A 144,179-nucleotide genomic window follows, 5' to 3' on the forward strand; every position below is an offset into this window, starting at 1 on the left:
ATATATATATATATATATATATATATATATATATATATATATATATATATATATATATATATATGATGAGAGAGAGAGAGAGAGAGAGAGAGAGAGAGAGAGAGAGAGAGAGATAGAGGGAGAGAGATTATTTTGAAGGTAAGGTATGAATATATGAATAAGGTGCAATGGTCAAATGACTCTAAATCAGTATACTGCCATCTTGTGTTCAAAGTTGTCATGTTTCTACAGTTTTAGTTAAAAGAATCTGTATTTTTGTTGTAGAAATAAACTTTTGCTATCAACTCTTTGGCAAAGTGTTTTGTGCTGCTGCCCTCACTAATAACAAGGAGTACACCCTTTGAAGTACATTCTGACAACATTTAATGATTTGAGGAAAAATAGGATTGTAATCATTGTATATCTTGGCTCTAATAAACTATTTCCAAATTGTTGTTATTATTTTTTTTATCTCAAGTGTGTTTAATGACATTTAGGCAGTTTATAGTAGTTATGAAATCAAACAGAATTTATCACTTGAACAGTTCACTTTAATGTAAACATACCTAACTGTGCAGTATGAGGGAGTGGATAGAAATGTTTTGCGTACCTCTGAATGCACATAGGGTTAAGTTCAAAAGATATATCAGTTCATGAATCCAGTCAGCAACTGTTATCATTGAAGAAAAGCATTTGTGACATGTATAAACACATCATGATTGGAAAAATCAGATTTTCATGATTGCAGAAATATTATTTAAGTAAAAATCCTCCCCACAAAAAAGAAATGGAAACCTTCTTCCAAAAATCTAGGATTTTTTAGAAAGTGATGGTAACTTTATAGTTGGATATTGGAGTTGTAGGCATATATTTGGTCAAGAAAATATAAACATTTGAAGTTTGTAAAGCAATCTGTATATCACATCAGCTTATTGCTTGTGTGAGGACTCTCACCAGTCTGACAAAGAAGATTTTGTTCTTTTGTTTGATTATCCATGAGAACATATGACATTCATTAGCCTTCATTTCAGCATTTGAAAGAAGTTCAAATATACCAACCGTTTGCTTTTCCTCTCCTATCTGTCAGAAGTTGAATTATATTATTTGGATTCTATTCAAATGAAAATGAGAAATTGGTCAGCTAAGATATTTAACCATTCTTGTTGAACATGTTGAAAGATGAGCTTAAGAGCAGTCTCATTTTACAACAAGAGTTCTTTATATGCTAGACATTCAATCTATGTTACTGTCAAAAGGTAGATTTCATAGTCAATATTCACATGAAGGATTTCAATATTTGAAGAGGTGCCCTTCTCGCTCCATGCAAGCACATGATTTGGGGTTATCAGTTACTGTTGGCTCTTAAGATTTTGCATATTATACATTTAATTGACTTTGGAATAAATCAATCATAGCCATAAGATTGCATATAACTTTTCATTTACATTGGTAAGTTTTCTGAATATTTGCACTTGAGCTTTATTTTTTCTGTATTGTACGTTGGATTGGCATCAATGACAAAACTTTTAAAAAAAAGCTAGAAGTAGGGCATCCCTCCTTTCTCAGTTTTCAAACTCTACCAGGTACCAGCACGTAGTCTGTTTGGAGCCAGAAGGGCATGTTCCCTGTGTTGAAGTAGACATTCTTCAAAAATTACAATTAGGTCATTAATTTATCACTAGAAACCAGGAAGCTTGCATATGATAATTGTATAAGTTTTAGATCAACTGCGTATTGGACAATACAAAATTGACTCTAACATGTTTTTTATAACTGTGTAACATTGTAATGTTATTGGAGTGTTGTTTTTGTTTTTCTTCTATTGCCTTTATCATTTACATTTTTTCTTCTTTTTTATGTTTTTTCTTCAGATGTTCCTTTTGTCACAAGAAAACCAGAGAAGAAAGGTAAGAAATCTCATATTATTAATGATGGCATTGTTTAAACTTACTACAAAGAGATTTCTAAATTGACAAATGAAATAGCTTTTTTATAAAATGTAACAATTAGTGCAAAAAAGAAATTGTTAGCAAGTGCAGTGACTGTATTTTAATCTCTCAAAAAACACTTTCAAATTGCACGTAAATATTTTGCAAAGTACCGGGTACATTAGCATTTAATTTTCACAATATGTGATGATGTGCTGATTTACAAAAAAGGTTATTTCATGAGAAATTTGTAATTCCCTAATGTTTTAACACAATAACAGCTTTAACGTCATCTCATATTTCGTTCCTATTTTCACGAAGTGAGGAAAATCTGCACGCAAATTGTATGCGATTTTCATTCACCACCGTCACTTCGTGAAAATAGGGACGATTTGTTGGAAGTCCTTAAAACGATTGTTCATCAAGTTATTATCATTTCATCATTTTTATTTTACAATGTACACTTTATTTTCTATGAATAACAATTCAGAAAAAAAATGCTTATTCAATGGTGTCTTGTTGCACAATTTTGCTCTATTTTCTCCATATTCTATTGCTCTTTGGGATATTTTCTCATAGTTATAAACACACCGATACAAGTTTGGTGTTATTCTATGTTATCAAGGGAAAGAATCAAATTGAGGTTAGCCTTTTATAGCGGTCCTGTGACCTATTTCGGACCTTTATCACAAAGCATTCATCAACCAAGCCAATTTTTTGACAAGATCTGATGCCCAGAGGGTCAAGTTTTCTCAATATTTTTCTCTCTTTCCTTTTAAGTTCCTCATTGTACATGCAAGCTATTCTATTTCATGTATAACTTGCATTTGAGAAGTGACAAATTACTTTTGTCAGTCATTAAATTGGCAACAAAACTCTTGTTGAAATGGGCATATTGTTATTAAATCATAAGTTAATGGTGTATACCATTATTTGAAAGATTTTGTAATTCACATAAAAAACTTTTTAATTAAAAAAAAAACAAACTTGAACTTTGAAGGGCAAAAGACTTAAAATTTCTTGACAATATACCGGTAGATAATTGTCAATGCCATTTGCTAAAATTTGAATATGGTGTGAAACGTCTGTTACAGATGATAACAGCTATCTGCTATATTCATTTAGAGTTTATGAATTAACTACTGGTATATCATCAGTCATTATCAATATTATTTTGAGGAAATGACACAAATTTAATCGAATCAAATTGAATATTCAATACTAACATTCTAGATCAATTATAAAAGTTAAGCCTTCAAATATCAATATCAAATTGTTCTACTGCAGTGTTTACAGATGTTATCTTTTTAAATTTAAAATAAAGACATACTTGGCTTGTGCCTCTGCAGCTGACAGAAGATTTGTTGCTTTACACCAGAAAAATTTGTAAAACATGATGTTTACACTAATGCAGCAATCCATCATAAAATCACAAAAGACCCGCTGAAATTAAACCATTTAACCTTGAAAAATCAGTTTGAATCATATGATGGGGAACAAATGAGCTGAATGGATTGCGAGATAGTAATGGTGAGATATGACTTCGAGCGTTTCTCTTAATCTTTCACATTTGTATTGATGTTACTTAGTCATCTTATCTGAAAGATTACAACCCCCTCTGGATCAAATTCCATATATTGTGTTGGTTGATATCGTACAAAAACAACATAGTGTTCTTTCAGCGGTGAAAGGTAGTAACAGCCATTTGAAATATCTGGGAAACAGATAATAAACAGAAATATGCTAAAATCTTTGATACTGACAATGAACATCAAACTGCATGAAATGTACGCTGTTATTGAGAAGTGAGAAACTAGAAATCAATAAATGAAACCTTCATTAGATTATAAAAGTCTTTTATAATATGTTTGGGAAGTATGTATCAGAACAACCACTCATTAATTTGTTATTTTTGCCTGTTCTTTAGAATTGTTATCCATCTACAGTGTACGTTGTTTTATTAGATTTGGTGCTGTGTAACGAGAAGTATATTGCAAAGTGTTTCAGTTTGAATATGCATTTTTCTGGCTCGAAAAGGAGCTCATTTTGCCGATAATATTGTCAAGTGGCTGATACAACCTTTCAGACTTGATCATGAAAAGAAACTGTTATAATAAAGTGGTGTTCTTATGAAAACATAGTGGTGACAGCACAGATAAAAGACACATTTATTGTTAGCAGTGATTTTTGTGTTGGTGTAGAGAACTAGGGACCATCTTGTATTCATCCTTCGCTTGAAAGGAGAGCAAAGTCCATAAATGGCAGATTTGTAAAATTATTGCTGGGAATTGCCAGGATAAGGTAGAATTCCATGATGCTCAGAGAGAACTGCAGAAGAAATATTTGTATTCTTTGCCATTTTCTTGCAATTGTTTTAGCTGAAATGTTCCTGTAATCCCTGTATCTCTCTCAATTTGGTATTTAGGGACAAACTAACAAATAAATTGGAAAGGTAAAACATGAAGTGCAGCATTCTAGAAAGTTCAATTTAATTCAATTCAATTTAAATGTTGTTAAAAATATCTCTTTAAAATATGTATCTCAACTTTTTAAAGCTTTCAATCTTAACTGTAAATGTTGGATTGAGCCTGAGGGGCACTCAGTTGGCACAATGTTCATGTGCAAATGTAAACAAGTGTGGAGACCTCCATCTTTAAAAGCACGACCATGAGTGACATGACATGACATCATTTAGAAATGAATTAAAGGGAAATCCACTCTGGCATTGTCTTGAACTGTAAAACACCAGAACAAAATGAATGAAACAGATAACAAGTGAAATTCAAGTAAGATCTGATAAAGGGTAAGCAATTATTTAAAATAAATAATAATGACAATATGTAAAAGTATCATCTCTAAGTGCTACACAATGCTTTACAGAAGTGGGGGATTTTTATTTATGAGTAAACTGGAAAGTGAATAATTTATTTATCATTTATACACTGTTAAAAAGCCTGCCGTCAGCTGAGAGTTATTTTGGAGTGTTAGAATGCTGTGGGCCAGAAAAGCATTAATTTGATTTATTTTTTAGTAAAAGAGCAAGAAATTAGAAAACTTGAATATTAGATTTGCATAATGAGCTACAATTTACATAAAATGCTGCTCAAACTAAACTTTAAATGGGTAATTGATGAAAGCAATCACGTATTCTTGTAAGCAAGGACATGATTAAATTCATTTATTCTATGCCAACAGACATAGAATACATTGACAGAGAAGGTTCATTACCATAAGTATTCAGTTTCCCATCACAAACTGTTCTTATTACCCAGGGGTGAATAGTCACATCAATGCTGTGTTCATACATCTGTTACATGAATAAGGATGTTTGTAACAGTGTTTTGAATTGTATCCCTCTCTCGTGTATGTATTTGTAATTTGAAATATGACAAGCTAGAAATAAAGTAAAAACTGCAAAGTGGTACCTTTTACAGGAAGGCTACTTGTCTACAGTGGCCATTTGTTGACCCAGTAAATGATATGAGGCAATGTCTTTTTGGCTCTCAACTATATGTAAGGCAGATACTTTCTTGAACAGGCTATGTGTTTGTAGTGGCCATTCCCCTATGGTGGTCTTTATAGATATGTTTTTTTTTTTTGTAGATTAATTCTATGGTACTGGTAATTCTGTCAAAAGTAATATAAGTAGCAGCAGTAGTATTACTCGCATCAATAGTCGAAGCAGCAGCAATGTTCAAGAGATGGTTTTGTGGAATGCTCACATATGAAAGTAACATTACGTGAGTGTGAATACCATTCAACCTACAACTATGTGAAGCATGAGTCATGGAGAGGCGATCCCGCGATCTGCGTAAAATGAAACGAAATTGATTGAATGCCGGAGCAGAGAATCCAGTCTCCGCATCGATAGACTCATCATGTGTGTCTCAAATTTTTGCTTTGGATGACTAAGGCTGATAAAGCAGTGCTGATCGATCGCCTTTGTCGCTCTTTTTTCTTGAAATTTGTCATTTAAGGGCTTTCATGAAAATGATACAGTCATTGCAGGGGTGGAATATGTTTGTGAATCAAAATAAGAATATGTTGGAGTGTATCACTGTTTTTAAATGGAGATGGAGAAGAAGAAATGTAAATAAAAGGAAATGGGATGGAGAGGGTTTGGAGGATTGGAAATTGATATGTGGTGGAGAAAACAGAGGTAATGGATTTATAGTTGTTTTTACCTGAGAGGAAAGGAGAAAATAGGGAGGATAATTGGTTACTACGGTGATAAATGCTTTCGCTGGGAGGGTATTGAATCTATTTGGTATTGGCAAAGAGGAAGAAGGAAAGGGTTGTAGAGGAAATGAAAGAGAAGAGAGAATAGACGGATACAGTTGATTGAAAGAGGAAGAAGGTATAGAGGAGAGAAGGGAAGGGAGAGGAGGACAGATTGGAGGGATGGCTTTATAGAGGAGAAAGACAAAAGTAAATGAAGAGAGAGGGAATGAATGAATAGGGAGAGAGAGAACGAATGATAAGGGGAAGGAGATCTGAGATGAAGAGACGGATGGAGAGAAACACAAAATGGAAGGAGCTAGGAAAAGGAGAAATATTAAGACTGAGTGAAGGAGAGAATAAAAGAGAGTGAGAAAGAGAGACATGTTTTAGAAAGGAGAGAGAGTTGGAAAAAGGATTTGGTGACAGGTGAAGAAGAATGAATCGAGAGGAAAGGAGAGGAAAGAAATAGAGAGTGGTTAGAGAAACAGGATAATGGAGCCAAGAAGGTGGTAACCATAGAAACAGGTTGCCCTTAGATACCACTTACCAGGCTCATGTTACACACTCTTGAACATTCTTCACCCTCTCAGACAACATCACATAGCATGATGAGAGTCAAAAGGGCTCAAGTCCATACCATATTCACAGCCATACGGTTACCTAATGTTCCCATGAGAAATTATGGTTGCATGAATATTGATCAAGACCAGCTGTAGGCTTTCATTGGAAAACAGAAACTGTCTTCTGCCCGCAAGAAGACCGTTGGAGCTATGTATTGTCAATGGCAATTACAGCCTTCTTGCGAGCAGCCGATGAAATGTACCTTTGCTTAACTCAGATGGAAACCATCTCTCTTTCAATTCAGATTCCTTCAAGTATGTTCTTCTGGCATTACTCCATTTCTTTGCAAAATAATGCTAAGCCTTGCACACGAGCTTCTACCCTAGAAAAAGAATCTTTCAATTTCCACCTGAGGTGCCTGCGGTCCATGCTTAATCTCGAGTGCTATTCAAGCCATAGTAGCTGTGCATTTACTATCAAAATATTCAACTTGAATGAAGTTTGTAGATGACACTGATTTTGGACCACTACCAATTGGTATTGTGGGAAGGGCAGAAAAGATCTTGTTATAAAATCTTTAAAAATTTGCTCTCACATGCCATCATGCGATGAGAAATTGGTATCAGGGATCATGTTCTGTTTGGAGCACTTTCTGCAAATGGTCATTGCTACATTTAGATAATCCTTTCTAGAGTAATGTTCTGAAACTCTGAAATCCTGACATTCTGAAGTTCTTATTGTTTGTAACAACAATACGATGACTAAAAGAATATTGCAATATATAACTTGCATATTAGATCACAAATAAGGTTTATATGATTATGTACTTTGTAATAATTTTAGAGATACAAACGGCTACAGGGTCACTACCCCCGAAAGCTACTAGAAAGAAGTGCCCCACTTAGGCCTCTAATTTGCTCCAGCAATTTCCTTTAGGGGTAGTTTTGTTTTGTTTCTAGTGGGAAAGAGCTCTCTGGAAAAAAAAGATATTTTGGTGGATGTTTATTTAGTATACTCAACATAGGTGCCATAGCCAGCTAATTGATAAAACTAAAATGCATTTTAAAAAAAAAATCTTAAAGATACCAATAACTTTTCTATAAGGCTTTTCAAGGGAAGAAGGGTCTTGAAATTGAATTATGTAGCATCCCTGCTAATAAAGTGCAAGGTCTTACCAGGGACCCCTATGAATAATAAGTATTCCACTGTGCTGGGCCAAAGTGGGATGTGTAGAGGTTTCCTCTGTTCTTTTCCTCCCAAATCCACCATAAAATCTACAAAGTCAGATAGTAAGGAAAACTGTAATAAGAGCAGAGAATATGCAGAAATTTTTAACAAAATTTATGGGAAAAAAATAGTGTAATTAATTATTATTGTCTGAACATCAAATTCAACTTTGCTAACAGTGGATATTCGTTGTGATTTTCAAACAAAAAGCTGGACTTTTCAGCAATACATGTATCAATAAAGCTGATGCCCTGATTGTATAGTCAATACCCTTTTACTTTGAACTTGAAGGATGTGATATCAATTAGGGCATTGACATGATAGTATCAGCTTGTATTCCTTGCTTTGCTCCTTCTAATAGTAACATAACATTTTGGGTGATATGCACCAAAGATTTAATGTTCATTTTTATCATTACTTTGAAACATTTTTCATACATCGTCTGTATTTATATGTATATATATATATATATATATATATATAGATAGATACATATATATAGGATTTGAAAAAATACTTAATCCAGAACAACATTAATCTGTTTATTTGGAATCAGAAGCAGGCTTAGAGTATAGGGAAATGCAATTTTGATTTCAGTATTCTGCAAATTCAAAATATTGTGCATTGCATTCATGTATTCCTTTACCTACTGTGAGCCAAAAGGATGCTCAGTGTATAGGGGAAAACAATTATGATCTAAACATATTGTAACTTCTGTAAAACAATCATGCAAAAGGGCTTGTTTTTCAATTTAAGAGCAAAAAATGTCATCAAACATATTAATTTAAAACCAGAAAGGTGTCAAGTTTGTAGGGAAATGCCAGTTTGATTTTGATATTTTCAATTTAAATTACAAAATCAGTTTGATAATACCTCCCTGGTAGTTAGCAGATTTTTTTTGTTAGCGGATCAGGATAAAATGAATAAACTTTAATTTACCACTTGCAATAAAAAATCAAAATACCTAATAATTTGGCTGTATTTTAGCATGGTGAAATTTGTTGGCATTTGTAATGTAATGGTAGTGATAGAGGACCCATTCTGACTGTATTAATATCTGATCTGGCCCAAATCCACATAAAGCCATGGCGCATCGTATGCACTTTCCAAATGCCACTAACTCATTACTTTCTCATTTATTCATTAAATGTGTATGGGTGGTTTAGGCTGGGAGAGTTCAGGGCGCCAGGGGCGGGGAGGGTTCAGAGATTGTAGGGTGGGGTACATGGTGTAACAGTTGGGAGGAAGGGGTAGGGAGAGGGAGGGGAGGGGCTGTAGATGACACCTGTAAGATAAAATACCAAGCCTTATGTGGTTTCTGTGAACATTTTTGTTAGGGGAGGGGTATCAGGGAGGGAGGGATGGGCAGGCACATGACACCTGTAAGATAACAAGCCAAGCCATGGTTCTTATGAGAATCTTAAAAGGGATGGGGGTAGAGGAAGGGTAGGAAGAGGAGAGGATGGAGGGTGAGGGCAACAGAACCTTCTGTAAATCAAGATCACAATACAGCTCTCTTTCCTATACAAATGGAGAGTTCTGAGATGATCCCTAAGTGTGACTGGAAGGGATAGTCTCTCACATTCATTGTGTTGTACGGAGAGCAGACGACATTGAAACTCAACAGAGCAGAGTGGAGTTTGGAATCGTCTCGTGACTCCACCACTTCTATTGGGCCTCCTAAGACCCTCCGGCCGGCCACTACAAAATTATTATTTCCATTGGAACAACACCCAGGACAAAAAGCCTGCCCCCTCTGGAGAGGAGAAGAAGAAAAGAGTTAGACAGCTAGCGCAGAAAAATAGAGCAGTGCATGGGTGCTGCGTTCTTGTAGAGACACAACCAATTTCTAGTTTGCTTCGCTGGACCGCGGAGGTGGGCCTGAAAAATTGCAAAGAAATGGTGAAAATCTATAGGAGTGCATCTTGAATGGAAGGAATGTGTTGATTTTGACACATATTTAGTGATCTATTTCTGCTTTGGAGTGAAAAGCATTTCTGTAGAAGTGAATCGGCATGCTTCCTGAGATTGATACCGTTTGTAATATTCTTTGGAGCAGTTTTCCCACAGTTCTCAAGGAATTTCGAGCAATGATGTGATTTTCATTCCATCCTTGGATCTGTGCTTTCTTCATGCATCTTGATGGGTATTCACCAAAATATTGGAGTTACAAGGAGAAAAGTGTTGTTTTGTTGAGAGGAGAAAATCAGTGGTGGAAAATTTGTTGAAATATCAAAGGATTGCATTTTTGGAATAAGGAGGACGAAGTCTTTATCTTGGAATAGATGGAAGATAATTGTCCTTGGAATTATCTTGTTCCTTTCTTTTTATTTTTCATTTGTTTTTGTAATTTAATAAATTTATACTTTCCCAAACTGCAGTTTTATTATGAAAGAGTTGTGAATATGAGGTGTTTTTTGTTCTTCCATTTATGGACGATCATTTCTAAACGAAATGATGTAATCAAGTTAAGAGATACTTATATCCAATAGTAATTAAAGGAGAGACAAACAAGTAAATTACAATTATGGTCATCATCTTCATCATTGACTTTCACACGATGATGAAACTCTCTCCCTCCACTTCAGTCATGGAGCATCCTCCTCATTTAGACCAACCTTACTGCTTTCTTTCTTCACCATAACCCTCCATTAAATCTTTGGTCTTCCTTTTCCTCTTCCCTCTTATGCCATCCACTTCGAGATCCCACGCTCTTTTCACATGTTCATCATCTTCCCGTCTCAACACATGACCCATCCATCTCAACTCAAGCCACTTCTCTTCACCACCTCAACCATAGTACCTAGCTCCAGACCCAATCTTTCAAATTGTGTAATTTTCTCAATCTCCTGTATTTGTAGAGATGTTAAGGAGAATCAAACAAGATGTTCAAAGGTTACAGGTTAACGTCATTGTACCAATATTATTGATTCATTTTATGGTATAGTCACATGTTGCTCTACATTATGAAGCATATCATTTTCCAAGCCCTAGTCAAAATATAATGGTCTAGTAGGATATTAGTGAAAAATAGCAAAAAAATATGTTTTTTTAAAACTATTTACACGCTGACATATATTGACATGTACTGTAGTCCTGAACCAATAGGATTTTTATGCTTGCCAAACGTGTGTACCCCACTTTTCCAAAGAATTGCATTCTTCTTGAGATTTGAATGAAATTGATATACTGAGTTTTTCTTTCCACTTTGGATTTAATTCCTTTCAAGTGTCAAATAGTATCATCCCAAACTAAACATCAAATGCAGTTTATTGCATTGTCACCTTAAGCAGGTATTAGTTCAAATCAAAATAATCCTTTTGAATTATATGTGAAGGCTAAAATCATTTTTACACACAATTGCAGCAATTACCAAAGTCCATGGCATACTTAGAAATCCAAATAAGCAAGCTGGAGATATTTGGAGCCATACTGCATTAGCATTCTGAAATTGCATTTTGACATCATAACTTTGTGTGATATTCTGAGAAAATTTGTTTATAGAACTGCTGCCAGCTGAAAATACAATCTGCATCATGGCAATTCTGTTAGATGGTCCTCTAGTATTTAAATTTTGACATTTTGAATTTCATTTTTACTCAATTTAGTAAAATTTGTTTGTATTACTGCTGTCGGCTGAATACTCACTTTTTAGCCAGGCAACTCTGTCGGAGTCAGTTCCATTTTGATAAAATTTAGACTCATTAATTTTGGCAAAACATCCTCATAAATTTGGATTCTCATGGAAATATTGTTTATTTCACTTTGCACAGGGTGCTGTATTTTAATACTTTACCATGTTAACTCTGTCAGAATCAAATCTGTTATGACAAACTTTAAACAGAACCTATTAGTATGGTACTCTTGAAAAAAATAAAAATACTCATTTTGCTGCAGTTTGCGTCACTATAACACTTTACTATCGTAATACTGTCAGCAAGAAATCTATTTGACAACATTTAGGGAAAAAAATGATAACATGATACTTAGAAAAAAATGTTTATGCTGCATTGAGTTTGCTGCATTTTAACACTTTACCATGGCAACACCTTCAGACTGAATATGCCTGTAGCTGTCTTGACTTAAATTGCAGGGAGACATTCTTGTCTATCTGTTATATTACCTAAGGACATTTGTTGGGAGATGATATCTGCATAGAATCAGGGTCTGTTATCATTAGCCTGAGTTAGTCAAAATAGCCCACTAATTCTGATCTGAGCAATTTTCCCTGATGACAGCTAGTGCCAGCTAATTCCCATCAAAGTCTTCAAATAGCTTGCTAATTCTGATCAAGGTAGGAATTTGCCCAGTGATAAGTAGCTCCAATTAATTTGCAGTACAGTTTCCAAAATAGCCCACTAATTTTGATCTGGGGAAATTAACCTGATCACAACTATCTTGAATTAATTCACAATGTGAAGTTTTCAGAATGGCCCTCTAATTTTGATTTAAGGAAATTGGCCTGATCACAAATAGCTCCAGCTAATTTACAGTTAATTAATTTTTTTAGATAGTTTGCTAATTTTGATCTGGAGAAATTTGCCCAATGACTACTAGCTTGAATTAATTTGTAGGAAAGAGGCAAATATTTCACCCTAATCATTTATGCTTTGGATGATCATTCAGGCCAAGATATTAGTCTGAGATATTACCCCTAGCAAACCAGGACTTGTTTGGCCAATTACCAGGCTGATTTGTCAGTGTAGAAGCACTCGGCTGTGGTACACTTTGGAGCTCAAGCTAATATCTCAAGTAAGCAGGCATTGTTTGACTCTTGCTAATGGAGATAGGGGAAAATTCAAAGTCAGATTGTTTTTCTTAATTTCTTAAGAAGTGGTCCATTATTTGTCAATAATCTCGAAGCTCGAGCTTGTTGAGACTAATGTAAATGTGCCTTCAGGGAACATTCATCCTCATGCAGTTGCCATGGCTACCGCATCATACCTTTTTTTAATCAGCATTTAATATTTTTGTAAATTGTGCTGTGGTTAAATGCTCATTTCATTTCAGCTATTGCGACCTTGGATAAGCAGTTTATGATATTGGATTTAAAGGGAAATATTATTTTAGAGAGAAAGAAAGGGGGAACATCTATAAACTAACATCTGTATGAATACTAATTTGAACTGTAGTGCTGGTTAGTTTTAATTGATTTCACCTACTTTATAATTAAATGAGATGAAAATAAACAATAATTTTCAGATGTCTTATCTGAATGAGGCTTAAAACGTTGTATGATAGCACAAGCTTAAGAATGTGTTCTATCTCTATAGCATGACCTAAAGAATATGTTTTATCTCTATTGCTTACTCATTTAAGAGAGATCTTATAGTTAGAATGTTAATTATGACATTAGATGGACCATTATTGATGTTCTCTCTGCCCCATGTAGAGGGCAATAGATGAAGAGTCACTATGGTTACATAAATCATTCAGCATCAATGCATCCATCTTCTTATTGCTGAATATGTGCTTAGTAGTCTAACAGATCAGACTTCTTAGAAGCAGGGCATGTAGAGGATGGTTTAATCTCCATTCTGACTGTTAATGACTTACTGTTCTACCATGATTAACTATTGTCTGTCGGAAGCCAGGAAGGCTTAGATATGTGATTAAAGAGTTAATGCTCTTCTTGCATTTGACAGACAAATACATATGTGTATTTCAGAAAGAAACCAAAGCTTAATGTGGGGGAAACAGAAGTGTAACAAATTAGGGCTGATTATTAAGGTTTCCTTAACGTAGAGGCTTTAATTACCTCTACCTATATTTGACACTCTCCACTTGTTTTAGTTTTGAAACCACAAATTGGTACTTCTGATATTCCTTTTATAGGATTCGATACTTTGTCAGTTATTCTAGTGGTTTACCAATATTTCTATTTATAGTTAATTTCTCAGAATTGCTACTATTAAATACTAGTTTCAGTTTGCAACCAGCTAGGATATAAATCTTTTATAGAGACAAGTAGTAATACCTTAGCACTTGTAAAGGTTTAAAAAAGAAGGTCCTGAAATCTCTCTTCAAATAGAAAATGGAGATATTGTTTTCCATAACACCCTAGAAAAAAAAAAGTGAGAACAGGAGACATGACAAAATGTTGTTTTTGTTCAAGAATGATGTTATAGTTTCCTGCTAACACCCAAAACCAAGATTATATTTTCTAATCTACTGTATAAGCAGTTATTTTTCGTGAATTTCAAGGATCATTCATTGATTGCGAATTTAACAACACACACAAATATTTCCAGCATGTAATGTCACATGGGAAAATCATTCAAGTAAGCCCTGTTGCATGTCGTACATAGCGTCTATACACAAGCACAAGCTGCCACAGGGTCGTGGGGTACATTTTGAAACCAAACTAATTGGGCACTTCAATATATTATTTTCATTTTCTTCTCCCGAAATATTTTATTTTATTATGATGATTGTGAAACTCGGTAATGAACTCATGATCCATGGAAATAGAATGATAAATATTGAAAAGTATTTAACGGGTAGTTGTTGTGGCTTTGCGCGAAGTTAACAACTTGCCAGTTTGTCCTGAAACCCTTGATCCGTGAAAATATCTTTGTGCAAAAATATTGGCTTAGACAGTATATTACTCGATCATCCCTCTGTAGTTGAGAAGACTGGGTCTGAAACGCAAACTAGCAGTCATTTACTAAGCTCAGATATATTGGTAATTCCTGAGGCCTAGCTAAACGAAGGGTTGTAGGTTCAGCTATACAGATACTGAAAGATGCTCAACATGGGATGGCAAGATGCGTTCCCACTGTAAACCATGATTTAATGAACGTTTTACGACAGAGAGAACGATAACGTAGTTAACATTTTGTGAAAGAGAGGATGTTTTAAGTATTGAAGTCTTCATGTATAGACTCAGCTGGCTTGTGGAAAAGTGCTAAGTGTATAGACTTTACTTGTGCCTGCAAGAGAGTAAACGGGCGAATGCCGATTTTCAAGATTATTTGTAAGAAAGTGCAGTAGACCTGAATGAAACATACCACATACAGTAGAGATGTATGAGATGATGCAGGGAGGTGCATGTGTTCATGTTAAGGAAAGTCATGTTTTGGAAACGTTGAAGTGAAAACTTTATGTTAGCTTGTATAGGAGGGCTGATAATAGATAGTTCAGTGCACTTTAGTTTTGAGTTGAAAAAAGGAAAGAGAAAACGGTAAAAAATATCAGTTAAAATAGGAGAAGACAGAAGTGAAAGATGAGGGAGGATGGAGGTGTAAGATACGCAGACATCAGTAGAATTGATAAAGCTTCCCCAGCTCAGCTCCACTGGGAAAAAAATTGAAAGCAATAAATCAATTTAATGTAACAAGCCTAATTGGAGAGAGAGATATTTCATACATGTATTTGCAAATGATCAGGGTAATGGAGGAAGGAGGAGAGATGGAAGGAGGGAAAGAGTGAGGGAGGTAGTGAATGAAATGGAGAGAGAAAGAGAGGGGGGGAGGATTGTGTGTAATATAGAAAAGTATGTCAAAATAAATTGAAATGGTAGAAAAAGGGATGAAATATTACAAGAGTAGATGTCATAGACAAGCGAATATGTGACACTTTTCCTGATCCAGCATTGGGAGGAGACTTGTTATCATAAATGATCATTTAATATTCTGTAGTATTGGTAACTACATCGTAATTAAAGAGTAGATGGAGGAATAGAGGGAGGAATAGAATGAAGAAGGAAGAGAAAGATAGAAAATAGAGAACAAGAGAGAGAGAGAGAGAGAGAGAGAGAAGAGAGAATGACCAAATGGGATGGTCAAGAAGATATTGAAAAAGGAGATTAAGGTATGAATATGAATGAAAACAGAGAAAAATTGAGGAAAACATTGAGAGGAGGGTTGTGTGACAAGCCAAATCATTTGAAGTAGACATTGTCCCCCTATAAGATGTCATCAAGGATTGAGAGAAGGATGGGTAGACATTGTGAATAATTCCTTCAAGTGAGAAGAGATCAGAAACCCAAGAAGTAAGAGTACATCACTTCATCCACGAGTGGTCATGACAGTGACTCACGCTACCCCTCCAGGCGATGCCCTCCTCATCACCGTTTGAATGTGATGCACAGTTCTTACCTAGCAATGGACACTTACAATCTATTCCCCACAATCCTAGCTACAAGTCTGGTTTTCCCTTTACATACATGCATTCAGTCATTTGAAGTGCAAGTTCTGAGCATTATGAAACTGATAAATTTGCCAAGCTTGGCATAGCTTTACATGATTACTATTATTACCTTCCTAATTCCTCCTCTTTCTTTTTAGAAATACTTTAGTCTATCACAAATTATCTCTTGTATTAACCCGACACCCACAAAATGTGTAATATCAATAAATTTGTATCTTTAATAATGCATAGGGTAATCTGAAATAACTGGCATGTATCGAAAATCATATTTTGTTCAGGTGAAATTATTTCAGGTCAAGGCTCTTTTTGCATAATGAAGGATTTCCTTCTCTTTTCACCAGAGGTTAGCCCCCCCCCCCCCCTTCAAATATTTCAATCTCGTTCAATCATTAGAGTAGCGGAGGTGTCAGGCGTACATGCAGTTAGCCAGCTGCACAAAGAGAGGGAAGGTGTGATTTCCGCAAGTTGGGGGTATAAAGCTACAAAGTTAACACCTTCCCATGGTGGCTTTGTGTGGTGGGGCAGGTGTTAAGATATGCTGGAATATAGCATTCTATTCAGCGTCGCCGTCGATGTTGGTTATTTCCGCTGCTGACTTCGCTGTGGCGTTTTCTGTAGAGCTATTTGCAAACTGATCTGATATTTTGGTGTTGTACATGTGTACTGGCTGGAATTTCCTTTCCTTTATTTTATACATATACTTGTTCTTACTTACTTGTCAGCCAACACATCCCCCCCCCCTGACTGTCTCTTTCCACTTCATCTATCTGTTTCTCTCCTTTTCTTCTATTTTCTCCTATGCTCTTGCTCTTTCTGATTCTCTCTCTCCCTCTCTTTCTCTCTTCTGTGTTTGTCTTCTCTCTCTCTCTATCTTTGTCTTATTTTTCTATCCCTCTCTTCCTTTGATTTTATTTCTCTTTCTCTCTCTCTCTCTCTCTCTCTCTCTCTCTCTCTATTTATCTTTATATATATATATATATATATATATCTCTCTCTCACTGTTCAATTTTCTCCCCCTTTGTGCCCTCTTCCTCTCGAACCACTCTGTTGGTCGACAGCGTACAAAATACACATTTCTCTTTATTTCTCTTTGTATGTTCTTTGTGTATGCCATGCTTTTTTTCTTTCAATTAATGACTCACTTTTAACCACATTTTATCAAATTATATTTCACTGAGGGATATAATTCCAAGAAACTTACCACATGGTGTTATAGAAACTCTTCAGGCCCACTGGCCATTGAAACCCATAACTCAGGAAACATAAAATGTTTCACTATATCAGATTTATCATTCATAATTTCCCTCGAGATAATTAAAACATAATTATTGTATCGTATACTTTGAAGCAATTTGTCTTAACTTTATTTCCCTAAGATGAGATTGAGAAAAAGACATAATTCGTCCTTGTTTTCACGAAGTGACGGTAGTAAGGAAAATCATAACGCAAAGTGAATGCAATTTTGTTTCACTACCGTCACTTCGTGAAAACAGCGTCGAATTATACAATTGCAACAGATGGCTTTCAGGCACAATGCTTGTAGTAATCAAGCTCAGACTCTGTCTTGAACTCATTTGTATTTGAATGAATGATTTAGAATATAAATGGTGTGAAAAGAGATGTCAAATTTGCCACTAAATAACCCCATCATATGTGGCACTCTGCCTTCTACTACTGGACCATAAATCTAAACTAGATGAAGTAAATCCACAACTTCTACTTGTAGGGTCTGCAGTTGTAAACTACACAGATACCACCCTCAGCTCTATGATGACATTAGGGGATTTCCCTTTGTCTTGCCAACTGCACACAGACACATGGGCAAATTGCTACTATCCCGGTATTAATTCCTCTTTCCATTTCGCAATCTTGAGTTTTTCCGACATGGTGGAGGAGTATATTTTATCTCCCACTAACCTTGGGTATTTTTCCTTCTCAACATTAAGCTATTTTCTGCATCTCTGTTTTCTATTTTGGGAATTATCAGTTAAATGTGATTCCTCTACTGAGGCAGGTATAAAAAGATTCTGTGATAGGTTCTTGAATCATAAAAAGCTCTCCTACTCATTCTTTCCCAGCTGCAGATATTTCTCTTTAGTTTAGAGACCTTAAAGTTTATATTTGAGAAAGGTTCAGGCACATATTTATTTGAGTTTGCAGATTCAGTTTTATTTTTGGAGTGCCATAATAGGATTATTATAATATAACACATTTAGATAGCCCGTCTTCCATGGTGTAGTAAAATTGGCTGTTTGAAATTAAGCTTCTGTTTGTCTTCAATTAAGGTATGCCCAAGGATATCAGAACATTTTATCAAAAACTTGTCAAGAAGCAAATATTTGAAGAGCAGGAAAGGAAACTTCTGTGACTTTGCCTGCAAGATCTTGATGTAACCAGAATTTTATTTAAACACAAGAAATCAATTTGTGGAGTTCATGTATCAGCAAGTGAAGTGATCTTTCAGCAACGTTAACTTTGTAAAGCGACTCGCATATTCATCATTATTCAACTTGACCTCGCTGACAATTTAAGTCCTGCAGATTGATACATTCCGGAAACATAATGCGCATTATTTGATGGAAGGTCTCAAACTATTTGTAAGATAGCTTTGCATCAATTTCTACAATCAGAATTCAGCCATAATATGTGATAAGAACCTACAGGCAAAGTGTGTGGATAAATTGGCATTTTAAGAGCGATGACTCAAGTTTGACTGAAAAATTGCCTTTTGTCAAGCTTCTTCATCATCATCCGAGTTATTGGCAGTAACACCATCATCATCATCTTTTGTGAAAACTTTGTAGAGACTTGTGCTGCCAAGAGTGTGGAAATACAACCTACTGATATTTGAACTTGACCCTCATCAGCATCATCAATATTTTCTAAACATAATTATCCAAGGAGATTAAAAACAATCATGTTATCTGCACCCCACTTAATCCTGTTTCTTACCCTCCTCTCCCCTTCGCTGTGCCGAATCTTCATCTCTACCTCCTCCACAGGACCATGTGACATGGTCCTCTGTATCTTCGGAGCGGTGTGCGAGGAGAACGAGCAAGGGCGGCCTCAGTGTATCTGTGATCGCCAATGCCCGGACATGATGGCACCTGTCTGCGGGTCAGACGGGACAACGTACCTCAGTGAGTGCTTTCTGGATAAAGCTTCATGTGAGCAGAAGAAGAGAGTTTACGTTGCATCACAAGGATCATGTGGTAAGTAGACAAATTTTCTTTCAGATTAATATTTTAATCAAAATGTTTCTCCAAAGATATTTTCAGTTGTTTGGATTAATCCTAAGAAGCTCTTGCCAGCTTACCCTAGGTAATTAACTTATATAAGAACATAGCTGGCATAAAATCAAATGAGATATATAGATATTTTTAAAAGGTCTCTCTTATATGAATGTGATGTACTTGACAATTATTTATGCTTTTGTTAGCTTTTTCATTGGATTCAAAATTAATTTGAATACCGGTAGTATGATTTTCCTCTCTATTAATTTAGTTTATCAAAGAGAAAGTTCAATTTAGAAGCACACACAGAGATAAGAACATGCCATTATTTCCAGTATTTACATTTTTTTTAAACCAGGAAATATTAAATGAATTGCCATTACTCCATCAGAAACAATCTGACTTTCTCTATTCAACTAGAAACGAATATGCCAATCTTCTTAATTTACATTTGCTTTTAAAGAAATTCAAACTTTGTTGCTCAAACCGTCCCGCTCCTCATTTCAAAGTTATTCCTCCCATGGCAACAAATCCAACAAAAACAGAAAATATTTTGAAACCCATTAGAAAAGAGTTGGAGGGGTCAGGTCATATGGTTGGTAGAGAAATTTGAAACTTGCTCTGTCCATTATGAAGAGTGCTTGAGGCCTGATCGTGTTGATTTTCCAATTAGCCGTTACAGTCTTGTGGTTGTAGCAAAAGTTTGGCTATACAAGAAAAGTGTGACGTTCAAGGGCCTGCCTTGCTTACATAAGTTTTCGCAGAAGAAAACTTGCAACTTTTTAATAGAAAATAATGCAAGTACTTGTTTTACAACTCTGGATCAAAGGGAGGGAGGGAGAGTCATTTAAACATTAAAATTAACACACTTCATAACTTTGTACATTCTTCAAATGACTTTCAAGTAAATGTAAAGAAAATTTAATAGATGTATATTTGTATGCTTCATTCATATTATCAAAATGGTTCTGGCACTTTTTTTTTTGCTCTGGCAAAAATTGCTTTAAGGTCAATATCTTATATTAATTTTATTCCTCCTAAATTCAACCCATCCCCAAAAGTATACATACCAACCCTAACCCTAAATCCAACCTTAAACCCAGTTGCAACCCTAACCCTTACCCTCTATTTTGAATAAAATAAAGCTTGGAGCAGTTGTGTTTGGAGCAAGTGTTTGTGGACCTTAAAACTGGTCTGAAACACCACACTACCTTACTAATTCATCCTTTGAAAATCTGAGACCCTAAATATGAAACTGGTTTCTTGCCAAAGCACCCAGTCTGACCTAGAAAGTGTTATACAGACATAACATGTCTCACCTCGTTCTTAATCATCACTTTACATACAGGTGTGTTAAATCAGTAATATTGTCCAAGCGTTGAAATAGGTCACTCGATTGGTTGTGTCTTTCCCAATCAAGTTAGACAAACTGCTGAAATTGTGAACAAACATATTACTTGCTCGTTGCTTGTGAACTGTTTTGATCTCTTACTTACACAGTGACATGGGTGTGTTTCCACTGTTTGTAGAACGTGTCTCATGGGAGGAAACGCTTTTGGGAACAGTAGTGAAAAATTTTTATGACAAAGAAGGATGTTCAACAGATCCAGCAGGTTGATACAAAACTAAATTTTGATGAATCGATATTTGAATAGCATTTGAATACTTTATCATAAAATAAATTTTCTTTTGAGATACAAATATGTTTACATAACTGATTAAACAAAACCTGTGAAGAAGTTTTCAACACAAGGGAAGTTCACACTCTTCAGTACAATCACTATAAGACTAAATTTGATTACTTTATTTTTCTTTGATTTTACCTGAGCTTTTGAACTATTTTAACATTCTTAGATAAAAAGATGTGTTCAGAAGATATGGAGTGAGTGGAATGTCTTTTTTCAGTCTTCTTTTTGCATTCTAATTGGATCAGGATCAAAATCTTCAACTGGATTATCTTGATCATTCGCTATTAGATGCAATATAAAAAGATGCGATCATTAAAAACTTGGCATCATTACTGGAAATGTTACCTCTTCCACGCTCTTGTCTTAAGTGTTAGCATATTTTAGGATTTGGATCTACGCTATCATTAATCTTTATGTTGTTTAATAAATCACAGAATCAGAATGAAAAATGCCAAATTGTATCTTCGGATCGTAATTGTAAACGTTACACTCTCCACATTTCATGTTCACTCGTGTGAATGCACCCACCCCAAAGACTTTGGCCCTCATCACACACACACACACACACACACACTTTGGTCCTTACCAAACAGCCCAAACAAACAGAGCCATGAATAGAGCATCAAGTTTGTTCTTGACATTCTCCTTTGTCTGCGACTCCTCTGTGTAAGAAATGAGAGACCCCTGTCAAAATATAATTTCTATTTGCTCAGGAAATAGTTTGGCTTAGGGGACATCTTGCAAATGTTTGCTGGAGAAACATTTAAAGGGAACGCTTCTGAAGTAAATCTGAACATGATTGAACTTGAATTCCTTCTCCTTTGAAATTGAAATTGAGGAGGCCAATTTGCAGCTTAATCTCAAATCGATAGCTATCAAATGACAGTTTTTTTTTTAATATCATTACCGGTACTTTTCAATTTCACGTGTATTTACATATTCCACATTGAATAGAATATAACCTTAAAAACATTCCCGATATGACCCTATAAATACAATATGAACGAAAATCATAAATTTTATATCATTTTAATCAAGTTTATGAGATGGATATACCTTTATGTAATTTGTATAAAGAAAACTATTTCTACCCATTTTTTTCTTCAGATGAGACCACACTCTCTTGTTTATTGTATCTTTATTTGATTAAATCACAATCCTTTGTTAACCTGGTATTGATATTGATTTTGATTTGATTTGATTTCAATCCTATCAGATGAGCAGGATCCATGTGAGGGTGTCCAATGCAGCTTTGGATCCGAGTGCATGATAGAGGGCGACAGAGCAACATGTGAATGTCCCAATGCGTGTCTGTCGATCTACAGTCCTGTATGTGGGAGTGATGGTGTTTCCTATGGCAACACGTGCGAGATGGAGGCAGCCAGTTGCAGGCAACAGAAAGAGATCACTCTTGTTAATGAGGGGATGTGTGGTATGTATAATATTGTTTAATTTATCAGCAAAAAGGAGGATTATTTTGTATATATCAAACACTGATTATATTACCGGTAAACACATTAATTAGCAATACCAAGAAAATGAGAGATCTTAATGCCCCCATCATCACTGCTTGCAGGGAGGCCCATACTATCGAGTCAAGTATGTTACAATATGCTGTACATACACTGCAGATATACAGATACGGTATACTAAACTATCGCAAGTGGCTCAGGCTTGGATATTGAGAATTTGGTGAAAAATACTGTTAAATCCTGAATAACATCATGAACTAAAACAATGATTCAAAGAAAGTTTTATGTATTAAAATCTGGATTTTATTTTTCCTACAGAAAGCTCCTTTTTGTCATCCCTTCTTCATATATATGTATTTCTTGCACAACTTTATAATTCTCCCCCTTTTCTATTCCTTCCAAAGTTGAGGTGGATCCATGTGACAACGTGACATGCAACTTCGGAGCTTCCTGCGTCGTAGAGGGCGCTGTTGCAAGTTGCCTGTGTCCTGAGATATGCCTGGAGAGTTACAACCCGGTGTGCGGTAGTGACGGTGTCGATTACAACAACGAATGTGATCTGAATGCTGCTGCTTGCTCGCAACAAAAAAGTGTAACTGTGGTGTTCCAGGGTTTGTGTGGTAAGTCTTCTTTCAAACTGGAGATTTATTATCTAATGTATATATACAGTGTGTCTCTAAAAAAAGTAAACCCAACTTCAACGGCAAATTTTCAGAAAACTATAAAATATTTACACATTATTTTTTCATGGTTAGATAGTCCAATAAGTCCTCTGTCCAATTATATCACTTAGGTTATCTGACGCTCATGCATGACTGAGCATGATTCAACTTAGTGAACTGGTGTCAAATCATCACTGTGGCAAGTTATTTCTTGCTATTGTCATGCATTCAGGGCCTATTTGAAGTTAAATTTTTGTCACATGTTAGGCCTATGATTACATAACAACTTCAGCAAAGGTTGTTCCTAACACAGACACACTTCACATGCTTTCCAAACATGGTACAGTTGACAATTGAGCAGAGAGTATTCCTGGTAACTCGATACCAGGAAACAAGAAGTTTTGTGGAAGTTCAAGATGCTTTTCGGGTGCAGTTCCCCGAGAGGCAGCCTCCAACAAAAAGAGCCATCTGGTACAATGTGAGAAAGTATGCTGATCACGGAACCAGTTTGAACAGGAATAAAGGACACTCTGGCCACAGACGAACTGGGAGGTCTGCTGAAAACATCCAAGTGGTAAGAGAGGCCATCCAAGCCAACCCACGCATAAGCACCAGGAGAAATGATACTGGAATACCACGCGCAACTTTTAACAGAATAGCAAGACTGGATTTGCATCTCCATCCATATCATGTTCATGTTCAGCACCAACTTCTACCAGCTGATTTTCCCAGACGACTTCAATTTTCACAATGGTTTGTGAACCGGTGCAACCGAGATCGACAGTTCCTCCAGTTTTTTTACCATCGGGGATGAAGCAACGTTTTCCATGGATGGAATGGTAAACACCCACAATGAGCACGAGTATGCTGAACTCCATCATCCACCGGGATATGCTTTTAATAAGAACATGAGCAGGGAGAAAGTGAGTGTCTAGATTGGTCTTTGTGGCAATGGTTCATTGGTGGGACCTTACTTTTTTGAAGGCAACATCAATGGCAGGGCGTACCTTGACATGCTGAACAATTTTATTGTGCCTGAGATGGAACAGATCTTCCCCCGACAACGACGTGGAGCATTCCGCAGGGCCTGGTGGGCTCAGGATGGGGCCCCAGCCCACAGACTTATTGCTGTGAGGAATCGTTTGACTGAACTCTTTGGCAATCGCATCATTGCTCTTCATTTCCCAGTTGAGTGGCCTGCACGTTCACCAGATCTGACACCATGCGATTTCTTTCTTTGGGGGTATCTTAAAGGAAAAGTGTTCCAAACCCCACCGGCCACAATTCAGGAGCTGAGGCAACAGATAACAGGTGAAGTGAACCGATTACGACAAGATCAGGGAATGATCAGGCGTGCATGCTGTCAGGGACATGAGGAGGCGTTGCGAGCTTTGCATGGAAAGGAATGGCGGTCATGTCGAGGGTACACATCCCTAAGCTATGCTTGTAAGAAATCAGACATTTCCTATGTCATTTGATTGATGAACTTCCAGTGCAATTCTAACTTGCCACAGTGATGATTTCACACCCATTCACTAAGTTGAATCATGCTCAGTCATGCATGAGAGTTACATAACCTACGTGGTATCATTGGACAGAGGACTTATTGGACTATCTAACCATAAAAAATAATGTGTAAATATTTTATAGTTTTCTGAAAATTTGCCGTTGAAGTTGGGTTTACTTTTTTTAGAGACACACTGTATATAACAGTGCGAGAATTCTCAACTCTGACAGAATATGTAGGCATGAAGAAAATGGTCTATGAATGTGAAACGTAGCTGTACAAATACATTGTATGAATATTTTTGTATGTATTTGCACTTCAGAACCTGAAGAAGGCCTCACAAGCCAAAAGCTTGTAATAAAATTGTAAAGTACAGCTACGTTTTACATTCTTTCAGTGGTATATATTGGAAAAACTGGTATGTCAAAACTAAACATAATATTGTTGAGAAGGAAATGCAATCTCTGACCCTTGACCCTTGACCCTAATTGGTGCATCTGTTATGATAGTTTTTGAAAATTTCTTAAAAGCAAAATGAAATTGATATAAAAGATATACATGTATAAATAAATTAAGAATTTCCCAAGTTTATGATTTCCTAAGAAGATACAAAAAATTGTTTGGACTAGAAGTTGGATTAAAATTTTAGCAGATTTCTTCAGTCATCCCTGGTATGTCATTTAAAATACCTGAAAAGACCTTTGATACTAATCTGATAAATCTCTTTAAATCATATATGTTTTGTTCTTAGACCCTTGCCAAGAGGTTGAATATGAGAATTCAGTGTGTAAGCTGGATCGTAATCGTGAGCCCCAGCCAGGCTGCGATTCCAATTGTCCTAACAGCGTGATAAACCCTGTATGTGGATCTGATGGTGTGACGTATGACAATGACTGTGAGATCAACAGAGCTGCATGTCTGAGTAACCTAGAGGATATCTTAATCACCTTCACTGAGGGCCCCTGTGAGGACGGAACACGTAAGTGGATTGAAAAGTCTTTTTCTTTCATATACAGGAGAAATATATAGCAGCTATACCAAAACAAAATGTACCAAATGCTTCTGTTGTACATTTTCTTCTTATCCTGATGGATTATTTTCAATGAAAATTGTGAACTAATATTGATCAAGTATGTTCTTGACTTTGAATAAATAGAACGGCATTAAAAGAAAGTGATCAATAACTATATAATACCATGCATACTGCAAACATTACCAAGGATGGCTAACTGAAATATCATGTGAGCTGCTTGTAGGAAAAATGGTATGATCATCCCAACTTTAGATAGATTGGGATCTCAGTTTTGATATTGAACTTCTCATATACAATTAAATGCATTACACTCTTAATCGCCAATAGGATATTACAAAAAGAAACAACAAAAAAGCAAGCAATTATAAAAACATATCACAGTGAATATTAAGCTTGCATACTAAACTTTAGGGTGTATATACATGTAAATGTAAGCTTAAATTCTAGATTTCAATTACTTTAATCAAAAGATTTCTCAACCTTATTTCTTTCACACCTGCCCTAGATCCCTGTGAAGAATTCACCTGTGACTATGGCCAGTGTTTGGTAGACGATGCTGGCATGCCTCAGTGTGTGTGTACGCCCTGTCCCGAGGTCTTTACTCCTGTCTGCGGCAGCGACGGTCTGACGCACTCCAGCATGTGCCACATGGAAGAAGCCAGCTGTATGGAACGCACTGACATTACTCTAGCAAAAGAGGGCGTTTGTGGTGAGTGAGAGAGAGAGAGATACTTGCATGTTTGTTTCTTGCAGCGCAATTAGACTGTATTTTAGTTAACCCACATACATGAAATATCAGTGTGGGGTCTTATTGGTGTTTTCTTCTTTGTAGATTAATTATACTACAATTGTGCCCAATTAGCAAGGAATATAGTTTGTTTGGAACAAGGTTGCATACATGAATTGTGAGTAATTTTTTTTTTTTTTTTACCAAAGCTGAAATGTTGAAATGAACAGACAGTGATATAGATTCACTCTTATTTGTTCAGACTGATTTTTTTTGTATAGATGTACATTTAGTCAAAGAAAAGTTGAAACTTAAATTTGCTTCTTTCTAGAGATGGAGATGGGCTGACCATGCATCCATTCGTTCCTTTATACTAGGATTACAATGAAATTTTAGATAACTTTTTCAGATATTTAGTCTGTAGTTATGAGGTTCAAAAAAATATTCAAACATATGTGATGATCTTACTATCTCCTTTTGACTTGCCCTTCTCTTGCCCTGTAGATGGAAGTAATATAATCGGTTGTCAAACCCCAGCATGTAATAAGACAGAGGGCGCTGTGAGCCCTGTGTGCGGAACAGACGGTAACAACTATCCAGGATTGTGTGCTTTGCAGGAGGCTGCTTGTGAAGCCGGGATCGATATTCAAGTTGCAATTAATGGACCTTGTGGTATGTCACCAAAACTTTGTTTAACTTCTTTTAAAGTCCGTCTTTACTAGTTTGGCCAGGAGGGATTAGACCTCCCTGCATGGTCACTGAAAGGTGGTTATCTCATCAAATCAGCTCTCAATTAAAATGAGAAAAGGGGGATCATGGGGGACCAATAGGCACCGATAAGGCATTGTCTGCTATATAGATGGCGCAAGAAGCTATAAGTAGTGCAGGGGGGCTTTAAACAAAATATTTATTTTTAAAAAATCCTGTCCAATTCACCACAAAAAGACCAGATAAAGTGAATAAAAAATGATAGAGCCATATAGTGTATAACGTGCTAGTATGTTGTTCAAATTTCTGTACATTAACTGAATTCTGGTGCTGTAACATATGTTACAATTCCAAGTTTTATTTTATCAAAGATATACTGTTATGGTGGCAAGCGGGTTTTATGTAAGGGTTGAGTCGGGAACGATAGTAGTGTTTGCTACAAGGTTGAAGTTAAGTACAGTCAAACCTGCTTTAGTGACCACCTGTCTACAAAGACCACTTTTTTGTTTCCCTTGAAAATGGTTTCTCATTGAAACATGTACTTCAGAAACCTGTACATAAAGACCACTTTTCTGGTCTCCTTTGAGTGGTCTTTATAGACAGGTTTCACTGTATTTGGTTATTACAGGCTTTCAAATGTGAAACAAGTGTTGCTTGAGCATGTGTTCTACTACCTTAGTTTCATCTGAATTAAATTAAAATTTTCAATTATTAATTATTCAGAGTCCTGTGAAACAACAAATTGCAGTCATGGGTCATTTTGTCAGATGACCCCTGACGGGCCGACCTGTACATGCAGTGACCATTGCCAGACGATCAATCTACCTGTCTGTGGGTCAGATGGAGAGACGTACGCCAGCGAGTGTAAGCTCAACGTGATGGCATGCAATGCTAGGAAGAACATTACAGTTGTCTCGTATGGAGCATGCGGTAAGTGGGAAATAATTTCAGGTATTTCTTTATTTATTGGGTAAATTTGTTGTTGTTGTGAGACACATTTTCAATAGACTCCAAAGCATAGGCTAGAAATGTATTTGACCCAGTCAAGTTTAGATCACCTAGAAAGTTGTTATCTGATATCATTAATTGAAGTTGTGGATAAGTTTATTGATTGAAAGACATATGTAGGAGATTTGGTAAAGCAAAAAGACTATGATACTGGTGTGTTAAAAAGAGAAATTTGCCTCTGTGTCAAATTCCTGTTTGGCAAATCCATACTTACAATATTGCTTGTCGTTTCATATGAATTTGATATTGCTAAAGAATATTTACTTTTGTCTTGAACATTCCTTAGCATTCTAGAATGATGTTGAATATGTTAAATAATGCAATGTAAACATAAAGAATTTTTATCCTTTTACAATATTAACACTTCTTATCACTCTTATACTTTAAGACCTTGTATGAAAGTGTTGAATGCTATTGTTACTGCTGTTGTTGCTGCTATAGTTGTTATTGGTCAAATTAATTCTGACTATTTGATATGATGATGACCATTACAGAGGACTGTGTTGGTGTAACATGCGAGACGGAGCGCTTCAACCAGGTGTGTTACCAGGGTATGTGTGTATGTCAGGAGTCCTGCCCTATGTCACGCTCCGATGAAGACATGGTTTGTGGTTCGGACCAGGTGACCTATGACACCGTGTGTCATCTCAAGATGTCAGCATGTCAAGCCGAGTCCAACCTCACTGTGGAGTACTATGGACCCTGTGATGGTGGGTTTCTTCTTAATTCAAAAGAATAAATAGATATACCAATCAGATTTAGAAGTACTAATTGATTTGATGCTTTAAAAAGTGTCATTGTATTATTGTTGAAATATGTGTAGCTGTATGATAGATAATCTTATCGTTTGAATCTGTATGTATTTAGTTGCTCTAAATTGGCAACATATGAATAATGGAAGTAAAACAGACGTACAGTAATTACCATCTAAGTGTGAATAAATGATAATTTTGAATAAAAGAGCAGTTTTCAGAATATGTGAAGATATCTTTATTAACATTCCTTCATGCCACAATAATATGATATGTAGATAGATTTATTTACAACCAAAATGAGGTATTCTCTGTTGATGTTTTATGAAAAGGAAAGAGTTTATGATAATTCAACTATTTTTACTGAAGTTCTGTGATTTTTGTACCAAATCAGGATATTAGATTTTCTTATATCTTTTATTTATCTCTCCTCCTTTTTTTACCCTCAAAACAGAGTTCTCCGGAAGTGGCACAGAGTTCCCTGATTATTCAGGCAGCGGCGCCACGCCTCCCAATGAATTTGAGTTTGACCTCTGTGACGAGACCTCATGTAGCTTTGGTGGTATATGCCGCCCTCTATCGGCCGATACTTACGAGTGCATCTGCAAGTTCAATTGCCCTGCTGTGAGGTTGCCTGTTTGCGGTTCGGACGGGGCAACGTATGGTAACGAATGTCAGCTCAAAGAAGCGGCCTGTGAACAACAGTCAAGTATCGTCTTGGAGAAGATTGGCACATGTGAAGGTAAAGAGCAAGATTATTTCTCTGTAAATGTCTTGTTCATTTTGTCAGAAGCCAAATATCACAAAGAGAATCAGTGATCCATATTTGTAGAATTTTGGAAAATTGAAAAGAAAAATTGTTTTGCTCAGCCTTGGGTGTAGAAATATATATATATATATATATATTTCAACTCGGTTGTTTACCTTTCAACAATTTGTTACATATATCAAACAGATGTGCAAAATGTTTGGAAATTCAGAGAGTTGATGATATTGTTTGTATTACTGATGTATATTTTTTAGTAAAATAGTCATTGACTTTATATTCGATCACTCCATATTTCTTTCAATTCAATGCAAAATAAATTCACCATTGGAAATTAAGAACATTCCGAAGAAATACACGGTATCATCGTGTAATACTTATAATTAATTTATACAGAACGTAAAAATCATTCTTTTTGTTTACCTGCTTGTAGTGATGAATGGATGTGCTTTGTTAATGATCATCATTAAAACCTTTTCTGTGAAATTTCAACACAAGAATGAAAAAAATAAAAGCAAAACAAATTTAAATTTCCTCATTTTCCATTTGCCCTCTTGTAGATGTTGAGATGGAGCCATGTGATGGTGAGAGCCCTCTAGTAAATGAGGCAACCATGGAGGCATACACCTGCCAAGAAGACAATGGGGGCGAGGATTGCCCCTCCGGTAGCTACTGTCATATACACCCCCTTGGAAGGTTCTCTGCTTGCTGCGCTGGTGAGCTAATAGTTCTTGAGGCATAACCAGGGGTAATAGGGGAGGGGATGGGAAGGGGGAGGATTGCCCCTCCGGTAGCTACTGTCATATACACCCCCTTGGAAGGTTCTCTGCATGCTGCGCTGGTGAGCTAATAGTTCTTGAGGCATAACCAGGGGTTATAGGGGATGGGAAGGGGGAGGATTGCCCCTCCGGTAGCTACTGTCATATACACCCCCTCGGAAGGTTCTCTGCTTGCTGCGCTGGTGAGCTAATAGTTCTTGAGGCATAACCAGGGGTTATAGGGGAATGGGAAGGGGGAGGATTGCCCCTCCGGTAGCTACTATCATATACACCCCCTTGGAAGGTTCTCTGCGTGCTGCGCTGGTGAGCTAATAGTTCTTGAGGCATAACCAGGGGTAATAGGGAATGGGAAGGGGGAGGATTGCCCCTCCGGTAGCTACTGTCATATACACCCCCTCGGAAGGTTCTCTGCTTGCTGCTCTGGTGAGCTAATAGTTCTTGAGGCATAACCAGGGGTAATAGGAGATGGGAAGGGGGAGGATTGCCCCTCCGGTAGCTACTGTCATATACACCCCCTCGGAAGGTTCTCTGCTTGCTGCGCTGGTGAGCTAATAGTTCTTGAGGCATAACCAGGGGTAATAGGAGATGGGAAGGGGGAGGATTGCCCCTCCGGTAGCTACTGTCATATACACCCCCTCGGAAGGTTCTCTGCTTGCTGCGCTGGTGAGCTAATAGTTCTTGAGGCATAACCAGGGGTTATAGGGGATGCTAGGAGGCAGAGGAAAGAGGGAAGCCAAGGGGAGGGAGGAACAAAGGATGTAAAAGAATGAGGTAGGGTTTTGTCACATCCATCTTCTAGAGAAGTTTTCTGCACCGGTATGAAAGTGGTTCTTGAGTATAGCCCAGGGTTAAATGCATATAGAAAGAGGGAGGGGGAAGAGGGAAAGATGAGGATAAGTATTGCCCCTTTGATAGCTACTGTCATATACACCCCCTCTGGAGGTTCTTTTTTTGCTGTGCCAGTGAGCAAGTGGTTCTTGAGGCATAACCAGTAGGTAAAGGATAAGGAAGGAGGGAGTGGGAAATTGAAGAGATTGAAAGTGGTGTTTGAATTAAAGTTTAGATTAATAAAAAGCTATAAAGTCAAAAAGGCTCATATCTGTAAGGAAAATGGGGTTTGATTTGTATTTGGATATTTACTTCTTTTTTTTAAAGAGATTTATTATTTATTTTGCATGATGACAAAAATCTGAGAATTATACAAATCAATCAGTCAAGGTGCTCATTCAAACATTCTGTAGAAAATTCAATGCATTTATGGTCTTGTCAAGGTTTTACTTCAATCTGATCTTTAATATCTTCATCTTATTATTCAATATAATTATAATTATCATGTAACTATTTATTTAATCAGTATTTCATATTTCATAATTACATGAATACATATAATTCATTCTTTTACACTGTTATTTAACATTAGAATTGTAATAATTTCCTTAGTCATGCAGTAATAATATTTTCAGAGATGAAAGTGAACATCTTTAAACAATTATAGAAAAGCATGTTTCATTCATCATATAGAATGATCTAGTCAGACCCATTTTTGAAGTATAAACCTATTTTGTACTTCAAACGAAACTAATTTCTAAGTCATTTACAATTTTTTTAAATATATATTTGGAAAACAGTGACATTTTTGGGGCTCTTATTAAATTACAGTCCTCTCAGTACTATTTTTATTTTCAAGAAAGAGAAATATATCATTGTGCAATACGACTTTTTTTCTTTGTCATGAGCTCAAATTAACTACTATTTTGAAGTTCTATTCCATAAACAATTTATATATTCATTCTAAATTGATCAGTATTTATAAATAAGGATGTAAATATAGCATTTAAAAATCAACATCATTGTCATTAAACAGTGATGAGGTACTTGAATCGTTACTAGGTTTATATATTTACATGTATATTGTGATATTCAGTAATATATTAAATATCTGTAATGATATGGGCCTTGATTATTTTACAAAGATTAGTGCTTATAACGTATGATAGATACATGTAGTTCATGCAACCAACTAATTGTAGTATTATTATGTTTTCTCCCTACCTTATTATATCTCCTTATCCCTTTCTTTCTTAATTCCTATCCACCCATCATATCTGAAATCTACATGTAAAAATCATTCTCTGTTAATTTCATATGTAATCCTTTCATTCTATGTTCTGTATGCTCCCATGCTGTTGTAATTCTTTGCTATTTGTATTCTACTTTTTGTATTATGTCATTTTTGCGTATTATTTCAATCTGTGTCTTTTTACTTGCTTCTTTCCTATCTCATAATGTAACTCTCTCTCTCACCATCTTGTAATGTACTTCACAATGTGCTTTGCTACTAAATTATTATAACCGTTAATGTCTTTACTACCATATGCAATGCCCTTTTATGTTACTTGTAAATACATTGTATTTGTTTTTCCTGTGTTGACTTTGTGTGTTTTCTATCGTCTATTTTCTTGTGCTCTTGCATAATAAAATGCATCTTTCTTGCCTTGTGATGGGTTTCATAAACATGTGTCTTACTTTCTACTTCTTTGTCATGTCACTTTTCTGCTTTGATGTTGTAATTATTTCTCTGTTTGACTCTTTATATCTGTCATGTTTTATCTATTCATTTATTTTCTATTCTTATTTTCATCTCTTATCCACTTTTGCCCTCTTATTTGCTTTCACTTTGTCAATGTCTCTCTGACACTTTGTTTTTCTCCTTCTTTCTCCTCCCATCTGTCTGTCTGTATCTGACTGTATCTGATTACCTCTATCTCTCTCCCCCTCTCTCTCTCTCTCCTTCCCTATCTCTCTCTCTCTCTCTCTCTCTCTCTCTCTCCTTCCCTATCTCTCTCTCTCTCTCTCTCTCTCTCTCCATCCTCTCTCTCCTTCCCTATCTCTCTCTCTCTCTCTCTCTCTCTCTCCTTCCCTTTCTCTCTCCTGTCCCTTGTTATATTACTCTGGCTCAATTAAACTTCTCTCTTTTTTCTCTGCCCATCTTTGTGACTGTCTATTGATAAACCCTCTCCCACTATTTAATCCTTGTCCACCCTCCTTGCATTATTCATCTATCCTTCTACCTTCCCTCTTTCATGTCTGGATCTGTTCTTCACTCCATCCAACTCGGTTCGGGAATGGCTCCCTTAGTCACAGGAGGTTGGTCTTTGATTACTGTTCCTACTATTTAACTAAGTTGATAAATGGTATATTTTGATCATCAAAATCAATGGAATTATGATAAAAATTGTTGAAACTCTTGAAATCATAAAAGGGATGCTATGAGAAGTGCATTTTAAAGTTTAACGCTTCCTTGTAAAATGGAGAAAAAAATAGAGAAATCAATAAAGAAAATGTGTTATCATTGATCAGATATTCACTTGAAATATAGAATGAACTAATTCTGATATAGATTATATAAGGATAATAAAAGAGTGATAATTCATAGCCATAAATATTTGAGGAAAATCCCTCATGCTTTGCTTTAGAATTCACCCTCCTAGTTGAGCATATTTTCCTTAATTTTCAAAACAGAGATGCTTCCAAAAACGCTGTAAAAGTTAGGCTTGTACTAACTTTGGCTTGACCAATTTATAGCTCAAAAGATATAGATATTGTTAAGATACATCATAATGTAGTTGAGAGTGTTCATGTAGATAAACATGAAAATCATGAACTTTAACATTCATATAGATTTCCTAAATTCCTAAATTTTGTAACCAAATTTACATAACCCCCTCTTTAACAAGTACAATATTTCCCTAGTAATTAGGTTCATGTGTTCCTTATCTAACATGAATTCTGTAACAATTATATTCTTATTTATGTATACTATTTACACACAAAAATGTATACAATGTTATGTTTCTTCTATAGCCATTTCCCCATGAATACGCACTACATGTTTGTAAAATTGGAATCCTCCCAGAAAAGGAGGTATAAATTAGAAAATACTACAATATTTTCAAATTGAAAATGAAATTGAAAAACATAAATGAGATCTTGGGATTCAGCTTTACGGACTTACTTTTCACAATTTTCATTTAAACTCCTGGTGATGTTTCAAAATTAAAATTATTTGCACCTAATGCCCATTTGGCACTCATAAGGTATCCAACAAAGGTAGCCAAAAGGGCGTAACTCCATTTCAATGTAATGAATGAACGCCCTTTGGTCTTCAGAAGACCATACAATTTTCTTTGTCTAGAAAATGTGGAATAATTGAACATTGTAATGAGCATGAGTAATTGATTTGGTGGTAGCTAATTGACTTGTGACTGCCTGTATACAGAGCAAACCTCCCAACCAAGCTGCGTGGAATCAGTGTTTGGATGTTGCCCTGACAACCAGACCGAGGCTCTGGGTAGCAACGGAGAAGGATGTCCAAGTGAGTCACACTTTAATCGTCTTATTGCTTTCTTCAAATATTTGAAATAATGAGTATTACATCTATTAGTCAGGGGTATTAAACAATGATTAAATTTGATAAATTCATCCCTGAAATACTGCACAGAGAGAGAAATGGATGGTATTTCTCCATATCTTTGAATATTGCCCCAGTGATTTCATAACACTTGCTACATGTACATGTATTACTCAAAATTGTTTCTAAATTGTTCTCTTGAAGTTTGTGTGGAAAATTTAGTGTATATCAGTATTGCAAAACCACCAGTCCAAGTAAATCAATGCTGAATGCTCATTAGCATACAATCAATGAGGTAGGATCTAAACAAATTATAGTCAATATATTTTGCACATATAACTTTCCCTTCTCTATATGTGCATGTAACATGGTAATATAATTTACAGCATATTACGTTTCCTGAAAGAAATACAGAGATAAATGAATTACATTCAAGGAAGATGATCAACACTGGACCAATGCCTTTGAGAAATTGTATTCAAATTCTAGTTACAGATACCTACTAACTACTATTGACCTATGTTTGATATGATTTATCTCTGTACAGGTGTGTGTAACTGCAACCCTCTAGGTTCCTACTCTGTTTACTGTGAGCCTAGTAACCTACAGTGTCCATGTAAGCCTGGCGTAGGAGGCAAGCAGTGTGATAGATGTGAACCAGGCTACTATGACTTCCTCTCCCTGGAACGAAACGGGATTGGATGCAAAAGTAAGTTTTTTTTCTCATTAAAATCAGTTGTAATGTAATCATTTACATCACAAAGCTGTATGAATAAAAAGTCAAGCATATTCACACTGACTTGACATATATTTCCACTCAGTTCTATTTTCCATAATGTGTGGGAGCTTTAGCTGTGATGAATGCCAGGTGGTTATAACATTTGCAAGACCGTAGACTTTCAGAGAATCATTAATCTTAATCGTAATCTCAAGTGCAGATTTTAAGTACAAATGGCCATCTTGAGTTTTATCTGCTTTTTTCCGCAAGTCCAAGTCAATATGATATCTGGAAGATTGTGATACCTTCTCATTTATGTTTGAAAGAGCAAACCAGATTTAGTATACAGTAGGCGTACAGTTGCACCATGTGAGAGAGGGGGAGGATTAGGGAGTCCTGAAAAGGACTGTCAGTAATCTTTCTTTCTTGAGTGTGTGTGTGTGTGTAGTCCTGAAAAGGACTTATAAGCAGCATCTAAAATTTATTAGCTTATAGAAGACAAAAAGATATGAATATGAATACAATTTTCAGCATCTAAGATTTAGTATATACAGTCAAACCTGCTTTAGTGACCACCTGTCTACAAAGACCACCTGTCTACAAAGGCCACATTTGTTGTTTCCCTTGAAAATGGTTTCTCATTGAATCATGTACTGAAGAAACCTGTCTACAAAGACCACCTGTCTACAAAGGCCTCTTTTTGTGTTTCCCTTGGGTGGTCGCTGTAGACAGGTCTGACTGTAGCATACTCTTCTTTGGTATGTCAGTATGTTGGTACTTATTCAGAGTAGAAAAGGAAACTTACTCATTTATCATTGATTTGTGTTTGGATGTTTGCAGCTTGTGGGTGCTCTTCCTATGGCTCTCGTCGTGATGACTGTGACCAGACATCTGGTGCTTGCCGATGCAGAAGGAAGGCCATCGGTCTCAAGTGTAACATGTGCCCTGAAGGTCTAACGATGACACCTATGGGATGTATGACAGGTAAGAAATGACATTTCCACTGTAAAATGTGGAAGGAAAGTACATCGTTGTGGATTAAAATTTCACTATAAATAAAAACTAGTCACAACACCAACTGATGAATTTATAGAGGCATTAGCTAAAAAGGTGATTTTAATGATAACTTAATTTCACTCACTTTAAAGATTTACTTAAATTTGATTTTGATGAATTTATTTCCACCTAAACTGACATTGAAGATAAACAAGAAAGCTATTTATTTCTAGGTATAATATATAGAAGGACAGGTAGTAGATCAGTAGTTCGGATTGTTGACACTTTTAATTAACTTAAATGCTGATGCAAATTTGATATTACCATGTATACACATTATGTTGGCAAAGAAGTTCTCACCTTATGTGAATTAGGCACTTTGGAGAGGGTCTTTTTCTTACTATTTAGAATAATCATGAATATTTTTGTTCATCAGAATTATAGAAAACAAAAAGATATGAATATCAATACAATTGTCATGATTTTGTTTTCCCATGGATTTAAACAACAGAGGAGGAACAGATGATGACTAGCGCCATCACATGCTCAAACCTGACCTGCCCCTTCTCCGCCCAATGTCAGGAGTCAACTGTAGAGGGCCAGAATGCTACCTGCGTCTGTCCTACCTCGTCATCATGTAACACAGACGTGATTCAGGTGGTCTGTGGAGACAACGGTGAGACGTATCCTAGTCGATGTCAGCTACAGGTCTTTGCTTGCAAGGAACAGAGAAATATTATGGTCCAGAATGAAGGAGCTTGTGAGAGTAAGTTCATCAAGGCAATTTGGTCCAAAGATGTTTTTGAAGTGCTAGCAGTGTTGGAGATTTACTGCATCATCATTAGTGTAACGAACAAAAACATTATCTTCTTTGTATATCTCCACAGAAAGTGACCTCCCAAGTCAAAGTTGTTCAAAGAAAATGCTCTTCCTCTACTATCAATTTGAGAGATTGACTGCATGGTTTATATTTGAATAACTTCTTCTTTAGACCCCCCCCCCCCCCCACGTCTGTAGCTCCCTTACACTTAAAATTTGTATTCTTGCTTGAAAAATTTCAGATAATGAATGAACTTGTTGAAAGTCATAGAAGCAAGTATATCTTATCAACCAAGATACAATGTGTACATAGCTAAACTGAAGCTTAGTATGATAACGTAACTTTTTTGGAACAATTTTTAGATTCATAAACATTTAACATTTCCTGTTTTGTCTCTTCTTTTCCTTTGCCCCTCTTTCCCTTCCTTTCTTTCACTTTCTCACCCCCCCCCCACATGTATTTCTATCTTCTGCCCTATTTTCTGTCTGTCTCTATCTTTATCTCTCTCCTTGTACCCATATATCTTTCTCTGTCATATGTATTTATCTGCCCCTCTCTCTTTATGTTTCTTCTTTCTCTTTATATTTCTGTCTCATCTGTCTTCCTTTTATTTCTCTCTCTCTCTCTCTCTCTCTCTCTCTCTCTCTCTCTTTCTCTCTCACCTTGTGGATCTTTTTGTTTCTCTATCAATCTCTCTTGTTACAGCTGTCATTGTCACACCCAATGAGATCCGTCCAGGCTGCGAGGAATCTCAATTCAGATGTTGCCCTGACCAGGTCACATATGCCACCGGGCCCAACAATGAAGGTTGCAGCGATGCCTCAGGTACACCTCCCCTAGCAGCAGATCAGAACGCTGGTCAGGCCTCTGCGTCTTCTCCTGCTCCACCTTCTGCCACTACTGTGGCTCTAACCACTGACGCGGTGGTGCCTTCTACTAAAGTCTCTTCCACCACACTTTCTGTTGCACCCTTTGTTTCAACCGCTCTTCCCACAGGTGTGCATGCTGTGACATATATGGTTTTTAATTTGCCATCTCATATTCATATCTTATATTGGTCATCATATATCGTCGCCTGGCTGGCAGAAGGGCGTTAGCTTGAATTTCAGGTCAATAATGAAACTTTAAGCAGAAGGGCGTTAGCACTAAACCGCCTCAAACTTTTATAAAACTGACTTATTTCCGAGAAAAACATTGTGGTCGTGTTCTTCTACAACATTTTTATTAGTCTTTTATGTTTTAAACCAATTTTCGAGGCGAAAGCAGTTTAAATATAAAACAAATCTTTAAATGCGAATAATTCTAAAAGTAGTTTTTGAGTCGCTCGTGCGCTAACGCCCTTCTGCCACCCGGCCGACAATTTGATCTCACTTGATGATGTTGTTTCCTGAAATACTGTGAATCCTTTATGATTTGAATCAGTGTTATGGTAATCATTTTATCATATCGGTCACCATTGAATAGAAACGAAACTTTATTTCCCTTTCTATTATTTGAAAATCCAAAATGTTGAAGCTCTTTGGCCCTGAATCCTCTCCAATTCTGTCTCAATCCTATGCACTGGGATGCAATAGAGATGATATTCAATCCCTATAGAACTTCATTGCATATGCCTTTGTAGATTAAAGATCTGGAAAAGGTTTTTATATTGTAAGACATTTTGTGAAATGTTGGAAGGAGCACAAATATTGCAAGGGTGCAGGTAATTTAGTTGCACACACAAAAAGTGTGAATGTCAAAAGAGGAATTGTGGAATTTCATCAAGATTTCTCTATGTATTGTCCGGCCATTAATGTACAAATCTTTTTAAAAAACAGCAAATACAGTACTTTCTGAAACAACATCATCCATACATTTTGTTCCAAATTAAAATTTAAAATAAATTTATCTGGTTTTGGAACCAGATTATCTCCGGAATAATTGAATGGTTGAAGCATAAACATAATGTCCAGTTAATGTATCATACACTATATGAAAATAATGATACATTTATTGGACATTGTTTGTGTTTAAAAGATCAACAATTCCTTCAACAGCTTGAATTTTCTTGGAAAAGTATCAAAATTATATTTTCATACACCTGGCATTTAAGGTCTTATTCAGAAATCAGAAAAAAGATTCATTTATAATCAGTGGAAGAAAACAAATGTCTGGACGATGTTTGTGTTTCCATTTATATTCTGTTGGAACAGGCTGTAATCTAAAACTTTTCATTTTCATACAAAAATTGAATTGTGCCTATATGTATTCTGTTTATTCAAAGTTTGAAGTGAAATTGAATATTTTCCAGTATCTAGTGCCATAAATAGGCAATGCTCATCTTCTGTTTATATGTTTGTATCGTTTGATTAATTAAGCTACATGTTGATTATTGTTTCATGCTTGAGTGGTTTATAGTGCATTGCAGAAAGTGACATATATTGATTTATGCAAATATCTGATACAAATTTCAATGGTATACCGGTAACTCTATAAATGATGAAAATAATCTTCTCATCAATATTCATACTGATATTAGATAATTGCTAATATTTAGAATTGATAACAACATTAAAAGCAATAGTGTAACATTAATCGATTTAATCATGCCTATCATAATGTAACAAACAATATGGAAAACTTGTGCTTGAAATTTGCAAAATAGCACTTCTACTTTATAAAAAGAAGTATTGACAATTGACCCCCCCTCCCTTTTAAATGAAATAAACAAGTGATAGGAATGATAATAATAATAAATGTAATTTAATTTGAATAGTTGTAATTGTACCATCCACATAAAGTATAATGTTCCCTCCCTGTAATGAAAGGACATTGTAATTTGGTAAGTCTTCTTCAAAGTAACAATGTAAACAGCATTTTCCTTCTCATAATGAAAAAAGGCAATTTTGTTTAAACATTTTCTTTGCTGTGTTATTATTTTTATGCCTCCGCCACCGAAGGTGGTGCCGGAGGCATCATGTTTTCGGGTTGTCCGTCCGTACGTCCGTCCGTCCGTACGTCCGTCCGTCCGTACGTCCGTCCGTCCGTCCGTCCGTCCGTCCGTACGTCCGTCCCGTTTGACCGTTATCACAATATCTCAAGAACCATTTAAGATTTAAACTTAAGACTCAGGAATAGTATTTATCACCATAGGAAGACGATCTGATTAGATTTTGGAGTACGTAGGTCAAAGGTCAAGGGTCACAGAGGTCAACTTATGAAATTCCATACATTGAGATTGTTATCATGATATCTCAAGAACCATTTGAGATTTAAACTTCAAACTTAAGGATAGTATGTATCACCATAGGAAGACGATCTGATTAGATTTTGGAGCACGTAGGTCAAAGGTCAAGGGTCACAGAGGTCAACTTATGAAATTCCATACATTGAGATTGTTATCATAATATCTCAAGAACCACTGGAGATTTAAACTTCAAACTTAAGGATAGTATATATATCACCATAGGAAAACGATCAGATTAGATTTTGGAGTACATGTATGTCAAAGGTCATAGAGGTCAACTTGAAAATTTCAGACTACATGTATAGGACTTGTCATGATATGTCAAGAACCACTTGAAATATGTTCCGTTACTTAACCCGTACTTAACTGGGCTATTTTGAGCACCTCCCTGACTGGGGGGGGGGGGGGGGGGGGGGGGGGGGGAGGGGCCGATTGCCTCGAAATTTGGCACGCGTCTTGAGAAATTGCGCAAAGCAAGAGACCTCACTATTATTTAAATTGCTCTATGGCGGAGGCATCATTTTCGACTGCGCGCAGTCAAAATTCCATCTAGTTCTACCTGTCTTCAAGTCATGAAATTTCATGTTTGATTTTCCTGCGCCATTTTTTAATCATTTCATAAATGGAATCAAATTCCTAATTCTTTTAACCATTTTGGTAACATTCAATTATCAACTTATTTATCCTCCACCATTTAAAACTTTTTTCATGATTGTCTGCAGCTTTTTTAGACTATCGTTTATTTACTGGCTACATCAAATTCATGTTATTTTCAATTATTTTGCAACATTTAGAACCATTTAAAAAATACAATTAAACATTCCTAATGATCTTTTTTCTAATGTGAATTATCAAAATTATTTTGTTTTTCTCCTTTAGTGTTCATCATTCTCAAAGCTATGAGTTCTGCCTTATTATTTAAAGAAAAGTGTTTGGCTGTGCATGTTATTCAAACGCGCTCTTTATCATCAAATTTATAATATCAAATATTTAACCTCTGTCAAAGTGGTGGAAGGGACAATTTCTATTTGTTATTCTAATTCTAAATCTATTATCCCCTGTCCTTATCTAAACAATACACATTTTTAAAAAGTTGTTCATGAATTTTGGATTCCTGAAGGAAAACAAAAGCTGTGCCTATGATCTATACCAATTGAGACCAATGGCTGTTTTTTAAATCTCTTTCTAGTAAATTATGAGGTGATTAAATTTGCAATTTATTTCCAAAGAACTTGTTTGATATCACCCCTATTATAAAAATCAACAATTCGTTGATATATTGTCACAATTTTTGTTGCAGCTAATTTATTCAGAAAGATATTTAAAAGATGAGTTAAGAAAATCTTGTTATTTTAGTTCAAATATACCGTTAATCATTTTCAAGAATTTTCCAATAAATAATCAAATTGTCTCTTGTCAACATTGCATCTAATGAGCAATGCCAATGCAGAGTTATTGAAATGACATCATCTGTCATTAATGTTCACGAATATCATTGCATCAAAGTACTAATGCAGTGACAGGTTCATGCTTTCCACCCATAGCAGAGACAGGAGGTGACTTTTTATTCAGATTTTGCTTTCTCATAAGCTTGTGATGACAGTATTTTTATAAGAATTTTTTTTTTTAATTTTTACATACAACCACCTTTTGAACGTCTAGATTCGGTCCTGCCTACAACAACCATTGTGACCATCGTCCTGGGATGTGATAGTAGTCCATGCCAACATGGAGGCACCTGTCAGAATGATGAGATAGCTCCAGGATTCAGGTGTATCTGCCCTCTAGGAAAGGGAGGACCGGTGTGTAATGAAGGTAGGTTTACAGGGTGATGAGGATGTCAATAATGATGAAATAGAGGAGGTGGAGGAGGAGGAGAAACATTGATGATGATGAAGATGATGAATGTGATGATAATGTTTGTGATGATGATGAAGATGATGAATGTGATGATAATGTTTGTGATGATGATGAAGATGATGAATATGATGATAATGTTTGTGATGATGATGATGATTTTGATGATGAACATAAAGATTTTTATAGTGATGATGATGATTTTAATTATGAACATAAAGATGATGATAGTGAGGATGATGATTTTGATGTTGATATGTGTCATGGGATGTGATAGTAGTCCATGCCAGCATGGTAGAACCTGTCAGAATAACGAGATTGCTACTGGAGTAGGGTGTTTCTGTCCTTGCCTAGACAAAGAAGGACCAGTGTGTAAGGAAGGTAGGTGTTAATGGTGATAGAGAGGATGGAGATGATGAGGATGAAAAGACGGGGAAGGTGGAGGAGGAAGCTGCGTAAAATTGGTCTAATTTTTCACTTACTGCCTCTGTCAAATTAGGTTTGTTACATGTATAGATGTTGAGGAGGGTGAAACTTTTTGCAATGTAACCCCTGTTCAAATGGAGTGACCCACCTGGAGATCATCTTGACAAAGATGGACTAGTGTGCATTTGAAGATGATGGTGATGGTAATTATGACGATTAGGATGGTAATAGTAATGGTGCTGATGATGATGTTCATGATATTTCATGACACAGATTTCAATTGAAAAGATTGCTGTTTTCATTCCAGGCTTTAAAGAAGGTCCGTTTTTTATCAGTGAAGATAGTTTCTTTGTGTCAACATATGTATCAAAAAGTGTCAAGTATATGGGCTTACAATCCTTGACCTAATGGAGTGACCTACCAGGAAGATCACCCCATACTTTATTTTCTAATACTCTGTATCTCTCCTCCTCTCCTTTCCTCCTCTTCCCCTCTCTCCATCGACCTATTTACTTTATGTATGAATGTACATGTATATAAATTATATAACCATGTCATCACATCAATAGCATTGATGTAATTTAATTGTAATAGGCGCATGAAGGCCATGTCTTTAAACTAATGGATGAAATATTTCTTCTTTACAAAATGGCCTCCCTACAACTCATTATAATTTTAACAGGGCACAGATATAAATTCTTTTTTCTTTGCTGTTGTTGATTAGGCTGATTGTTTCCATTTGTATCATAGTAAAACACATATTAATAACCGGTTCTTTCACCTTTGACCTTTAACCCTCTTGTAGTCGTGACCTTCACTACGCCTTCCTTTGCCGGGGACTCGTACCTTGCCTACCCTGAGATGGATGCGTTCATGGAGGTTGAGATCGTTATTGAATTCCAACCCGGTGCTACAGAGGGTGTGCTCCTCTATGAGGCCCAGACAGCGGAGGGAAACGGAGACTTTATCTCATTGGCGATTGTCAATAACCAGGTTGAGTTTAGGTGAGTGTTTCAAGAGCTAAACATAATGTCTTATGTCATTTATGTTGAATTTTTAATTCATTCTGTTTTTTCTGTGATGCTATCTATGAAGGCATATTTTTCATAACTCTTTGATGGCTTATAAACATAATGCACCTGATAAATCGACCTTGTTGTAATGAAATTTTCATAATTTGGAAATGAAAACATTTTAATACCAAGTCTTTGTCTTTAGCAATTTGCTTTCTTTCCTGTCAATAGAATTTGAATGTAGTGTTTTATATTTGTGATGCACAAATATAAAAAATATTCATGTCTTAATTTGCTCTTCCGATTTCAAGTTATACTATATATTTTCAAAGTGAAGTAGATAAATTTCAATTCCTGCAGATATTAAGTGCATAAAAAAATTGGATTCATTAGCATGACATTTCAGCATATGTACATGTACCTCCATGTATGTAAGCCATCAGAGATAAGAAACATTCTGATATCACAATTCAGTGTTCTCAACATGTTTGTCCTTCATGTAGTGTCTGTCATACAAGGTGTTTATGACATTTCTATCTTCTGGTATAGCATCAAATTCTGTTTTCTTCCACAAATGGGTAAATAACAGAGAAAAACATTCCATCTATTTGTATGTGAATGTAGATTTCTCACCCATTAAATGTTCAATATGTTCAATGAAATTAGAAATATGATTCACAGTCGCAATTGACAAAATCATTATGACAGTTTTCAAGTTTGAAGTGTAATTAATTTTTCTTCAACATTTTGATTCTCTTGGTGCATGAGGGGACTGTTCAGATTGGTTTTTGATCTAGGAATGTTTTTGGTTTGGTGCATGTCCTTTGATTTTAAGGTGCTGATATGCAAGCTCTCTCAGGATATTTAAAATTCTAGTTAGTTTCTTGACTATTTTTAGCATGAATAGATAATGCAAAAAAAGGCTTTTATTTATTTTTAATAGCTTTATCATGTTAAGCTTTAATCTTGCAATGAAAGATGATTTTATTTATGATTTATTTTGAGAGAGGCTTTTAGATCTGCATTTTAGTTTTAACAGTATAATTAGTTCTTAACTTGGAATTGAAATTCCTCTTATTTCTTTCTATTAATCTCAAGTTTAGAATGATTTTATAGTAACAGATATGTATCAATAATTTGATTTTATCACAATTTGTTTGTTGTAATTTCATTGTTTTTGTAATGTTGAATACATTGTGTTTTCCTCTTTCAGATGTCTATACTGTAAACTTGATCTCAATTTTTTTCTTTTAAAATTTGTTCTAAACACGAGATTTCACTTCTTCCTTTCTGGCACTGCTGCAACAAGACACTACACGCTTGATTTAGGCTTCAATACTGCTTCAAATAATTTGACCCTTAGGTCACCCCTCCAAAAATGTTCATAGGCCCCCGATTCTAAAAACAAAAAAAGTAACTTCCCTTTAACCTCCAGAGTCAGATTTATTCATTTAATTCCAGGCTTAGATAATTTTAGCCAGTTCAGCTTGTAGAGAAACCAACCCCAGTTGAAACTATTTTGTTTGAAAAAAAGAAAAATTGTTGAAAAGTAGAACCATTGATTAATAATATTTTGCAAAAAGTCTCTTCCCTATGTGAATATTCAACAGAGGCATTGGTAATTTCAAATTTTTTAATCAATTTTACAATCGCAAGCCACAGTGGAAAAACTGGAAAAGTATGGGTCATTTTATAGATATTTCAATGATTTCACCATGTTTAATGCTGGAATCTGTGGAGAAGAAAGATAAAAATATGACCACGCTATGGTTCATTATTCTGTATCTTCTCCTAATTTAGGTTCCTTGCTACTGACCAATCAAATGGGTGAGTGAAATCATGTGACCCAGTCTTCTTTGGCAAACTCAATTGAGTGAGAAGGGAAATACTCAAACTTTCTGTTGCCTTCACAGGCATCAAGGAAGTTTATTTTTCCCAGCTTACAGGGAAATATAAAAAACCCAAAGACTTCAACTAATTTGTTTCATCTCGCTATACGCACATCATTATTAACCATCGCAATGCACCATTACATGTGTATATATGCCGTTCGCTTACATTGTATACACACTCTCTTTACGTCTTTCCTTTTGTTATTCTGTATACTGCATGGTTTTGTTTCAGTTCATTTCTTTTTTTGGTTTTGTTTTGTTTTTGCGTGTGCAAACCAGCAAAAAATGTTGCACTTGTTTTCATAGTATGTTGTTGTTGTTTTTTATCTCCAGCAATGCACAAGCTTCGTTATGGTGATGCTTTTTTGCATGTTTTATGAGCATGGCAGTGATTTAATGAGGTCATAGATGAACCTATTCAGTTTTAGCTTTAATTACTGATAATAGGGTTTTGTCAATGGCAATGAAAGATGAATATACAGTGCAACATAACATTTTTCATTGAATTTAATTTTTTATTTAAATGCATAATATGAATTGAAATAAAAAGTAGGTTTTTCTCACATTCCAGTGGAAATTTAAGTTTAAAAACTGGTTTCTTATTCATTAAACCTGACTAACCTTGTTGTCAACCAATTCCATACCTCCCAACCACCCCGATTTAGGCGGAGTTCCTCCGCATTTTTCATACCAACTCCGAATTCCGAATGCATGCCTCAAAACTCAGATTTTTTAAAATTTAATTTAATTTTTATTTATTTATTTATTTATTTATTTATTATTTTTTTTTTTTTTTTTTTTTTTTTTAGAGTGTAATGCACTTGGAGAGTATATAACTATTATGTTTGTATTTCGAAATGTAAAGCGCCTTGAGCATGTTCATGTAAAGGCGCTTAATAAATACCAATATGTATGTATGTATAAGACTAAAGCATAACACAGCACTGATAACCAGATCACGCCGACATCCGCGCTCGCGCTCATAGAAGATATACACAGCGCAGCCCGAACGTGATCGTTAGTTCCCCCCCCCCAATCTACGGGCTACTACCCCAATCCTTCGGTGGTTCGCGACCTCGTAGTCCATCCGGAAAAATTTACTCCTAATTTCTCTTGTCTCAGGTTGGCAGGTATGCAATTCAATAGGTTATAGTGCATAGTTGACAGCTAGGCTTCGTAAAGTTTTGTGAATATGAGCCCAGGGCCCTGTCTTACAAAGAGTTGCGATTGATCCAAATCAGTCTCCTCCTATCTCTTATGTACATAGTTGCGATTGATATCAACTCTTAGTAAGACAAAGCCCAGAAGTTTAGCTTCTGTAACTGTCAAACAAAGTGGACTCCCTTGTTGCAAAAACCGTCCTCCATGTATAATTCAATGTTTGATTTATCCCACTGATATGTTGTTGTGGTCTCTGTTTTAGCAAAATAAGAACATATTAGCATGATATCATAGGACCGTCTAGATTGTGTTTTAAAGTGTGGGTTCATGTAGCAAACTTTCTCTTCATCTGTGATAGAAAGAACCATATGTAGGATAAGTAGATTCCTCATGCATGTATTATTCTTCTAGGATAGAAATTTGAACATTTTTTGCATTTAAATGAAATAGAATAATCTCACATTTTCCACAACATCTGTGACATATGCATTTTATAAAGCCCTCTTTCTTCCATTTGTTTCTACTAATGAAGACATTTCCTTGTTGATTAGAAATACATTCTGCATGATTTCCAAGTTGTGATATGTTAAAGAATGAGAAAATTATGGTTATGAAAAACTGAATTTATTGGATAGAATATTTACAATATTTGACTAACAGTGTGTTAGAAGAAGTAGTTCTCAATGTTTGCACTAGGCTTACTTTCTATTTTTACTTTCTGTTTACTCTATATTTTTTACTCTCTTTAACAGATAAACAATAATTGACAAATGATCATTATGTTTGAGTCTGATGTATCACCAGACATAACTTTAGAGCTCTTTTGCCATCATCAAATGATCTTCACATCCAATAGTTTAATTTTGATCAACATATATATATATATATATATATATATATATATATATATATATATATATTATTGTTTCCTTTTAATTCATTTGTATTGAACAAATCTTCAAGCCTGCATGAAATTCTTTGACATATTCTTGTGTGAAAACTTGTCACTATCATATATTACCTATCAAAAAAGCATAAGATATTTAGTTTATATACATGTAGTAGCTGTATATATTTGTAAATTCATGTGTCTGAGTACAAAAGCACAATCACTGAAATATCATTGAAAATACCCCACATCTGGTAACCGAGGGTAATTGATGCAAGATTTTTATCTTTGTATCATTGTAATTGATGATACTAGCTTTGATTTGAGCATTTATATCAACTTTCACAGTTTGTAATGTGTTTGGCTCATATTGATTACATTGATTTGATGTCTTATTGTTGGTTGAACTAATAGGGAAATGACTGGGTTTATTGAACAAAAATCTCTTCTTTTTTATTTATAGTATCTATCATTTTTCTCCATATATGTAATATTTTGTAAATATGATATTTCTGTTTAATATAAGGTGAGAAGGATTCATATGAAAGAGATTACAAGAGCTTCTCTCAAATAATTGTAACTTACTAACAACCTTTATAATTGGCAACTCCTAACAATATGATATTCTTTGTCATGGGTTTATTTGCTGATGGTGAGCACAGTCTGTCACAGTTCTGGGATAACTTTATTATGCACTTATTCGCAGTTATTCATTATGAGGAGACTAAACAAGCACTAATTTATATTATATATTGGATATATATATTATATTATTGTGAAAGACCTTTGTAAGGATAATCTGTGGTGGATTATTCTGTACACAAAAAGAAATTGGTTTGATTGTGTAAATATAATTGCCTAAATCATTCTTAAAAGCTGCATTTTAAATAAATAAATGGTATCTGGGATTTGCATTAGCATCTATGGACAATGTATGTCAGTGTTCTTTTGTTACAAAAAAAGTAAAATAATGTGAAATATGTTTGATGTAGTTATCAAAGCAAAGCATGAAATATATGTATTCTGTGGTCTTAACTGCAGCTAACACCTATGAACCAAATACATGTATGTAGTCAACAGGTATTGTGGTATATTTAGATTCTTATAGTTAACATTCATGATAGTCATGCATAATAATATATGTATTATCATATTTAAACATATAATGATATCTACCGGTAACCTATTCTTGCTGGAATTCTGGCTGGCAATTTTGGCAATCAAGGATGGGTTGATTAGAAGCAAAAAGTTATTTTTTAATGAAATTATCAAATAACCCCTGTATAGATATAATTCTTTATACCATGAATACCAATGGGTGAGAGATACTCAGAGAAGATATCTACTTTATATGGAATGTCAAAGAGTACAACAAATAGATCCAGTCAATCAACTTTCTTGTCTAGAGTGATGCAAAATGCCATTATGTTCCTTGAAATATGAACAGGTGCACTCATAATACTGCCTACTGTACTCCCTATGTAATCTGAATATTCAAAGCACATTGATCATTTCAAGTTTTCTATTCACCTTTACTATAAATAAGAAAATTTGCAATATATAAACAACATAGCTATCCCTGGGTGTCAAAATAGCTTTATATTTCTGAAGGCTTACGTATAATAATTTCATAAAAGTGTGAGCTGCTGATCCTTATAGATCTGACCTTTAACCTTGACCTTTCTCTTCCCAAGATTTGACCTTGGCTCAGCCGAACCTGTTGTCATAACAAGCACTGTCGACCTTCAACTCATGACCTGGCACCGTCTAAGGGCGTACCGTAGCCGGCGGGAAGGTAGCCTGAGTGTTGACGGTGAACCAGAAGTCACAGGGACCAGCGAGGGCGTGTCTGGCGCCCTCAACCTTGGCGAGGATCTCTTTATTGGATACGCAGTACCTCCAGAAGTGTGAGTTCATGTTATGTAATATATCAGAGAATATATTTCAATTTAGCATGCAATGTTTATGTTATGTATCAGAAAGGGTGATCAATCATTTTCTATAGAGACATTTGGTCCATGCTCAGCTATTACATGTAAGGTACGAGATAGGATTGCAATCTAGTTTTACATGTAGGTTAGGTTTAGGTATGGTTTTGATCCAGAGTTGAAGTAAGGACTTTGAATAGTGTAAGAAATTGCTGAATGAAGATATATTGTGAATTGCCCAATTATGATATCTTTGAAAGGGTACATTAATATTGCTAGAGGCATCCTCACAAACATGTACACAAAGACTGGCTGTAGTCATCTGCAATATAAAACATCCATTCAAGGATCCTTTACCTGCTTGATAAGTTGTCATTGCCACTAGACATTAAGTATGCTAAAGAAAGCCTTTCTTTTTAGCTTTTATCATTTCTTCAAAACATATTTCCACGCACAGAGGACTGCACACATTTATGAAGGAAAGTCTGCCCCTATGCTATTTCAATTTCTTTTGTTTGAATAATTCTTCAAAATGTTCTATTCCCACGCACAGAGGCCTGCGGCTAGCAAACACAAACCAAGGATTCGTCGGCTGTATTCGCTACGTGGAGATCAACAGCCAAGAACTGGATATTTCTTCATCTGGCTCATCTGTGGAATATGGTGCTAATGTTGGAGAGTGTGGTAACGATCCCTGCCAGAGCAAAGAGATGCCCTGTTTTAACAATGGACTATGTGAGGCTCTCAATGCAGAGTCATACAGGTGTATATGTCAAGGAGACTTCTTTGGTGAGTCCATATTAGAAATAGGGGTAGTTTATAGCAGACGTGTAGGGAGGTTGATGATTTATATTCATTTTCAGTGATGTAATAGTGCAAAATTTACCCAAAAGCAAAATTTACCTAACAAAATATAATTTAAAAGACATAAAATATAGTGGATTTCAATATTGATATTTAAAAGGTTCAGATTGGACGTTTATAGTTGGGAGAAGGGTCTTTACTTTTAGGTCTTTTGAATTCTATGAAATTTTAGAAAACTAAAAAGCTGTGGATGTATGACATTGCTGTTAGATTCTACCTTTGACACCATGTACAATGTATTATACATCCATCCAGGTGTACACATCACAAGTTCCTTGCTTAATGAAATTCTACTTCTTCCTCACTACGTTACATGTACATCACCATGCTTTTGAATTTCATGTATATTGCTACTCTTTACAAATCATTTGAACCCTTTGTAAAAAATTAATTATATTAAAACTTTGTACATATCATTTTAATACTTTGTGAAAATTGGTATATATTGAGACTATGTACATGTTATATATCTAGATTGAACACTTCATAATAATACAAAACATCTCTATTGCACCTTTTCATGAAGCAGATTAAAACATGAGCAAGTTACGTGGAAGTTGAAATGTTTGTTCTCTTCTTTGTTTTAGGCACACTTTGTGGAGATGTTCTAGTAGACCAGTGCGAGGGTCACATGTGTCATGAGGAGTCTACCTGCGTAGCTCTACCAGAGGGGGGATACAGGTGTGATTGTCCAGATGGAAGGATGGGAGACATGTGTACTGAAGGTGAGAGAGAGGGAGGGGTCTTAATCTTTCTTGTACAATGGTTGCTGGGTGTGGCTTAGGGATGGGAGTTACTTGAGATTACTCTCATTTGGGTGGGTACCAGACGGAAGGATGGGACACATGTGTACTGAAGGTGAGAGAGAGGGAGGGGTCTTAATCTTTCTTGTACAATGGTTGCTGGGTGTGGCTTAGGGATGGGAGTTACTTGAGATTACTCCCATTTGGGGGGTACCAGACGGAAGGATGGGAGACATGTGTACTGAAGGTGAGAGGGAGGGTGGGGTCTTAATCTTTCTTGTACAATGGTTGCTGGGTGTGGCTTAGGGATGGGAGTTACTTGAGATTACTCCCATTTGGGTGGGTACCAGACGGAAGGATGGGAGACATGTGTACTGAAGGTGAGAGGGAGGGTGGGGTCTTAATCTTTCTTGTACAATGGTTGCTGGGTGTGGCTTAGGGATGGGAGTTACTTGAGATTACTCCCATTTGGGGGGTACCAGACGGAAGGATGGGAGACATGTGTACTGAAGGTGAGAGGGAGGGTGGGGTCTTAATCTTTCTTGTACAATGGTTGCTGGGTGTGGCTTAGGGATGGGAGTTACTTGAGATTACTCCCATTTGGGTGGGTACCAGACGGAAGGATGGGAGACATGTGTACTGAAGGTGAGAGGGAGGGAGGGGTCTTAATCTTTCATCTACAATGGTTGCTGGGTGTGGCTTAGGGATAGGAGTTACTTGAGATTGCTCCCATTGGGTGGGTACCAGAGGGAAGGATGGGAGACATGTGACACGGTGGTATTTTATTTTACCAACTTCTTTTAAATGTTTGTCAACTACGTTCTCATTTTGAATATATTAATTGAGATGAAATAAAACCTACATTGCAATATCTCAAATGCTTTCTTTGTTGTCACTTGCAGAAATCAACAAGGTTGTGGTTCCGGGCTTTGCCGGCAATTCCTACATGCAGCTTCCCTCCCTGATGATGCCTGATGATTCCGTCATCGATGTAGAGTTCTTAACCTCCTCACCCGATGGAGTAATATTCTACAACGGACAGACCGCTGATGGTAGGGGGGATTTCATCTCTCTCAACATGAGGGATGGCTATCTGGAGTTCAGATATGATCTGGGTTCTAGCATTGCTGAGATCAAGTAAGGATACTATCGAGACTCAGTTTACATACCTGTAAAGGGCAGTAAAAGATATTATAAGATGATGACGTGGATCCTGATCAAATGATTGGTTGAAAGCGTACACGTGACCAGGCATTTATTTTGCCTAACACGTAATTTGGATAATGACCCATCATTATCCAATTCTAATGACCGGTCATTATCCAAATCAAGTTATAAAACATCATTTTATAAATCAAATCAAATATAATCTTATAAAACAAATAATACACATCATTTTGTTTGGGAATTAGTAAAAATGACCCACACTCGGTACCTTCAAACAGTCCCAACACCCTCGGCTACTGCCTCGGACGTGTTAGACTGTTCCAGAGGTACCTTATATGGGTGATTTTTTACCAATGCCCTCACTGCTGTGTATTATTTGTATAATAGTTAATCCCCCTCTTCCTCTACACAAAAAAAGAGAGTTAAATTGAATATTCATGAAAACAGAAAATGTAAGTGTCATATTGATTTCTAAATATGTTTTTCCCCTAAAAGATTATGGTTAGTCAAAAGTATCAAAATGGAAATTAAGTTTTTATATGTTTGTTCAAAATTCTCCATAAAAAAGGTACATGCGTGAGGTTTTACAGTAGTCGAGAAAATGTCTCCAGATTTGGTTGAATGTTTTTACAAGTCTGAATCATAAGAAAATAAAATAGAAAGTAATCAAATTGTATTGTTTTGTTTTATATTCTTAACTTTGTTTTATCTTGTCATTTTCCATCTCTTCCTCTCTCTCTCATTTTCTTCTCATCATCTCTTCCTACCCCCTCTGTATTTGTTTTTCTGTCTCTGTTTGTCCTTTATTTTCCCCTTTCCATCTCTTTCTATCTGTATCTGGCCCTACTTCCCTTTCTCCCTCTCTCTTACTCTCCCATCTTCTCCCTCTCCACCCCCTTTCTCTCTCTCTCCATCCCCTTTCTCTTTCCCTCTCTCTCCTTCTCTTTCTCTCTCTCTCCCTTTCTTCTCTCTCCCTCTCTCTCTCTTTCTCATGTTCTCTCTATCAGGAGTGTTGACAGGCTAGCTCTGAATGAATGGCATGCAGTGAGAGTGATCAGGATGGGTAAGAGTGGAGAGATGATCCTCAACGACCTACCACCAGTCAAAGGAACATCACCGGTAAGTCAATCTCACCTCTTACGAGAGGTTGGTAGATTTGCATGGTGGAGCAGCTAGAAATATATACAAGCACCATGTAGTAAGAAGGACTCTTGTGTATCCTCCAGCAAGTGTACTGAACAGAACTGTTCTAGGAAATCTTGCTGAAAGACGCTCAACCATCCACATACCTACCTGTTATTGTAAACTTTTATGTAGCTCTAATTTCATCTCACTTAATGGATCTCTCTGACATTGAAAGATACTCACATTTCCTCTCAGAATTCAAGAAAGAATAATAATACTAATAATACTACAGCATTTGTATTGTGCCATTGATCTAGTAAACTATTCTGAGGCACAGAGGGAGATTATTACCCTGGCTTTAGCACAACTAAACATCTTAGTTCATTGAATGACGTCGTCCTCTCTTCCCAATTGTTTTTCTTTCTTACTTGCCTCTTTTCAATTGCAAGAATATTAAAAATGATAACTTTCCATAAAGTATAAGCAGTCGTACTTGCAGGCTCTATCCTTTGGTATCACTTTAAAAGAAGAAATCATTTGAACCCGTATACAACTGTACTGTTGTGAGATTCTATCTATGTGATTAAGCAATGAAATGATGAAACACTAATTTTACATTTAATAATCATAAACAAAGCACACAATATTATAGATTTACCTCTTTTCTACATTGCACAGTACATAAATAAATATGTTGTCCTATGTAAAGTTTAATATTGTCTGTGAATGAAATGAATAGATGACACCAATGTGATTTTTTTTTTCTAAGCTGTAACCTCCACTTAATTCTTTGATATTATTTTCACCAAGGCATTATGTGTGTTCATGAAGTTTGAAGAATCCACGTCTCATTTTATGTGAATGTTTAAAATAATAATTGTGCTTATTTTGTTGTTTAGCCTGGGGCTTCACAGTTGAACCTTCGTCAGCCGTTGTTCATTGGTGGTGTGAGGAGCTATGGAGAGGTCTCTCGGAGAGCAGCTATCACTGATGGGCTCAATGGAGCAGTTAGGAGGGTCAGTTGCAAAGATATATATAACTTCATTTACAAGAAAAACAAGTTGTAGAAGCCATAAAGGATTACATGTCATGGAAAATATAAAACTTGTGAAAAAAATACATATAATCAAGAAGAGATACATGTATATATCTCATGAAGAAATATATTTTTCATGAAGAAATATATATATATCTTATGATGAAACATATAGCTTATTGAAAAATGCAAATCTTATGAAATGCTACATATATACTTAATGAAGGAATGTATAGAAACATATACCTCATGATGAAATAGTTTGTAAAATATATATATTTTGAATTTATTTTGATTTACTCCAATGACAATTGCTCTGGTCTTTATTTTGTAAAAGATTAATGGTTAGGGCAGAGTTGAAGTATGGGTTTTTGGTAGGTTAACTAGGATTAGGGTTAGATATATTGGCCCGAATTCACGAAGCAAGGTTTGAGCTCAAACCTCCTTTTGTTTCGCCAAACCTCCTTTTGTTCTTTACAAACCAGGTTTGTAAAAAACGCGTAAAACGCGTCATATGACGTACGAAAACCAAGGTTTGTCGACAAACCTCCTTTGTGAATTCGGGCCATAGTGTTTGGTGCAGGGTTGAAGTTAAGATTTTAGTCAGTGCAGCATATGGAGCAATTCTCATGTAACCTATCACACAACCTACAGTGTATTAACCTATCCTTCATACAACGTCATGTTTAGCCTGGAAGGTACACTATGTCTTTCTCACACACAAAAAAGGTGTTGCTGAACAATAGTCATGTGAATTTGAACAGTTTGATATAATGTTGCTTTGCTTTGTTTCTCACTGAACAGTTTGTAGTGAATGAGGTTGATTACTCTACTCTGAAGGACTTTGCTGAAGCCAAGGTCAACGTCGAAGAATTCAGAGAAGATACTATGAACATGATACCAACTGCTCCTAGAAAACTGCCAGGTAAAATTTGCTTCATGTCCTGTGATAGTCATTCGTATCCACCCAATCGTGTACATGCATAGAGAGTGGCATATTGGTTATCCTCTTTTTCAGATATAAGCTTATGATATAATTGTACATATAGTAAGAGGTTCACAATTAAAAGAGGAAGGAGATAATATGAATAACATATCAAGGGCTCCAAGAGAAATGCCAGGTAAAATGAGCTCACAAGAATTTGTCATTATGGTAATATGAATTCCAATCAAATCATAATATGATCACAGACTTTTGAGAAAAAAACCAAACGGCTTTTTGTGTCATCTTTGAAACATGCAAATATTATAATGGCATTTACAGAATCAGAACACGATTTCCATGGAATTTAAATTAGGATATGTATTAAGATTACCCTTGAGATGATTTCTTGTAGTCTTTGCAATTATGTTCAATTCATATATGCTATTTTTCATTTCATAAGAACCAGCAAAGCATAACAATTACTCTAGAACGTTTATAAAGAACCTGAATGTCTGCAAAATACAGCCATCTAAATGATGATTGCACAATTGGTTTAATTACATTGGATTCATCCACTCTCTAGATTATCAGTCAGCAGGTGTGTTGATGTGTTGTCAAAGAAGAATAGACATACTTTTAGTCATATCTTTTTTTCTGACTTTGCCTTACTTGAAGATTTCAAAGCATACAAGTCCTGTGCCTACTTGCTCAGAAGGTAGTCTGATAATATCTGTTTATTTTTCCTGCAGAAATGCCTGTAACAACCCCCAGACCACCTGTGGTTGCCACGAGAGCAAGACCTGCCATGACGACTGCATCTGTAGTGGTTATTAATACTGATGATCCCTTGAGGTTTGATGGACAGACAAGTATTCAGTACTACAATGGAGTTTCCAAAAAGTGAGTCTCTTTTTGTTGTTGATGTTTTGATGTCATGTTATCAAACTCATGTACAATTTGATCTTTTCTGATTTAGGAATTATATTTTTCAAAGGTCAGAATGACAAAATAATTCAATCAATTTTTGTTGAACCTTCTGTCCACGTCTTGCTTTCTCTAAAGATTTAATTTATACTGGAATTAAATTTGTCCTTTGGAGGTGTGTTCAAATTGCTTTTGTCACCCCGGACCAGCAGACTGTATCCTTCTCTCTCTCCTCTCTACTTTCCTATAACTGTCTGCATGTATTATGAAATTTCTATGTATTATCTGATTGTTATACTCATTGTATGTTTTTTGATTGGTCAAATAAATATTAATAATAAAAATAATATTAATCTTGACACCAAACTTCTTGGTGCAAGCAATTGTTTTTATTGTTCTTTTAAAAAAAAGCAATTGTAAGAAGTCTAGTTAGAACTGCAGTTAATCTAAAGGTAATTTTCTTTTTCCTTTGGAAAGTCTGGATAGTATTGATCTAACTGACATTCTAAGACATATGTTGTGTGATCAGTCCCATTTATAAGAAATGGAGCATGCTTTTACTGTAGTTTTAAAAGATTTGACCTACCCTAAACCATATCTTACACCACACAATCATTTCTACTTTGCAGACAAAGAGCTCTACGGACCCACCAAGTCCAGCTCTCTTTCAAAACAGCCGAACCAAATGGCGCCCTCTTTTGGAACGGAGTAGGCAATGCTGACTTCCAGGCTGTAGGAGTCTCAGATGGCTATGTAGAATATGCATACAATCTAGGAAGGGGTATTACAAGGATAAGAACTACGCAGAAGGTTGATAATAACAAATGGCATACTGTTATTATAACAAGGTAAGATTTCTCTTCTATATTCAGTGATGACGATAGAGATTATGGGTGGTATTCTCTTAAGTTAAGCCGGGACTAAGTCCAGACTAAACAAGAATTTTAGTTCGCACTTCTATGGAATGCTATGTTTCATCTTCCTCCTTCAATATTCATGACAAAGATAATCTACCAAGGACTGTGTTGAAATTTAGTTTATACTCATATTATCTTTTTCTTCCTATTTCAGTGCAAAATTAATTTTTTGGACACTTTTAATTGAAGGATTAAAATAATCTGTTCAGGGTAAATTAGTTCACAACAGGCACTCCATAAAAGTGTGAACTAACTAAGCACGCGCTAACTTAGTACGCGCTACCAGAATACCACCCTATAGCTTTTACCTTGTGCCTTTCTAGTACTGGGTTAGTGCCCTTTCCGATGTAATATTAGAATTCTGCACTTAAAAGAGCACTCTCCAATCGACACTTCTTGCGCTCAGGAGGCTTTTAGCTTTACAATGTGTATGGTGCACTCATACTTGTCCAACCACAATGATGTTCACATCCTACCAAACATCCACTCAGAAAACCTGGGTAGAGAGAAGCAATTGAGATAAAATGACCCGCATGAGGACAGTCTTGTTTGCAGAATTCATTTGAAAGTATTCAGGATGTAGATCACAGATTTTCTCTTACTTCACAGGCTTGATGTGAAAATTAATTTTAGAAAATAGTAATCTAGCTTTGCTATCAGTATCATCATCACCATCATGATCATCTTACCTATTTATTCCTCATCCTTTTTTTTTATTAAACAGAAATTTAATAGATGCCTCACTTCAAGTAGATAATGAAGAACCAGTCATGGGACAATCAAGAGCTGGAGCTTCACAACTAGACACAGATGGATTTTTATATCTAGGTAAGTCTATTTCTAGCATAGCATTCATTTTCTCTCTCTCTCTCTCTCTTTCTCTCTTCCTCCCACTGCCTCTTTCTCCCTCTACTTATTTCCCTTTTAGTCATTCTCTTTTTAGGCCTTCCATTTAAGTTATTCTTTCATTTTTTATCAGCCTTTTTCCTGTCTCCTTATCTCTCATTGTCTATTTGGTTCCTCTCTACTCCACCCCTGTTCATTCTACATGTATATTCTCTCCATTTACCCTGTAATTCCCACTTTCTTCTCCATTCTTCAGCATCTCTGTCTCTCTCTCTCTCTCTCTCTCTATATATGTACAGTTACCAACTAAATTATTCGTTCCCCTTGTAAATTTGATGATTTTTGTGTTTTTCGCAACTCAGTGATTAAAGGTGGTCTTGTCGAAATAAGGCCTTTGTTGTCTACTTTTAGATGCAAGCTTTAATATGTCAGATTCTCAGCAAACTTTAATCGGGACAAATCAATTTTTGCATATTAAAACATTTATGAAACTTGGGAAGGGTATGAATATTTTAGTTGTTAATATATCTGTATGTACGTCTCTCTCTGTACATTTTTTTTCTTTCTCTCATTTTCCTAACTGCCTCTTCCTTCTGACCGAATCTTCCTCATTCCCAATGCTCCCATACTCAACCTTGTGATCCTCTGTTCTCATTCTCTTCAGGACAAGGAGTAAACGTACCAGGAAGCATGGAGTCAAGTTATACATATTATACCGGCTGCATCCAAGATGTATTATTAGATGAAGTCCCATTGCATCTCTATGAAAATGCACAAGGAGAAAAACCATCACTGTTCTGCTCGGAACCATGAGGGCAGTATGATGCCTCACATCTGAGATACACACAGGAACACTCGCCAGATGTTGCATAAAGGACTCAAAAATAGAGACGGACAGAAAAAGAAAATAAAAGAGAAAAAAAAAGACTTAAACTATTTATATGTATAAATGAGCATTATATTATTGAGACATTACATGAAAGTATGATAATTTAGCTGTCTGGAAGGTGTAGTGAACAAACAGACATAGATGTAGAGAGTAAACAAGTTTTTAGATGTAGTGTTGTGGATTGTGACCAAACTTTTACTCTATTATAAGAAAGAGTAAGAACTACTCTCCAATAAGCATGGCAGTACTACACATGGCATTTACTTATACAGCTAGCTGCTTCATATCACCTCGCTCGCTATTCCTTTCTTATTTAAGACAATCTTTTATGAAACAAAGAAATTACAAGGAAACTTTTTTATCAGAAGTCATAGCAGTTTCCTTGTGTGATTTTTGTCCCCTTCAAATCATTATAGATCCCCTGTTCACAGAGGTATACTCCAGAAAGATATCAATGATTTTTTTTTTTTCAAAGGATTTTGGGAAGATTTTGCTTTGCGCCTATATGAATGATCTTAGTCATGTCCAGTTGTCTAATACAGTGAACAAACTTGAGTCTTGTTTTATTATAAGAGGTCAAAGTTCAAAGGTCATGAGATACTCTTGTAGCATAGCATTAAAGTGTTCATGCATGTATCTTGAGAACTGAAGAAAAAAACTTATTTGATCATTTTGAAGAAATTTAGTCCCTTGTATTCTCATATGTATTGCCCCAGTTAAAAATGTCAAAAAGTGCAAACTCTATTGGAATGAAAATAAACGACAAACAAAATGGAGATTTTTTGATAGTATATATAAAGACATGCTGCAGACAGGTTGTATACATGTTATTGTGTGATAAGGAGATGTATATAATATTTGTTCAGGACAGTACACATTTGAAGTAGGAGTGATACATTTTTATGAACATTAAAACTTAACACAGCTCCACTATGTTACATGGCCAATACTTTGGTACGTAATTGATTGTATATAAAATGCATGTGTACTACACTGTTACAATTTGCTGGGACGAACACATTCGCTAAACAATGAAGTTTTCAGTTTCGTTTGAAACATGATTTTGTTTGACCATTGTAAAGACAGGAGTCGAATCGTCACAAAGCTTATGATTAAATGTAGTCATTAAAGTAATATTGTGTGTGCTTTTATTTTCCATGTTCTTTTAAAATGGAAGCCCATTTACATGGTAGATTGTACTGCTCGAAACCATTGATTTTCCAGGTTCAAAAAATTAAATATAGACTTTAGCACAAAGTGTTTTTTTAAACTATTGATACATATCTGTGTCTTGTTAATATTTTATACATTTATTTCAATTATGAATGTGAATAATAAGTGATTTACTTTTTATTTAATATTTCTCTAGATTGGAGTGGAGGTATGCAAGATTTTTTTTTGGATAAAATAAGAGAACTGACATAATTTTCAATATTTACAATTAATATTGGTCTAACTCTCTGTATTGACATAAACAAATATGCAACTAAAGTTTTTTGTTTTTGTTAAAGGTCCATCCAACCAGTTATGAACAGCATTATAAGCTTTAGAAATCCATGTACAGTATAGTCATGCATGATGTATATATGTCTTTAGTTAGCAACTGAGCAATACAGATACTTTTACTGTGAAGGAAACGATCTAACAAAAACAATCACATGTAGAACAAGTAGTTTTCAATTTCAAAAATATGTGTAGTTTACCACGCAGTTGAAATTGATAACCATTTAGTGACTTATTGGTTCAATTTTTTAAAATAAAATTAACAAAGAACAGTCATGTGCTGTTGTTTTAGCGTTGGAAAAATAGAACTTAGTTTAGAACTGTCATGAATATAAATCTTTGAATCAATCTTGAACATGAAAATAAAGATTAATTTGATCATATTGAGTACATGTATTTCTAAACAACACAATGTATTGGGGGATCTACATGTATCTATATGTACAATTGTTATTATTAACGTGTTATTATCATGAAAAGTGTCATATGTTGTTACTATGCAAATAATTGTTATTTTGTGATAAACATTTGTAATTTGTGACCACTTCATCGTGATCTTTCCTTTCATAGTTTCCCCAGGTCCTAATTTGAACTGATGTAAAATGATGTTACTTGGTGATCTTAAGCTCAACCATGGGCTGTGATATCAATGATGGGGTAGGGAGACATACATTGTATTAGTTTGGACCAAAGGCCTGGAGGTTTGAAAATACATGTACAAAATAGTCACGAGACCAGAGGCATATAAGACAGATATTCATTATTTCAGTGACCTAGACCTACTAGGTGTATTAAAGGAAGTCCTTACACTGAGAAGACTGAATATTTGGGTCTTACTGACTTCTGAAGACTACTATGTCCATGGGAATAAAATCGTCCTTGGCTTGGCCTTGGGTCGAATTGCCTACAGACCGTTGGAGTATTAAGCCCTGTTGTTAATATCTATGTTCTATGGAGTATACAAAAATGTATGATTTAATGTCAATTTTTACCTAATGATGAGCTTATTTCCTGATCATTAATAATGATATTGATAATGTAAAGCCATCACTCCATACTGCAATAAGCTACACCTTTTGTAATAGACGTAGATTGATGCCCAGCACACACTATACGATCCGATCCGATCCAAAATGGCAATTATATTAGATACGGAAATCTAAACAAACATCATCTTCCCTATGTACATGTAGGTGTGGAATGATGATAAGAATACTAACAACCAGAATTTTAGTGTAATTTTCACCTTCTACCGGTAGTCAGAATGAAATCCGAACCGGCTTCAAATTATAGACAATCCCACCACTGGTCCGACGTCACTTCCAATTCTGCTTTAGCTATTCCTTCTCCAAAGAAACTTGAAATCCCTTCAAAATCAGATTTTATGAAGCATATGACCATTCAGATCCTTGATTATTAAGATATTAAAAGTGTGAATGTTCATATCAAATGTTATTGCAAATTCTCCCAAATTGGATCATTGTTAGGTCGTATAGTGTGTGGTGGGCTTATTAAGACCTTTTGATGTGGATGAATAATGAAGTTTGTCATTTTTGAAATTCAAAACATATTTGAGATTTGTGTGATAATGTTGACTACGATTATTTTATGCTATTGTACTTTCATACAAATTATGAGAACTATTCCAACAATTGTGAATATGCTATCATAGTTTTGTTATTATAATTATTATGCAAATAACTTGTACATTTTGGTCACTTGCTTTTCCAAGTATACTTGTATTTATTAACAATTTCAGTTGACACAACTGAGAGATTAAATAATGAGATCAAAAGTATAGCAGAAAAGCTGCTTTAGTTAATTTGTTAGTTTTCTTTCATTAGACATATTTATCATTTACATTATGTGAATATTTTAGTGTGATATATTATATATTCTTAATCTCTTTTTTAGCTCTCATATTTTTAAAAGATTTTAGATTTTTGTAATATCTCGGATTCAATGTCAAGTTTGTTTTATAGATTTTTTCATGCTCACTTTTAACAAAAAAATTAATGGATAATGTATTAATTTTAACAAGGAAAATAGACATTATTATTGATGGATTTCATTCAATTTCCGGTATATTATGGCTTTAATAGAATGAAATGATTTCAATATTGTTAAAACAATAAAGCCAAGGGAATGGGGAGAAAAAAATAAAGAACTAAAAGTTTCAAGTGTTTTTGTACTTAATGTGTGCCTATGAAAGCTTCAATGTGTGTCAAATTTGTATGTTATCCCATGTTTTATGTCATTTGTAATATTTGATTATACATTGTATTAGTTTCATTGGTATGTCAAGTTATCCCTGTACAATATTATATATAGTCCTAAAAATATCATGGAAGACAAAAAAATATGGTAAAACATAGATTTGGAAGAGAGTGCTTGTAAGATATAGTGAAACGCATTTTCCAAGTTTTACTAACAGAAAGACGCAGATTGTAATATTAGTTGATGTATTATTTCATTAAAAAAAGGGTGCTCCATAATACTGATGTCAATAAAAACTGAATGTCAAAACCATATTTGGACTCTGATGTGTATCGTTTGTCAACATTCTTGTAAGTAACTTCCTTGATCCCTAAGGCTTGTATCTGATTAAAACTTACCAATCACCTACACATAATTTTTGTACTCTACAGCTAACATATATATCAATTCAACCTTAACCCAAAACTTAACCTGGCATTATATGGATTAATGTTTAAAGCCCTACCACACTAGTTTGGCCAGGAGGGATTATACCTCCCTGCAAGGTAGTGACCTTGCAGGGAGGTATAATCCCTCCTGGTTATCTCATTAATTAACATAAGAAAAAGAGGACCATGGGGGACCAACAGTCACCGATTAGGCATTGTTTGCTATATAGAGGGCGCAAGTAGCTATAAGTAGTGCAGTGGGGCTTTAAGAAGTGTTATTAAATAAAGGATAACATAAACAGGGCACGCACAGTACCCAGTTAAGTACTGCAAGCATGTAGTAGTAGTAGTAGCTGTCTGTCTTGAAGCAACAATGACCACCTTCATTTTCACTTTACAGCTGTTCTCCATACAGCTCCCTGGCCTGCAGCAGCATGTACAGGTCAAATAACAAGTCCCTCTTTTGCTCATCGAGAGTGTATTCAATTGAGAGTGTAGACACACAAAGAATCAAAAGTGTTTTGAATTGATGCAAAACTCATATCATTGCGAAGGGGAAGCCTTACTGATCAAATACAACAACTCTCCTCTTCAAAATATGTTTCAGGCCCGCAGTAATCAACTCTAAAAAATGTTAGTTTTGAGATCCAGATTTTCTGGCTTCAGCGGTCCTTTGAAGTGCGTCAATATTTGTGACGTCACACACGGGACATGGCTGGCTAGCTGCAGACTAATACACGCGCGACTCCGGTATGCAACCGGTACCGAGCTGTTTGTCCAGGGTGTGACGTCACTATTCAGAGCTCCCTACGCTCGTGTGTTTGGCTTACGTTCGGGGGCACTTGGGGGTCTAAGAAGGGTCTTGAAAAATTGCATTTTATGCCTTTCCATAATATCTATATGATTTCTCAGCAAATTATTCGTGTTTTTCAAGAGAAAATCTTTCCATCCATATGTAATTTGTTCTAATTATCAGTTGTTAGTAAATTTTCTTTGTGTAGCTCCTTTAAAGCTCATAGTTTGATTATACACACTGTAGATCAATGGAACCCATATCATACAGAGCAAAATATCTTGTGGGTGATTGGTACAATTTAAATTTCACACCAAATGCCTTGTCTGAAATGACCAAAGGAAGTTGGTCCGAGGTCTAACTTTTCCCTTTGTTAAGCATTACTCAGACCTAGCAATGGGTTTAAATGACTTAGAAAAATACAGACTTAGTAGAATACAGATCAATGCTAAACACAACTTCAGGTAAACAAATTCAGACAGATGAAATCATTTGTAAATCATGTAACCAAAGTCATTTTAATAAACAAATACATTACAAGAATTTTTAAATACATCTGTGACTTCACAAATGATTGCATCATGAAATCAATGTAAAAAAACAAATTAATTAGAGATGATTGCTTGAGCTGGATGGGGTTCTGTTTCCTTAAACTATGTCGCTTACCAAAACACTAGAAAGTAGAGGTATCTTGGTCTAGTGGATATGTCCCTCACAGCACTAATGTTCTTTGGCAAGACATTAAGCTACATTTGCCACTCTTCACCCAGTTGCAGTAAATGGGTACCAGGGAGGAAGGAATCCCTTGAATGCTTGAGCGCCTTTTTATGGTGGCTCAGCTACAGCCGGTGTAATGATATACTCTGTATCAGGCGCAGTAGAGTATATTCATATAGAAGCTGCACTATATAAATGACCTATTAATATTATTTTGTATTATTAAAGAATAAAGTTACTGACATGTAGTGTGGTAGATTTATCACCTTCACATAATATAATAGAATCTAAAAAATGAGTAGATTAAAATGTTAAAACCAGTATTAACTTAATATACTATGTTTGTTTGTTTTTATTTCTGCGTTTTCAAAATAGAACATAATCATATACTGAAAGTAACGATTATTATTATTTTACATAATTATCGGTATACATTTTTAAGTATATTAAATAAGATGCATACAAACACAAATATTTTTCAATGAAAAAAAGATCAATTACAGAAAACGCAGGAGACCGCGATCATGAGCGGTAAGATTGAAATCGATGGCGGCCTCAAGAGAATAATTGCTGTCATTCTCTAACAAAACAAATTAAGGTCATACTATAAATTTGAGACATTTGACACAATGTTTTGCTGACTCAATATTATTTCAGTTACAAAAAATGAGACAATGTTAATTAGCTAAAGAGGTTGACATTCTGTGCTTAGGGTAGTATATCAGTTGACTGACTCCATCAACTTACCGTTAGACAGAATTTCAAACCTGAACTTAAATTGGTACACTGTCACAAATAACAGCTATGGATAATTAGATTTAATCCTGAAGCACGTATTTACAATGGGGGTTCACATCATTCATAGAGGATGCAAGTATTATGAAATTAAGCATAATATAATGCACTGCAAAAAAAATTCTTTGCCTATATCAAATGGTAATATGAGCTTCTGTTCATAATACCATATGATATTCATGTAGGCAAAGAATTTTTTTTTTTAATAGCATATACAGTAGAATTTTTGTTTTTAATGTCGTTTGTACATAATTACAGCAATTTTTGTCTACATCTTTGCCTTTGTCTATAATGAAATGTAGAAAACAAAATGGTATGTGCTACCTTGCACGCACTGGGCAAATGGTGTTATACAGGGCGTCCCAGAAAAAAATGAAACCGAGAATTATCGATGTTTTTAATAACTTAATCACAATTATAATTAATAAATGACACATATGTGTAAAGCTTAGATCCTCCTCTTTCATTTGATGCAACTCATATGATGCATTTTTAGCATGAGTAATTAAAATCAATTTGAAGAGAGGGAACCAAAATGTCATTTGGTGGACGGTATCTGAATTTCAAAGAGATAATCACATTTGATTTCTAGAAAGTTCAGTTTTTGCCCTTTCAAATGACACCTCAATCAGGAAAAATGAGCTAGGAATAACGAAGTTCTGTTTGTTTAAAGTAATGCTTGCATTTCCATAATTTTATTAAACAAATTTGTTTTCACTGGCTGCCTGCCATAGCAACAGGTCAAATTGACAAAAGACTTAACTCTGTTTCGTTGACAATCAGCCATGCATCAGGTCTTTTGTCTATGGCTGATCGTCCGGAGGAGGAGCAAGAGCAAGAGCAAGAGAAGAAGTGTGGCGACAAAGATACAGAGCTGCCTGATTTGGGTTATTTCCAGGTTTGTCCTTGCTTCTTCAAACTTTTTGAAAAGTGGTTATGAGATTAGCTAACCAAAAATTGAAAGAAAATATGGTGCCTTTTGATAATACATGTATGTATAAAAAAATTATAATGATTGTTATCAGAATTTATTTGAAGAGCTTGATAAAAGGGACTATTTCAGTATAAACTGCCTGGTGTGATCGTGATAAATAACTATTGATATAAACATTTCGGGTAGGCCTACCTAATAAATTAAATGGTTGATACGTATTTCTATTGATTATATCTATATTTCACTAACACTACAGAATCAAGTTAAGACTAACATGAAAGAGCTGAGAATGGCCCGGGACACGCTTCACCGATGTATCATTAACAGGGAAGCGATGAGAGCAGTGAAGGCACTGAAGAGCCAATCTTCCTTTAATAAGGAGGAGATATCTAGTTAAGACTCAGATGAAAGAGCTGAGAATGGCCTGGGACATGCTTCACCGATGTGTCATCAACAGGGAAGCGATGAGAGCAGTGAAGGCACTGAAGAGCCAATCTTCCTTTAATAAGGAGGAGATATCTAGTTAAGACTCAGATGAAAGAGCTGAGAATGGCCTGGGACATGCTTCACCGATGTGTCATTAACAGGGAAGCGATGAGAGCAGTGGAGGCACTGAATAGCCAATCTGAAGGATTGGCTCTTACTAGCTATTTGAGGTAATTGATGAAATGTTTAAGGCGTATGTCACGCCTGATGTGATAAAGATTGGAGAAGCAAAGAAGTCCCCAAACAAGTCATAAGGCGTATGTCACGCCTGATGTGATAAAGATTGGAGAAGCAAAGAAGTCCCCAAACAAGTCATTCGGCGGACGGTATCTGAATTTCAAAGAGAAAATCACATTTCTAGAAAGTTCAGTCTTTGCCCTTTCAAATGACACCTCAATCAGGAAAACTCAGGAACAATCAGGAACAACTCCGTTTTGTTGACAATCAGCCATGCATGAAGTCTTTCATCTACCGTATGGCTAATCGTCAACAAAACAGAGTTATGGAAATGGAATCATTACTTTAAACAAACAGAACTTTGTTATTCTTAGCTTTTCCTGATTGAGGTTTAAACCCCTCTCTGATTCGCCAACAATGGTTTCTATAGTCCATGGTTTGGTTTCTTTCTACTCAGCATGCTCAGTAGATCAGATGCTGTCTGCTACATCTGTCAGTGCAGAGAGGGAGAGAACCAAAGGGAACTGGCAAGCAAGTGGGTGAAAGAAACTTTCTCCTAGAGATGATCAGCGAGAGGAAGGACATATTACTCTCCAGAAAGACAGATTACTTAACCAACTCAAACAAAGCAGGTGCATGGGAGGCCTTGGTGCAAGCTTTCCATGCCAAATTTGGAATGAGATGGAGTATAACCCAAATAAAAGACCAGTGGAAGAGGATACGGATGAATGCAAAAAATGACTACTCAAACTTTGCCAAGGAGACCAGAAGTTCAGGTGGAGGTGGCCCTCCACCTGAACCAAGCCATTTTACCATTATCGTTAAAAGGAACTTTGCCCGTACGACTTCATGCAACTAAGGAATCTGTTTGATGATAATAGCCTAGACAACATCGCAATAAGTTCACTCAATTCCTTAGCAACTGGCCGTAATGAGTAAGTAATCTAACATAGTCTATGGGTTTCGTAAGAATACAAATTTAAAAGGGGAAAGTGGAGTGACAAAGAGAGAAAAGAGCAAGTCATGTATGGCTGAGAGAGAGGGAGTAAGAGAAACGCTCCAAAACGAATATAGATGGCCAGTGACTATCATTTGTTAATACGAAGGGGGGAGCCGTGGAAGGGGGTGCGGGTTAGTAGCTCTTTCATCTGAGTCTTAACTTGGGCGGACAGTAATGTTCATACCTTTGTGGTTTGAGAGATGTTTAAGTAATACCAAAAGGTATGAGATGAACCCCCCCCCCCCCCCCAAAAAAAAAAAAAAAAAAAAAAAATTATATAATAACTCTCCAATGAATTAATGTATTTCTCCTTCCAGAAAAATCCAAAGAAACATAATTCCAAATATCACAACTATGAACAAATAAACCTAGAAGAAGCTGCAAGATTGGTGTTGGCAAAGAAAAGAAGTACTCTATTAGAGGCAAACGGCAGCCCTACAGTTTGAAGCTTCGCCAAAGAAGAGGCGCTTAGCAACCACCTGATATATATGGCCGAGGTGGTTATGGATTAATCGTTCCCAGGTAAAAATCTCAAAATTTATTCAGATTCTTATTCATCAAACAGTTTCATTTCAAGTTTAATATACTCATTATAAATGTCAAAATCAAGTGCAGGTATACCACTATCAACAAGGTGGTTTCATGGGTTTTTAAGGAGATGACCAATTTTCCGAGTTATTAGACCGAGATCCCTGGCAATCAATAGAGCAATAGCGACCACAACGGAAAGGATCACAAACTACTACCAGGAACTGAACAGGATTTTAACCAAGTACACCCCAAAGACAAAGCCGAGTTCATCTACAACGTGGATGAGACAAGTATTTTTTTCCCTGTGACACTACTGACTGAGATCATTTTGCAGGGTGACTTCGCCATAAATTTCTTTAACGTTGTCCAGGACGAGATTCAGTCTTTTCATTGGGAAAACAATCAGGCTACTCTACACCCTTTTGTGGTGTACTGTAGGATGACTGATGCAACGCTTGAACACTGGAACATATGCGTAGTGAGTGACATGTAGTAGAGAGCGTTCAACAGTTACTGCATGTGCACACATTCTTGAGGGTTGTCATTCCGTACCTCCAAACTCAATTCTCTGACATGAAGGAAATCCATTATTTTACTGATGGCTGTGCTGGACAACAGAGGAAAAAACTAATTTTCTCATTCTGTGTCATCATCAAGAGGACTTTAATTTAAGTGGAGAATGGAACTTTGTGCAACAAGCCACAGGAAAAGTGCATGTTATGGAATAGGAGGGACAGTGAAAGGGTTGCTAACGAAAGGCTAGTCTGATCTGGGTTTAAAGAGATCAAGATATCTTGGATAAGACAGAGCCTATCCCATTCCCTCCACCATACATGCCCCTAGTCTTCCCATTGAGATGAAGTCCATACCAGAGTTATCGGTGCAGGAGACACCAACTCATCCTGATGACTACATGGACTTTAGCAATGATAGTAATCACAAGGTACAGCCAAGTGAACGAGCAAATAAAGTTGGCTACTGCGAAAGTACCGTACATGGTGGCCATTCCTTTATAATCTACAAACTCCACCCAAACCATTGTACTTCCCGAGAAAGCATGCGACAACAAAACTCTGAGAATCACTGCTGGCAAGTCGATACAACTACTGGTTCTACCTGCAACACACGTACCAACCCGGTTAGACGATCGAGTGATCCAAATTATTTTATAACCTACAAACTCCACCCAAACCATTGTACTTCCCGAGAAAGCATGCGACAACAAAACTCTGAAAATCACTGACAAGTCGATACAACTACTGGTTCTACCTGCAACACACGTACCAACCCGGTTAGACGATCGAGTGATTAAAGTTCTTTACACCGTAGTTACCGGGGTCCTGCTAATTGCAGATAGACCTTCAAACTCAACCAAATATCATGCTCATCTAAAAACAATGATGGCAGACATTCTGCTACTCCTGCAGGAAGAGGCTGGTAGGCGACTATGGAGGGAAAGAATCTTGTGAGACAGGCTAGACCCATTGGATAGGCCGGACGATGAAATCTGGAGAAAATACAGATTCACAAGGGCTGGTCTACTCAAATAGTGGTTGAAAAATGGAGATGATTTAATTCTCTTTTATCTGACATCAAACTCATGGTTGTTCAAGGTTTCCCTAATACAATATTACAAAATACTATTTTTAATTTTTAAAAGGCAGCTTTTTTGGACGCCCCCTCCGATTTAGGCCGGTAGGCGACTATGGAGGGAAAGAATCTTCCGAGACAGGCTAGACCCATATTCCCTCGCTAGATGAGCTTTTTGACTATGTGGAGAGGACTTGGCTTCAAAATCAGATGTGGCCGATAGCAGCGTGGTGTACATGTATGCACGGGAAGTCAATCAGGACCAACAATAATGCGGAAGGGTATAACAACCATCTCAACAGAAAGGCTGGAGGAAAGACCAACTGGCAGCACTGCTCCATCGGGAAGCACTCCTGACAGACCTCATCATGAGGATGGTTGATCGTCACCTCATCACCAGGACTATACAAGCCAGGGTCTTCAGGGCTTGGGAGGCCCATAGGGACGACGAGAAAACAACACAGGAACTCCTTCAGGCACGATTACTTGGATGCAACTTCCATTGGCAGCAAGCCTGGCAGTAGATTGCAGTACAATGGAATTCCTGCAGGTACTGCAACGTTTTTTCACCATCAGAGGACAGCCAGCTATGATATTGAGCGACAATGGCACTCAGTTCGCTGGTACACAACGCGAGCTGAGAAAGAAGGACTCTCAGACAAAGAGCTGAAGGACTTTTGTGCGGAGAAAGGCACCACATGGAAGTTTGTAACTCCAGGGGCAACCCATCAAAACGGATGTGCAGAGTCCTTAGTTAAAAGCTGTAAGCATGCATTGCAGAAGGCGATTAGTGAACAAGTGTTGTTGCCTTTTGAACTTTGAACTAGCGGAGGTAGCGAATCCTGTTAACCAAAGAAAAATCGGCTGACTTTCAACTGATCCAGATGGTAGTTATATTTCACCAAACGACATGCTTCTGGGAGCATGCCCTCGCATGGAAACCCAACAAATGGTTTATAAAAAAAATCATGTGAAGTTTATCTATGGATAATGTGTATTACTTTTTTATTTTTTGTTTTATTTTGAAATTGTTCTTTTTAGGTGCGACTGTGGTCATTGCAGAGTTCTCCCTTCTTTGGATGTAGGAGACTGCATCTGCTGCAGGGAGATACCAGAGGTTGCTCCTGAAGCAGACAGGCTGGACATGGGTATGAGATGTATCACAGAGGCACCATCCTTCAACCCTGCAGTGCTTGATCCTATCACACTCTTTGTTGCATGGCACAATTTCACCGAGAAGTGGCGCAGACAAGCCAGGTCATTTGGAGCAAGAAATAACGAGTACCGGTAGATGTCATTGATTTTAAAGCTGGCAAATGCGTTGTTTTTATCATAACTTGATACCTATTTTGTATTGATGAACACTGATTTGTACATTGTATTAAATATCTAAGGAGTTGCTGCCAAGGTGGATGGATGGAGAGGTCTCATTTTATCCCCCACCCTCCTTAAAAGAAAAGAATTCAGTGAATAGGCCTCAGGAATAGCTATATTTGCATGCATTTAGTAGGTAATGCCATTATTTGTGCGTGTTTTTTAAAAAAGGAATTCAATCTTTATTTACTGATACAACACATTAAAATGCTTTCCTACAGCCATCCTCCACTGAATTAAAGAAAATAAAGACACATTCGACCATCAAAATAGAAGCATCTCTCAACCGTTGGCTGGCCGATTATTTAGTGTTTTCTTCTTTTATAATAATTGTTTTTCTTTCTTTTTGGTGGATGAGCTGTAGACCAAGGGATGTGAGTGTGAACGAATGATTTTGTACTGCCAATCCAGGAAACTGGTAGCAGAGCTAGCTGTATACTCTTTCTTATGGTCACTGCTCTTTCTGCAAAGCTTCTGCTGAACTTTGGAACAAACTACCTTTAAATGTCAAAAACTGTCAGACTGTTAACTAATTCAAAACTTGTCTTAAGACACATTTATTCAAAATTGCTTTTGATGATTAACTTACTCTGTTCGCATTGAAACTTGAAAATCTCCATACCCAAATCCACAAAGCTGAGGAGGCAGAAAATAAGCTTGAAAGATTTTCAAGGAGAAATAACCTAACGATCGTCGGCCTGGCGGAGGATAATGGAGAAAAGCCTGATGAGAAAGTTGCCACTTTGCTGGTTCAGTACTTCGGGATGCAAATCCACAAATTGAGCGTGCACAACGAGATGGGAAACCAATTGAAGGAAGGCCGAGACACATGCTATTCAAGTTGCTGTCTTATCAGGACAAACGGCAGATCATGTCTCTATAAATTAGTGGTAGATCTGATATTTATTTATAGTCAGTATAGGTAACTAGATTAGTATTGTTAGTCCCCCTCCCCCTCTATTGTAATCTACTTCTTTAACAAAAAATGTTGTTGTTCCAGTAAAGGTGATCTGTGTTTTAACAAGCTGTGCTTTTTTACAGACCACCTCTTTTCCACATTTATTAAAGTCTTTATAACTGTTTCATTGTTAATGAATTTATGCTAGTTGACGGTGAACTTGTTGCTACTGTTCCTGAATTAAATGTTTTTTATGCAAGTGGAAAGAAATAAATAAATCTTGAATGTATATCTCATATGTATTGTAATTTGTAGGTTTATTTGCATTTTTTTTTTTTTAAATATGTAATTGTTTATCATTGTATTTTCAAAGAGCCCCTATAAATCTTGACCCTCCCATTTCATTATGGAACGCAGGGGGGAGACCCTTCCCGGTAGCACTACCCATGCAGTGCGAGGGAAGGACCAACTTGTGAGGATCAAGGTAAACGTCCTGGTCTACCTTCAAGCTGGTAGGGGTTGTGAGCCATCTGACTTGTTCAGTTGGTGGCGGACAGACCAGGGTGGCTAGGAGAGGAGTGTCTCATCCGCCTGCATAAACAACTTACGTTTTGCAGACGACATCGTCTTGATAGCCGAGACTCCAGAGGAACTGCAGACACTGGTTGATAAAGTCTACAAGGCAAGCTGTGACCTTGGTCTCAAGGTGAACATAGCAAAGACAGAAGTGCAAGCTATTAGCAAAAGGAAGTGCAACCTCAATATCGACATAGCCAACGACAGACTAAAACAGGTGGAAGATTTTGTGTACCTGGGAGGGAAAATAGCAGAAAACGGCTCTAGTACAAGTGACATTAAGAATCGTATCAGAAAAGCAGGGGCAGCTTTCCAAAGGCTAAATAACATATGGACATCAAAAAGCATTAGTAGTCACACGAAGATGCAACTGTACCAATCACTCATCCTCTCTATACTGCTTTATGGGGCAGAATCCTGGACAGTTAAAAAAGAAGATAGCAACAGACTTCAAGTGTTTGAAATGGCATGCCTTCGTCACATAATGGGGGTGACAAGACTAGATAAGATCCGTAACACACACATCAAAGAATCCCTCAACCTTGATCAAGATGTTATGGACAAAGTCTCTACTAAAAGACTCAAATCTTTTGGCCACGTCCTAAGAATGAAACCTACAAGATACCCCAAAATTGCAGTGGAAGGAAAGGTCACAGGAAATCGACCCAGAGGCCGTCCACCCAAAAGATGGCTTGACTGCATCTCAGAGGACTGCAAAGCAAGATCTATACCAAGGCTGACAGATGCATCAAGACTGGCTGCGGATAGAAAAACTTGGCATACTATCGCCATACAGAAGCCATGACGAGGCCCCTGGCCTGCATGGTCGCCATGAGTCAAGTAAGTCAAAAGTATTTTGTTTGTTAAAGCGCTTAGAGACTTCGGTGGTAAGCGCTTTATAAGCACTGTTTTTATTACTAGTATTGTAGCGAATTGCCTAAGTCAGTTTCCGCATACGTGCAAATGTACCACACTAACACTGAAGAGGATATCCAGGAGAAGATCATCGCTCACATGGGAGACCCAGGTGGAGAGATTAGAGTCCTGATAGCCACCATCGCATTTGGGATGGGGGTCGATGTGAAAAGTATGCACACCGCCATCATGATTGGAAGGCCATCAGAGCTCCATGACTATCTACAAATGGCAGGAAGAATTGGACGGGATGGAACACAGAGCATGTGCTTGACTGTGAAATATCCAGGGGATATTGTTGGAGGGGGTGTTTCTAAATCAATGAAAAGATTTTTGAGTGCAGGAGAAGTGTCATCAACGAAAACTACATGTCCAGTGGTACTGTCATGAAGAAGCATGAATGTTGTTATGTCTGTGCAGTACAATGCATGTGTTCTGGGAATAGGTGTGATGCTGAGCCATCACGGTTGGAAAGTCTGGCACGCAATCATCTTGACATGCAAGGAGAAGCTCCGGAGTTCCTGATTTCCATACCCACACCTGCCCAGCAGGACAAGCTCAAAAGAAGTTTGGATGAATATCAAAATGAACTGGTAATAGAATGTCCAGATCATCTGTACAGTGGGGAAGGACATTGCCAGTGGACTTCCAGAGTGTACAATATCAAAAATAATGTGAGAAATCAACGTGCATCTGACTAGAGACGAGTATGTGAAGATATACCACTTTGGTAGCTCCGATGTTGCCCAGAGAACCTGGGTTATGTATCTTAAGATTCTTGAAAGGACTGATAGTAATTTGCCTGACAATTCCTGCACCCCAGTTCAACAGGACCACTCTGATGGATCCGATGTGTGTGGTCCGGGAATGTATTTGCTGATGCAGTTGAGGAGGCTGTATCTGGCATCGCTGCACGGTTAGTGGAGCATTGAAGGCCGGTAATGGATCTGGAGGGGAAGGTAAGAGCACAGGAAGAGGAAATCGAGCACCTTAAGAAGGCAGGAGAAAGCTCTACAGAATTTTGTTCGGCTTTGGAAATGAAGCTGGATGTGTTAGAGCAACAGGGAAGATGCAACAACATCCGATTTCTTGGAGTAAAGGAATCTAAAGAGGAGGTTCCGGAGGCGGTCATGATGGAGGTTAGGGAGAAGTTTGGCGTCAAATTAACCCCAGCTGACTTCGACCGTTGTCATCGACTAGGCTCGTCTTCACCTGATGCAAATCAGCGGAAAATACATCGCCCTCTTCTAGTAAAGTTCTCAAGCCATCGCAGCAGGGGTCTGGTAATGGGAGCCAGATCAAAGCTGAAAGGCACTGATATCTTCCTCAATGATGATGATGATGAAGCTCCTGTATAATGTATAATGTCCGCCACTGACAGAAAGTAGAGCGATCCTTTAGCCAAAAAAGGAGGATCTTTGCGGGCATAAAGAACATAAATGGCGGCTATACCAAGAAACTAATAACTTGTGATGTAGACATTGCTAACAGCAGACTAGCATCTCATCACCTAACTAATCATGCTGAGCTGAACAAGGGATCAGAATTAATGGATGATCTTCGTGTAGTTGAGGCACCTGCCGACGACGAATATGAAGACATCCTAGTGAGAGTCAAGAATTCAGGAATCCGCAGACTTGCTATTAGGACAATGACAATTGTGACTGAACGTTGTTATCAGGGAAAGACGGGGCAAAATCCAAACTAGAACATACTATTTTGAGAATGAAGAATAGTAACCGTAAATCTCTGTGTATAAGGCGCACTTTTTTTGCGCTTTATAAGCACCGTTTTTATTATTTTATTATGTTTTGTAGAGAATTGCCTAAGTCAGTTTCCGCATACGTGCAAATGTATCACACTAACACTGAAGAGGATATCAAGGAGAAGATCATCACTCACATGGGAGACCCAGATGGAGAGATTAGGGTCCTCATAGCCACCATAGCATTTGGGATGGGGGTCAATGTGAAAGGAATGCACCCCACAATCATGATTGGAAGGCCATCAGAGCTCCATGACTATCTACAAATGGCAGGAAGAATCAGAAGGGCCGATTATTGCAGCCTTTAATCGGTACACGTCCAAAAGTATGATCCTGGTAAATGCACGTCGCTTCTTGAAGGAGAAACCCTTTGAGCACAATGGAAAGCATCTTATTTACGTGGATGAAATGTTGCCCAAGGAAATTCGTGAACAACGGAAGAAGCTGATTCACATCAAGAAGAAGCTGAAAGAGGAAAATACAAGGAGAGCAGTGTACTTCAAGTATCCTGCTCGCATCTTCTACAAAGAAGGAAAAGACGGGAAGGAGATAGAATACAAGATGAAATAACTCAAAACGTCAAAGGAAAGAAAATATCATTCCACATCGAAATGCCGGAAACATTAAAAAAACAAAAACATGAATAATGTTATAGAGCTGGACTTACCTTGCCTACTTAAAAACAAGAAGAAAAGTGAAAAAGGAATACTTAGATTAGGTTAATGACAAGAACTTAAACTTTTATTTGTTTAATTATTTTTCATGAACTAATTCTGAGAGTGAACTTTTATAGGTGAATATGTGGAAAAAGCACTCAAAGGAAAAAAGGAAAGACCACGATGTGGTCTAAGGCATACGGAAGAACTAGCCTTTGTTATGATTTGTTTTTTGTGTTGTTTGTTTGTTGAACCTGAATGTTTAATATATGTTAAACCTGATCTTATAATGGTGGTATTTTTAAGAAATTCATATCTTAACTATGGATTTGAAGCTGATGACACATAATGTTAACGGATTGGGGGACTTTAAAGCAAGGAAACGTTATTTTAATTATATGCTTAAACAGAACAAAGATATTATCCTTTTACAGGAAACTCATTCTGTAGAAAAGGAAGAATCATTATGGAGAAATCAAGTTAGATCTGATATTATTTTCAGTCATGGAACTTCTAAGAGCAGAGGAGTATGCATTATATTAAGAAAGACACCCGATTTTAAATTGTTAGACTCCATTAAAGATATAATGGGACGATTTTTATTGGTAAAAGTTGAAATTCAGAAGAAAGTTTATGTGATATGCAACATATATGCACCAAATAATGAGAAGGATCAGGTTGAGTTTTTTAAGAAGGTAGAATTGACCATACAAGATAACGTTGAAAATGGGGAAATTCTAATAATTGGTGGGGACTTTAATTTAATTCAAAACCTTGATCTGGACAGGGCAGGTGGCTCAATGAAAAGCATTTGGAAGCACTCTGTGAATCTTATAGAAAATCTGAAAATATATTTTGGTTTGGTTGATGTTTGGAGAATCAGAAACCCCTGCAAAAAAGGATTTACATGGAGAAGGTATAACCCACTGGTGCAATCTAGATTAGATTTTTGGTTAATCCATGAATCCTTACAGAATACAATTAGTGAAAATGATATCATACCGTGTGTTTTGTCTGATCATGATCATGTTAGTTTGCACATGAAAATTAAGACAAAAAATTCTAGTCCGTCCTACTGGAAATTTAACAATAGTCTATTGAATGATGTGGAGTATGTTAATGCTTTAGCTAATAAATACTCAGAATGGATTGGTGAGTTTACAGATAGTAATGATAAAGGAGGGCTATGGGATTGGTTAAAGTTTAAAATTAGAGAATTTACTGTACCATTTTCTAAGAAGAAGAAATGTGAAAGGGAAGAGAAAAGAAAGGCTCTTGAAAAAGAATTGAAAAAATTAGATGACAGGATGGCAGCAGAAGATATAGATGAAGAATTAATGAAAAAGAAAAGGGAAATAGAACAGGAGTTGTTTAAAATATATGACTATTTTGCAGATGGGGCAATCTTGAGGTCAAGGTGTACATGGTATGAGAAAGGGGAAAAGAGTACTAAATATTTTTTGTCATTGGAAAAAGGTCAAGCAGCAAATTCCAATATTGATGTTTTGATTTCAGATGTAGGACGTATTGATAAACAGTCTGAAATACAGGATTTCATTAAGAAATCATATAAAACTTTGTTTGAGAACAAAGATACGGTGGAAGATGAGGTGAGCAAAGATTACATAAGTCAGAGTAACATTAAGCATCTCACAGACGAAGAAAGAAATTCATGTGAAGGAAATATCACTTGCTCTGAAGCTAGGGCAGAATTGTTAAAAATGGCTAGAAATAAAACACCTGGGAATGATGGGTTAACTGTGGAGTTTTATGAGATGTTTTGGCCTTTGATATCAAAAGAAGTTATTGATTCTTTCAATTTTGCATATGAAAATAGTGTAATGTCTGTGTCACAAAGACAAGGTACAATTAAACTCATCCCTAAGCCTGATAGAGATAAACACACACTGAGCAATTGGCGTCCCATAACTCTTTTAAATGTAGATGTTAAAATACTTTCTAAATGCTTGGCGAAGAGAGTTGCTAAGGTGATAGGAAAGTTAGTAGATAGTCAACAAACTGCCTTTATTAATGGCAGATACATAGGGGAAGGAATAAGATTGATATCAGACCTCTTACAATATACTAAGGAGGAGAATTTGAGAGGTATTATGCTAGCCCTTGATCTAACAAAAGCATTTGATTCAATAAGCCACAGGTACATGCTAAATTGTTTAGAAGCGTTCAATTTTGGACCATCTTTCATACAATGGGTTAGAACATTGCACACTAATATAAGTAGTTGTGTATTGGTGAATGGATTTACCACTGGATATTTTCCAGTGTCTAGAGGAGTCAGACAAGGTGATCCTCTGGCTCCTTTACTGTTTATACTGAGCTTGGAAGTTGTTCTTACAAGACTTAATAATAATGATAATATTCAGGCTTTTGAATTTAGTGGAAAACAAATAAAGTATACAGCATATGCTGATGACATAACTTGCTTTTGTAGGAATATACAATCAATGAAGATGGTTTTCAAAGTTTTTGAAGAATTCTCAATCATATCAGGTCTTTATTTGAATAAAAAACAAAAACGGAAGGTATATGGGTTGGGAAAGATAGGCACAATGGAAAAAAAACAAATGATATACATTGGGCAGACAAAAGCATAAGAATATTAGGCATTCATTTCTCATATGATCAGGAAGTAGTCAGGAAACTGAACTTTGATAAGAGACTGGATGAAATAAAATGTACTTTCTTAAGATGGAAGAATCGGGGGGTTAACTTTAATAGGGAAAATTTAACTGTTGAAAACATTTGTTATGTCTAAGATTATGTATATAGTTTCCAATATTGAAATACCCAATGATTTTGTTGAGGTTGAAAAGTTGATGTTTCAGTTTATATGGAAAGGTCCAGATAAGATATCACGGGCAACAATGATTGCAGATTATACTGAAGGTGGTCTTAAATTCCCGAAACTAAAATGCATGATAGAGACACAGCTGGTTAAGTGGATTCAGAGATATTATACAGAATCAGATCATCATTGGAAGTTGTTCTTTGACCACTATAGTAAACTATTTGGTGGAAAATTGATTTTTATGAGTAATTATTCTATGAGCCAGTTGAATTCTCTTGGAATTCTCATATTTTATCATAACTTGTTGTTAGCATGGTCCAAGACAAAGGAGTATAATCAATTTGTTGATGATCAAGGAGCCCAAGCAAGTGTACTTAGTCAAATTGTTTGGAACAATCAATATATTCTTATTGATAATAAATCAGTTTACTGTAAGGCCTTTCATGAGGCAGGTCTATGTTATGTATATCAACTTTTTGATCTACATGGAAACATTGTGCAATTTAATCTTTGGAAAGCAAGAGGAGTACCAGGTAAATACTACATGATATATTTGGCAATAGTATCGCTAGTCAGGAAGAAATGGGGAAGTTCATTTAATCAATTATTGATACAAATGTTCTTGGAGAAAATAGATTATGAACATGATCAGTCTGACCTTTTGACAGTAGAAATTCAAAAACTAAAAACTAGAAATATTTATGTTGATTTAGTTAGTAAATTGACATGTAGACCTGTCTGTGAACCCCTATTTTCCACTAAATATGGGATAGAAGAGGAGGAATGGCCACAAATGTATCTACTCCCATTTAAATGCACAATAGAAGTTAAGATGAGAGTCTTCCAGTTTAAAATTTTGCATAATATTCTATACACCAATGAGAGACTATTTAAAATGAAGCAAGTTCAGACAGAACTTTGCACATTGTGCGAGACCTCTGTTGAAACTCCTTTACACCTTTTTTATGAGTGTAAGGTTGCTGAAGATTTAAGACGAGCTTTTGTTGATAAAATTGGTCTAAAGCTATCTGTCAGATATGAGGATCTATCTAGGAAAAGAATGATGTTTGGATTCATAAAGGATTGGAAGGGACCACATAAAATATTATTAAATCACTTAATTATCTTATTGAAGAGATACATTTATATTCAGAAATGCAGGAATTTAGTAGTAAGTTTCATAGGTTTTGAAACGTTCATTTGCAAAATCAGACATATAGAATTGGTAATTGCTAAACAAAAGCACAAAGAAAACATGCACTATAGAAAATGGTCCCCTATTGAGAATTTATTTTAATTATCCATAATTATATTTTGATAATGATACAGTTCAAACCACCCGAGACTGATTTTTTAGTTTTTACATCAGGTCTGTTTGTTTGTTTGTTTGATTGTTGTTGTTTTTTGGGGTAATTGTTACAGTGATTCGTATTTGATTATTGTTCTTTAAATGTTATACAATTATTTAATTCTTGTATGATTGTTGTTTTTGTAATGTTACAAAAAATTTCGAAAATCAACAAAAATTTGGAAAAAAGAAAGAAAAAAAAACTGCTGGCGAACAGAGCAACAAGACCAAGCTCTGTAATTGATAGGTTGATCCAATTGTTAGGTTTGTCAAATAATGCCGAGTTTGTGCGACTGAACTTAGTGGAACAAGTCGATTATATTAATTTTATGTCATACGTTTTTTGTTTAAATAATTTTTTCGGGAATAAAGCGTGACATTAGGAAATGCAAGAGACTATATACTACGTAATAGCATCAGAAGATTGATAGACAAAGCCCAAACCAAGTACATCAGAGGTATCCTGACCACTGAAACCCTACGCTCGGAACCGAAACGCTTTTGGTCTTATGTTGCCCACAAGAAAAAAGACCATAGCGGAATCCCTCCATTACAAACCACCACTGGAGTCTCTTTCGACGGAAAGAGGGTCTGTACCACCACCGTAAATTGCAGTGGGCCTATCATCCTCCGTGAGAACTGCACCCTCCACCTCAGATGCACATCACCCGGCTGGGGAACATCATCAACAGGAAGAGGGTCTGTACCACCACCGTTAATTGCAGTGGGCCTATCATCCTCTGTGAGAACCGCACCCTCCACCTCAGATGCACATCACCCGGCTGGGGGAACATCATCAACAGGAAGAGGGTCTGTACCACCACCGTTAATTGCAGTGGGCCTATCATCCTCTGTGAGAACTGCACCCTCCACCTCAGATGCACATCACCCGGCTGGGGGAACATCATCAACGAGAAGAGGGTCTGTACCACCACCGTTAATTGCAGTGGGCCTATCATCCTCCGTGAGAACTGCACCCTCCACCTCAGATGCACATCACCCGGCTGGGGGAACATCATCAACGAGAAGAGGGTCTGTACCACCACCGTTAATTGCAGTGGGCCTATCATCCTCCGTGAGAACTGCACCCTCCACCTCAGATGCACATCACCTGGCTGGGGGAACATCATCAACGAGAAGAGGGTTTGTACCACCACAGACGATTGCAAGAGGACATAATTTTGATTCGCCCGCTTTCACCAAATACATCAGGTTTCCAACAGTAGATGTTAAGCTCGGGCAACGGCGGTCCCAGCTCCCGGAGGCAATCTCTGGGGAAGCTTTTCATGAATATTTGGAAGACATCAAACGAGAAAGAAAACAAGAACAACAAGGAAAGATAGCTCGGCAAGAAGAAAGGATGAGGAAGAAACAAAAAAGACAAGAACAATTAAGGGTCAGAAAAGAAAACAGAGAAAGGGAAGATGAAGAAAGAAGAAATAGAAGAGCAGAAGAACAGCATCAGAAAAATGATAAGAAGCTGATGTAGAAGAAATAAGACAGTAGAAAGCAGAAATCAGAAGAAAAGACCAAAGATCAAGAAAGTGAGACAAGAAAGAAGACGGTAGATGAATCAATGAATAAAGAGCATCAGACGAGGGAAGAAAGTGAGAGAAGGAAGGCAAATTCAGAACAGCAGAGCAGGAAAAAGAAACGAAAGGCAGACGGAATTAATGAGCTGGGCAAAAAGAAGAAAGAGTCTTGTACAATAGCAGCAGCAAAGCAGAAGAACTAAACTCTCACTACAAATCCATCTTCACCGTGGATGACCCAACTGTTAAGCCATCCTTCTTCTCGGCCCCATATCCATTGACCCAAGAGAAGTCATGCAGTTGATGCAAGGTTGTTAGTATTTGTGGTATTTTTATTGCAGTGTCCTTAAGAATCATGGCGTTTCAGTTTCAAATTTTTGCTGGATTATTTCTTCTGTAAATATAAAAAAAAGAGATAGTGACATGGAGGTCTCCAATTTTTTTATTCCGGTGTTTTCGAGGATTATTGTTTTTCAGTTTCAAGTGTTTGCAGAATTAATTCTTGCGTGACACAGGTCCTTGTGAATATAAAAGAAGAGATAGTGACAACGAAGCCACTCGCCTCCATAAATTTGCTTTGCTACTCCACGGCTGGCCTGAACGTTGTTATCTCTTCCTTGATATTTAAAAGGACCTGAATTTTAAAAAAATGAAATTATGCTCATACTTATTTGAGAGCTATCAAATACTACTAATAACAAGATGGATATCTTTATGGCGCACATATTCACCACACAAGATACTCAAGGTTCTCCAATATCATTTAAAGGTAATACAAAGTTTTGGTGTGGGGTCGTGACTTTGGTTCAAATTCACATATTGGAAGCATATGCGATCCTACAATATTCACTGATCGTTGTCGCGGTCAGTATTGACTCTAAAGTTATGAAATTGTAAATAATGAACACTTTATGTTGTATAGCTTCCTCTCAAGGTCAAGATATTAATTAAGCTATAAAACAATGTTTCTGGACTAAAATCGACCGATTAGCTATTCCCGTTCGAAAATTATATACCACAACTACATAATCTGAGATTTTCATGGTCGCAGCTACCATTGTACGGCCGTAGGAGCTATTTAAAATTTATCAAAATTTACCGGGAGCACCGGTAAATCTTTATATTCAATTTTTCTCGAAAGCAGAAGTGTTTTAGGGGCTAAAGATTCTAGTGTTTTTAATACATCCACAGGGGCATCCAAATATATCAAACTTTTAAAGAATCACTATCCACCCATTTTTCAAAATTTCCCAAAACTTTGTAATACCTTTAAGCTGTAGCTAGGCTACCAATTGGGGTGTGCACAGTATTCAAGGAATTCCTTCCTTCCTTCCAGTACCCATTCAATTAACACCTTGGTGGAGTATGGCATATGTAGATTATGTTTTGCCAAATGACTCCAGCTGGGGCTCAAACCCACGACCTTCACATTTCTAGTCAAGTGTATAAACCGCTTGACTATGATATCTCTACGACACACAGCTGAAAGAGCTCTCATAATAGATGCTATCTTTTCTTGGACCTGTGAATAGTGATCGTCCTCTTTGCTGTCTCGTTGCGTTCCTGCTTGCGTTCCTGCTTGCGTTGAGCTCTGAAAACCTGGCAGACCCATTTGCCTGATCTCTCCTTGTAGTTATGAATCAGAGTATCCAGGTCCATTGAAAAGTGATGTTCTCCATTCTGGGGTATAGCAAATTGAGAAGCATAACACAACTCTGAATATGTGGAACCATTACAGATTTTATATCCAGAACATGAAAAATGCTAGAATGAGACAGAATAAATTTAATTTCTACATTTGACATTTTTACAAATTTGTTAAAGGTAAAGGCCAGTTATGGAAACGCCCCCTTCTCAAAAAATGAAATGGAAGCTCTTATTACCAATCATGTGAAAGAATATGTTTTGAATAATACGTGATGATACAAATTTTGCAGAGAAGCCGCCTACTTATTGATATATTTGGTAAATTAGTATTTGGACCTGATAGATATAACGTACGTGAACCAATCTTGGTCATTTTTCTCTGTATTTTTATGGAATTTCGTAGAAAACTAGATTATTTTCCTAGACTTCTAGTGAAATCTGCTTTAAAGGTACTACATGTATGTCCCATTTGCAGTCCCAAAAAAATGAAAAGGTTAAATTCCAACGGCATTTGAAAGATAATACTAATTTAGAACTTCCCTAAAAAAAAAGGGGGCTTGAAAATGTCTTTAAGTGGGAAAATAACGACTAATAGTTGTCGAATCGACTTAAGAGCTATAGAGCCAGTAAGTAAGTCTGATTTTCTGACTATTGTACCGAATGGTCGTACGTTTTATGCTGCGCAAAGATTCAATCAGTTTAATTTTGGCCATTAAAAGAAGTGGGTTATTGATGTAAACAAATGCTCATGTACCCTTTACAGCTCATTTTATGTATGTTATTACCAAAGAAGAAAAAAGCCAGTCAGTCACTCAATAGCGTCTGACAGTGAAGTCTAGCAAGTAAACAGGTTTCCTTGCATAATTTGAATACTAGGACACTGCTAACATTTAAAATTTCACAGATAGGACATACATGACATATTCATAATTCCTGCAAAGTTCTACAGAATTTGATGTTGGCTGCAAAAGGGACATAGTATCTTTAATGACCGCCTGTACAGAAAGAAACCTGTCTATGAAGGCTGCTTTTTCTGCTTTCCTTGATAGAATTTCTTGTTGAAATGCACACATAAAAACCCTGTACCTAAAGACCACGGGCGGTATTCTGAACCCTATGTTATCTCTAATATTGTTGTATCTTTGAAGATAAGATAAAGTTGGTATTCTGAACATTGTTGTAACTTTTGTGTTATCTTTTGTTGTATCTTTTCTCTCATCTTATTGGCCGCGCCTGCGCTCATACTTTGGTGCGCTTGTAATTGTGCGTATTATTAATAAAGTGGCATTTAATCCTCATTTGCATATGCGCACGGGAGATAATATGTCGAGATAATTGGTTTTCTGAAAGTTGTTGTATCTTTTATCTTATCTTATCTTGCATGGTATTTACAACAATATTTACAACAGGTAGGGGGTTGTTGTATCTTTCGTGGTGATATAATGGCGGCAATATTTTCTGCCCAGAACCAACTTCGTGCCAATAGACGAGTTAGAAGAAGATTGGGTGTTGACCGGACACATCACAGATGAGAACTTTCTAAGATATTACATGCTGGGATATGACGATTTTAATGCTTTCATCTTAACCAATATAGTGAAAGCGTGATTTGTCTTCATGATCCACATTCAACAGCGCATAATGATGACGCGCGTAATAAGTGCTCAAATAACTAATTACGCCCAAGATTAGTATGCGCTAGGCGCATCTTCAGATATGGCATAAAGTATTCCTATTGGTTGACCTACTTATCATGCTTATATAAAATAAATTTTGATTGGTAGGGTCCATAAAAATGGGCGTGTCATCAATGGTCAAAGATAAGATAGAGGCGGTCCTTCAAGAGATAACACAGGGATAAAACAATGTTCAGAATACCAACTTACAACAATATCAGCGCTGTGTTATCTCTGGAAGATACAACAAAAGATAACACAAAACTTACAACAATGTTCAGAATACCGCCCCACATGCCTATAAATCCCTAGTTGTCTGCCTTAAGCAGTCTTTCACTGCAGCAACTTACCTCATACCAGTCACCAGGCATCCTGAACGTCTTCAGGAGGCGTCCAGTCGGGTTGTCATGGAAAGTCACATGACCTACATTAGAACATAAATCATCAGCTTGAGTTGCCATGGAAACAAACAAGATATCCAGGTCCGCTTCAGAGCCCATGTTATTGATCATCTACAAAAGGGAGAGAGTTGAATTGAGTCATCAATCAGGGTTGGGGTTCCATAAGCTATAAAAATTAACACATTTTATTGACAAAGAGTTGATATCAATCGCAACTATGTACATAAGAGATAGGAGATTGTAAACTTGCGATTGAATGGACTTGCAATTGATTTGGATCAATCAAAACTCTTTGTAAGATGGGGCCCAGATTGGTTTTTATAACTTATAGCAAAAAACTCATGAAAATTTAAAGAACAACCCCATTATGGGGAAGGGGGTCTATTAGATAGATTTTTAAATGCATTTGGTGGTGCAGATTCTTTTTCAAATAGCCATCCTACAAGATTATGTAACAGGTTTCAGGAGCAGAGAGCACACATCTTTGTCATTTTATTTCCGAAACTCCTTGCCATTCAGTTACATGCAAAGTTTTGCCACTACAGATTAGAGAAAGAGATAGATAGAGAGTTTACCAAGTCTTTTCTGAAAGCGACTTGAGCAACATGTAATCAGTTACCTCTTCACTGAATGCCACATACATGGAGGCCTCCTCATCATCGTCCCCAAACCAACTCTTTCTATGTCTGATGAGTCTACCACTGCTTGACAAGGTGGTACCCATTTCCTTCATTTCTCTCTCCAGCTCACGATCATCGCGGTAAGGCCAGGGCGATATCACATGGTCCTGGACTAACTCGCTCTGACCGTCTTCATGCTGCTTCAATTTCAATACACTGCAGGCGAATAAAAATATCAATTCTATATATCCTGTTTTGTCAACGTTTGGCACTGTTTGTATACATGTCAGATAAAACATAATTCACTGACATATAATCCAACAACATTTGCTTTAGGCCTTATTTCATCAAAGATAAAGGAAGGGCTCAAAACTAGCTCAAAATCAGAGTCCAGACCCCACATATTTCAAAATATTTACATTGGGCTCATACATATAGACTTTAAAAGTCTAATCCGGACCCCATTTTCAAGCCCAAGTACAAACTACCTAATTTGAGCTCCTAAAAAGGAATTATCACTTTACTATAAAACTCATATGATAATAATAATACTAATAATATTCCACTTTTATATAGCGCTTTTAATACATCTATGATATCTCTAAGCGCCTTAAACCACTCGGCCACAACAATCTTACACATTATAGCCTGGCTTTTCATATCCCAAAATAGTGACTTCAAGTTTGAGAAGAAGTAGTAAAGGTAAACATCTAAGAAGACTCGATATCTAAAACTTTTTATTCCCCCCCCCCCCAAAAAAAAAAAAAATCTAGCAATTCATGATCTCAGATTATAGTGTGTGTTTGTGATTGTGTAAATTAATGGAAACTGAAAAACAAGACAAAGCAAAACAAAAAACAAAATATAATACATGTAAGCTTTGGCCCAGTTGCTTTACAAATAATCTATTTCAAATGAAATGTACCTCATTGAACGCATCTTAGTGTTGATGATCCGATCTGAGCCGTCAGTATGGAAGAAAGATGTTGGCATACCATGATCAGCAGCCACGATATTCCGTTCTAATGTTCCATTTATAGCCTGAAAGCAACGCAAGACGGGAACAAACAGAGATAATTTCTGATCCAAATTGGTCTACTACATGTATATCTGTAAAATGCTTGGAGACAGAATTAAGTAACTAAATCAAGATTACCCCTACAATTATTATTTTTATCTATCATCATCATCATAATCATCACCACCATTATGATGATTGCAATCAGAAGGAACTGAACAGTCCATTAAGAACTATGGACATTGATAATGATAATTTGCATAATGTCATGAATATTCACTAGGAAAAAATGAGTCGAATCAAAGTGTTAGGTAGGTCAGAAAGAAGTGGGACAGTAAATGCAAACTCCCAAGAAAAGATACAAACAATGTGCTTAGATTATAAAACATGTCATGCCTGCCAAGGAACTAAACACACCTTAGATGCAATAAGTAGATATTGTGATGAATCTACCATCTTGAAATTACTTCTTGCTAAAGACTAATAATAAACTAAAAATCCTTTGATTCTTGTGCTGCCATTTTGAAGGTTTCAATGTATATGGAATACTTACCTCTTTCTTGTTTGCTAGGCTGTAGACCTTGATCACTCTAGGATCCTTCCTATTACTCGCTGGAGGTGACATCATGAAATGCCAGGGGAATCCCCCAAACTTCACATCATGGTCATAACATCGGACCTCAAACAACACTGCTGGTTTCTCTGGAGTCAAAGGGTTAAATGGATAAATATAAATGATGCTTAGGTTACATGTTTTTCCTGGTAGGAATGTACATATGAATTTGAATACAAGTTTCTCCTAACACAGCCCCTCTTCAGTTACTTTTTAAAATGACATTAAATTGTAGGTTTTCCTGATGTACATATCGATAATGGATTTTGCTCTTCAATGCTCTATTATCAAAATTAGAAAAAGAGGTATCATAAAATTTTAAAAAGTTACAGGAAAGGACAGCATACAATATTTCTGAATCAGGTTGTACGACAGATGCTCCGGCAACAATCCCTCTGCATCAAATTCCTACATTAACAGAGTTCCTAACTTCAACCCTGGACGAAACACTATAGCTAATCCTAACCCTGCATCTAACCTAAAACAATTGCAATGTAAATCCTTACCCTACACCTTTGACAAAATGAAGCCTGGAGCAATTGTCACAAAACCCTGAATCATAAATGTGCACTTCAAAATGTGAAAGAAAAATGGATCACAGAATAAGAAACAAAACAATTTGGGAAAATGGAAGATAACTGTTCTCTTACCTGTTAATTTGAGAGTGATAGGGATACCAAGGGGGGCCTCTCCTATCTTGCATCCGCCTGCTTCACCGTTTGGAAAGTCATCACCTAGTCTGAGCTTACTGGGATGCTGCATGTACAAAGGATGCAACGATTGACAACTATAAAACCTCAGGGAAGTCGTTGTTCCTAGAAAATTATTACTATTTCACCTTGCAATCCATTGATGCATTGAGAAGTAGAACCAACATTTCTGAATGACCAAAGATATTCCATTTACTGTGGATACAGATCTGTGCAAGTATGCTAAGAAATGGACAATCTGAAAGATATGTAACAATTTCAAAATAGATTATTCGAAACTGAATGTTCTCATTAACCTACTGAGTACTGAGCTTAGTAAGTTTAAATAGCAGGGTAATGTGGTAGGTGCCCCCCATACACAATACATGTGAAAATTTATTCGTGCATCTTTACAAGTATAAGACAAAAATGTTTCTAACTCATATGCTATATAAGTCATTGGTTATTCATAGCATGATGATTGATAGCACATTATACAGTGGACATCTCTTTACAGACACGGTATGTATCTGACTGGTCCATAAATCTTACCTCCTCTAGTATTCTCTCAAAGCTGTATAATCGGACGATCCCTCGTTTGTGAGATGTGTAGAGCATGTTACCTCCGTATATATGAGCACCAGTAGTGTCACTACCAAACACCTGGTTAGAAATAAGCATGAGGATGAATTCAATTTTGATTTTATCTATATACACATGAGGTTTACCTGAACATACCTTTTTACAAGCGCTCAAGTCAGATCACTTTTAACACATGAACATGGGATAAGCATGATTTCAATCTATAAACATGCATGCATACATAGGGTCAACCTGAAGGTAACATCACACAAGCACAACTTGTATCAATCATAAGTACTAAAGAGCTATTAGAGACATATATAATTCAATCGCAACACCAATACAGCACCTTCCTGTGGAATACATACATACATGAATATCTGCAGAACACAACTTGCAATGAAATTATCAAAGGCAGAGAATTCAGGATGAAAGAAACATATGTCACAACTATATTTTTGACTATCAAATGTTTCATCCCTCCCCTGGATAATGGGTACATGTACTGTACATGTATGGGACAGCAATAAGGATGACGAGCACTCACCCTCAAATCAATTTCCATGCATGCTTTCAGCTCTAATGGATAGATAGTGAATACTGCCATTGTGAGAAGAATATTGGATTGGACATCTGCCTGAAAAAGAATACCAAAATAACAATATTCTTTTAATTTCCCTTATTCTTAAACACAATTCAAATGACAGACACTTCTAATTTCTGCATCTAGAATGCCCTACATTTCTACTTCTTCACTGAACAATGAAAAAGTATTCACATTCATATAATGTTGATTTTTTATATTTTTTAATCAATTTTTTGTTCCATGTTATGTTCATAAATTATATCCTATTTCATTTTAAAGTGTATTCCTATCCTCTGCTTTATTTTATATGGCTTTTTGTCAGGTTTTCTATACACATCTTTTTAAATATTCATATAATGTTGATTTTTTTTTTTTTTTAATTAATTTTTTGTTCCATATGTTCATGAATTATATCACATTGCATTTTAAAGTGTATTCTTATCCTCTGGTTTCTTCTAAATGGTTCTAAATAGTTCTAAATGGTTTTCTCCACACATCTTTTCAAATAGGGTTTTTAGTATATTCTTTGAGGTGGTAAGCTATTTACATTTGGAGGACTCAAAAATAATAATGGTTACTTACTGCTCTCATTAATGAGGTAGTTTGTGATTTTGTGGTTTCGACAACAAATGAAAACCCCTCCTCATTCCAATCGAGATAGCTGCAAATGAAATGACAGATTAAACGACTATTAGAGAAATGGGGATAGCCTGAATAATGGCGACAACAGCATGGATGATGAGAAATACAATAATGACTACTGTTAATTTCAGTAAAGGTAATTGCAAAGGAAATAGATATAATTAGTCAGAACAGAGGTACAGTCTATCAGGGAAAAAAAGAATAATAACAGCAGGTGACTGCTATGAGGTAGAAATGACAGATGAAAAGACAGAAGAAACAAAACAGTAATTAAAGAATAAAGGGAATTGAAGAGAGTTGAAAAGAGTAGAAGAGAGTAATATTTTTTTTTTCTACCACCTTATCCCACTAAACAAGTCTGTTTAAAGAATAGACCAACTAGCAACCTACCCCCTTATCCCACTAAACAAGTCTCTTTAAAGAATAGAACAACTAGCAACCTACCCCCTTATCCCACTAAACAAGTCTGTTTAAAGAATAGACCAACTAGCAACCTACCCCCTTATCCCACTAAACAAGTCTCTTTAAAGAATAGACCAACTAGCAACCTACCCCCTTATCCCACTAAACAAGTCTCTTTAACGAATAGACCAACTAGCAACCTACTCCGTTATCCCACTTAACAAGACTCTTTAAAGAATAGACCAACTAGCAACCTATCCCCTTATCCCACTAAACAAGTCTGTTTAAAGAATAGGCCAACTAGCAACCTCCCCCCTTATCCAACTAAACAAGTCTGTTCAAAGAATAGTCCAACTAGCAACCTACCCCTTTATCCCACTAAACAAGTCTGTTTAAAGAATAGGCCAACTAGCAGCCTACCCCCTTATCCCACTAAACAAGTCTCTTTAAAGTATAGGCCAACTAGCAACCTACCCCCTTATCCCACTAAACAAGTCTCTTTAAAGAATAGACCAACTAGCAACCTACCCCCTTATCCCACTAAACAAGTCTCTTTAACGAATAGACCAACTAGCAACCTACCCCCTTATCCCACTAAACAAGTCAGTTTAAAAAATAGACCAACTAGCAACCTACCCCCTTATCCAACTAAAGAAGTCTCTTTAAAGAATAGGCCAACTAGCAACCTACCCCCTTATCCCACTAAACAAGTCTGTTTAAAGAATAGACCAACAAGCAACCTACCCCCTTTTCTCACTAAACAAGTCTGTTTAAAGAATAGACCAACTAGCAACCTACCCCCTTATCCAACTTAACAAGTCTGTTTAAAGAATAGACCAACTAGCAACCTACCCCCTTATCCCACTAAACAAGTCTGTTTAAAGAATAGACCAACTAGCAACTTACCCACTTATCCCACTAAACAAGTCTGTTTAAAGAATAGACCAACTAGCAACTTACCCCCTTATCCCACTAAACAAGTCTCTTTAAAGAATAGACCAACTAGCAACCTCCCCCTTATCTAACTAAACAAGTCTGTTTAAAGAATAGTCCAACTAGCAACCTACCCCCTTATCCCACTAAACATGTCTGTTTAAAGAATAGTCCAACTAGCAACCTACCCCTGCCCCCCTCCCCCCCCCCCCCCCCCCTCTTAACAAGTCTGTTGAAGAACAGACCAATTAGAAACCTATTACCATCCCTGAAATTACTCACTTGTAGTTGAGCTGAGGGTGGAGGTAGACGGCCTGGAGCACACGTCCTGTGTTGAGATCGCATCTTTTTATCCACTTGTCTTTTGTGAGAGTAATGAGATGTGGTCTAGTGTCTTCAGATACATCCTCCTGTACAGGACAGCACATGGTCAGGAAGGACAAACACAGAAACATTGTCAAAAAAGGTGCATTTCAATATGCAATTTAGATACCGTAAATCTCTGTGTATAAGGCGCACTTTTTTGCCGCTGAAAAAAATTGAAAGCCGGGGATGCGTCTTATACCTGGCAATGTCTCCCATCTCAGTAATCATTGTATTGACTCACCACTCAGAAACTACAACAACACTCAAATTTGTCTATCATCCTGGTTTAAAAGTAATCTTTCTAATAGATCTCAATATGTAGTTTATAATAATAATTCCTCAAATTTTTTTTCTATAACAAATGGTGTACCACAAAGTTCTATCCTAGGTACTCTATTGTTTTTAATTTACATTAATGATCTTACACATTCTTCTAAAAACGACATTGTTACTATTATTTGTGACAAGTTCACAAGCACAAATCAGCACCTTCAACTGCACCTCGATGTTAAATGAAGGTCCTTCCCCGCGTGGGTTTTCGGCAACAAAACAACAACACAACAACAACAACAACAACAAATTTTTTTATTTTTTTTTTCCCTCCAAAATAGAGGTGCGCCTTATACACAGAGATTTACGGTAATAGCAAAACACAAAGAGAATGGATTCACTGGTGTGCATTGAAGTTTAACCAGCTTGAGGCAATGGAGGTTTCCATTTTTAATGAATACTTCCCCTGTACAAAGCAGGTCATAGAAGTTAACACAGAGAAAAAAAGTGTTGAAAATAACAAGTATAGCTTACAAAGAACAAAATTATTCCTCCAATGCAGTTCTATCTCACATTAGCACTTGTAGTTCTGTAGATAAAAAATGTAGCTGTAACAAACCTGATATCCAGTGAAAGTGTTTCTTGGAATTACACAGATAAAATAGGTAATTCAAAACTAGCCAGTATTAAAGTGAATATTATGCTATGTATGATAAACACCACCCCTCCCCGTACATACCGGATGGACATCACAAACAAGGGCACCTTCAATCTTGACATTGGCTGGACATTGAGGCAGCTTGTAGAGTGGTGAGGGCTTTCCATTGTAACCACACCTACATGTACATGCAGAGATGATGGAAATGAATGATAGAGGATGGTAGAAATAATAGTTCTTCAACAAAACACATTTGGCATGTTTTTTTAATTAGAAACTCACAAGTAAAAAGGGGTTATTCAGTAAAATCTGTCCTATAGCCAGGAAAGCTCAACTTCAAAACATTTTTTAACACAGTACACAGACTCTTAGGAGTTCAATCTGGATCCATATCTAAAAAAGTGGAGCCCATGAAGTTTGCTTGACCAGATCATACATGTACAGTACAGAGGGCTTGACGCTAACAGGCGCCCGGTATGTACATTGGTGCCTCAAATCGATGTCCGCCTGTCCGAACCCCAAAATGTTTTAATTTTGAAATAAGCATCCTAAAAAGATCTATCTGGACCCCCTACCAAGAAAGTTAGTGTGGAGCCCTGTATTTCATATTTCTTTTCTAAGTAAAGTAAGTAACCCATCCAGGAAAATATGAGCCTTGTTATGAGTCTTGAGTACAATGCTTGCACAAGTCTTGGCACAATGTGGGGAATCAGAATGAACAATTCTTACCAAGTATAACAATTCCTATAGCCGTCAGCATAGAGTCGGTTGCTGGAGCATGATATGAAGAGAGAGAGAAAAAAAAGTTGATGAGTCAGATCATTTGTATATATTTATATAAAATGGAATTATAACATTTTGTTACAATAATTTTTTTGTGCAGATTAGATGTTATTTCTGGGCTGTTTTACTTTTGATCGTCTACATGTACATGTACCTTACAAAGTTACATGTACATATCTCTGCCTCCTACAAAGTTCAAATTGATTAGAATCAGAATCGATCACAACTGTTTAAAATGTGGGGTCCAGCTGGTAATGTAAAATGTAAAATGTAACAAAACAAATGCTGATTAATTTAATCAGCAAAGAGCAATTTTTTCCACATTCTGTCCAGAATGCCATATTGTGGAGTGATACATACAGATCTATTAAACAAAGATCTTTTAACTAAGTCAAAGAATCTCATTTGAACATCCCCCTTCTTCTATCTGTGTTTCTTCCTCTGATAATTCTGAAGGACAGACAGTAATAATAATACCATGAAAAGCTGAAGTCGTACATGATTTGAGTAGCAGTTGAAGGTGAATTTTAACCCTAATAAGGCCGGGGGGGGGGGGGGCCATTATGGCCCCCCCCCCCCTCCACGATTTTTCTGATTGCTCGGGAACGCATATGGATGGCGCCCCGCCGCTCGTTGACTTTTTTCTTTCGAGTCTTGCGCAACTTTTAAAAGAATTTTTTTAAAATCAGACCTACGGTTACAAGGTCACATGACCTTTTGTCTTTGCATGTCAGCCTGAAAATCGCTCATTTTTGTGATTTGTGTACAAAACATATGGAAAAGTCATTTTTCCTAAAAACAGATCAAACATGGGTTATTGGGTCTTGTTTAAAGTTTAGGTGGTTGTTTTGGGAGTCAAAATAGTTGAATTGTAGTAAGAAATGAAATAAAACAACAAAAACAATGAAATACATAAGTTAAAAAAAACAATGAAATACATAAGAAATTATCAAAACAAGGGATAACATAAGGAATAAGCTGGCTCTTCCAAATTTTTTTGTTGTATTATTATTCAGAATGGTCTAATGAATATATGTAGTGAAAAAGAACGGTTTTTATGACTTTATTTGCATAAATTACAATAAATATGCAAATGAGTGAATTTTTCAAAAAATTGAAATTATCATATTATTCTATACACTTCACTTGAGATGCGTGCAAATTTCCGCGGCAATCGGCTGCTTCACGGCCGAGATCTTAAGGGGGGGCCATAATGGCCTCCCCCCCCCCCCCCCCCCCCCCCCGTCCGTACTAAGACTACAAATAGACCAGCCTTTTGAGGGTTAATTAAGTTTGCTGATATTGTGTCATAACTGTATTTCACATGAAGTTGTAATTTATATTTGTTTGTGTTTCAATTCTTACCTTTCATAAAATGTTGAGGTTGATGATTGCAATTCCCATATTTGCTTGAATTTAACATCATCCTGAGGAAAAACAAGAGTTTAAGTCTATAGTAATCCCAGGTCCACCAGGGATTTGTACACTTTAGCATTTTTATTTTGACTACTGTAATTAAAACACCAGTCTAGATATCAATAAAAATTGCTGTGTATCAAAATCTATCAATACTTCTCCAGGGGGAACAACATTATTTAGGCATTTTGTGACCAACATTCATACAGTGTGATTAGGACTGAATAAATACTGGGTACCCGGATCCGGGGAGGGGGGGGGGGATCAGAGAAACCCGTTTCCCAAAATCGGATGGCAATGAAGAGAAGGCCCCTTAAAAATATATGCAAATGTAGAAAGAGAACATACATGTACATGTAGGAGTCACCGCTTTGATTCAAGCAGGAAGAAAGAATCAGGCAGAAAATGGCATTCTAAAAAAATTTCTTCTTCACAACCTACTGATTCATAAATATTCATATTTGCTGCGCCAAATACTGCGCATATGTACTTCTTCTTCTTCTTCTTATCGAGTCACTACACAAGTCCCGTCCAGTGGTCCACACAGGCTTTGGCACGGCAATTAACGGCTTCCAGGTCATCTTGGGTGCATGGCTCTGGCAGGAGTGGGCAGACTAGCAGGTGTTCCATTGTCTGTTCCTGGCCGCATTCACATGCCGTTTGTTCGTCTCCTAGACCCCACCTCTGCATTAGGACTCTGCATCGACCGTAGCCAGTTCTTAGGCGGTTGAGGCTAAGCCAGATAGGCCAAGTCTCACTGGAGCCGGTTGCGAGGGATTCCTTCGGGCTGAGGGAGAGTTTATGTGGAGTTGTCTGAAGGTGGTTAGACCACAAAGTCATCCTTTGGTTGTGAGGGCTAGTATTAAGAGGCTCTACCGAGTGCAGAAAGCTGTGTCTGGATTTGAGCCGCTTGCCCACTGGCTGTTGTTCGAGGAGTGGGTGGAGTGGATTGTTTTCTTGTTTGTCCTTTTCTTTCTGGGACAAGACCAACCTTCTGACGTGTGGAGGGGCAATACCGCAGAGCAGGTAGATGTCTTCTACTTTAGTTGGCCATAGGCATCCAGTGATCGCTCTGCAAGATGAATTTAGAGCTGGGTCAATCTTGGGTGCATGGGCCGACCTACTCCATACTGGTGATGCATACTCCGCAGCAGAGAAGCAAAGCGCGAGGGCTGTCGTCCGGATTGTTCTGGCATCAGTCCCCCAGTTGGTGTTGGCTAGCTTCTTGAGGACGCTGTTGCGGGTTCCAACTTTTGCCTTTGTGTTGGCAATGTGGTTCTTGTAGGTAAGGGAGCGATCGAGTGTGACGCCTAAGTAGACTGGGTTGGGAGTGTGCTTCAGCCTTTTCCCATACCAGCTGATCCTTAGTTGATGGTTGGCATCCCTGTTCTTGAGGTGGAATGCGCTTATCTGAGTTTTATCAGGGTTAGCTCTCAGGTGGTTGGTCGCATAGTATGGGATGAGACCGGCCAGGGCATCACTGAGGGACTCCTCCAACTTCACAAACGACTGGTTCTGGGTGGCGATGCAGAGATCATCGGCGTAGAGGAAGCTCCTGGTGTTTGGGTGGATCGGTTGGTCATTCGTGTACACGTTAAAGAGTAACGGTGCGAGCACACTTCCTTGTGGTAGGCCATTTTTCTGTCTGCGCCATCTGCTGCGATTCCCATTGAGAACCACAAAATATCGCCGATTGGACAGCAACGTCTGGATGAGTCCAGTTAGTCTCACGTCCTTTGTCAGCTCAAAGATCTTCCTGGTAAGGATTCTGTGGTTCACGGTGTCGTAGGCAGCAGAGAGATCAACGAAAGCAGCTCCGGTGATTAGCTTACTCTCATACCTGTCCTCAATGAACTGAGTGAGGTTTAGGAGTTGGCCAGTGCATGATTTTCCTGGCCTAAACCCTGCTTGTTCTGGAATGAGATGTTCATCCACGAATGGGACGATGCGGTTGAGGATAAGCCGCTCAAACAGCTTATATGTATGGCACAGTAGGGAGATAGGCCTGTAGCTCTTTGGACTGGCTGGCTGCAATAACTTTGGATTTCCTCCAGAGCTTTGGGATGTTGTTGGTGCCCAAACATTCGTTGAACATTTTGTGAAGCCAGTTGAGGGCGCCTGGTCTAAGCTGTTTGATCTGCTCGCAGAGGATGTCATCAAGTCCAGCAGCTTTGTTGTTTTTCATTGCTTTGATGGCAGCAAGCAGGTCGTTCATGGTGAACGGTCTAGTGAAGCCTGGGTCATCTTGAGAGCTTAGAGCGTCTGGGACCTTAGGGAGTCTGGCCCTTCTGGGGTGATGGTCAGGGTTTCCCCGACCATTCAATAGGAGTTGATGGGCAACTTGGTCAGCAGTGACTTCAGATCTTGGTTGGGCCTTTGTATAGTCATTGCCCAGTATCCGGATCGTTTTCCATGCCTTCCTGCTGCTATGTGTCATGTCAGTGGATTGAATGAATACCTGCCACTTCCTCCTTCTAGATTCACCAATTTCCTTGGTCAGATTTTCTCCAGATTCCAGTGTCTCCTCACTAAAGGGGTCCATCTGGAAGTGTTCGATGTAGTCTTCATACATCACTTTGGAGTGGTCCGTCAAGCCTTGAATGTAGCTTGTGCGACATCCTCGGGGGATGTTACGCCTTGACGATTTCTTCATCAACTCTACAAAGGTGTCGTAGTTTTGGGGGGTGGCAGGTAGGTCCTGGATGTAGGAGTCAAAGTCCTTAGCAAACTTTTCCCAGTTTGCCTTCCTCAGGTTGAAACGACGTCGGAAGGGTACTGCTCGTGGAGTAATGACTGCATTAACCTTAAGCCCTATCGGTCAGTGCTGGGAGTGAGGGATTGGGTCGAGAATGACTTTCTCGCACTGGTTAGCAATCCTGGTAGATGTAAATATCAGGTCAGGGTTGTAGCCACGTCTCCACCTTGCACTGTTGAAAGAGGCAGGAAGCTTAGCGTCATGAATGAGGGACAGCTGGTTAGCATCTGCCCATGTCTCAACGAGTTCACCATCTTCGTTCATTTCTCTATATCCCCAGGAAATGCTATGGCTGTTGAAATCACCAATGACCACATTCATCCTGCCGTCAGTAGCTCTGCCAGGCAGGTCGAAAGGCTCTTGAGGTGGCTTGTACACGGAGCTTTCGGTGATTCCCATTAGGTCAATAGAAAGGACTTCAATGTTATTGATGTCTGATAGGTAAGATTTGTCCACAGCAAGACCATTACGGGCAAAGATTGCACTTCCGTATTGGTCATGTGGTCTCTCTGCGATGAGGGTCATTCCGGAGATACGAGGGCGAATTCGTGTAGGCCCGCGATGGGTCTCCTGGAGGCAGAGAATGTCACAGTTGGTTGTTATGCATAGGTCAGCCAAGAGTTCTTGTTTGGCGCCTGAACGACCTTCAATGTTGGATGAGATGATACTCAGGGCCGGTCCTGACAAGGACCCATGAGTTCGACCCTGGGCCTCAGCAACAAATTGGTCATCATTGTCATTGGTAGCCATGGTGTTGGTTGTGGTAGTTACTAAAAGAAACTTGAGTAGTGTGGTTGAAGGATTCACAGATTTTCATCTGACGGACCGCGACGTGAACGCTCCTTCAATGGCCCCACTGTTTTTACTGTTCTCCTACACTTAACTATAGTCTAGATACAGTACAGGTGATTGATCTGCAGTAACCTCTAAGTAAGCTATATGGTAATGCAGCAGAATTAATGATAGTCTATCGTATATATTTTGAGGAGGTATCAGCAAGGTAGACTAAACTATAAAAGTATTTTTTTTTAAAAGATAAAGACGTATGACATAAAAAGAATATAATCGAAATGTCCGACTAGGTTCCGTGGCACAAACTCGGCATTATTGGACAAACCTACCATTGGAGAAACCTAACAATTACAGAGCTTGGTCTTGTTGCTCTGTTCGCCAGCAGTTTAAGGATATGAAACCCCGCGGCACACTACTCACAAGAGCTCTAACAAGCCAAGCTTATACAGAGCCTAAAAGTAAAATAAAATAATACCGCGTATGTACCACTCGCCCAATCGATTCAAGAACAAATTATGATTAAGTTAATCACGTTAAACAGGAAAATATAAAAACAATAATTGAATAAATACCAAATTGTGAACTATAATAATATTATCAGCACTCAAACACACCCAACGCACATATCAGTACAAAGCGTAATATATATATCTTTACAAATCCAGTAATATAATTATTTATTATTATTATTATTCATTAATTATTTATTTATTATTCATATTATTTCATATTAATAGTAACATAAAATGTACATATTGTAATAAAGGATAATTCCTCTGCGCGTACTTCAAATAAAAGGCGCTGGCGCAGGTGTATATGCGCAATTAAAAACAAAGAAGTAATAAAACAAATAACAGAGTGCGCAGTATGTTGTCACTGACAACAGGTGTTTAGCTTTTTTTTATTATAATTTTTAAAGGGATAGTTGAGTTCTGTTTTCAGACCGCAAATGCCTTTAAAGTGCATGGTTATTGCTCTTATTTTTATCTATGACATTTCTAGTGCTCTTTTAGAACCTAAAAATTGCTATGAAATTTAGCCAACACGGAGATACTGTACCAATTCAGCTCCGCTTTCAAAAAAACACGGTGACCGTTAATTAATTAAAATGCCAACAAAAAAACCAACTTCGGCATTGGCTGAAATAAGACGTAAAAGGCGTTATTTCGTTTTTTTCCAACGTTTTTTCAAATTTTTCAAAATATCTAATATATGTGGTGGTACACAAGTATTAGAAATCGTTATATTTCAGCCGTCTCTGAACCGATTTTGATCAAACAAAGATGATTCTGTAATTTAAATATTATGTTCTTCCAAATTTGACAGTTTTTCATTATCTCACAAAAAAAATATTTTGTGTAGCGCTCTCTGTAACAGAACTCAACTATCCCTTTTAGAGGAGTCGAAAAGGAAGTAAAAATTGTAATTACTAACCGTTTACATTGCCCCAAAAATGTGACCCAACCCGCTGTTTGAATCGTTTTCAGAAACAGGCTCTGAAGCTCATCGGCATCAGCGTCCGAGCTCCCTGGAGTTAATCTCAGCCTAGACCGAAAGCTTCAGTCTCTGATGATATCAACTGTTGTTCCACCAGTAGGGGCGCTGGTTCGAGAATAAGGATCGTCTGGAAAAAACGAGGATCGTCTTCGTAAGCGCGGACCGATGCGTTCTCAAAAATAAGGATCGTCCACATTTTCGCAAACGTTTAATATTTTTGATCTGCGTGTTGGCGATGCGAAAACGGATTCTCCAATGATTTTCTTGAAGCATATTACATTGACTTTGTACAGAGACCTTCATATTATGAGTGATAAATCCTCAGGAAGACGGAAAACCTATTAAAGTAGACGGTGAACTAGATCTATGGTTATTCTTACCAGGAATCCATTTTTCGCATCACCAGCAGGCAGTTCAGTAAACCTTATTTGTGAGGACACATTTTGTCTGCGTTTATTAGGATATCCTCAGGCTCTAATTTAAGACGTAGTCCTATAATGCTCACCTTCCTTCATTCCTTCGCATTGGTCCGCGTTAAAAAAGACTATCCTCGTTTAAGAAGACGATCCTAATTCTCGGAGCAGCGCCGCCCCTACTGTGACACTGTCTATTTTGACAAATGTCAGTTTTATTAAAGAGTGACCCATACCTTCTGTCTAATCTCAGCCTACTACTACTACTACATGTAGATCTAGTACTAGTACAGGAACTGCAAGGAAAAGGCGCTATATTGAACAGGCGCGTAGCCAGGGGGGGGGGAAGGTGGGGGCAGTCGCCCCCCAAAAAAAAACGCCGGCCAAAAAAAAAGAGAGAAAAAAAAGAGAAGAAAGGAAGAGGACGTAGGAAGAAAAAGAATTTAAGAGTCGAGAACGGTACAACGAATTGTCTTCTTTCTCTAATAATTTAATGAAACGTCAAAGCTTCCACGCTTCGCGCGGGAGGTGGGGGGGGACCGAATTCAGATAAGGATTAAGAGTCGAGAACGGTACAACGAATCGTCTTCTTTCTCTAATAATTTATAAAACGTCAAAGCCTCCGCGCGGGAGTGGGGGAAACTGAATTCAGACAAGGATTAAGAATAAGAGTCGTTTGAGAATGGTACAACGAATCGTCTTGTTTCATTAATAATCTAATGAAGTGTCAGAGCTTCTGCGCTACGCGCGGAGGAAGGGGAACTTGTTTCAAACAAGGATTAAGAGTCGAGGACGGTACAACGAATCATCTTCTTTCTCTAATGAAACGTCAAAAGAAACTGAATGTAGATATAAGGATTAAGAGTCGAGAACGGTCCAACGAATCGTCTTCTTTCTCTAATAATGCAATGAAACGTCAAAGCTTTCGCGCTTCGCGAGGGAGGGGGGAAACTCCCCCCTCCCTGCACCCACCCCCCTAGGGAGCGCTTTGCGCGCTCTGTAAGTGATTCGCACGCTTCGCGTGCTCACTACCACCCCCCCCCCCTAAAATGAAATCCTGGCTACACGCTTGATATTGAATATCTTTTGGATTGAAAGGCAGGCGCCACAACACATCACACGCAGCACTCCATTGGCGTTGCAATCGAGTTTACAAGCCCATGGCATGCTGCCTGGCACTAGCACTATGCTCACGTCACCCGCAATCACCCGGCCATGCTCACCCAAGCCAAGGTCCCGATGACTTTCATCGGGGTTTTGGATGCACAAAATCATTCACCATTCCCAACTCCAATAAGAGAAAATATCGAGTAATATTGACCTACCTGACATATAAAGTTCCTAATGATTCGATGATTTGTCCTCGTTAGGTTTTGAAGCCGTCTTTCCTTTGATCTGACCTGCAAAACTGCATTACGTTGAGGTCTCATTTTTTCAGGAAGCCACGGGATAAATATGCAGTTTGTACATATACATCGCGAAATCTAGCTTGCGAATTGCCAGAAAAATTAGAAGAAAGAAAAATGTTCAAAATTCGCGCGCAATATAATATAGAGTCGAGGCCAAGTTTATAGAGGCGATGCGCGTAATACGCTCTCGATGTATGATTATTTACCCTTAATTATTATTATTACTAGTTACCTAGCTATAAGCATGGATTATTGATGCATTATTACTATTATTATTATCATCATTAACTATTATCAATTTTTTTGAACCACCATCATCATCATCATTTTTATTATTATTATCACTATCTACCTGGACGTTGTGTCAGGACAATAATTATATAATATTGACTGGCCTTGAGGGGTATATCAGATATATTGACCAAGCTCAGATCATATTGCCCCGAGTCGAAAGACGAGGGCAATATGGTCTTAGCGCGGTCAATATTTCTGATATCCCCCGAAAGTAAAGCCAGTCAATATTTTTATTGTTATCCAAATCAGACATCTAGAGCAAATACAGAAATCCACCATGACAATCTCAAGAACTGAACAAACTTTGTCAAACCAGCACTGTGCATCCAGTGCTTGACAAAATTTTCGATACACTGCAAACAGTGTGCATTTGGTGTGATTATATACGTCACAATAGAGTGCGCGCAAAGTGCGTATGTTCTCGTACGCATAATAGATGCGCAATGAAAATGAAACAATACGGCGCGCGCGGTCAATAAGAGATGTCCAGATGCGAGACCGTGGAAAATACCAAGGTATATTTTCACTCGTCTCTACACGCAAAGTCAATACGCGCAGGGAGACCAAGGAAAATACAAAGAATATACCCCTCCGTTCCCACTGCTAGTGAAAAATAGGGCAATACGGTTTTGTAAATGACCAGCTCAGATGTCTGATACGGGTAATAATACAAAATAATCAAAGATTTATGTTGGGCAATATTATAAGGGACAAATTTTCATGATTTGATGAATATTTTCTGTTTAAATCCAAACTCAAGCAAGAAGTCTTTATGTGTGTTAAAAGTGTCCGGACACCCACACCCCTATCTTCCAATCCATGGTTTTCTGGAAATGGGAATTGACAGTAAATCAAAAGTATATAATTATAAACCACAAATGGAGGGGTTGGGAGACATATGCTCATCCCTTGCGCCAAACGCAATCTGGCATCTACATTGCGATTGAAAACATGCTACATGTCCCCCACAGCCCAAAATGGGCCTCAAAATTATGCAATCAAATTAAAGGCCCTTAAAAAATGTGTTGCCCTCACTCCTCTCTAACACCCTCTCTTTCTCCCTCTCTTTCTCCCTCTCTTTCTCCCTCTCTTTCTCCCTCTCTTTCTCCCTCTCTTTCCTCTCTCCTTCTGTCTCTGTCTGCTACTTCAATCAAAGGTTAATGAAGGTTAAGTTTGCTTGTTAATAATGTGTTTTAAGTTCAACTTCATGACTCACTAAATGCAACAAAATAATGATACCACCACAGATTTATGAACACATTGGCATTTACTACATATCCCTGGAGCATTATTTTCAGCTTTGTGATTTATACAGAACCATTATGTACATATTGATGGATACATGCGACATAACATGTAAACTGTGATAACTGTCAATCCGAAATTTTCACAAAAAGAATTGTTTAAATTAGATACATACTCCATGGAACGATTCTACATTTACACCACAATTCCTTCAGCTCTATAATAAAAAAATCAACATTAATATAAATTGTAATTTAAAAATCTACAAGCAAACTAATTGTACTAAACCTAAAGCAGACCTGCCAACCTCTGGAGTTCAAAAACTGTATTCTTTAATCCCAAAAGTTGTATTTTACTGACAAAAATTGTACGATAGAAAACAAACACTGATCAATGCCTCAATTACAGTTACTACATACATGAAGAATTTTTGTTTAATGGATCATTGGTTGAATATGCATGATTTCGTCATGACTGGTGTGTCCGATGAACCAATAAAGATCCCCAAATTGCCGATGTGAGGTGCTTGTAGGATACTTTAAAGGACAGAATGGGCATTTTGCCATTGAAAATGGCACATACACACACAATTTATTTATTTTATTTTTTTTTTGGGGGGGGGGTCATATTTTACTGAGGAAAATTGTACTGTCATATTTACTTCTAAATATTGTACAAAATATGATTAAATCGTACTGGTTGGCAGTTCTGCTAAAGGGAATGAAGAATGAAAAAACAAACAGACAAATTAATTCATGACAATAAAGTGCGTTATGATGGAAAGCAGTTTTGACACATGTGAATGATATCAATGGGATATTTTTTATCTTAACATCATTGCATCCAATGATATATTAGTTTGAATAAAGTTTAAGCCCTCTCAGTGTTTTGGGAAGTATGCCAAAGAATACAGATATAAAAACAGACTCCTCTGCTGGCTATCAAAAAGTGACATACCGGTAGAGACACATGATTCTGATAGTCTCTGGTGTGTTGTTATACACGTGCATTTACTAGAACATACCTGTATGCTATTACACACTTTCCGATTAGCTTTTGATCGCAAACCTCACTCTTGCAAAACAACATAAAAGTAGTTGTCTCTTGTGTAGTGCTCGTGTCGGACACATTGTCACTCATAGCACTCCATTATTATTTATTACCCAGCTTTAGCACGGCTGCCACTACAGCGCTCAAGCATTTTAGCCTCTTAATTCCTGCTGGGTATACCATTTACCTCACCTGGGTGGAGTGTGGCAAATGTAGATTAATGTCTTTCCAAGGGACATTAGTGCTGCGAAAGGGATTTGAACCCCGAACCGTAAAGTTCAGTCCTGAGATTTATCCACTGGACCACAACAAGACTTCATACTATCATGGATATATTATGCTGCGTTTAGCTACTAGGAATTCAATGCTCCTAACAGATCTCATGTAGATGCATTGTTATCAAAATCATTCAAAGCTTTTCTGAATCTTAAAAACTCTGGATATCTACTCTCCATGTGCTTTCAAATTTAACCCTTTTAACTCGCTATCTATGTTGACAAAATTAATTCTAGCATAAATGTATCATGACTTTTTGCAATTTCCATACAGTGCAAATGTTTTGCCATATCAAAGGTAATGCAAACTTTGGGAAATTTTGAAAATTGGATGGATAGTAATTCTTTAACATTTTTATATTTTTGGATACCCCTGTGGATGTATTATAAGCACTAGAACATTTAGCCCCTAAAACACTTCTAATTTCGAGAAATTGAATAATCAAAAATTTACCGGTGCTCAAATAGTGCCTAAGGACATTCCATGGTAGCTGCGACCATGAAAATCTCAGAATATGCAATTCTGACATATAATTTCCAAACGAGAATAGCAAATCGGTCAATTGTAGTCAAGAAACATTGTTTTAAAGCTGAAGTAATATCCATCTTGAGAGGGCGCTAGACAACATAAAGAGTTTATTATGTACAATTTCATCACTTTAGACTTTATTTCAACCGCGACAACGATCATTGAATATTATGAAATCTCATGTGCTTCCAATATGTTCATTTGAAGTACTCCTGACCCCATACCAAAACTTTGTATTACCTTTAACAGTTTTGATGGAATTTTCATTTTTGTAAATGAAATTCAACTATTAATAATTAATCAATTAATCATGTATCTGACATGAAGTTATTCAAGTAAAACTTAAAATAATACTAGCCTATCATAAATTATTTTACATGCACCAATAAACTGAGTGACAGAGGAAGAAAGAAAGACAACTCTGCAGAACATACAGTATGCAACATCATACAAACAAACAAATGATATAGAGAGTCAGGTAAAAACAATAATCATGAACTACATAACAAACTAAGCATGCAATCTTGGATGAATATTTACTTTTAAACAATAGTGTAAGATTTCTACTGAAATAAAGAAAATAGTGGATGAAAATTGAGCAGAAGAATGTGTTATACCTATAACTCAGAGGAGAATAACACTTCCCATTTCCTTTAAAAGATTAAAAGATCATGTGAAAAATACTAATGTTCACATACAAAATTCTGTCTAATGCCTGAGTAATGAGGTACTGGTACATGTACAGTACATGAACACTGATCATTTATAGTTGGTTTTGTTTGCAACAGCTAATATTTCAGGATATATAAGTTTTTATCAAAATAAATCTCAAAATTTATATTTATTTAAACCTCCTTGCTTGATAATAGATTTTAAAATGTTGCTATCATTAAGAGAATATTTCATTGATCATCAAGACATCGACAAAGAGCTTTGCTTCTCAAGTCAATGTCAGTGACGATTCAAAATTTCTTGGATTGTGACCATCAGAGATCATGGAGCATTCAAAAATAAATTTACTAGGATTGATAAAAATGTGGTTAATTCACTCGAACTTCTGAAAGTTTAACAATATTTTACATATAAATACAAGATTGGACAACTGACACTACCATGTGGGCATTTTTCTTCTAAGATAACCATGTACTTGTACATATATGCCTACAAGTCCTGCGTCCAGACTGGTTGGTTATCTGGACAGTTGAATTCAAACAGTAATTGGAAGAAATTTTCAAGCAATATTTCATCTATCAAAGCTTATGTTGGATACTATCATAAAGGACAAACCGTTATGATGACTAGTGCTATTTGATGCATATCATGATCATATATGCTCTGGCCATTATAATACATCACAATAAAGCCATGTTTATGACAATTGCACAGAGTGACACAACATTTTGGAAAATTTATCCTTAGTTACATTAACAGGACTCTGGAAAATAAAAAGTAATGTTTATTATTCCCAAATAGCATGATGTGTCATTAAGCAAATAACTACCGTTGGTGAAGGTTATGGGACAAACTATCAATTCCAAGGCGATCTGGATGTAGCTATCTTTCCGAAGCGAAGCTGAAGACAGATAGTGTATTCAGATCGCCGAGGAAGTGATAGTTTGCCATCGCCTGAAACCAAAAGGCGATTATTTGCTTTATATTCCACATCAAAAACATTTCACTTCAGATCTTCCGACATTTTAGAGCAACAAGTCATCAACTAACAGCTAGCAAACGGTGTACGATACGTACAGTGCAGTTTGAGGTGCTAGAGCAATACGCAGCGTATACAATCAAAGTGCTTTGCACTGTGTAGATAGTAGCCTATCTACACAGTGTAACAAACTTTTTGCTTCTCCCAGCAATGATGAGCGAACTATCTTTCATTACGTGATTTACTTTTGACCAATCGTAGAGCAAGATTCTTAGTATGTGGAATATAATTACCGGTAGATATATCTTGCAAAATATCAATATGTATTAGCTAGGCAATTTTTATTTTTACAGTCATCAAAACATACAATGCCAGTAAACAGATGTATACTTGAGGTTTATGAGGAAATAACAGATATGAAAATATCTAAATATACACTGTAGCTGGGAAACTGGAATTTCAAATTCTTGATTGTTGAAACTCTTTGAAAGCCTATGACTAATGGACATGTGAGTCTTTTACATTTCCACTTACATGTACATGTAACTTGATGTCAGTTATACACAATAAAATGAGTAGGATTGGTACTTACCAATGGGCAATTCCACGGTAACGGAAGGACACTCAGACAAGATTTTTGAACTTCAGGTTCATACTAAAAGAAATGTTTTATAGTATGTATTAAACTATGGGGAACAAAATGTGTTTCAGTCAATTGGGAAGCTTCATCACCTTCACAAAGTTTGGATAAACACTAATTAACTGGAAAAACCATGTCCATTTTTATGTCCTTCCGTTACCGAGATAATTAATATGCACATTCTTAAACTACTTAACTATAATGACAATTTTTTGTGTGAAAATTAAAGGCACTTATATAGGTATTATATCCGTACTGTTTCACATCTTATACTAATAAAACAGTTCTTTTAGTATGAACCTGAAGTTCAAAAATCTTGTCTGAGTGTCCTTCCGTTACCGTGGAATTGCCCCAATCCTACCCAAATGCAGTTTAATGAGTTATTTAGTGCACAAATATGGTGTACACAAATACAATGTATAATTCTGATATTTTCACTGAGCCACATAATTATTTCTAAGCATAGTGATAGATTATAATAGCACAAGACTACAGCCATTTTCACCATGAGGTTGATGAAAATGTGCAATTGGCTGTCCATGTTTTAGTACAGGCTTTGGAACATAACTTTGGCATCTGTATAGAATATAAGTTTCATGAAAACACCAGTTTGAGGAAGCCTGGTACTTGTCTCTCTCCATAAAAGCATGACGTTTGATGTGTGTATAGATAGAACCCATAGAAGAAAGGCTGTAGGCTCCTTTACTGTGCAGAAAGTGTAAAGGTCGTGCAAACATCTTCAATAAATACAGCATAGTTTTTGTTTCTGTCAGCTGTAGAAACACAGTCAGGGCGCTATTCCTTGAAATTACACATCACTCTGTGTCGTCCGTATAGTCAAACATTTTAGCTGAGCCGCTGTGCGTTCTGAGATGGCGCACAGCTAGGTCCTTACGACTGAAAGCCTTGTCGCACACTGGACAGTTAAACGGTCTCTCACCCGTGTGAGTTCTGAGGTGATCCCGCAAATGGAAACGTTGACTGTAGCAGTTGCCACAAAACTCACACTTGAACTGTTTCTCCCCCGTGTGAGTACGCATATGCCTCATGGCCGAGTACTTGCGACTGAAAGTCTTTCCGCACGCATCGCAGCCATAGGGTTTCTCGCCGGAGTGCGTTCGCAGGTGGTTCCTCAGATGAGAGCGCTGGGAGAATGCAGCGGTGCACTGATCACAACGGAAGGGCTTGTCAAAGCCTTGAACTCTCTCTAGCTTTGGGAGGAGGTTTGCAATGGAGTTGGAACTGGAGGTTGAAGGGGGTGGTATGAAGGACTGATGAATCAGACTGAGCTTGTCATCGGCATGGGTCTTCATGTGCCTGTCTGCAGAGTACTTCCTCCCGAAGGTCTTGCCACATATGTCGCAGATGAAAGGCTTCTCTCCAGTGTGGATGCGTTGGTGAACTTTCAGATGACACTGTTGCCTGAAGGAAATACCACAATCAAAACATTTGTGTCTCTTATCCTTGGACCCTCTGCCCTTGGCTAGATGTTTAGCGTGACCTTGAGACCCTTCTCTTCGCCGGGAAGGTGAACGGACGGAAGGACTCACTAATGGGGTGAGTCGCTGCACAGTCTGCTGAGCGCTCTCGTGCTGCTTCACCTGCTTATCCTCCCCGTCTGCTGCATGGATCTTCATGTGACGTACGGCCGAGTCTAGACGAGCGAACGTCTTGCCACACACCTCGCAGCCAAATGGTTTCTCACCTGTATGTGTGCGGATGTGGGCTTTCAGGTGGCTGCGCTGCTTGAAGGCTGACCCACACTGCATGCATTTATGGGGTTTGTCATTTGCAGTGGTAGACAGACTGGCCATGGTTACAGTGATCTTGCCTGGGCTGTTGCTAGTCTGGAAGGCACCGTTCATATCATGAGCATCAGGGTAAAACATGATGGCATCACCGCAGTAAAATCCTAAAAAATAGATGAAATAAATGTCTATATTAATTAGTTTTTTGTCCAAGTTAAGAAACCAGGAAAAAAATTAAGAAAAAGGAAAATTGACAATTAAATTGATAGTTGTAAAATCCTTATGAAATTTAGAGGCAGAATTTCTTGTCTAAGCTACAAATAGACACTCAATGAATCACTATACATTATCAACCATAGATATGTCATTATAATTTGTGTCTCAAGGTTCAAAATTAAGGCTTATCCAACTGGGCAGCAAGTCCTCCCTGGAAAATGTTATGTAGCTGTGCAAAGTTACAGTACATTATCAAATTTTTGTCTTTACATAACTTTTGTAATCAAAGATATTCAGTTTCAAACCTTACCATCTCTCTCAAGTCCTGATTTCAAAGTTTGTTGTTGTGCCACTCCAGCATCAGCGATAGATTTCTTGTTTTCTGTAAGCACAATCAAGGAAAATTGGATCAACCACATGTACATAGTGTACATAAAATTTGTTTTGAAGTTATAAAGTGTACAAAAAGTGTATGAAATAATATCATCTTTAATTCAATAATAAGGACAACATATTATACATTTCTTACGATTTTCAGTCAAATGTATGTATATTGTTGTTCTTTACAATGCAACCTCCCAGTGCTCAGCCTCCCACCAAACAAAAATAATGGCGACTGGCTTTCAAAAAATACTTGTTGAATGTTTAATTCCATATATATATTTTGAGTTTCAACAAATAATTGTACGTAATTCAAAATTAGTTTGACTGTTATATTTGTTAATTTGATAATCTCCCTCTGCAGCAATACAATTTGTACATCCATGCAAGTATAATCAATCGCGAAGGTATGACCAGCTGATCTGACACTCTGACAGTACATTTGGATTATTCATTTTGTTTGATTTGATCATTGAAAAGTAGGAGAAAAGAGGATGTGGGAGACCCATATGCTCAGTTCTTCCTGAGAATGCCAAGAAAGGAAGGAAAAAAAACACAAGACAGAGAAAGATCCCAAAGGACCAAGAAAGTCCTTGGGGGGGGGGGCATTTCACAAAACTTGTCATCAGTGACAAATGACAGTTTTTGTTATTAAGCTACTGAAATCCTTGCTTCTGATTGGTTATTAGCAGATTTGTCACTGATTTTTGTCATTTGTCATTGAAACAAGGCTTTGTGGAATTCCCTCCTGATGGACATGGAAACCTATGAAAGGTGGCATGCTCTAGCCCAAAAGCAAGGGGCAACTCCCCGACAGTTATAGTAGTAGTGCTGCTTGGTGCAGTTGACGAAAGGAAACTCGTCAACTCAAGGTGAGTAAAGATCTAGTTGTACAAATAATGTGATTAAACTGCTCTAGCCTGTAGATGGCGGCACTTTTTTTAAACCGATCCTGCAAATTATGGGCGTTGACGGTAGGTATTCAGGTACCAGTAGTACAGTTGCAAATCCATTTGCATGAAAACAGCGCTAGATTTTCATTTCTAACAAAGAGGTTTCAGAACCTATAACTGTAAAATTTTACAAGCGATATCTAAAGGATTTATTTTAAACAATCGCTTAGTTTCATGGAGTTTGCAAAAAGGAGAAACCACCTTTAAAAATATATTCCTAGCCATAAATACTACCATTCTTGTTTTACTTCGGTAGTCCTTATCAGGTTTGACCCTTCTCCACTTGGATTATCATTCTTACCTTTCATCATATCAGCTTGAGGTGCAGAGGATTCAGAGTTTGATATTTTTTTTCTAGCATTGGACCTCACCTGACGAGGAGATATATACTGCACCTTCCCATCCATCTAAGACTTCTTTGTTTCACCTAGATCATTAGGGAGGGACAGAGAGACAGACAGAGAAAGAGAGACAGATAAAGAGAGGGAATAGGAGAAAGAAATAGAGATATAAAAAAGAGATAATAGAAAGAAAACAGGAGAGATAAAAATGAGAGAGGGGGGAGGAAAAATATAGTTACAAAATGTACCAGATTTTGACTTTCGAAAGCTTTTAATGTACAGAACTGTAATTTTGCTAAAAAGAATTTTGGGGATGAAATGTCTTTTCTCAAACATTTTGATTCCATATTTTACTGAAAAAAGCACTTTACATCAATCTAAATTGTACATTTGTATTTTGTTTTGCATGCTGGCAATGCCAAACGGATTCCGCATAATAAAATACCCCCAGTTCACAGTCTACTTTTATGGGTCGTCCGTCTTCCTGAGGATTTATCGCTCATAATGTGAGTCTCTGTATGGCTGTGTGACCAACGTTCGCGCATGACCTAAGTTCGCTATCTCAAAATATTGGTAAGATTTCAAAAATCTGATATCACCAACGGAAATAGGAACATAAACAAAGTTATCTCTGGAATCGGGTGTGAAATTATGAAAATATTGACAAAAGATCAGCAAATTCTGTGGTTATTAGCATCCGTTCCGAAAGAGTACTAACTTACCGATAAGGGTCTGGAAATCTTCATTTTGAGAGTAGATATATATCTTCAAAATTGTAAGTAATAAGTGATACCGACTGATTGTAAGATATCTTGCCTTGCAAATTATGAAATTACATTATTCTTTAGGGATTGTATTTTTGTATAAAGCAGATGTAAACCCCCACACGTGAAGTTAGGTCTCGTTGTTTGTTTTAATGACTTTTTTAGATGCAGCGCGCACGCACGATCGGACATCAAATTTTTAGATCGCGAAATCCTTTGACGATAAATTTTCTAGCTGAACCAATTTGTAGTAAAGTACTTTGCCATCCATTTGGTATTAATTAAAATAAATAAATTTGTGCAGAATATGAGAAATCATGGATCGAATATAACATTTTCTAATCTGTTCTAAAATCTCTGCGAACTTTGGTCACCCCTTCATACTAAGTCAATGTGAAATGCATCCAGAAAATCATTGCGAAATCTGTTTTCGCTTCGACAACGAGACAACAATCGTCCGCGAAAATGTGGATGATCCTTATTTTTGCTGACGCGGCTGTCCGCGTTTATGAAGACAATCCTTATTCTCGGACCAGCGCCCCCAACTGTTCATTGCAGATCGGAAAGAATTTGGAGAGAAATAAATCACAAAAACGGAAAATGGGAAAAAAAGTAAATATAGAATGAGCAATCATAACAAGTTAATTAGCTTGAGAAAACGTTAACATTATTCTGTCAAACATCCGAACGAGGCCTTTGCGTTCAGTTCGGTTCGGCTTGGAAGTTCCATGTTTATGTTCGGCGAACTTCCATTTGGTTCGGCGGTTGAGCTACAGCACTAAGTCTAAATTAACAATTTCTTCTTCTTCTTCTTCCTTTTGAGTACAGACCTCTTTACAGAGTATTATCGTACTATACTGGGGGTGTGTGAAGGTAGACCACTACACCTGGGTTTCCCCCTACTCTTATACGAATAGTGCAGTGGGTTCTTAACGTGCAAAGGTAGTGACTCTTCTCTACACGGGGCCTCCATTTAACGTCCTATCCGAGGGACGTAGTGTTTTCCCCTTGACATAACCTGCGTCTATGAACAAGGAAAGGGGCATGTTAACACACAACGCAGGCTTCAGTCTTCCGCCTGGGTGGGAGTCGAACCCGGGATCTTTGGTTCTACAGACGGACGCTTTACCGACTGAGCCAACTCGCCTCCCTATTTTGCTGTCCATTTAATAGTAGTTTATCGATATAATTTAATGTAGAATATCAGAAATCATAGTTTGAATATCACATCACATTCCTATTATCTTTAATATTCTTTCTTTTGAAATGTGCGCGAACCCATGAACCCATCCATCGCATCGTACACACCAAAACGCCCACGTAAATCCAACACATTTTCTAATGCTCGGGACTGAAACCAAAATAGTAGAAAGCGATACTGTACAAAAGACAGGGTTAATCATTAAAGAACGACAAAATACTACCGATGATTTACAATTCTAAATCTCACCTTAATTCTAGCGTAGAATCCGAAGGTAACAGATTATAATTAGACGAACATCGGGTATAAAATCTCTGTTTTTCCGAGAACAAAAGGTCGTGATGCTGGAAAACGATGGAATACTAACGAGCCAACAGAGGGCGCAATAGCTAAAGCGCCTCAGACTAGACGCGCTCGAGCTCGGGGTCGGGAGTTATAGAAAGCAACATCGGATCGGATGATATAAAAATGGGATGATTTTTTTTTTCTTATAATTTATTTCTACTTCACGCAGGTATCAGATTTGTACATGTATCCATCCCGATAATGTGCTGGGATAGTGACACAGTACACATTTTTTTTAAAGTAAAAAAATATTGGTCTTGTCCATGGGTGTCGATCCCGGGGGGGATGGGGGGGGGGGGGATATATCCCCCCAATATTTCAGGTGGGGGGGGGGGGGGGGGGATGGCCTGTACAATCATCCCCCCCCCCCGATAATTCACCATCAAAACAAAACAAAAAATGAAGAGAAAAATTAAGGATGAGAGCCCGATGAGAGTAGTTAATGGTTATTACTCGCAAGATGACCATCAATATACACATTTTGCTATCTCATTTTCATACGAAGTAAATAAGACAACCGTATATGAGACAAGAATAAATTGAATTCTCGCTCATACGGCTTCATCAGGAATTGATGAATTTATTCAATTTGTTCAATCAACAGCATCATAGAAATGCAGTGCGCCAAATGCAAAGACGCAGCGTCAAAAAGCAACGAGCTAAATGTTAAGCGCGAAGCGCAAAAATAGCAATCTGCAATGCACATCAGACAATCCTGGACAGTGTAAACATAGATGAACTCTGTGACGATTTCGTGATGAGATCGGAGACAAGGAGAAAGATTTTCGGACATTAGTATGACTCATAAAATAGTTCTCTAGTTGTTATGTTGTTTCCGTTCACCCTTTTTAAAATTCACGTCATTGTATCTTTATTTTTGTTTTTTCACTCATTTTATTTCCTGATATTTCCTAAAAGATTTTTCATTTTTGGATAAAGATTATTATGTCACAACTTATTTGTAACACAAATTATTTTCAGTGGGGAAACTGAATTCAGACAAGGATTAATATAGAGAACAGTACAACGAATCGTCTTCTTTCTCTAATAATTCAGTGAAAAGGGTAAAGCTGTTAGGGGGTAACTGAATTCAGACGTGGATTAAGCGTAATAATCAAATGAAACGTCAAAGTACACGATACAACGAAGCGTCTTCTTTTACGAATAATTTAATGAAACGTGAAAGCTTCCGCGCTAAGCGCGGAATGGGCGAAAATGAATACAGACAAGGATTAAGAGTAATAATTTATTGAAACGTAAAAGCTTCCGCGCTTCGCGCGGTAGGGGGGAAACTGAGTTTACGAAGGACACGATACAACAAATCGTCTTTTTTCACTAATGTGAAAGCTTCCGCGCTTCGCGCAGGAATGGGCGAAAATGAATTCAGACAAGGATTAAGAGTCGAGAATAGTACATAGGATCGTCTTCTTTCTTTAATCATCTAATGAAACATCAGAGCTTCCGCGCTACGCACGGGGAAGGGGGAATTTTTTTCAAACATTAAGGATTAAGAGTCGAGAATGGTACATCGAATCGTCTTCTTTCTTTAATAATCTGATGAAACGTCAGAGCTTCCGCGCTACGCGCGGAGGAAGGGGAACTTGAGTTAAACAAGGATTAAGAGTCGAGAACGGTCCAACGAATCGTCTTCTTTCTCTTATAATTTAGTGAAACGTCAAAGCTTCCGCGCTTCGCGCGGTAGGGGAGAAACTGAATTCATGAAGGACACAATACAACAAATCGTCTTCTTTCTCTAATGTGAAAGCTTCGCGCAGGAATGGGCGAAAATGAATTCAGACAAGGATTAAGAGACGAGAATGGTACATAGGATCGTCTTCTTTCTTTAATAATCTAATGAAACGTCAGAAGGGGAAGGGGAACTTGATTCAAACATTAAGGATTAAGAGTCGAGAATGGTACATCGAATCGTCTTCTGTCTTTAATAATCTAATGAAACGTCAGAGCTTCCGCGCTACGCGCGGAGGAAGGGGAACTTGATTCAAACAAGGATTAAGAGTCGAGAACGGTCCAACGAATCGTCTTCTTTCTCTAATAATTTAGTAAAACGTCAAAGCTTCCGCGCTTCGCTGGGGGGGGGGGGAACTCCCCTTCCCTGCACACAACCCCATAGGGACCGCGCTTCGCGTGCTCTCTACCGCCCCCTTAAATGAAATCCTGGCTACGCGCTTGGGAGGGGTGCAACTTGCCACACGCTTCTACCTCTTGATTGCTTTGATCCATTGCCGAAAATATTTTGGCACCTATCATCCCCCTCCCCCCCCCCCCCCCCAACCACGGATACAAATCGACACCCTTGAACACAAATGTCTATGTTTAAACAGAATGCCTACTTTTCTTTCGGATGCATTTGTTTAGTGTGTGAATACGTTTTTTTCATTGAAAGGTGACAGTCAATTTCGATTCCTACAAAATGATGCAACGGTTACCTCTCTAATATCTGATCTCGGATATTCCCACAGATCCTTTTTAGGCTATTCATCTACCTTTGGATTTCATAATCATAATATAAGCCTAGCTTGTTTTCTGTAGGTTAATTATTACTTCATTTGTATTACACCATTTCTGCACCGTGATTAATTTTCACTTCCAATCGCAACGACTCAGCTAGCCGCTGAAAAAGCGGGGGGGGGGGGGGGGGATCAATGTCGCTATTCATAAGGACCGCTATTTATAAGGTTCGCTATTCGTAAGGTCCACTATTCATAAGGACCGCTATTCATAAGGTCAGCTTTTCATAATTGGAGAAAAGGGTCATTATTCATAAGGGTCATTATTCATCAGGACCGCTATTCATAATCAAAGAAGAGGGTCGGTATTCATAATATTAGAAGAGGGTCGCTATTCATAATACGAAATCGGGGTCGTTATTCATAAGGGTCCCTATTCACAATATTACACAAGGGTCGGCAGGCGCGGATCCAGGATTTCTTAGGGGGGGGGCCCAAATTTGAAATTATGCGAGCCAAATATTGGTACGTAATGATGACCAACAGTGACGTAATGCGGAGGGGGGGGGTCGGTGCAGAGAGGGGCGAGTTTTCCCCCACCCTCCTCCACGAAACGCGGAAGCTTTGACGTTTCATTAAATCATTAGAGAAAGAAGACGATTCGTTGTACCGTTCTCGACTCAAAATCTTCGTCTGAATTTAGTTTTTCCCCGCCCGTGCGAAGCGCGAAAAATTTTACGATTTATTAAATTATAAGAGAAAGAAGACGATTCGTTGTAGAGTTCTCGACTCTTAATCCTTGTCGTAATTCAGCCCCCCCCCCCCGTCCTGCGCGAAGCGCGGAAGCTTTTACGTTTTATTAAATTATTAGCGAAAGAAGACGATTCATTGTAGAGTTCTCGACTCTTAATCCTTGTCTAAATTCAGCCTCTCTCCCCCTCCTGCGCGAAGCGCGGAAGCTTTGACGCTTCATTAAACTATTAAAGAAAGAAGACGATTCGTTGTACCGTTCTCGACTCTTAATCCGCGTCTGAATTTAGTTTTTTCCCCCTCCCGCGCGAAGCGCGGAAAATTTTACGTTTTATTAAATTATTAAAGAAAGAAGACGATTCGTTGTAGAGTTCTCGACTCTTAATCCTCGTCTGAATTCAGGTTCCCCCCTCACGAGCGAAGCGCGGAAGCTTTTACGTTTCATTAAATCATTAAAGAAAGAAGACGACTCGTTGTACCGTTCTCGACTCTTAATCCTCGTCTAAATTCAGTCCCCCCCCCTCCCCCTCCTGCGCGAAGCGCGAAAGCTTTGAAGTTTCATTAAAACTATTAAAGAAATAATACGATTCGTTGTAGAGTTCTCGACTCTTAATCCTCATCTGAATTCAGGTCCCCCCCCAAGCTTTTAAGTTTTATAAGATTATGAGAGAAAGAAGACGATTCGTTGTAGAGTTCTCGACTCTTAATCCTCGTCTGAATTCAGGTTCCCCCCCCCCCCTCCCGCGCGAAGCGCGGAAGCTTTTACGTTTCATTAAATCATTAGAGAAAGAAGACGATTCGTTGTACCGTTCTTGACTCTTAATCCTCGTCTAAATTCAGTTCCCCCCTCCCCTCCTGCGCGAAGCGCGGAAGCTTTTACGTTTCATTAAATCATTAGAGAAAGAAGACGATTCGATGTACCGTTCTCGACTGTTAATCCTCGTCTGAATTCAGGTCCCCCCCCCCTCCTCCCGCGCGAAGCGCGGAAGCTTTTAAGTTTCATAAGATTATGAGAGAAAGTAGACGATTCGTTGTACTGTTCTCGACTCAAAATCTTCATCTGAATTTAGTTTCTCCCTCCCGCGCGAAGCGCGGAAGCTTTGACGTTTCATTAAATTATTAGCGAAAGAAGACGATTCATTGTAGAGTTCTCGACTCTTAATCCTTGTCTAAATTCAGCCTCTCTCCCCCTCCTGCGCGAAGCGCGGAAGCTTTGACGCTTCATTAAACTATTAAAGAAAGAAGACGATTCGTTGTACCGTTCTCGACTCTTAATCCGCGTCTGAATTTAGTTTTTTCCCCCTCCCGCGCGAAGCGCGGAAAATTTTACGTTTTATTAAATTATTAAAGAAAGAAGACGATTCGTTGTAGAGTTCTCGACTCTTAATCCTCGTCTGAATTCAGGTTCCCCCTCACGAGCGAAGCGCGGAAGCTTTTACGTTTCATTAAATCATTAAAGAAAGAAGACGACTCGTTGTACCGTTCTCGACTCTTAATCCTCGTCTAAATTCAGTCCCCCCCCCCTCCCCCTCCTGCGCGAAGCGCGAAAGCTTTGAAGTTTCATTAAAACTATTAAAGAAATAATACGATTCGTTGTAGAGTTCTCGACTCTTAATCCTCATCTGAATTCAGGTCCCCCCCCAAGCTTTTAAGTTTTATAAGATTATGAGAGAAAGAAGACGATTCGTTGTAGAGTTCTCGACTCTTAATCCTCGTCTGAATTCAGGTTCCCCCCCCCTCCCGCGCGAAGCGCGGAAGCTTTTACGTTTCATTAAATCATTAGAGAAAGAAGACGATTCGTTGTACCGTTCTTGACTCTTAATCCTCGTCTAAATTCAGTTCCCCCCTCCCCCTCCTGCGCGAAGCGCGGAAGCTTTTACGTTTCATTAAATCATTAGAGAAAGAAGACGATTCGATGTACCGTTCTCGACTGTTAATCCTCGTCTGAATTCAGGTCCCCCCCCCCCTCCTCCCGCGCGAAGCGCGGAAGCTTTTAAGTTTCATAAGATTATGAGAGAAAGTAGACGATTCGTTGTACTGTTCTCGACTCAAAATCTTCATCTGAATTTAGTTTCTCCCTCCCGCGCGAAGCGCGGAAGCTTTGACGTTTCATTAAACTATTAAAGAAAGAATATGATTCGTTGTACCGTTCTCGACTCTTAATCCTCGTCTGAATTCAGGTTCCCCCCTCACGAGCGAAGCGCGGAAGCTTTTACGTTTCATTAAATCATTAGAGAAAGAAGACGACTCGTTGTACCGTTCTCGACTCTTAATCCTCGTCTAAATTCAGTCCCCCCCCCCTCCCCCTCATGCGCGAAGCGCGGAAGCTTTGACGTTTCATTAAACTATTAAAGAAAGAATATGATTCGTTGTAGAGTTCTCGACTCTTAATCCTCGTCTGAATTCAGGTTCCCCCCTCACGAGCGAAGCGCGGAAGCTTTGACGTTTCATAAGATTATGAGAGAAAGAAGACGATTCACTGTACCGTTCTCGATTCTTAATCCTTGTCTGAATTCATTCCCCCCCCCCTCCCCTCCTGCGCGAAGCTTTGACGTTTCATTAAATTATTAGAGAAAGAAGACGATGCGTTGTACCGTTCTCTATACTCTTAATCCTTGTCTGAATTTCAAAGATGTTCTTTGTCTGCTCCTTTTACTTTCTACGTCCTCTTCCGATTTGGGGGGACCGCCCCCCCCCCCCCCCCCCCCTGGCTGGCTACGCGCCTGCGGTCAGATAAAGACATTTTGATAACTTGTCCGGCTCCGGAAGCTCAGGGGTTTTAGGCGTTTAATTAAGGTCAGATGATCATTTTTTTTTAATACCTATTATTTTGTGACACTGGCAGGTCACTATTTGGCGTGGGGTCCAGGGGGCGGATCCCCCCAAAAGCGGGGTTTTAGGCATTAAATTACCGTCAGATGAGCATCTAAGAGCCCGCCGTAGCGCCCTAGGTGGAATCCAGGGGGCAGAGCCCCGGAAGCTTAAGGGTTTTAGGCATTTAATCACGGTCAGATGAGCATATTTTGATGACTCATTTTTTAACACTGGCAGTTAACTATTCGTTCTTTTTTGCGCTCATTCTATTTTTTTTCTCTTTAATATATTTTTTCAAATAAAGTGGGGGGGGGGGGAGGGAGCTCGAGGCTCCCGATCCCTGCCGTACCTCGGGCCCTGACATGTAGGAATCTCAAGAATCATATTTCGTGCCTGGCTGTAAATTTAGGAATTTGTCATTTTCCAACAAACACATATAAAAACGTATAATTTACTAAAAAGTGAGGACAAATCTCGGAAATTATGTAATTTCAGCATTATTTGTAATCCACCGTTGTGGAATTAGAAATAAACCACGTTTGAATTTGATTTCCCCAAAGCCCCCCCCCCCCTATTAGTACGCCAGTATCTCCTCTTTTCCTTTCCCTTTCCTTCCTTCTCTCTTATTTTTTTGATTGGAGGGGGGGGGGGGGGGGTCAACAGCCTGGGAGGAAAGGCCCTTTCGGTCCCCCGATCTCCTTCTTCCCCCTTTTCTTTTCTTCTTCTTCTTCTTCTTCTTTCTTTCCTTTCTCTCCTCTTTCCCTTTCCCTTCTTTTCCTTTCTTCTCTCTCTTTTTTTTTTTTTTTTTTTTTTTGCGGGGGGGGGGGGGGGGGCCAAGGCCCGCTCGGCCCCCCCCTGGATCCGCGCCTGAGGGTCGGTATTCATAACACAGAAAGAGGGTCGCTATTCATAATACGGCGAGAGGGTCGCTATTCATAATAGGATTAGAGGGTCACTTTTCATAATAGAAGAAGTGTCATTATTCATAAGGGTCATTATTCATAATCGATGAAGAGGGTCGCTTTTCATAACAGGAGAAAAGGGTCGCTATTCATAATAGGAGTACGGGGTCGCTATTCATTATAGTAGAAGAGGGTCGCTATTCATAATAGGAGTAGAGAGTCGCTATACATAATACGAAATGAGGATCGCTATTCATAAAAAGAAATGAGGGTCGCTATTTATAATAGGACTAGAGGGTTGCTATTCATAATACGAAATGAGGGTCGCTATTCATAATACGACGAGAGGCTCGCTATTCATAATAGGACTAGAGGGTTGCTATTCATAATACGAAATGAGGGTCGCTATTCATAGTAAGAAATGAGGGTCGCTATTCATAATACGAAACGAAGGTCGCTATTTATAATACGAAACGAGGGTCGCTATTCATAATACGAAACGAGGGTCCCTATTCATAATACGAAACAAGGGTCGCTATTCATAATACGAAACAGGGGTCGCTATTCATAATACGAAATGAGGGTCGCTATTCATAATACAAAATGAGGTTCGCTATTCATAATACGAAATGAGGGTCGCTATTCATGGTACCACGAGAGAGTCGCTATTCATAATACGAAATGAGGGTCGCTATTCATAATAGGAGTAGAGGTTCGCTATACATAATAAGAAATGAGGGTCGCTATTCATAATATAGAGTTAGGGTCGCTATTCATAATACGGGATGAGGGTCGTTATTCATAAAATGAAACAGGCCTAAGCAATATCCAAAATGCTCATAACAAAGGGAAATGTTGGACGGAGGACACCCCCAAGGTGACACACACAGTAAAAACGCTGCTTAAAAAAGTGATGTTCACTTATAGTTGTACACTATCTTAAACAACAGTTGAACAAATTGTAAACAATGTTGCTCGAAACGAAAGTAATTTTGTTAAACATTCGCTGTTTAAAATTTAATGACTGCTTTATTTACTATACGAGAGCTTTTAGACAGTGTTGTTTACATATGACGTCATGTGTCACGTGCCAGTAAAGTGCGCGTTGGCTAAAAGATTTGTTTCAAATCATGGCCAACCAAGCTGTAGACGTGTCGTGGATGAGTGGAAACGTCGCCGGACTGTCGATCACAAGGTCCACGGTTCGAGTCCCGCCGCGGAACTAATGTCCTATGGCAGCCTAGCATAGCCGGGTAATGTTGGAGCGCCTTGAGGACCTTGCAAGGTCGATACGTGCGCTATATAAGAATCAAATATTATTATTATTATTAACAACAGCTCCTTTTTAAACAACTTTCTTTAAACAACCCAGTTGGTGTAAACAACCCCCACTGAACAACAGCTCCTTTTTAAACAACTTTCTTTAAACAACCCAGTTGGTGTAAACAACCCCCACTGAACAACAGCTCCGTTTTAAACAACCGTCTTTAAACAACACCAGTTGTTTAAATTGTGATTTTAAACAAGTTGTTCAAAATGTTGATCAACTAAGTGTTTAAACTTTAAACAACTCGAGTTGCTTAACATTTTAAACAACTCTTAGATCAGGTCACCCGTTAATCAACAGTTGTTTAAACTTTTAAACAACATGTTCACTAAATTTTTAACTGTGCATGGCCCTGAATATTTGTCTTGTTTTTAAATAGGTATATTTCACCTTTTATCTTTGATAATTGTGTAGAGACATCTCCCGCCCTTATGGTGACGCAAAAAAAGGAAAACATGAACATATATAATCGTATCGTAATTTGACTTTCTTGTGGGAAATGTTGCCCCACCACCCTGCCTCCGACTGATCTTATCCAGGCTATGATAATGCGACTTTAAGTAGACCAAGCAGGCCCATTTTCATAGTTATTCAAGGACTGATTTTGCTATTTCAGAAATTGTCATTGTTTATACGACAATTATGTTTTTGTAGAAAATAGCTTTTAGTAGAAATTATGGACCTACAAATTATATAGCGGGGTTGGGCCGGACCACGAGCCTACTTGGTGTACGGAGAGGTGTGAGAGGTGGGGGGGGGGGGCACTTTAGAATTGTAATTTGTTTGAGACTTTGGGGGATAGGGGGGCTTGAACAATTTCGGACCTTCACGGTTTTCGCGTCATGTATCGTACAAAGAGGTAATGCAATCCGAATATAAATCAAACATTTATTGTCTTTTTTGTTGGGGTGATGGTGATGGGAAAGGAGGTCTGATTAGGTCTTTTTAGTGCAACACAATTAAAGTAAAAGATGCCGTGAGAAATTTGTCTTCGTTTTTATTTTGGGGTGGGATGTCTAGCCCTCGTAGCAACAATGGGGCCTGATATAATGATAAATACAGAACAAACACAGGAAAAATACGGAATGTAAACATAAATATGAATGCAGGTTCAATACAAAATAAACATTAATTAATTAATTCGAGACATGATAAATTCAAAGCAAACACCGTAAATACATGTAATAGTTATTCGAGTCGATATATACATGCTTAAAGGTTCACACACGAAATATAGATAATCAATTACTTTAAATAACCAAACCATAATAAAAAAAGAAAATACAATAAAGGGAACAAATAGAACGAAAATTAAGGCTGATGTAAGTTGCCATGAAACAAGATAGATAATTACAGAACAAACACATCATAATATACATACCACCTGTCAATTCATCATACACATTGAGAACAGGAAAATATTGTTGTGTTTTTTGTTTTGTTTTTGTTAACCATATTAATCTTTATGGAATTTATTATTGTGAAAAAGCATTATATTGTCACTGTCTCCCACGAGTTTGAAATAGTGTCTTATTGTCGGGGTCATCTCGTAGGAGAAGTTGGTAATCATAAAGCATATACTTATGTCACGTTCTAAATCTTTCTTCTTTTTTTTCTTTTTTCCTGGCCGAGGTGGTTTCCTTGTAAAGTATATCGTCTTGTCACCAAAGTTTGTCTATCAGTTGGGGGGGGGGGGGGGGAGATTTCGCATAAGGGGGACAAATTATGATAGGATTAAGTGTGTGTTATGTTTCCCTTTTTTGTCACCACTGGAGCGGGGGGGGGGATATATTAGCTAGATTATGGGGATGTATTTATATAATTATCAAAGCTAAAAAGAAAATATAGGCCTACTTTTAAAAAGACATTATACAGAGGACGCCACCGTTTGCATAATGCCTTACGATCACAAATCGTATCTTATTTGACTTAAAATCTTGAAAATATTACTTCCTTACATATGAGGAAGAAAAAAAATCGTGCAATATTGTATATTTACGAAAAGCTTGAATATTGTATATAATCTAACTTCCTGCAACCAGGTAAAATTGCGCTGCTGTCGGGAAAAATGAGAAAAGGGGGAGGAGAAAAAGGAGAGGAAATGGGAAAGAAAAGAAAAAGGAAAAAAAGGAAAGAGAAGAGGAGAAAGAAAGAGAAAAAGAGGAAGAGAGGAAAGAAAGAAAAAGAAAGAAAAGGAGCAAAAGAAGAAAAAAAAGAGAAAAAGAAAACAAAAGAAACGGGGATGAAAGATAGAGAGAGAAAGGGGAAGGGGGGGGGGGGGGTAAGAGCCCGAGAGAAGAGGGGTGAGTAAGAGAGAGGGGGTATGTTTGGTCGAGGGAGCAAGAAAGATACGCATAGATAATTTTGTTGCTGTGTCGGGTCCGCTGTGTCGGTGTTCTTGCTCGATCCTCGTATACCATATTTATGCAGAAGTTTGAAGTCGGTGTCAGTATTATGTCGGTCAGCCAGCAACTTTTTTCCCTACGAAGTGTGCAACTTTTTTATCGGATAAAGAAACATTCTTGAAAATTCAGACAATGGTTAAGAGTCGGTCCAACGTCTCGTCTTCTTTGTCTAATAAATTAATAAAACGTCAAAGCTTACGCGCTTCGCGCGGGGGAGAGGGGGGGGGGGAGGAACTGGAAAATAATTTAGCCCCTGGTCCCGGATTTATAGGGTTAAATTTGTAGATATTGGGACATTGGCATTAATATATTTGTTGGTAATTGGTGGCTATTTTTGTCGGTATTCGGTGGCCTCCCCCACCCCCACTGACAAAGGTATAGCGACGCCCCCGCCTACAAACCCCTTTTTGTCGCTCCCCTCCTTTGCTGAAGGTAAGGGGCATGATTTATCAACTCCTTGAAGGCAACACTGATATAACCCCATCGCCATCTATGAACAAATTGGACGAGAATTGTCGCCAATATGTACATGTACCAAGGGAATACTGCCGGTAGGGTGGGCCGAATGGCGCAGCGTGGTCGGGCTTACTGGGGGGGGGGGCTGGTGACCGGAATAATGGGACACTAAACTCATTGTTGGGGCACTCCTTTTTTTCTTCAGAAATGTGAGTTTTCAATAAATATTTTCTTCAATTGTTTGGGACCATGTGGCCTACCCCACCCCCAGGCCTACGCCCCAGCCACGGCCTACGCTGTAGCCATGGGGTGTCCTCTATCCAGTATGTCGCTTTCTTATTAACATTTAGTTTATTGCTTATGTCATTTTGACTTTTTCGGTATTATGAATAGCGACCCTCTTGTCGCATTATGAATAGCGAACCTCATTTCGTATCATGAATAGCGACCCCCTACTCCTATTATGAAAAGTGACCCTCATTTTGTATTATGAATAGCGACCCCTACTCCTATTATAAATAGAGACCCTCGTTTCGTATTATGAATAGCGACCCCCAACTCCTATTATGAATAGCGAACCTCATTTCGTATTATGAATAGCGACCCCCTACTCCTTTTATGAATAGCGAACATCATTTTGTATTATGAATAGCGACCCTCATTTCGTATTATGAATAGCGACCCTCCCCTCCTATTATGAATAGCGACCCTCATTTCGTATTATGAATAGCGACCCTCTCGTCGTATTATGAATAGCGACCCTCATTTTGTATTATGAATAGCGACCCTCTCGTCGTATTATAAATAGCTACCCTCTCGTTGTATTATGAATAGCGACCCTCATTTCGTATTATGAATAGCGACCCTTTTCTCCTATTATGAATAGCGACCCTCATTTCGTATTATGAATAACGACCCTCTACTCCTATTACGAATATCGACCCTCTTATCCTATTATGAAAAGCGACCCTCATTTCGTATTATGAATAGCGACCCTCTACTCCTATTATGAATAGCGACCCTCTTCTACTATTATGAATAGCGACCCCTTACTCCTATTATGAATAGCGACCCTCTTCTCCTATTATGAATAGCGACCCACTTCTCCTATTATGAATAGCGACCCTCTCATGGTATTATGAATAGCAACCCTCTACTCCTATTATGAATAGCGACCCTCTTCTCCTATTATGAATAGCGACCCTCTTCTCCTATTATGAATAGCGACCCTCTTCTTCGATTATGGATAGCGACCCTCTTCTACTATTATGAATAGCGACCCCCTACTCCTATTATGAATAGCGACCCTTTTCTCCTATTATGAATAGCGACCCTCTTCTCCTATTATGAATAGCGACCCTCTTCTCCTACTATGAATAGCGAACCTCATTTCGTATTGTGAATAGAGACCCTCTTCTCGTGTTATGAACAGCGACCCTGATTTCGTATTATGAATAGCGACCCTCATCTCACGTTATGAATAGCGGTCCCTATATTAACAAACCTTATTTCTTTATAAATAGTGACCCTCTTTTACCATTATGAATAGCGGACCTGCAGGTATGGGAAGTTCCACTTTATAAATAGCGGTCCTTATGAATACACCTCCTTATGAACAACGGTCCTTACGAATAGCGAATGGACCCTGGTAGGCGTATAATGGTAGTAGAGGTAGGATTGAAGAATGGGTAGGATGGGGTAGACGTAGGGTGGGGGTAGGGTGGGGTAGGCGTAAGATTGGGGTAGAACCATTTGGCATAGAATGGAAGAACGGGTAGGGTGAGGCGGACGTTGGATGGTATGTAGAGGTAGGATTGAAGAATGGGTAGGGTGGGGTATACGCAGGTTTGGGGTAGACGTAGGATGGAACAAAGAGTAGGGTGGTAGTACACGAAGGATGGTAGTAGAGGTAGGATAGAAGAAAGGGTAGGGTGGGGCGGACGTTGGATGGTATGTAGCAGTAAGATTGAAGAATGGGTAGGGTGGGGTAGACGTAGGATGGAAGAAAGGGTAGGGTGGTAGTAGACGAAAGATGGTTGTAGAGGTAGGATAGAAGAAAGGGTGGGGTGGTGGTAGGTGTAGGATGGAAGAAGGGGGAGGGTTGTAGTAGACGAAGGATGGTTGTAGAGGTAGAATAGAAGAAAGGGTAGGGTGGTGGTAGGTGTAGGATGGAAGAAGGGGTAGGGTGGTGGTAGGTTGGGGGTAGGATTGGGTAGACGTAGGGTGGGGTAGGGTAGACGTAGGATGGAAGAATGGGTAGGGTGGTGGTAGGCGAAGGATGGTAGTAGAGTAGGATTGAAGAATGGGTAGGATGGGGGTAGACGTAGGATGGAAGAAAGGGTAGGATGGTATTAGACGAAGGATGGTAGTAGAGGTAGGATAGAAGAAAGGGTAGGGTGGTGGTAGGGTAGGATGGATGAAGGGGTAGGGTGGTGGAAGGTTGGTTGGGGTAGGATTGGGTAGACGTTAGGGTGGGGTAGGGTAGACGTAGGATGGAAGAATGGGTAGGGTGGTGGTAGGCGAAGGATGGTAGTAGAGGTAGGATTGAAGAATGGTAGGATGGGGGTAGACGTAGGATGGAAGAAAGGGTAGGGTGGTATTAGACGAAGGATGGTAGTAGAGGTAGGATAGAAGAAAAGGTAGGGTGGTGGTAGGCGTAGGATGGTAGTAGAGGTAGGATTGAAGAATGAGTAAGGTAGACTTAGGGTGGGTGTAGGCTTGGATAGACGTAGGGTGGGGGTAGGGTGGGGTAGACGTAGGATGGAAGAATGGTTAGGGTTGTAGTTGATGAAGGATGGTAGTAGAGGTAAGATAGAAGAATGGGTAGGTAGGATGGGGTAGACGTAGGATGGAAGAAAGGGTAGGGTGGTAGTAGCCGTAGGATTGGGGTAGACGTAGGATGGAAGAAAGGGTAGGGTGGAAGTAGACGAAGGATGGTAGTAGAGGTAGGATAGAAGAAAGGGTAGGGGGTGGTAGGCGTAGGATGGTAGTAGAGGTGGGATTGAAGAATGGGTAGGGTATATTTAGGGTTGGTGTAGGCTGGGGTAGACGTAGGGTGGGGGTAGGGTGGGTAGACGTACGATGGAAGAATGGGTAGGGTTGTAGTTGATGAAGGATGGTAGTAGAGGTAGGATAGAAGAATGGGTAGGATGGGGGTAGACGTAGGATGGATGAAAGGGTAGGGTGGTAGTAGACGAAGGATGGTAGTAGAGGTAGGATAGATGAAAGGGTAGGTTGGTGGTAGATGTAGGATGGTAGTAGACGTAGGATTGAAGAATGGGTAGGATGGGGGTAGACGTAGGATAGAAGAAAGGGTAGGGTGCTGGTAGACGAAGGATGGTAGTAGAGGTAGGATAGAAGAAAGGGTAGGGTGGGGCGGACGTTGGATGATATGTAGCAGTAAGATTGAAGAAAGGGTAGGGTGGGGTAGACGAAAGATAGTTGTAGAGGTAGGATATAAGAAAGGGTAGGGTGGTGGAAGGTTGGGGGAAGGATTGGGTAGACGTAGGGTGGGGTATGGTAGACGTAGGATGGAAGAATGGGTAGGGTGGTGGTAGGCGAAGGATGGTAGTAGAGGTAGGATTGAAGAATGGGTAGGATGGGGGTAGACGTAGGATGGAAGAAAGGGTAGGGTGGTGGTAGGCGTAGGATGGTAGTAGAGGTAGGATTGGAGAATGGGTAGGGTATATAGACTTAGGGTGGGTGTAGGCTGGGATAGACGTAGGGTGGGGGTAGGGTGGGGTAGACGTAGGATGGAAGAAAGGGTAGGGTGGTAGTAGACGAAGGATGGTAGTAGAGGTAGGATAGTAGAAAGGGTAGGGTGGGGCGGACGTTGGATGGTATGTAGCAGTAAGATGGAAGAAAGGGTAGGGTGGGGTAGACGAAAGATAGTTGTAGAGGTAGGATATAAGAAAGGGTAGGGTGGTGGAAGGTTGGGGGAAGGAATGGGTAGACGTAGGGTGGGGTAGGGTAGACGTAGGATGGAAGAATGGGTAGGGTGGTGGTAGGCGAAGGATGGTAGTAGAGGTAGGATTGAAGAATGGGTAGGATGGGGGTAGACGTAGGATGGAAGAAAGGGTAGGGTGGTATTGGACGAAGGATGGTAGTAGAGGTAGGATAGAAGAAAGGGTAGGGTGGTGGTAGGTGTAGGATGGAAGAAAGGGTAGGGTGGTGGTAGGCGTAGGATGGTAGTAGAGGTAGGATTGGAGAATGGGTAGGGTATATAGACTTAGGGTGGGTGTAGGCTGGGATAGACGTAGGGTGGGGGTAGGGTGGGGTAGACGTAGGATGGAAGAAAGGGTAGGGTGGTAGTAGACGAAGGATGGTAGTAGAGGTAGGATAGAAGAAAGGGTAGGGTGGGGCGGACGTTGGATGGTATGTAGCAGTAAGATGGAAGAAAGGGTAGGGTGGGGTAGACGAAAGATAGTTGTAGAGGTAGGATATAAGAAAGGGTAGGGTGGTGGAAGGTTGGGGGAAGGATTGGGTAGACGTAGGGTGGGGTAGGGTAGACGTAGGATGGAAGAATGGGTAGGATGGTGGTAGGCGAAGGATGGTAGTACAGGTAGGATTGAAGAATGGGTAGGATTGGGAGTAGACGTAGGATGGAAGAAAGGGTAGGGTGGAAGTAGACGAAGGATGGTAGTAGATGTAGGATAGAAGAAAGGGTAGGGTGGTGGTAGGCGTAGGATGGTAGTAGAGGTGGGATTGAAGAATGGGTAAGGTATACTTAGGGTTGGTGTAGGCTGGGGTAGACGTAGGGTGGGGGTAGGGTGGGGTAGACGTAGGATGGAAGAATGGGTAGGGTTGTAGTTGATGAAGGATGGTAGTAGAGGTAGGATAGAAGAATGGGTAGGATGGGGGTAGACGTAGGATGGATGAAAGGGTAGGGTGGTAGTAGACGAAAGATAGTTGTAGAGGTAGGATATAAGAAAGGGTAGGGTGGTGGAAGGTTGGGGGTAGGATTGGGTAGACGTAGGGTGGGGTAGGCGAAGGATGGTAGTAGAGGTAGGATTGAAGAATGGGTAGGATGGGGGTAGACGTAGGATGGAAGAAAGGGTAGGGTGGAAGTAGACGAAGGATGGTAGTAGAGGTAGGATAGAAGAAAGGGTAGGGTGGTGGTAGGCGTAGGATGGTAGTAGAGGTGGGATTGAAGAATGGGTAGGGTATACTTAGGGTTGGTGTAGGCTGGGGTAGACGTAGGGTGGGGGTAGGGTGGGGTAGACGTACGATGGAAGAATGGGTAGGGTTGTAGTTGATGAAGGATGGTAGTAGAGGTAGGATAGAAGAATGGGTAGGATGGGGGTAGACGTAGGGTGGATGAAAGGGTAGGGTGGTAGTAGACGAAAGATAGTTGTAGAGGTAGGATATAAGAAAGGGTAGGGTGGTGGAAGGTTGGGGGTAGGATTGGGTAGACGTAGGGTGGGGTAGGCGAAGGATGGTAGTAGAGGTAGGATTGAAGAATGGGTAGGATGGGGGTAGACGTAGGATGGAGAAAGGGTAGGGTGGTATTAGACGAAGGATGGTAGTAGAGGTAAGATAGAAGAATGGGTAGGATAGGGGTAGACGTAGGATGGAAAGGGTAGGGTGGTAGTAGCCGTAGGATTGGGGTAGACGTAGGATGGAAGAAAGGGTAGGGTGGAAGTAGACGAAGGATGGTAGTAGAGGTAGGATAGAAGAAAGGGGTAGGGTGGTGGTAGGCGTAGGATGGTAGTAGAGGTGGGATTGAAGAATGGGTAGGGTATATTAGGGTTGGTGTAGGCTGGGGTAGACCTAGGGTGTGGGTAGGGTGGGGTAGACGTACGATGGAAGAATGGGTAGGGTTGTAGTTGATGAAGGATGGTAGTAGAGGTAGGATAGAAGAATGGGTAGGATGGGGGTAGACGTAGGATGGATGAAAGGGTAGGGTGGTAGTAGACGAAGGATGGTAGTAGAGGTAGGATAGAAGAAAGGGTAGGTTGGTGGTAGATGTAGGATGGTAGTAGACGTAGGATTGAAGAATGGGTAGGATGGGGGTAGACGTAGGATAGAAGAAAGGGTAGGGTGCTGGTAGACGAAGGATGGTAGTAGAGGTAGGATAGAAGAAAGGGTAGGGTGGGGCGGACGTTGGATGATATGTAGCAGTAAGATTGAAGAAAGGGTAGGGTGGGGTAGACGAAAGATAGTTGTAGAGGTAGGATATAAGAAAGGGTAGGGTGTGGAAGGTTGGGGGAAGGATTGGGTAGACGTAGGGTGGGGTAGGGTAGACGTAGGATGGAAGAATGGGTAGGGTGGTGGTAGGCGAAGGATGGTAGTAGAGGTAGGATTGAAGAATGGGTAGGATGGGGGTAGACGTAGGATGGAAGAAAGGGTAGGGTGGTGGTATAGGCGTAGGATGGTAGTAGAGGTAGGATTGGAGAATGGGTAGGGTATATAGACTAAGGGTGGGTGTAGGCTGGGATAGACGTAGGGTGGGGGTAGGGTGGGGTAGACGTAGGATGGAAGAAAGGGTAGGGTGGTAGTAGACGAAGGATGGTAGTAGAGGTAGGATAGAAGAAAGGGTAGGGTGGGGCGGACGTTGGATGGTATGTAGCAGTAAGATGGAAGAAAGGGTAGGGTGGGGTAGACGAAAGATAGTTGTAGATGTAGGATAGAAGAAAGGGTAGGGTGGTGGTAGGCGTAGGATGGTAGTAGAGGTGGGATTGAAGAATGGGTAGGGTATACTTAGGGTTGGTGTAGGCTGGGTAGACGTAGGGTGGGGGTAGGGTGGGGTAGACGTACGATGGAAGAATGGGTAGGGTTGTAGTTGATGAAGGATGGTAGTAGAGGTAGGATAGAAGAATGGGTAGGATGGGGGTAGACGTAGGATGGATGAAAGGGTAGGGTGGTAGTAGACGAAAGATAGTTGTAGAGGTAGGATATAAGAAAGGGTAGGGTGGTGGAAGGTTGGGGTAGGATTGGGTAGACGTAGGGTGGGGTAGGGTGGGGTAGACGTAGGATGGAAGAATGGGTAGGGTTGTAGTTGATGAAGGATGGTAGTAGAGGTAGGATAGAAGAATGTGTAGGATGGGGGTAGAAGTAGGATGGAAGAAAGGGTAGGGTGGGGTAGACGTAGGATGGAAGAATGGGTAGGGTCGTAGTTGATGAAGGATGGTAGTAGAGGTAAGATAGAAGAATGGGTAGGATGGGGGTAGACGTAGGATGGAAGAACGGGTAGGGTGGTAGTAGACGAAGGATGGTTGTAGGGGTAGGATAGAAGAAAGGGTAGGGCGGTGGAAGGTTGGGGGTAGGATTGGGTAGACGTAGGGTGGGGTAGGGTAGACGTAGGATGTAAGAATGGGTAGTTTGGTGGTAGGCGAAGGATGGTAGTACAGGTAGGATTGAAGAATGGGTAGGGTGGGGTAGACGTAGGATGGAGGTAGACGTAAGATGGAAGAAAGGGTAGGGTTGTAGTAGACGAAGGATGGTAGTAGAGGTAGGATAGAAGAAAGGGTAGGGTGGTGGTAGATGTAGGATGGTAGTAGACGTAGGATTGAAGAATGGGTAGGATGGGGGTAGACGTAGGATGAAAGAAAGGGTAGGGTGGTAGTAGACGAAGGATAGTAGTGGAGGTAGGATAGAAGAAATGGTAGGGGGTGTGTGGTAGGCGTAGGATGGTAGTAGAGGTAGGATTGAAGAATGGGTAGGGTAGACGTAGGGTGGGGGTAGGGTGGGGTAGACGTAGGATGGAAGAATGGGTAGGGTTGTAGTTGATGAAGGATGGTAGTAGAGGTAGGATAGAAGAATGGGTAGGATGTGGGTAGAAGTAGGATGGAAGAAAGGGTAGGGTGGGGCGGACGTTGGATGATAGGTAGCAGTAAGATTGAAGAATGGGTAGGGTGGGGTAGACGTAGGATGGAAGGAAGGGTAGGGTGGTGGTAGGCGTAGGATGGTAGTAGAGGTAGGATTGAAGAATGGGTAGGGTAGACTTAGGGTGGGTATAGGCTTGGATAGACGTAGGGTGGGGGTAGGGTGGGGTAGACGTAGGATGGAAGAAAGGGTAGGGTGGTAGTAGACGAAGGATGGTTGTAGAGGTAGGATAGAAGAAAGGGTAGGGTGGTGGAAGGTTGGGGTAGGATTGGGTAGACGTAGGGTGGGGTAGGGTAGACGTAGGATGTAAGAATGGGTAGTTTGTGTGTGTGTGTGTGTGTGTGTGTGTGTATTGGGTTTTTACAGACGTGTATCAATCAGATATGATTATTTACGTCTGGGACCGACCTTTAAACGTCACCATCCGAAAGACGTGACTCAGTTTCGAACCTGCGTCTCGGCTGAATCAGTTTGTAACTTCCACTTTTTAGCTGGATTACAGGCGCACGCCACAACGCCTAGTTTGGTGGTAGGCGAAGGATGGTAGTAGAGGTAGGATTGAAGAATGGGTAGGGTGGGGTAGACGTAGGATGAAAGAAAGGTGTCGGGTGGTAGTAGACGAAAGATGGTTATAGAGGTAGGATAGAAGAAAGGGTAGGGTGGTGGTAGATGTAGGATGGTAGTAGACGTAGGATTGAAGAATGGGTAGGATGGGGGTAGACGTAGGATGGAAGAAAGGGTAGGGTGGTGGTAGGCGTAGGATGGTAGTAGAGGTAGGATTGGAGAATGGGTAGGGTATATAGACTTAGGGTGGGTGTAGGCTGGGATAGACGTAGGGTGGGGGTAGGGTGGGGTAGACGTAGGATGGAAGAAAGGGTAGGGTGGTAGTAGACGAAGGATGGTAGTAGAGGTAGGATAGAAGAAAGGGTAAGGTGGGGCGGACGTTGGATGGTATGTAGCAGTAAGATGGAAGAAAGGGTAGGGTGGGGTAGACGAAAGATAGTTGTAGAGGTAGGATATAAGAAAGGGTAGGGTGGTGGAAGGTTGGGGGAAGGATTGGGTAGACGTAGGGTGGGGTATGGTAGACGTAGGATGGAAGAATGGGTAGGGTGGTGGTAGGCGAAGGATGGTAGTAGAGGTAGGATTGAAGAATGGGTAGGATGGGGGTAGACGTAGGATGGAAGAAAGGGTAGGGTGGTATTAGACGAAGGATGGTAGTAGAGGTAGGATAGAAGAAAGGGTAGGGTGGTGGTAGGTGTAGGATGGAAGAAGGGGTAGGGTGGTGGTAGGTTGGGGGTAGGATTGGGTAGACGTAGGGTGGGGTAGGGTAGACGTAGGATGGAAGAATGGGTAGGATGGTGGTAGGCGAAGGATGGTAGTACAGGTAGGATTGAAGAATGGGTAGGATTGGGGTAGACGTAGGATGGAAGAAAGGGTAGGGTGGAAGTAGACGAAGGATGGTAGTAGATGTAGGATAGAAGAAAGGGTAGGGTGGTGGTAGGCGTAGGATGGTAGTAGAGGTGGGATTGAAGAATGGGTAGGGTATACTTAGGGTTGGTGTAGGCTGGGGTAGACGTAGGGTGGGGGTAGGGTGGGGTAGACGTACGATGGAAGAATGGGTAGGGTTGTAGTTGATGAAGGATGGTAGTAGAGGTAGGATAGAAGAATGGGTAGGATGGGGGTAGACGTAGGGTGGATGAAAGGGTAGGGTGGTAGTAGACGAAAGATAGTTGTAGAGGTAGGATATAAGAAAGGGTAGGGTGGTGGAAGGTTGGGGGTAGGATTGGGTAGACGTAGGGTGGGGTAGGCGAAGGATGGTAGTAGAGGTAGGATTGAAGAATGGGTAGGATGGGGGTAGACGTAGGATGGAAGAAAGGGTAGGGTGGTATTAGACGAAGGATGGTAGTAGAGGTAAGATAGAAGAATGGGTAGGATGGGGGTAGACGTAGGATGGAAGAAAGGGTAGGGTGGTAGTAGCCGTAGGATTGGGGTAGACGTAGGATGGAAGAAAGGGTAGGGTGGTGGTATAGGCGTAGGATGGTAGTAGAGGTAGGATTGGAGAATGGGTAGGGTATATAGACTAAGGGTGGGTGTAGGCTGGGATAGACGTAGGGTGGGGGTAGGGTAGACGTAGGATGTAAGAATGGGTAGTTTGGTGGTAGGCGAAGGATGGTAGTAGAGGTAGGATTGAAGAATGGGTAGGGTGGGGTAGACGTAGGATGAAAGAAAGGTGTAGGGTGGTAGTAGACGAAAGATGGTTATAGAGGTAGGATAGAAGAAAGGGTAGGGTGGTGGTAGATGTAGGATGGTAGTAGACGTAGGATTGAAGAATGGGTAGGATGGGGGTAGACGTAGGATGGAAGAAAGGGTAGGGTGGTGGTAGGCGTAGGATGGTAGTAGAGGTAGGATTGGAGAATGGGTAGGGTATATAGACTTAGGGTGGGTGTAGGCTGGGATAGACGTAGGGTGGGGGTAGGGTGGGGTAGACGTAGGATGGAAGAAAGGGTAGGGTGGTAGTAGACGAAGGATGGTAGTAGAGGTAGGATAGAAGAATGGGTAGGATGGGGGTAGACGTAGGTTTGATGAAAGGGTAGGGTGGTAGTAGACGAAAGATAGTTGTAGAGGTAGGATATAAGAAAGGGTAGGGTGGTGGAAGGTTGGGGGTAGGATTGGGTAGACGTAGGGTGGGGTAGGCGAAGGATGGTAGTAGAGGTAGGATTGAAGAATGGGTAGGATGGGGGTAGACGTAGGATGGAAGAAAGGGTAGGGTGGTATTAGACGAAGGATGGTAGTAGAGGTAGGATAAAAGAAAAGGTAGGGTGGTGGTAGGCGTAGGATGGTAGTAGAGGTAGGATTGAAGAATGAGTAGGGTAGACTTAGGGTTGGTGTAGGCTTGGATAGACGTAGGGTGGGGGTAGGGTGGGGTAGACGTAGGATGGAAGAATGGGTAGGGTTGTAGTTGATGAAGGATGGTAGTAGAGGTAAGATAGAAGAATGGGTAGGATGGGGGTAGACGTAGGATGGAAGAAAGGGTAGGGTGGTAGTAGCCGTAGGATTGGGGTAGACGTAGGATGGAAGAAAGGGTAGGGTGGAAGTAGACGAAGGATGGTAGTAGAGGTAGGATAGAAGAAAGGGTAGGGTGGTGGTAGGCGTAGGATGGTAGTAGAGGTGGGATTGAAAAATGGGTAGGGTATATTTAGGGTTGGTGTAGGCTGGGGTAGACGTAGGGTGGGGGTAGGGTGGGGTAGACGTACGATGGAAGAATGGGTAGGGTTGTAGTTGATGAAGGATGGTAGTAGAGGTAGGATAGAAGAATGGGTAGGATGAGGGTAGACGTAGGATGGATGAAAGGGTAGGGTGGTAGTAGACGAAGGATGGTAGTAGAGGTAGGATAGAAGAAAGGGTAGGTTGGTGGTAGATGTAGGATGGTAGTAGACGTAGGATTGAAGAATGGGTAGGATGGGGGTAGACGTAGGATAGAAGAAAGGGTAGGGTGCTGGTAGACGAAGGATGGTAGTAGAGGTAGGATAGAAGAAAGGGTAGGGTGGGGCGGACGTTGGATGATATGTAGCAGTAAGATTGAAGAAAGGGTAGGGTGGGGTAGACGAAAGATAGTTGTAGAGGTAGGATATAAGAAAGGGTAGGGTGGTGGAAGGTTGGGTGAAGGATTGGGTAGACGTAGGGTGGGGTAGGGTAGACGTAGGATGGAAGAATGGGTAGGGTGGTGGTAGGCGAAGGATGGTAGTAGAGGTAGGATTGAAGAATGGGTAGGATGGGGGTAGACGGAGGATGGAAGAAAGGGTAGGGTGGTGGTAGGCGTAGGATGGTAGTAGAGGTAGGATTGGAGAATGGGTAGGGTATATAGACTTAGGGTTGGTGTAGGCTGGGATAGACGTAGGGTGGGGGTAGGTGGGGTAGACGTAGGATGGAAGAAAGGGTAGGGTGGTAGTAGACGAAGGATGGTAGTAGAGGTAGGATAGAAGAAAGGGTAGGGTGGGGCGGACGTTGGATGGTATGTAGCAGTAAGATGGAAGAAAGGGTAGGGTGGGGTAGACGAAAGATAGTTGTAGAGGTAGGATATAAGAAAGGGTAGGGTGGTGGAAGGTTGGGGGAAGGATTGGGTAGACGTAGGGTGGGGTATGGTAGACGTAGGATGGAAGAATGGGTAGGGTGGTGGTAGGCGAAGGATGGTAGTAGAGGTAGGATTGAAGAATGGGTAGGATGGGGGTGGACGTAGGATGGAAGAAAGGGTAGGGTGGTATTAGACGAAGGATGGTAGTAGAGGTAGGATAGAAGAAAGGGTAGGGTGGGGCGGACGTTGGATGGTATGTAGCAGTAAGATGGAAGAAAGGGTAGGGTGGGGTAGACGAAAAATAGTTGTAGATGTAGGATAGAAGAAAGGGTAGGGTGGTGGTAGGCGTAGGATGGTAGTAGAGGTGGGATTGAAGAATGGGTAGGGTATACTTAGGGTTGGTGTAGGCTGGGGTAGACGTAGGGTGGGGGTAGGGTGGGGTAGACGTACGATGGAAGAATGGGTAGGGTTGTAGTTGATGAAGGATGGTAGTAGAGGTAGGATAGAAGAATGGGTAGGATGGGGGTAGACGTAGGATGGATGAAAGGGTAGGGTGGTAGTAGACGAAAGATAGTTGTAGAGGTAGGATATAAGAAAGGGTAGGGTGGTGGAAGGTTGGGGGTAGGATTGGGTAGACGTAGGGTTGGGTAGGGTGGGGTAGACGTAGGATGGAAGAATGGGTAGGGTTGTAGTTGATGAAGGATGGTAGTAGAGGTAGGATAGAAGAATGTGTAGGATGGGGGTAGAAGTAGGATGGAAGAAAGGGTAGGGTGGGGTAGACGTAGGATGGAAGAATGGGTAGGGTCGTAGTTGATGAAGGATGGTAGTAGAGGTAAGATAGAAGAATGGGTAGGATGGGGGTAGACGTAGGATGGAAGAACGGGTAGGGTGGTAGTAGACGAAGGATGGTTGTAGGGGTAGGATAGAAGAAAGGGTAGGGCGGTGGAAGGTTGGGGGTAGGATTGGGTAGACGTAGGGTGGGGTAGGGTAGACGTAGGATGTAAGAATGGGTAGTTTGGTGGTAGGCGAAGGATGGTAATACAGGTAGGATTGAAGAATGGGTAGGGTGGGGTAGACGTAGGATGGAGGTAGACGTAAGATGGAAGAAAGGGTAGGGTTGTAGTAGACGAAGGATGGTAGTAGAGGTAGGATTGAAGAATGGGTAGGATGGGGGTAGACGTAGGATGGAAGAAAGGGTAGGGTGGTGGTAGGCGTAGGATGGTAGTAGAGGTAGGATTGGAGAATGGGTAGGGTATATAGACTTAGGGTGGGTGTAGGCTGGGATAGACGTAGGGTGGGGGTAGGGTGGGGTAGACGTAGGATGGAAGAAAGGGTAGGGTGGTAGTAGACGAAGGATGGTAGTAGAGGTAGGATAGAAGAAAGGGTAGGGTGGGGCGGACGTTGGATGGTATGTAGCAGTAAGATGGAAGAAAGGGTAGGGTGGGGTAGACGAAAGATAGTTGTAGAGGTAGGATATAAGAAAGGGTAGGGTGGTGGAAGGTTGGGGGAAGGATTGGGTAGACGTAGGGTGGGGTATGGTAGACGTAGGATGGAAGAATGGGTAGGGTGGTGGTAGGCGAAGGATGGTAGTAGAGGTAGGATTGAAGAATGGGTAGGATGGGGGTGGACGTAGGATGGAAGAAAGGGTAGGGTGGTATTAGACGAAGGATGGTAGTAGAGGTAGGATAGAAGAAAGGGTAGGGTGGGGCGGACGTTGGATGGTATGTAGCAGTAAGATGGAAGAAAGGGTAGGGTGGGGTAGACGAAAGATAGTTGTAGATGTAGGATAGAAGAAAGGGTAGGGTGGTGGTAGGCGTAGGATGGTAGTAGAGGTGGGATTGAAGAATGGGTAGGGTATACTTAGGGTTGGTGTAGGCTGGGGTAGACGTAGGGTGGGGGTACGGTGGGGTAGACGTACGATGGAAGAATGGGTAGGGTTGTAGTTGATGAAGGATGGTAGTAGAGGTAGGATAGAAGAATGGGTAGGATGGGGGTAGACGTAGGATGGATGAAAGGGTAGGGTGGTAGTAGACGAAAGATAGTTGTAGAGGTAGGATATAAGAAAGGGTAGGGTGGTGGAAGGTTGGGGGTAGGATTGGGTAGACGTAGGGTGGGGTAGGGTGGGGTAGACGTAGGATGGAAGAATGGGTAGGGTTGTAGTTGATGAAGGATGGTAGTAGAGGTAGGATAGAAGAATGTGTAGGATGGGGGTAGAAGTAGGATGGAAGAAAGGGTAGGGTGGGATAGACGTAGGATGGAAGAATGGGTAGGGTCGTAGTTGATGAAGGATGGTAGTAGAGGTAAGATAGAAGAATGGGTAGGATGGGGGTAGACGTAGGATGGAAGAACGGGTAGGGTGGTAGTAGACGAAGGATGGTTGTAGGGGTAGGATAGAAGAAAGGGTAGGGCGGTGGAAGGTTGGGGGTAGGATTGGGTAGACGTAGGGTGGGGTAGGGTAGACGTAGGATGTAAGAATGGGTAGTTTGGTGGTAGGCGAAGGATGGTAGTACAGGTAGGATTGAAGAATGGGTAGGGTGGGGTAGACGTAGGATGGAGGTAGACGTAAGATGGAAGAAAGGGTAGGGTTGTAGTAGACGAAGGATGGTAGTAGAGGTAGGATAGAAGAAAGGGTAGGGTGGTGGTAGATGTAGGATGGTAGTAGACGTAGGATTGAAGAATGGGTAGGATGGGGGTAGACGTAGGATGAAAGAAAGGGTAGGGTGGTAGTAGACGAAGGATAGTAGTGGAGGTAGGATAGAAGAAATGGTAGGGTGGTGGTAGGCGTAGGATGGTAGTAGAGGTAGGATTGAAGAATGGGTAGGGTAGACGTAGGGTGGGGGTAGGGTGGGGTAGACGTAGGATGGAAGAATGGGTAGGGTTGTAGTTGATGAAGGATGGTAGTAGAGGTAGGATAGAAGAATGGGTAGGATGTGGGTAGAAGTAGGATGGAAGAAAGGGTAGGGTGGGGCGGACGTTGGATGATATGTAGCAGTAAGATTGAAGAATGGGTAGGGTGGGGTAGACGTAGGATGGAAGGAAGGGTAGGGTGGTGGTAGGCGTAGGATGGTAGTAGAGGTAGGATTGAAGAATGGGTAGGGTAGACTTAGGGTGGGTATAGGCTTGGATAGACGTAGGGTGGGGGTAGGGTGGGGTAGACGTAGGATGGAAGAAAGGGTAGGGTGGTAGTAGACGAAGGATGGTTGTAGAGGTAGGATAGAAGAAAGGGTAGGGTGGTGGAAGGTTGGGGGTAGGATTGGGTAGACGTAGGGTGGGGTAGGGTAGACGTAGGATGTAAGAATGGGTAGTTTGGTGGTAGGCGAAGGATGGTAGTAGAGGTAGGATTGAAGAATGGGTAGGGTGGGGTAGACGTAGGATGAAAGAAAGGTGTAGGGTGGTAGTAGACGAAAGATGGTTATAGAGGTAGGATAGAAGAAAGGGTAGGGTGGTGGTAGATGTAGGATGGTAGTAGACGTAGGATTGAAGAATGGGTAGGATTGGGGTAGACGTAGGATGGAAGAAAGGGTAGGGTGGTGGTAGGCGTAGGATGGTAGTAGAGGTAGGATTGGAGAATGGGTAGGGTATATAGACTTAGGGTGGGTGTAGGCTGGGATAGACGTAGGGTGGGGGTAGGGTGGGGGTAGACGTAGTATGGAAGAAAGGGTAGGGTGGTAGTAGACGAAGGATGGTAGTAGAGGTAGGATAGAAGAAAGGGTAGGGTGGGGCGGACGTTGGATGGTATGTAGCAGTAAGATGGAAGAAAGGGTAGGGTGGGGTAGACGAAAGATAGTTGTAGAGGTAGGATATAAGAAAGGGTAGGGTGGTGGAAGGTTGGGGGAAGGATTGGGTAGACGTAGGGTGGGGTATGGTAGACGTAGGATGGAAGAATGGGTAGGGTGGTGGTAGGCGAAGGATGGTAGTAGAGGTAGGATTGAAGAATGGGTAGGATGGGGGTAGACGTAGGATGGAAGAAAGGGTAGGGTGGTATTAGACGAAGGATGGTAGTAGAGGTAGGATAGAAGAAAGGGTAGGGTGGGGCGGACGTTGGATGGTATGTAGCAGTAAGATGGAAGAAAGGGTAGGGTGGGGTAGACGAAAGATAGTTGTAGATGTAGGATAGAAGAAAGGGTAGGGTGGTGGTAGGCGTAGGATGGTAGTAGAGGTGGGATTGAAGAATGGGTAGGGTATACTTAGGGTTGGTGTAGGCTGGGGTAGACGTAGGGTGGGGGTAGGGTGGGGTAGACGTACGATGGAAGAATGGGTAGGGTTGTAGTTGATGAAGGATGGTAGTAGAGGTAGGATAGAAGAATGGGTAGGATGGGGGTAGACGTAGGATGGATGAAAGGGTAGGGTGGTATTAGACGAAAGATAGTTGTAGAGGTAGGATATAAGAAAGGGTAGGGTGGTGGAAGGTGGGGGTAGGATTGGGTAGACGTAGGGTTGGGTAGGGTGGGGTAGACGTAGGATGGAAGAATGGGTAGGGTTGTAGTTGATGAAGGATGGTAGTAGAGGTAGGATAGAAGAATGTGTAGGATGGGGGTAGAAGTAGGATGGAAGAAAGGGTAGGGTGGGGTAGACGTAGGATGGAAGAATGGGTAGGGTCGTAGTTGATGAAGGATGGTAGTAGAGGTAAGATAGAAGAATGGGTAGGATGGGGGTAGACGTAGGATGGAAGAACGGGTAGGGTGGTAGTAGACGAAGGATGGTTGTAGGGGTAGGATAGAAGAAAGGGTAGGGCGGTGGAAGGTTGGGGGTAGGATTGGGTAGACGTAGGGTGGGGTAGGGTAGACGTAGGATGTAAGAATGGGTAGTTTGGTGGTAGGCGAAGGATGGTAGTACAGGTAGGATTGAAGAAAGGGTAGGGTGGTGGTAGATGTAGGATGGTAGTAGACGTAGGATTGAAGAATGGGTAGGATGGGGGTAGACGTAGGATGAAAGAAAGGGTAGGGTGGTAGTAGACGAAGGATAGTAGTGGAGGTAGGATAGAAGAAATGGTAGGGTGGTGGTAGGCGTAGGATGGTAGTAGAGGTAGGATTGAAGAATGGGTAGGGTAGACGTAGGGTGGGGGTAGGGTGGGGTAGACGTAGGATGGAAGAATGGGTAGGGTTGTAGTTGATGAAGGATGGTAGTAGAGGTAGGATAGAAGAATGGGTAGGATGTGGGTAGAAGTAGGATGGAAGAAAGGGTAGGGTGGGGCGGACGTTGGATGATATGTAGCAGTAAGATTGAAGAATGGGTAGGGTGGGGTAGACGTAGGATGGAAGGAAGGGTAGGGTGGTGGTAGGCGTAGGATGGTAGTAGAGGTAGGATTGAAGAATGGGTAGGGTAGACTTAGGGTGGGTATAGGCTTGGATAGACGTAGGGTGGGGGTAGGGTGGGGTAGACGTAGGATGGAAGAAAGGGTAGGGTGGTAGTAGACGAAGGATGGTTGTAGAGGTAGGATAGAAGAAAGGGTAGGGTGGTGGAAGGTTGGGGGTAGGATTGGGTAGACGTAGGGTGGGGTAGGGTAGACGTAGGATGTAAGAATGGGTAGTTTGGTGGTAGGCGAAGGATGGTAGTAGAGGTAGGATTGAAGAATGGGTAGGGTGGGGTAGACGTAGGATGAAAGAAAGGTGTAGGGTGGTAGTAGACGAAAGATGGTTATAGAGGTAGGATAGAAGAAAGGGTAGGGTGGTGGTAGATGTAGGATGGTAGTAGACGTAGGATTGAAGAATGGGTAGGATGGGGGTAGACGTAGGATGGAAGAAGGGGTAGGGTGGGGCGGACGTTGGATGGTATGTAGCAGTAAGATTGAAGAATGGGTAGGGTGGGGTAGACGTAGGATGGAGGTAGACGTAAGATGGAAGAAAGGGTAGGGTTGTAGTAGACGAAGGATGGTAGTAGAGGTAGGATAGAAGAAAGGGTAGGGTGGTGGTAGATGTAGGATGGTAGTAGACGTAGGATTGAAGAATGGGTAGGATGGGGGTAGACGTAGGATGGAAGAAAGGGTAGGGTGGTAGTAGACGAAGGATAGTAGTGTCGGTAGGATAGAAGAAATGGTAGGGTGGTGGTAGGCGTAGGATGGTAGTAGAGGTAGGATTGAAGAATGGGTAGGGTAGACGTAGGGTTGGGGTAGGGTGGGGTAGACGTAGGATGGAAGAATGGGTAGGGTTGTAGTTGATGAAGGATGGTAGTAGAGGTAGGATAGAGGAATGGGTAGGATGGGGGTAGAAGTAGGATGGAAGAAAGGGTAGGGTAGGGCGGACGTTGGATGATATGTAGCAGTAAGATTGAAGAATGGGTAGGGTGGGGTAGACGTAGGATGGAAGGAAGCGTAGGGTGGTGGTAGGCGTAGGATGGTAGTAGAGGTAGGATTGAAGAATGGGTAGGGTAGACTTAGGGTGGGTGTAAGCTTGGATAGACGTAGGGTGGGGGTAGGGTGGGGTAGACGTAGGATGGAAGAATGGGTAGAGTTGTAGTTGATGAAGGATGGTAGTAGAGGTAAGATAGAAGAATGGGTAGGATTGGGGTAGACGTAGGATGGAAGAAAGGGTAGGGTGGTAGTAGACGAAGGATGGTTGTAGAGGTAGGATAGAAGAAAGGGTAGGGTAGTGGAAGGTTGGGGGTAAGATTGGGTAGACGTAGGGTGGGGTAGGGTAGACGTAGGATGGAAGAATGGGTAGGGTGGGGTAGGCGAAGGATGGTAGTAGAGGTAGGATTGAAGAATGGGTAGGGTGGGGTAGACGTAGGATGAAAGAAAGGGTAGGGTGATAGTAGACGAAAGATGGTTATAGAGGTAGGATAGAATAAAGGGTAGGGTGTTGGTAGGTGTAGGATGGAAGAAGGGGTAGGGTTGTAGTAGACGAAGGATGGTTGTAGAGGTAGGATAGAAGAAAGGGTAGGGTGGTGGTAGATGTAGGATGGTAGTAGACGTAGGATTGAAGAATGGGTAGGATGGGGGTAGACGTAGGATGGAAGAAGGGGTAGGGTTGTAGTAGACGTAGGATGGTTGTAGAGGTAGGATAGAAGAAAGGGTAGGGTGGTGGTAGGCGTATGATGGTAGTAGAGGTAGGATTGAAGAATGGGTAGGGTAGACTTAGGGTGCGTGTAGGCTGGGGTAGATGTAGGGTGGGGGAAGGGTGCGGTAGACGTAGGATGGAAGAAT

General features: G+C 38.9%; 3 protein-coding genes and 1 long non-coding RNA gene across 8 annotated transcripts; 1 reads left to right on the plus strand and 3 right to left on the minus strand.

Annotated features, from left to right (window-relative positions):
* Positions 1-1,853: 1,853 nt before the first annotated feature.
* On the plus strand, positions 1,854-63,207 carry LOC586604 (agrin). 4 transcript variants are annotated; one of them, XM_030987222.1, is made up of 31 exons: positions 1,854-1,886; positions 19,070-19,279; positions 22,205-22,420; positions 22,865-23,080; positions 25,381-25,608; positions 26,168-26,371; positions 26,894-27,061; positions 27,821-28,027; positions 28,600-28,815; positions 29,312-29,599; positions 30,184-30,339; positions 33,541-33,549; positions 34,682-34,777; positions 35,361-35,522; positions 36,372-36,515; positions 37,039-37,293; positions 38,053-38,343; positions 42,236-42,388; positions 43,662-43,860; positions 45,670-45,696; positions 49,506-49,718; positions 50,293-50,528; positions 51,191-51,328; positions 52,249-52,483; positions 53,521-53,632; positions 54,538-54,654; positions 55,479-55,599; positions 56,349-56,499; positions 57,153-57,371; positions 58,165-58,268; positions 58,951-63,207. In XM_030987222.1, the coding sequence occupies exons 2-31, from the start codon at positions 19,081-19,083 to the stop codon at positions 59,097-59,099; spliced, it is 5,229 nt and encodes a 1,742-aa protein (XP_030843082.1). In that variant the 5' UTR covers positions 1,854-1,886; positions 19,070-19,080; the 3' UTR covers positions 59,100-63,207. The 4 variants fall into 4 exon arrangements, with proteins under 4 accessions (XP_030843082.1, XP_030843085.1, XP_030843084.1 ...); XM_030987225.1 differs by having other exon boundaries at positions 38,053-38,172; XM_030987224.1 differs by lacking the exon at positions 45,670-45,696.
* Positions 63,208-68,344: 5,137 nt separating this feature from the next.
* Positions 68,345-78,117, minus strand: LOC115924621. The gene is made up of 2 exons (XR_004064391.1): positions 69,930-78,117; positions 68,345-69,773 (listed from the first exon to the last, which is right to left on the minus strand). It is a non-coding gene; the product is annotated as an uncharacterized LOC115924621 (long non-coding RNA).
* Positions 78,118-83,419: 5,302 nt separating this feature from the next.
* On the minus strand, positions 83,420-102,438 carry LOC762812 (DDB1- and CUL4-associated factor 17-like). Its single transcript, XM_030987226.1, has 14 exons — positions 102,304-102,438; positions 95,471-95,532; positions 94,052-94,093; positions 93,404-93,500; positions 92,311-92,438; positions 90,634-90,712; positions 90,013-90,102; positions 89,436-89,546; positions 88,845-88,950; positions 88,135-88,283; positions 87,489-87,604; positions 86,563-86,779; positions 85,893-86,054; positions 83,420-83,899 (listed from the first exon to the last, which is right to left on the minus strand). The coding sequence occupies exons 1-14, from the start codon at positions 102,406-102,408 to the stop codon at positions 83,726-83,728; spliced, it is 1,638 nt and encodes a 545-aa protein (XP_030843086.1). The 5' UTR covers positions 102,409-102,438; the 3' UTR covers positions 83,420-83,725.
* A 6,003-nt stretch (positions 102,439-108,441) lies between these two features.
* On the minus strand, positions 108,442-114,051 carry LOC593304 (zinc finger protein 135). Of its 2 annotated transcripts, XM_030987227.1 has the most exons (4): positions 113,925-114,051; positions 111,671-111,796; positions 110,346-110,417; positions 108,442-109,983 (listed from the first exon to the last, which is right to left on the minus strand). In XM_030987227.1, exons 2-4 carry the CDS (start codon positions 111,774-111,776, stop codon positions 108,887-108,889), a joined length of 1,275 nt encoding a protein of 424 aa, XP_030843087.1. In that variant the 5' UTR covers positions 111,777-111,796; positions 113,925-114,051; the 3' UTR covers positions 108,442-108,886. The 2 variants fall into 2 exon arrangements, with proteins under 2 accessions (XP_030843087.1, XP_030843088.1); XM_030987228.1 differs by lacking the exon at positions 113,925-114,051 and having other exon boundaries at positions 111,741-111,796.
* Positions 114,052-144,179: the final 30,128 nt, after the last annotated feature.

The sequence above is a fragment of the Strongylocentrotus purpuratus genome, unplaced genomic scaffold (assembly GCF_000002235.5).
Source record: "Strongylocentrotus purpuratus isolate Spur 01 unplaced genomic scaffold, Spur_5.0 spur5_scaffold_16, whole genome shotgun sequence".
Taxonomy (NCBI): Eukaryota; Metazoa; Echinodermata; class Echinoidea; order Camarodonta; family Strongylocentrotidae; genus Strongylocentrotus; species Strongylocentrotus purpuratus.

Excerpts from the sequence above, each read along its gene's own strand:
- LOC586604 (XM_030987222.1), top strand. The coding sequence starts at position 19,081 with ATGGTCCTCTGTATCTTCGGAGCGGTGTGCGAGGAGAACGAGCAAGGG. Across the intron at positions 22,421-22,864 it reads TGTTAATGAGGGGATGTGTG|TTGAGGTGGATCCATGTGAC; the intron begins GTATGTATAATA and ends TTCCTTCCAAAG. Across the intron at positions 53,633-54,537 it reads CAGTCAAAGGAACATCACCG|CCTGGGGCTTCACAGTTGAA; the intron begins GTAAGTCAATCT and ends TTTGTTGTTTAG.
- LOC762812 (XM_030987226.1), bottom strand. The coding sequence starts at position 102,408 with ATGAGACCTCAACGTAATGCAGTTTTGCAGGTCAGATCAAAGGAAAGA. Across the intron at positions 94,094-95,470 it reads ACCTCAACATTTTATGAAAG|CAACCGACTCTATGCTGACG; the intron begins GTAAGAATTGAA and ends ATCATGCTCCAG. Across the intron at positions 86,055-86,562 it reads ATGTGGCATTCAGTGAAGAG|ATGATCAATAACATGGGCTC; the intron begins GTAACTGATTAC and ends TCCCTTTTGTAG.
- LOC593304 (XM_030987227.1), bottom strand. The coding sequence starts at position 111,776 with ATGGATGGGAAGGTGCAGTATATATCTCCTCGTCAGGTGAGGTCCAAT. Across the intron at positions 110,418-111,670 it reads TCAAGCTGATATGATGAAAG|AAAACAAGAAATCTATCGCT; the intron begins GTAAGAATGATA and ends TTGTGCTTACAG. Across the intron at positions 109,984-110,345 it reads ATCAGGACTTGAGAGAGATG|GATTTTACTGCGGTGATGCC; the intron begins GTAAGGTTTGAA and ends TCTATTTTTTAG.